General features: G+C 40.9%; 1 protein-coding gene across 1 annotated transcript; it reads right to left on the minus strand.

The window, feature by feature from the left end:
• Nucleotides 1-66,709: 66,709 nt before the first annotated feature.
• CBLN2 (cerebellin 2 precursor) lies at nt 66,710-119,590 on the minus strand. The gene is made up of 5 exons (XM_054017585.1): nt 119,494-119,590; nt 72,360-72,445; nt 70,846-71,352; nt 68,170-68,289; nt 66,710-67,863 (listed from the first exon to the last, which is right to left on the minus strand). Exons 1-5 carry the CDS (start codon nt 119,588-119,590, stop codon nt 67,666-67,668), a joined length of 1,008 nt encoding a protein of 335 aa, XP_053873560.1. The 3' UTR covers nt 66,710-67,665.
• Nucleotides 119,591-144,179: the final 24,589 nt, after the last annotated feature.

The following is a 144,179-nucleotide window of genomic DNA, read 5'->3' on the forward strand; positions in this document are numbered from 1 at the left end:
ATTTGTTTAGCTTGGAAAAGAGAATACTGAGGGGGGACATGGTAACAGTTTTCAAGTACATAAAAGGCTGTTACAAGTAGGAGGTAGAAGGATTGGTCTTCTTAACCTTTGAGGATAGGACACGAAGCAATGGGCTTAAATTGCAGTAAGGGAGGTTTAGGTTGGACATTAGGAAAAATTTCCTAAATGTCATGGTGGTGAAGCACTGGAATGAATTGCCTAGGAAGTTTGTGGAATCACCATCATTGGAGGTTTTTAAGAGAAGGTTAGACAAACACCTGTCAGGAATGGTCTAGATAATACTGAGTCCTGCCATAAGTGCAGGAGACTGGACAAGATGACTTCTCAAGGTCTCTTCCAGTCCTATGATTCTAGGAATATATCTAGGGTGCACTAATGCAGTGGAGATGTAACAGCTTGTCAGCAGCTAATCCTATCACTGTGCTAATCCAATCTTTCTGGGTTTCTAATCAAATCACTCTGTGTAACTCCAATGTTTTGCAAAGTGGTCACTGTCAGGGTATACCTACAGAGCATCTGGGAGAGGCTTCCCACTGTGGGTAGACAGATGTGTCTGCTCTGCTCAAACTAGCATGTTTTAAAAGGCAGTGAGGTCATGGTAGCATGGGCTAGCTGCCCGAGTACAATCCTGCCCAACCCCCTAGGTACACACTTGGGTGGCTAGCGCAAGCCACTGACTGTGCCACCACTGCCAGACCACTATTTTTAGCATGCTAACTCAAACAGAGCTAGGATGCCCGTCTACCCATGCTGGGAAGCACCTGCCCAGCTGCTCTATAGACATACCCCAACTCAAGCTGGGCTAGCTCAAGTTCAATGTACTAACTCGAGCTCACTGTTAATGAAAACGAGCTGTTGTCACAGGCAATTGGCCTACTCTAGCTTCCACTAAAGTCAATGAAAGGACTCCCATTGACTTCAACGGGACAATAAGGCTTGATCAGCTTGTTTTGTTTGTAGCTCACCACTGTTGCTAATGAATGCCCATTGCTTAAGGGCACTCTGACGCCATATAATATGACACAAAAGAGGACAAGTGCATACAGTTGCACAAAGTAATGCACAAAGACAACACTTTTACTAGGAAAAAGTCTAAAATGTAAGAACAAGAAATATTTAGGCCTTTTTTTCTGTTGATTAGTTTTTTTGAGAAAAATATCACTTTTTATAAAAAAATATATTAATTATTCCCCAAACAGGACTCTGTCTATGGCTAATTTGTAAAAATAAATAAATAAATAAATAAATAAAATGTTGGAGGTAGTTAATATTTAAGCTCTTTTGACTGGACACTTGGGTCATAAGATAAGTGTTTTTCTGTGATCGGTGAGCTCATCTTAAATAAGGTTTCCATTGCAAATAGCGATGTTAAGTTTACAAATGCAAAATTCATTTTCTGTGAATGTTCTCCACCATTTACTTTCACTATTTGTATTAATATTCCAGCCAGCACTATCCTATGATACAGTATTAATTAAAACAACCTACCCTCAGACCCCCCAAAACCCTAAATTGATTTACTCAAAGTGAAGGATTTTAAAATTCTGAATGATCACTTGTGGATTTTTAAAATTTGATATGTTTTAGTGTAGTGCCTATATTAGCATTATTAGAGGGATTTAGCAATAGCTGGCAATTTGAATAGTGCCCCTGTTAGGCAAATGCTATCCTTGTTGACAGTTGGTATGCATCATCTGGACACACAGGCACTGTTCTGTTTTCAAGGTCTTCAGGCACATTTGTTTTGAAGTGCTCATCAGTCCATTGTCCTGTGCATACACGGCAGTCCTGGTGTGTCTAATAATAATATCCATATATTTCTGCAGTACAATTCAAAGGCACAATCTCAGGCAGTTGTCTTCATGAAAAAGGTGAAAAGATTCTGATTGCTGGCCAGTTTTCCCTTTTACATAAGTCCTGTAGAAATAATGTTTGTTCATAGACAGTTATTACTGTAGGTGCTTCAGTTAAAACAAATCACTCACAGTTAGGAAACCAGATTGTAAGCTTTCTGAGACTGTGATGTTTTCTCTGAACATGTTTGTGTCCCAGGGTAAATTTATGATACCATATAAATAGAGGTCACTTAACAATGGCTTGTCATATACAAAAATCAGCTCCATCAGTGGTTCCCAATTATTTCAGTCTCTCAATACATCACACATATACCTATAAGATATTTGTACGTAAACACAACCTGTGACATATGGCCAACTACATTTGTTAAAAATATTAATTCATTTGTATGTATAAATCCAGTATGAAATAAGAAATCACAGGCTTTAGGTCACAGAAACTCATTAATCAGCAGTGACTGTAGAGGGGAGGCACAGTTCGCTTTATTACACTGGAAACTGGGAAAAAGGCTCAACCTCCTAACTGATAGTGAGATAAAGACAAGGAACAGAAAGAGCTATTTTAGGGTCTAATTCTGCAAACCCTTAAACATGAAAGTTAATTTTACTCATTTTAGGTCAAAGGTTTGCCATAGATAAAAGTGTTTGCAGAATCAGATCTCCAGAGAACTAGCACTGTTATTTCTCTCCTGCTTAACCTTTACTTTGTTTTTCCCCATTCTTCCAGCAGTGCCCAGAGTTTATTTTGTGTTTGAAATGTTCTAACTGCTACTCCACCTGCTTTCTAGAGTGGTACAAGACTCATGGGGTCAAGAATTACTTATGTTGTATGTGATTCGCAGGTCCAGAGGAATTAGTTCTCTAGCTGCAAACATAACCCTTTTGACACACATAGGGCTTTTCCACACTTAAAACACTACGGGCTTGGCTACACTTGTGAGTTAGAGTGCATTAAAAGCAGCCCCGGGTGCCCTAACTCATGACGCGTACACACTGGCAAGCAGGGCCGGCTCTGGCTTTTTGGCCGCCCCAAGCAAAAAAAAAAAAAAAAAACCAAACCAAAACAAAAAAAACCCCAAAAATGGGGCGGCCAGAATGGCAAAGCAAAAAAAATATAAAAAAACCTGCAGTGCGGCCGGAGCGCGGGTGCAGGGGGACTGGCTGGTGTTGTGAGAGGCTACCGGTGTGGTGCTTCTGCTTTCTCCTGTTGATATTACTCGGCTGCGTGCGTGTGTTCCCTCTGTGTGCTGCCCCAGCTCTGCGCAGATAGCTGACACAGCAGACCCGACGAGAATCCCCAATAACCACAGAGTCTACTAAGATACAAAGGCACCTCGGCCAGGTTTATTGCGACCCTGACACAATTTCAGTTCCCCGTAAATTACTTAGTCTACCGGGCATACTGCTAGAAAGTGCCGCTCGGCAATGGACTCAGCTCAGTGGCGGGACTTTCCACTGCCCCCTCAGCCGGACAAAGACACCACCCCAGGGACACATTCTTATACACAGGTACAAACAAGTTACACATCACTCCTGACGTATTGAGGTGCAACCCCTCTACGTAGCAAGGTACAACCCCTCTACGTAATAAGGTGCCGCCTCTCACCTTGTACCTGTTGGTTTGATCAAAACAACTCTATTCATCATTTTACCCTTTTGCCCCTGTCATTGGGATGGGTCGGCCTGTTCCATGTTATCTGTGGAATGTTCCGGTATAGTGTGTCTTGGTACCATGTTTATACTGTAACTATGCTAAATGAATATGTATTTCTGCAACATCAGCCCTTTCCTTGCCAACTTCTGTGAGCAGGGCCTGCCTCTTGCTCACAGCTTAACTTTGCTTCATATTAGCAAAGTCTTGACCATTACTTTAGTTTGGTTCAGGCCTCATACTGGGCCTTCATTAGGCCTTTACCGTGTTGCCTTCACTTACTACATTCCCCCACTTTTTGTCTTTTTAAGGGGAGGATATTTACTCATCGTCTTGGAAAAGCATAATGCATGGACTGAAGATAACCCAGTGGGCTAAACACTTATATGGTTACTTTCTTTTACTATCTATACACTTATGCTCCATCCGTCTGTTTAGTCTGCACATTCCCTCGTATGACTGGCAGACAGATTTTATTATCCAATTATTTTTTAGTCCCTTATGGTGGGCCTGGGAATGTTAGGCCCGGGACCATGACTGAGGAATGTAGTATTATGATTGAGCCTTAGAGGCACTCCCAAATAATTAATATATATCAATTATATGGATATGGCTTATATATTTGGAGTGTGTATGGGCATATATGTATAGTATGTATGTGTACATATGACACCACCTTATATTTAAGCATAACTATGTTTTACCAGTCTGGTGTTGTACTCTGGCCCTTTTACTTTGGTGACACAGATAGAAACGCACTCTTATTAGGGCAATTCTAGTTATTACCTGTCTCATCAGTAGTAGTAGGCTGAGTGTTTTGAAATACTGGATAGGGATTGTGATTGTGTGTCTCACAATGCTATGTATATGAGAAGAAAAACAGAAATTTGGAGTAGTGACACTACTACTGAGGCATTTATATAGAAATATATTGTAATTAGTTACTACTCAGTACTGTCCATTCATGTTATAGGTTACCCTTACTGATAGTTGTCACCCTCTGGTTAGCTTCACTGGGCAGGAAATAGAAGTGGCTAACTTCGCTGTTCCATTGGTTGCACGGCTCTGCGATACACCAGTAGTTGACATAGATCCAGTTGTTTCTTATGGATGCTATTTTCTAGATAACTTACTGAATGGACAGTAACCAATTGATTAAATAGTGCTGTGTCAGGATGTAGTATTGGTACCCAGACACTGAAAAAGATTGTTTTGAATAACATGTGCCTCAGTTAGGATGCAGTGTCAGTGACCCAAATCATGACTGGTACTAACAGGCAATTTGTTTACCCAATTTGTCGTTACTATGTAACTTTTTGTTTGTTTACCACTTTGTTTTTTCTTTGCCTTCATGTTGTTTGCTGCCATTTGTTTGTTGATTTTTACATGTGTGTTGGTTAAACAGTTTAGCAAGGTTATGCACATTGTAAATGTTGTACAGCAATAATACAGTACAGCAATAAGACAACAGTACAGCAGTACAGTAATAATACAGTTGTTTTTACATAGTAACCAAGTTGATATTAAATGATGGCTTATCCTGGTCCAGCTAGTGGCTTTTAGCTGATTGTTAACTTAATTGTCCATATATGGTAGATAGAGGTATATTTGACCAGTCTCTTATTTATAAAGCACTTCATTTTTCTGTTCTTGATGCTTGGCAGTTTCTTCACTATACTGATATCATCTGGTTTCTTCAGGGTGTGATATTTTTTGGTGTCTTTGGTTTGTGGGATGCAACTTAAACAGCTAGTTAGTTAACATAATAAAGGATTTTTGTTTGTTTTTGTTTTCAGTAACTCAAACTTAATACACAGTTTAACTTAGTTTGTTTACAATGTAATAAGAACAAGGTAATAGGGACCGAGCCTTTTATAACACAAGCTATACTTTTGCAATTGTTGTATAGACATTTATTTTCATTTGAAGTACATTACTAATATTTTTATACGAAATGTAATGCTTAACGGCTAAAATAAATGCTCACAATCTTCTATGAGAAGGTGTATTGCTTTCCCTTGCTGAACAATTTGTTTCAGCAAAGGAGTTAACAGAATTTTTACTAAGCTTTTTAGAGTTAATTTGCTTGTGATACTAATTTCACTCTTATTAACTGTTTAGAAGCACAACTTTAACAACTACTGCTTCCCATTAACATAACATAACAAAAGAAAAGCATAAAAAATTAAACCAACTATAAAATTAAACCAAAATAAATTTTAAATACAGTACTTTGAGAGTATTTGAGGGTATACTTTTGTGATGCTTTGCTATGTTTGGGAGCCAAAGGTGGAAACCTGTTGAAAACATGGAAACCTGTTGAAATTGTTTGGTTAGCTTTATGCATAAATTGTTATTTTAAAACATTTTGGTTATGACATTCTTATAACTATATTTAAAAGTGCAAACAAGTTTATAAAAAGCCCAAAAAAGAAATTAACATTTTGTTAATGTTACTTTTACATTAATGTTGAGGTTTCCCCTTACATTTTTTCTTTGAATAACAAAATAAAAAAAAAATTTTGAAAAACAAAACAAAACTGTGATTGATAAGAGAATATTTTTTGTTTGCAATTGCATTATTTGTTGAGGCAGAAACATATGGAAATATATGTACATATATTTGTAACTGAAACCTTTTTGAACTTTGCACAAAAAATTGGTGCTAATAATGATTATACTCTAACCATGATTTTAAAATAGTGTGGTACCACAGATATATAAATTTTTAAAAGGGTATAAAATTGACTTTTGTTGCAACAAAATAAAAATAATAGTCACGTGACACACACCATACAGCACAAAACAACACACATGACATACAGGACAAACTTACAATTAACAACAAATGGCGCCAGAATTCTATTCATAACTATACAAAGTAAGACAAACAAAAATAAAAAATAAAAAGGGTTATATTTGAATAAACAAATTATTATTTTATATAAAACTTGTTACATAAATTGTTAAAAATATATTAATTTTTGCCAAATGTATTGTATTAATTTGGTAACAAGGAATTTTGCATTACTTTATATTTAACATTATTTTAAAACTTTGCTACATGGAAATAAAAAAGCCCATGTTTGAGTGGTTAGGATTAGAAGCAGAGTGTGCATTTCTGTTGCTTGGCAACCATATCTTCAAGAAAGTTAGGAATAATTTCAGCTGTTGCATTCCTGAAGGGTTAAAATACTTAATTTACTGGAATTTATTTAAAGTAAAGTTTTTACTTTGGTTTTTTGTTTTGTTTTTTGTTTTATTCTGTTTTCAATTGCTTTATCTTTTGGAGGTTTCTGTAAAAACTATAACTTTTAACTTTTAAAACAAAAAGAGAGCAGAATTGAGGAGAGGCGGGGGAGAGAGGGTGGGGTTGCAGAGCAACCTAGGAAGGTAGTGAGACTTGAGCCAAGAGAGATTAACTCTATCAAGATATTTGAAAGTACAGGCAGCAGCAGCAAATTTAACAAACTAAGAAAGCATATAAAGGACAAAACTTAACCGGTATGTAAAAATATTTGAGAAAGACAATACTATTTTCAGATATGAGGGCGGAGTGTGGTTCCGTGGGTCAAAGCAGTTGGGAACCTGCACAGTTAGGAACTGTGCCCTTGTTTTTTATCTTGGCTTTGAGAGGAGAATGGGGGTAGTTACTTGCTCTAGTAAAACTTGAATTTGTTCCCCCAATGTCTGTTGCTTTTGTGTGCATGCCAGATGGATGGCGGGAGTGCCCTTTTTTGCTGCAGTTAACTGGTTTTGGGCAACTCCATGTGTTAATGCATTAATTCTAGGTGTTAACTCACTTAATTTTGGTTTTTTACTTTGAAATGCTTTTTTATTCACTCTTCTGCGATCGAGTTGCAGCTTCTGTCTCCTAATGTGCTCTGTGAACTGTTCTATATTTTTTTTCATTTGATTTACTAATTCTGTGAAAGTATTATGTGCTGCTCTTTCCTTCTGTGCACTTACTTGTCCCGTTCTGACAGGCACTAGTCTAGGTCTCAGTTTAAGTTTAACTGGAACCTGGCTTTTATCATAAGGTATTGGTTGCAATGCAGTGGACCCCGTTTCATCTTTTAATTTTACTAGGACTACTTTTTTCTACTTCTGTCCCCATTCTTCAGGCACAGGGTAGCTACCTGAAGCCTGCTGTTTACGACTAATATTTATTACAGGGGACGGCACTTTTTGCTTTTGCAGGTTTTCTACAGCTGTTTCTAATTTTTTATTTTCTTGCTTTACTTGCTGGAGCATATCATGAGTTTGGCCCGCCTGTTGCTGTGCTAACAGAGCTTGGGCTTTCCAGTGCTCAACTGTCTGAGTTACTTTTTTTACTCCTCCTGTTTTTTCTGTGACTTGTTTGGCCAGCATTCTAACATGCTGTCTGAGCCGTCTCACTACCAGAGACATGAGTTGCAAAATTCTTGCTTTTTTACTCTTATTACTGTTTCTCAGAGCCTTGGTTTCTACCATCGCTCTACATAAGCCAGTCCATGTTTCCCCACTCTCTTTTTTAAATTCATATGGACCCCCCTTACTGGCAATCTAGCGGGTCCAACAATCATCAAACTGCGTGGGGATCATGAGGGAGGGGATAAGCATCGTGGAGTGCCAAGTGGACTCGATACAGGCACTCGTAGCAATGCAGGCGGAGCACTTCCACACCCTCCCTTTTCTCCCCCCTTGCAGCCCTTGTCCCAAAACTCTTTCCCTTGTGCTCCCATGTCACCTCCAACCCACTTTCCCAAACATGTGGCTTCTTATCGCTATTAGCTGCTTCCAACACCTGTAGCTTCACCACCCAGCCCTGAAAACTATGACCCTTTCCCACTGCACTCAACCCCTATCACCATGCATTTTAGCCAACCTGAAGTGCAGCACTCATTGCACAGCACTCCAGACAGGAAGGTTGAGTACGATAACAGGACATATGCAAATATGTGATTGTACTATTCCCCACCCCACCCCCTTGCCCTTTTTGTTTCCCAAGCAGTTGTGTTTCTTTTCAATAATTTGGCTTTGAAATGATTCTTTATTATTGCAATAAGTAAAAGATACCTTAGCCCAGGAAAGCAACAGGCACTTCAAATCAGTGTATCATACATAGCAAACACAGATTCCTATTAACATTGGAACCACTACACTTCACTCCCATGCAGGGCACTAGACATTACTGGTTGCTTTCAGCCTCAAATTGCTCCCTCAAGGCATCCCTGATCCTTGCAGCCCCATGCTGGGCCCCTATAATAGCCCTGCTCTCTAGCTGTTTAAATTCAGCTTCCAGGTATTGAACCTCCAAGTTCCATGCCTGAGTGAATCTTTCACCCTTTCCTTCACAAAAGTGTGGAGGGTACAGCACACGGATATAACCATGGGGATGCTGTCATCGGCCAGGTCCAGCTTCCCATACAGAGAGCGCCAGCGGCCCTTTAAATGGCCAAAAGCACACTTCACAGTCATTCTGCACCTACTCAGACTGTTGTTGAACTGCTCCTTGCTTCTGTCAAGGCTCCCTGCGTAGGGTTTCATGAGCCACGGCATTAAAGGGTAAATGGGATCTCCAAGGATCACAATGGGCATTTTGACTTCCCCTACGGTGATCTTCTGGTCTGGGAAAAAAGTCCCAGCTTGCAGCTTCCTGAACAGGCCACTGTTCCTAAAGATGTGTGTGTCATGCACCTTTTGGGGCCAGCCTGCGTTAATGTCAATGAAACGCCCAGGGTGATCCACAAGCACCTGAAGAACCTTAGAGAAATATCCATTCTTATTTATGTACTCAGAGGCTACGTGGGCTGGTGCCAGAATTTGAATATGCGTCTCATCTATTGACCCTCCGCATTTAGGGAAACCCATTTGTGCAAAGCCAGCCACAATGTCATGCATGTTACCCAGAGTCACGGTTCTTCTGAGCAGGATGCAATTAATGGCCCTGAAAACTTGGATCAACACGATTCCAGTGGTTGACTTTCCCACTCCAAACTGGTTACCGACCGATCGGTAGCTTTCTGGAGTTGTCAGCTTCCAGATTGCAATAGCCACCCACTTCTCCATCGGCAGGGCAACTCTCAATCTCGTGTTCTTGCGCCACAGGGTGGGGGCGAGCTCATCACACAGTTCCATGAAAGTGGCTTTTCTCATGCGAAAGTTCTGCAGCCGCTGCTCGTCATCCCAGACTTGCATGATGATGTGATCCCACCACTCAGTGCTTATTTCCCGAGCCCAAAAGCGGTGTTCCACTGCAGTGAACATGTCCGTGAATGCCACAAGCAATCTTGTGTTGTAAGCATTATGAGAGTTGACATCATTGTCGGACTCCTCACTGTCAGGTTGTAGCTTAAGGAGTAACTCGGCTGCCATTCATGATGTGCTGGCAAGACCCATCAGCATATTCCTCAGCAGTTCGGGATCCATTCCCACAGACCGAAAGGGAAGACAGAGCGTGCAGTACAAAAAATATTGAAAGATAGAGCCAAATGTGGACGGAAGCACAGGGATTGCTGGGATGCAAAGTGATGCATCACGGGGCATTGGGACAGGACCCAGAATGCCCCGCACCTCCCCACCTGCTTCCCACAAGCCACCGTGCCAGAATGGGAAAAGGCATTTTGTGGGTTAGCTGCCCATAATGCACCGCTCCCAATGCTACTGCAAGTGCCACAAATGTGGCCACACCAGTGTGCTTGCAGATGACAGTGTGAACACACTGCAGCGCTTTCCAAGGGCTGGTTTAACTCACAGTGCTCTACATCTGCAAGTGTAGCCATGCCCTACATCTGCAGCACTTCAGTGTAGATACTACCTGCACCGACAGAAGCGGTTCTCCCATCAGTGTATGGAATCCACCTCTCTAAGATGTGGTAACTAATTAATAGAAAAATTCTTTCATTAACCTACTGTTATTTGCACTGGGGCTTAGGACGGTATAACTACGTCTCTGCGGGGTGTGGATTTTTCACATCCCTGAGAGACAAAAGTACCAAAGTAAAATCCTAGTGTAGAGAAGGTCATATGCAGTGAATGAATCTAGCAACAAACAGCATTTTTGTTAACACAGCAGTAATATGGATTACCAGGACTCAAGCAGTTACAAAACTGACATTTTAATGGGTCTCATTACCCTCAATATGACTATTATGATATGTTGTAATTACTGTTTAAATGTAACAATCCCAGTCTTATGAATCTATTAATTTGGTTTGTGTAAAAAAATCCTACTTGACGTCAGGTTCTATTCCAAATGAGAGTACTTGTGTCCCAAAATGTTTCTAAGCCCTACTGCACTGAAGTCAATCTTTCTGGTTACAGCTTCCATAGTCACCATGTGGTTCTCACTTCCAAAACCTCCTGCTCCTTATGTCACACAAATAACTACAGAACTGTTTTCTGTGTTTCTGTTTTGTTTAAGAAACATTAGCTAAACTTCTTTTGCCTTGCTCACCTAAATGGTCCCATTGAAGGGAATGTGAATATGTAAGTAGTATTTGGCCCTTTAATAGTAATTAAAACGTGATTACTAGCTAAGGACTGTTGTGATAATTGGACCAAATTTACTCTAATTGTGAGTTCAACTGTAAAAAGTGAGAGAGTAATGTCACAATAACCTATAACAATAACTGTTGATAGGAAAAGGTACAAAAGGGAGGTAGAAATACTGAATTAGTGTAAATCAAGATGCCTACTGATAAAATTCAAGGACTGTGTTAGGATCATGTCTGGTAAACAAGAAAACTGTGGGACTGGAAATTAATGACCCAAAATTAGTGTGTCAAAAATTAGGTCTCATTGGTAGCCAAAGTAATGAGGGGGTGGGCTATTCCACCTATAACTCCCTTTAAGGGTGCAAACTCACCCCATGGCGCCCCCTACTGGTTGCTATGGGGAATCAGCTCTTCCAGCATCTGGAGCGCCCTCTGCAGGCCGGTGATCCACCTTGCCCCTACTCCTGGCCCCTGTGTCCCTCCCAGGACCCGGTGCCACTATTACTGGGATGCTGCCCCCTGGCAGTACCCCACAGATCTGGGTCTCCCCTCTCTGGGGAACCCCCACCCACTATCCCCACCTTGCCTCAGTACTAGGCCACTGCCAGTCAGCAACTAGTCCCCGCTCCTTGGGGCAGACTGCAGTATAGGCCACTCATCACTGGCAAGGGGGGTTTGGACCTGCTGCCTTGGCCTAGCCCTGGGCTATCCTCTGTAACCCTCAGTATCCCTTGGCCTAATACTAGGCTGCAGCCTGGGGCTTTCCAGGCTGGAGCTCCCCAGCTCCTCAGCCTTTCCCCAGCCCTGCTCCACTACAGGTACCCTATGTCTGGCTCCCTGCAGCCAGGCCCTTCTCTCCCTGAACACAGAGACTCTTGAGCTCCTGGCTCCCAGCCTCTTTATATAGGGCCAGCTGAGGCCTGATTGGGGCGTGGCCTCAGCTGCAGCCACTTTCCCTGATCAGCTCAGCCTTCACACTGCCTGCTCCCTGGGCTATCTCAGGCCCTTCCAGGCAGGAGCAGGTGTCCACCCTGCTACACTCCCCTTTGGAATTTTTTTAAAATAAGAAAGATCGGGGTTAGGGGAATATGGACAGATATTAACACTGCCTTGCCAGAAAAAGAAGAGGAAAGAGTGACCTTCAATGTTGACACAAGAACAAATGTGTATAAACTGGCCATCAACATGTTTAGGCTTGAAATGATGAAGTTTCTAACCATCAGAGGAGTAAAGTTCTGGAACAGCTTTCCAAGGGAGCAGTGCGGGCAAAAAATCTAACTGGCTTCAAGACTGAGCTTGATAAGTTTATGAAGGTGATGGTATGATGAAACTGCCTCAATGGCACATAACTGATCTGTGCTTGCTAGAAGTAAGTATCCCCAATGAATAGTGATGATTTGCTAGATGGGAAGGACTTTGAGTTATTCTTTCCCAGGTGTCGGGTGGTGGGTCTTGCTGAAATGCTCAAGGTCCAACTGATCACCATATTTGGGGTTGGGAAGGAATGTTTCCCCAGATCAGATTGGCAGAGATCTCAGGGGTTTTTCACCTTCCTCTGCAGCCTGGGGCACAGGTTACTTGCAGGTTTAATCTTGTGTAAATGGTGGAGTCTCTGTAACCTGAAGTCTTTAAATCATGATTTGATGACTTCAGTAACTCAGTCAGAGGTTCTGGGTCTATTACAGGAGTGGGTGGGTGAGGTTCTGTGGGCTGCAATGTGCAGGAGGTCACACTAGATGATCATGATGGTCCCTTTTGGCCTTAAAAGTCTATTCAAGCCTAATGTTTTACATCTCAAATGATTTAATTGTTTTTCCTTCCTTTCTGTGTCTTTAATAAAATAATGTTTAATGGTGTGTTTGCTGTGGTAGAAAGCAGGATAAGGTCTCGGTATATCAAACTCTGAACTTTGTTTAACACTGTTTTATATTGGACAGTGAGACAGTCAAGTTAACACCTTTGATTCTTTAGGCTCATATATTCCATCAAAATTTAAACATCAGGACCCAGGCTGGTTTCTCTTCACACCTGGGGAGTTTTACCATTCACTTCTATGGGAGCAGAATCAAGCCTTCTGCTACTGAAGGTGGTGAATAAGTTTTCAGAGCCCAGTCTGGGTTTCTTAATGTTGCATATAACAAATAAGCAGATGTTCAGGACACTGTCTTTGGGCCTGACTAAGTTGGCTGAGGAAGCAGTAGTGATCCCATATGCATTCCAAATGGAGCTGCACCAATGGTAGCCACGGTGGTACATTTTGAGGAAAAAATATCCCATAGAGACACATCCAGAGTTCCGAGATTCTGTTCTAACAAAACTAGCTTATACGTTTGTTTACCTCATTTTTGTCAGTGTTCTACAGTGTTCCTTAAATGTATTTTCCAGTGATTTCTCATCGAATCTTGAATTCCAATATCATGTGTCCTGGTGAGTAAACGTTTTCAAAGTTGATAAAAATGACAACATGCCATATATATTTAGGAATAATGGAGTATTTAGGAATGATGGATTACTGATGGCCAACCTAATTCCTGTTCAGTTAATGTTGGGTTAGTCTCATGTGCCACTATCAGGAAAACTTGCGTCTATCGGAGCTGGAGATCAGAAAGTCATTGAAAGCCAGTTCACAACAATGTATGCGTCACTGCAATATATACACTGAAAAAAAATCACCACGTTGTAATACTCATGTGCATTCATTTCTGTTGTGACCTGGGCTAAAGAGCAAATATATTTCATTGGTATTTCTAGGTCAGCATTACCTCATCAGTTATTTCTAGGAAGCTTTTCATTTTAGTAGTAATATTTTATTTCTGTCAAGATTTCCAGTCAAGCTTTGGACATCGCCACATTGAGATTTCCTGTCTTCTCTTCCCATAGCCATTTCCATAGTGTTATTCAGTTTGGAGTATCTGCACTGTAATCTACTGGTCAGCAAGTCTACTAGCACACCTAGTGGACCATTGATAAGTATTAAAACAAGAGTAGCCAACCTTGGTAAATGAAATAGCCCAGGGTTTGCCTATCTCAGTTTTGATAGACACTGAAAATAGTTCAAACGGAAAGAGGCAAATTTTTCCTCAAAACTTGAGTTGCTTGAGATATTTATCTTTAACAACTTTCATATCTAAAGTTAAAGCTATATAGCTTTCAACAGGAATGTACAGTGAAACTTGATAAGCATGGTGGCCAGTATTAAGGCATTAAAGTCATTTTAGTCACCTAATGGTTTCAAATGCAACTAATCTGGCACCTAAATGGAATATAGGCAGTCCTGCCCCCTGATAGCATACAGTTCCATATCAAATGACTATGAGCTCAGAGCTCACTATACACCTGAGTGACTCCAGGGCACCCATTAGCCAGAGTGTAGAGAAGCACACTTGTGGGATATTCAGTGACTCCCTGAGTGTCTCGGGCAGTTCTGCTGACATAGCAAAGAGAAAGTTCACTGAGAGCTGAATAGTGTAGATGCATTACCACTGACAACCCGTCCTCCTTCCTGTTCTCCTTGCAAGAATCACGTCAAAAAGAATGCACAGAGGTAAGTTGCACATTACCACACACTTTAAGGTAACCTCCTCACAGGAAAACTGGAATATATAAGGTAGATCTCTTCCAGAAAGTAAGCCTCCATTCCATTGTGAGAAACCAAGAGATGTGTGGAAAAAAATGCCATACTAGCAAATTTAGCTCTTACTCTAAACACATTCCAGCTTTGCAATATTTCATCTTCCAAACACTGAAAGGCAATTTAATATTAAACCATGTCCAGAATCTGCATAGGTCCCTCGTCCCTTCCTGTAAAGGGTTACTGTATTTGTATTAATTGGGAAATTGTAGCTATGAGGTATAAAAACCACATACACCTTCTCTAAAGTCCCACTTGTGAGTGCTCAAGGAACCAATTTTGGGTGCCTAAGCCTTGTCTGCATATATTTAAGATCAAGCGTTCAAAAATATAGATGCATATACGGGCTGTTGAAAATCTCTATGAAAATAGCAGCATGCAGTCCTGGGCTGGAGTTCCATCATATTTCTCATGCTTTGTAGCCACCTGGTAGAATGATCTGAAACCAACATCTTGTCTGGTAATACAGTTTTAAAGATTTTATTTTACAATACAACAGTTTGAGATACGTCAAAACCAATGTAAATGTTTTACTTGGGTAAAGAGGAACTTTTATTGCCTTGAATAAAATATCAGTTGATACTATGTACAGTTATGATAACAATGAGCAACAAATGTTAATTCAAAAACATTCTAGACTGTCTTCTGAAAAGTCATGCATTCAAGTGTGAGACCAACATTTACCCAGTATATACACTCCAAGTTTATTTAGCTTGACAGCATCACACAGCAAATATTTTCACTAGGATACACTATTCTTCAATAAGGTCTCTAGTATAATAGATACAAGCATATTTTCCTTGAAAGTTAGTCATTCCTGACTTTTTTAAAAAGAAAAATAATAGTTTTTACATTTGAAAATGTATCTTCTTACCTGCATTGCAAGATAAAATCCTTGAGCCTGATGCCCTGTGGTCAAGTCCCCAATCTCCACTAGTCCTTCTGTTTTCCCAAGATTAATGCCATAAAGAAATGCCTGCCACTTCCTAACTACTTTTAGTCATGTTTACATACTCAAATCCATCCCATGCAACTCACTTTTCAACCAAGGGTGACATGCAAAGAATGACTTAGTATAGAAGTCTAAGGGACATTGGAAGCTAATATCTATATGACCATATCACACAGTGTTTAGGGTTGCCAAGATTTTAAAATGAAGAATACCAGGAGGTTTTGGAGATGATTGCATTAAAAATAAAAGGGAGGCAGTTGCAAATATTCATGAGCAGCTAATAGTGTGTTTTGGCAGTTGTAATGGGAAGCTATTTGGCTAAGTGCACTTGTCACTCAGGGACTGGTCCGTTTGTGTGTCTTCTGTTTTGAAAATAGTATCTTGTTATCCTCCCACCTCTGGACCCCCAAACTTACACCACTGGTATTTAACTAGTGCCTACCATGCAACAATGCTGATCCTTGCAGTCATATTTTTAAGAAAGACTTTTTCTTTCTTTCTTCCTTTCTTCAAGAGAATTTGACTTCTTGTGGGTATGAGTAAATTAAAGCAAACTTTCAAGAATGGCAACACTTCAGAGCACATCATTAACAACTGAACACTTGCCACTCAAAATGATCAAATATATATACCACAATGTTTGTAGTATTTCCGTTTTTAAGCAAAGGAAATTCTGCAAATACAATGGTGAGGGAAAATACTATAGTATAGTAAAACATCCTTTGTAAAATACTGATCTTATGGGAGTCTCCCATTGACTTTAGTGGGACCAAGATTTCACCCCTATTTTCTAATGGCATATACTGCTATTAGATACCTTAAATACCTTAATCCTGGTTTCCTAAATGTAGGCAGTCTTCTGTCCATAGGCCTTCTGGGATCCTAAGCTTGTAGAGGCTACTCCCCAATCTAGACAGTTTCACATTTCACTCAGTAGTATCACATGAGAAATACCTAAGCTACATTTAAGAATTTAACATTAAAGTAAGTGTGCACCTGTGGTATAACTAGATTGACTCTGTAGATGGATGACTCCGCAGATGAATGAAAAGCATGATGCCCCGAGCAAGGAGTTTTGTTTATAACTAATATAAATGTGTGTGGGTTTCAAACCATACATTTTATAACAGCAAAAATGAAGTTAAGTGGTAGTAAGAATCAGGAAAGAGAGCAAGAAAATATTTTGTTTGGATATAGCAACTGAAGTAGCCTTGGACTAACTTCTAGTGATATATCTACATAATACAGAAAAATCATCTGATTTTTTTTAAACATTCCAGTTGAGCAATCCAGATAGAAACTGTTCACTTAAAAACATTTTTGCTACTAAATTATGACATTTCAAAAGAAATCATCCTATCACCTAATGAATCCACACATGACTTTCTAATTTTGGGGCACCCGTGGGTGACATCAAGACAAATGAATACACACACACATAAATTCTCTCCTTTCACAATTATGGTTCTTCATTGGCCGACCAAAGTGAGGTCTAACACTCAACTCACTGATATTTCTATTTGTCTGTAAAAGGTGAGCTTAAAGCAAGGTGGGAGTTGTGCCTCCCTGCCTTAAGGAGTAGACTGTTTTCTCTCTGTGGTTGGGTTTTTGTGTGTTAGGGTTCTGTATTCTAAGTAATAAAGCAGTGTTACATCACATCCTTCCAGCAAAAGTATTTATCTAATTTCTCCCTGTGTGCATGTGTGTGTGCTGTGAACATACCACTAGACTGGTGCTGTAGGCAGAGGAATGTCTGTGCCACTCCCTATTTCTGCCTACACATCAGAGGTAACAGCAGCTTAACTTGCTACATGGAGAGGGAGAGAGTTCAGGATACAGACAAGAAAAAAAAAGTGCCTCACAGGAAAGTTTTGTAAGGGGGAAGCTAGGGAAACAGAGTGTGGGGGATGAATTAAGACCCAGAGGGGCCAAAGGTGATGGTGGGAGGTGGAAGCCAGAACCTGGAAAAGACTGAGGCTGGGTGATGGTGGGAGGAGAAAGCAAAGACAGTGAGGGGACATGGGGGTGGAGCCGACTTGGTGAGGTGTGAAGAAGTGACCAATCAATGAATGGGGAGCCAGGGAGTAATGAGGGAAGCAGGGACCTAGATGGAGGAACTAGGTGAGTGGAAGCAACCATGTTGCCAGTCTCCAAAACAAAAGTCACTAGATTGCCCCCATAAACCATGAGATGTAAAAAACATCCAATTTTTTGTTTATTTGTTAAGTCTGTCTTTTGACTTTTAAAACTTCTTCTCTTCTGGCAATGTGTGTGGGGATGATTTTAGGATGATGTCCCCTCAAACGTATCCCTTCAAAAAAGAGAGAGATGGGGTAGAAGGAAGGCAACCATGTTGGTGGGGAAAGAGGGTGAGTGCTTACATTGAGTACTCAGTGACAAATTCTATTGTGTGATAAAGTTAAAATATGATGCAAAAATCTAAATTACACTTTTAGTACTGTACAAGGCCAATAAAGTCAACAATGAACATCCAAAAAACACAAAGCATGCTATATCAGGTTTTCCAAATATTTTTCAATAAAGATTTATGTGAGCTGTGAATATTTTTACATGCTTTACATCAACTACTTTTCAGAGCTTTTTATGTCACTATATTAATTATATTTATAATCCTTAATTTTATAATAATCAACTAAGTCATATTAAGTATTTAAAATAATTTTAAATCAATCTTTTCTATAATTTTGATAATTACATAAATGCATATATTATTTGCCAATTACATATATATTTAAATATCAATTGTCCAAATAGTTAAAATAATAATTTTATTTATTTTTCCCACCCATATGCCACCAGGGATTCTCCCCATCCCTAAACCCAGCAGCACTCCTCTATCCCCACCATCAGCTCAGTCCCATCCCTGCAATCTCTGCTCGTCCTATGGTTCTTCGCCCCCTCTCCCATATTTGGGGCTGCAGTATAATCCCCCAACTCCCTTTCTAAGGGTATGTCTACACTACCCACCGGATTGGCGGGCAGCGATCGATCCAGCGGGGGTCAATTTATCGCATCTAGTCTAGACTTGATCAATCGACCCCTGAGTGCTCTCCAGTGAATTCCTGCACTCCACTGCCATGAGAGACGCAGGCAGAGTCGATGGGGGAGTGGCAGCAGTTGACTCACTGCGGTGAAGGCACCACGGTAAGTTGATCTAAGTAGGTAGACTTCAGCTACGTTATTCACGTAGCTGAAGTTGCGTAACTTAGATTGATCCCCCCCCCCAGTGTAGACCAGGGCTTAGTTAGAGGAGGGGCAGCTCTTCTTGTCCTCTGCTCCTTCTTGGGCTGGGCTTTTTGCTTCACCCTGTGAAAACACTGCAGGCAGAGGGTGGAGACCCTTCCAGCTTCCAACAGGGCTGAAGTTTATTAGGAGGTTGAAGTTTGTGTCATTGTGAAATGTTCTCCAGAACTCTCTGAAATCCTGACACTTGTGATAAAATTGTGAGACTTGGAAATACTGAAGCAGGAACCCAGAAAAGGGGTGTGATGGTGGTGGTGATCAGGCACCCTAGGGACAAGAGAATGAAGATAAGATGGGGGAATAGAGGAACACACAGATCCTGTCCTTGGAGGGAAGGGGGGAAATGGGAAGTCATGTTGGGAAAGAAGTACACAACGCCCCTACCCTATAGGGACAACAGGGGATAGAGGTATGGGTGAGGGAACAACAAGGGACAGAGTCCCTAGAATCTAGCACAGGGGAACATGGGAGAGCTGAAGGGAGTTCTTGAAATAGAGGGGCATGGGAGTGGGGCACACAAGGAGCATGAGGGAGGGAGAGGGGGAGTGAAGGAATTCAAGGAGCATGGATGCATTTTGATGGATGCATTTTGCTCAGCCTGCAGAAGCTAGGAAGTGTGTGACGTCCTAGTGTAAAGCTCTTGTAACGTGGCTCTGACTATGTAAAAGATTTTCAGTTCTGCATTGCAAAGACAGCCAGGTCCAAACTAAATTTGGTGAGAAGTTCTCAGTCAATATTGGGGCAAAGAAGTTGGTCAGCCTGTCACCTTCAGAAGAGGCGATCCTAACTCTTAAATAGAAGGCGGTAGTAGCATCACTTTCTATTCTATTTAGTCAGTATCACTAGAATTTACATTTTAATTACTGGTATCTTAAAACACTTAACATTTCCACTTTTGACACACACATTTTCATAAAACACATCCTCATCTCTGGTCTCTGGAGGTTTCCCCTAGCACATCATTACAATCACTGTCCTCTTTCTATTGCTGCATACTGTCAACTCACATTGCAATAAAACATTGACTATCTCTGGAGTTCTACTGCTGCCACATAACATTGAGACCTACATCTCGAACAGTCACCGGCGTTAGTGGGCACCTTCTTCTTTGATCCATAAGACAGAAGACTAACTTAAATATATGATGATTTTATCATCTTCCCTATGGTTAGGGGCCATGTACAGCTTGATAGCAGAATATTGTCTTAGATGTAAAAAGGAAGAACTCAGTAAGTTGTTTAGGTAATTCAAACACTATTACTTTCTACAAAGTAAATATTCATAAAAGCAACCCATGTAATCACAAGAGTTTGACTTTAATATATCTTAAGATGATATACAAAGTCATAACACTAGTATGGAATAATATTAGATTCATGCTAGTTTCCAAGTGTGCATGCTCATTTATCATATTTCATGGGTCAGATTCTGTTATTTTACATAAATATAATATCAAAGTCAACAGAATTCTTCCAGTGTCACTGAGTCCCAAATTTGGTTCCTAGCCAAATGAGGTTCACAGGATTTGTGTGATCCTCTATAGGAAACAAAAATATATTTCCTTTGGATAATGAAATGCCAATTGTATTCCTAGATGAACAAATCAAGCCTCTCATTAAAAATTCACAAAGGCGTACAGTTTAAACTGTTTCTGTGATTGCATGTAATACATTTTTTTCTAGTGTATCCAGGGTTTTTTTCTTATGTTCCATTTATAAAATCACATGGCTAGTCTTTTAGATGAATTTAATATTACATTCTGGGCTAATTACTTGGTAATAAAGACTCAATTCATAAATATTTAATTAGGTTAGGTTGACTACCAAAGTAATAGTTTTACAAGTAACGTCATTTTTTGGGTAACAGTATGAGTGCTAATTGCTATTAAGGAAGTCACAGCAGTAATGCTAACTTCTTAGCAACACACATATGTGCTAATAGAAGATCTCCACTGTTAGTTTGCCAAACCCAGTTTACAGATGTGTGCTTCATGCTTCCTAGGGCTCATCAATGAATTACACTAATGTCTCAACCAGCAAAAGTGTCACCACTTTGGACAGCTGGCCTTGTGAGATTTAATAAGTTATTGTGTATGAGAAAGTGAGCCTCCAGTCTCGCATTCCTTCCAGGAACCAATGATGCACAAACTTGAAAAGGTGAGGAGTTCATGTTCAGATAAATACTCAGAAGTTCAGATACTTCGCTAAACTTTATTCAGACTATCACTTTCAAACCTTTTTGAGCTGGAAACATATATGTAAATACATATATATGGCCTATATACACAATTGCACCAGTTTAACAAAACACATAGATTTTAAGTAGAGAAAAAGTGTGTGTGGACTTAGCTAAAGGTTTTTTTCTGTCACTGTAGCAAATCCACCCCCTTAAGGTGCGGTGGCTAGTTCAATGGAAGAATTCTGTCAACAGTGGGGGTTAGGTCTCCCAAACTACATTATACAGAATATGACATTTTTCACTGCCTTTACATAAGTTTTAGGTGTAGACCAAGTCTAGGGCTGTGGTGGCAGAATTTTGGAAGCCTTGGTCAAGGACAACCTGGGTTCAAGAGAGCTCACTTAAAGAGTTCCACTACAAATAATTTAGAGCATCACTGGTGTTTCTCTTTTTTAAAAAAACATGAAATTCAATGCAAAAACAAAATGTATTGTTTCATCCCAATTGTTTATCATCACTTCCTCTTCCTTCACCAAGGAAGAGATTTAGACATGTTAGTCAATCGATAAGGACTTGCTCATACAAATACTCGTCCAAATCTCATTGATTCCTGTAGCAGGAGACATTTTAGGTCTTTAATGAATCATCTTTGAGCTTCAACAAGACTATTTCCTGAAGTGAGGTACAAAGGATTTAGCCCATTATAAAAATTAATTTGTTGAATTAAAAATGGATCAGTCTAGTTCCAAAAGGGATTCTGAATTATTTATATTTCTAGATGGATAGATACATTTTACAAAGATGCTAAATGTGAGATGAGATGAATATCTCTAGGATAGTTTTAGAAATGAATAAAAAGGGCTGGTCATTCTAAAGAATAAATATGCTTAAAGTGTCAAATCTCAAAGACCCTGATTCTGCAAAAAGTTAGAATTATGCTTCACTTGTCAAAGGGATTATTCACAATATGTAAAATTAAGTACATTCATAAATCTTTGAAGGATTAGGGTTGACGTCTATAGCCATTTTGAGAGCTCTGGTGAACTGAAATTTGGGAAGATGCTTTAGAATGCAGGAACCAGTGCAATGGTTAGATAAACTTAGCAGAAAGCACCCAGCTGAGACTTAAGAACATGCCACCATACAGAGAATCTTTTTGGGATGTGTTCATCTGATCAATAACTCTGGGACCCAATGAGAATCCCCAGAGAAAACATGTAAATTTATTCACTGCTGAAACAGTCAACCTGGTTTATGCTCCCTCCTTTCTCACCTTTATTGGATTCAGGAATTTTCAAATCCATCTCTCCTCCCCATTGAGCTGGAGAAAGCACTATAAACAAAATACTGTTGGGAACAATCCTCCACTGGCAGGGGAAGGGAATACATGAGCTAGGAGGGCTTTACCATACCAATGTCCGATTCTATGCTTGCCCACTTGCTAGCAGTCTAGGAATGCTCCTAGTTCTCTTCTCTTTTGTTTCTCGTTTTGCTGCCCACTGCAGCCTCCAACAGCTACAGGTAGTTATAAAAAATCACCCATCTTATAAAACATGACTGATGAATAGTAATATTCTTCAAAAAGCCATCAAGTAAAAAAAAAATGGATTTCCAGGTAAAACTGGCTAGGACTAAGATATTTATAGGAAGATTCTAGATGCTCGTTACCAAAGGAGTGTCCTGTTAGAGACAACTGAAGTTTATCAATTTTTTTACTGTTACACGAAATTCTAAAGAGATTTAGTTTAAGACATTTGCGGACTATGGATTGTTATAAACTGTCCAAGCATGGATTGTGAAACACAGATTGTTAAGGAATATTGTTCCTTCCTTGGGGAAAGTTAGAAAGAGAGGAGACTGCATAAAAAATTCTCACACTTTTCAGGATAAAGTTAATCTTATCACCCATGGGGGGGGGATGCCATGAACATCTCTTAGTAGAAGTGAAAAAAGGATGACAGATGCTTGAGTGTGAGTGAGGGAAATACATGGCAAAAATCTGAAAGATGAACTCTAGGGGTGACAGATCTACTTCTGAATCAAAACTAAAAAAAAGTGTCAGTGACACATGGCAAAAGATTCAGTGACAACACCTTATCAGGATTAACAGTAAATCGTTTTAAAATGTACAAGGCTATTTGAACACATTGACAGCATAGATACTCTGTGGGGGGAAAATACAGAAGTACAAAGAATAAATCAAACAAATTTCATTCTGTGACGCCTCACATTTTACACCTGAACTGGAAAGCCAACTTTCACAGAAGAAAGAAGCTTCTATGGGTAAGGCACTGGATGGGGACTCAGACGTTCAGTTCGTGGTTCTTTCAGAGTCTTCCTGTGTGACCTTATGTGAATATTTAATCAGTTGCCCATCTGCAGTATCAGGGATAATATATTTCTTTCAATCACTCTATCTCTGTTTTGTGTTTTTAGATGATAAGCTCTTTGGGATAGGGACTGTCTTTGTTATATACATGTTCAGTGGATCCCACAATGGGGGCTAAATCTCAGTTGGAGCTTCTGGTACTACCATACTACCAACAGAGAAATACACTTGTGACTTTGCACACCATAAGGCTTTATGGAAATATGCTTATGAGTGTACATAACTGGAGTATGTTTTATGCTACATATACTATGTAACATATTTCTGTAAAGGTTATGATCTACTGAATCTATTCCTCCTATTTGTATGCATGTATCATTTTTGTATTCAGACTTATAAATATTGGCTGTGAATTTGCTTGAGTTTAAGTAGCCTTAGTAAAGCATTTGGTCATCTTCTTGAGAAAGGAATGTGCAAGTTAAGTGCCCAATCAAGAAACACTTAGTGGACAATGGATCTTGGAAGGCTCCAATACACATAGAAAGTCTACTTAAGGACGTTCAAGATAGCATATGAACCATGGCTGCTACCCAGGGCCGGCTCTAGGCACCAGTGTTCCAAGCATGTGCTTGGGGTGGCCCTTTTCAAGGGGCGGCATTCTGGCCCTTTGTAGGCGGTACTTTTCAAGGGGTGGCACTCCGGCCTTTTTTTTTTTTTGCGCTTGGGGCGGCAAAAAACCTGGAGCTGGCCCTGTTGCTACCTGTAAGTTCTGAGGCATGCATGGACATGTGACTTGCCCATGTGACTCCAAAACTTGTAGCTGGGATTCTACACAGGGGGAGGGAGGGATGTCCACTCACAAGAGAAAGTCTATTTAAACCCCTGGGAGACCCCTCCATTTTGTCTTCAGCTGGCTCAAGAGATAGCCTCTCCACCCCAAAGGATACCTGAAGAAACTGGGACAAAGGACAGTAACTACAGGGGGTGTGAGTGATTGCTGGACCCAGACTAGAAGGAGACTAGTCTGTAAAAGGAAGCTTACTGGTACACCTTTGAGGGTGAGGTTTTATCTGTATTCAGTTTTCTTGCTGTATTCAGCATAGGCTTGGGTGTTTTATTTTATTTTGCCTGATAATTCTGTTCTGTCTGTCATCACTTGGAACCACTTAAACCCTATTTTTTATCTTTAATAAAATCACTTTTTACTTATTAATTAACCCAGAGTATGTATGGGGGGTGGCAAACAGCTGTGCATATCTCTCTATCAGTGTTATAGAGGGTGAACAATTTATGAGTTTACCCTGCATAAGCTTTATACAGGGTAAAATGGATTTATTTGGGAGTTGGGCATCTGAGTGTTAAAGATAGGAACACTTTTTAAGCTGCTTTCAGTTAAGCCTGCAGTTTGTGGGACATGGTTCAGACCTGCATCTGTGTTTGTAGCCGGCAAGTATGTCTGGCACAACCAGGCAGGGTCCTAGAGAACCAAGCTAGCAGGGAAAGCATGGGCAGAAGTAGTCTTGGCACCTCAGTTGGCAGCCCCAAGGGTATTTCTGTGATCCAACTCGTCACAGCACTATTTTCTTTTCATTAAAAAAAATTAAGTCTGGATATGACAGGTTGTATCTGCTACCACTCCCCCTCCTCACCCACAGAGTTCGGGAAAGACAGCTAGATCAGACCAGAGGTTATGGTTGTTGTTTTTGCCGGTAAGAGCGTCTCTCCACCCTCTCACTTCTATGTGAGTGAAAGGTAGGCCCTCATGGAGAAGAGGCAGAGTGGGGGTGGAGCCTTGGAGGGTGGGAGAGGCTGAGTGGGTCCAGGGCCTTGGGGTGGAGTGGCAGGTAGGGCCACAGGGGATAGGAGGGGGTTTGAGCACTACAGCACCCACGGAGTTGATGGCTGTGGATTAGATGTGTAAGTGTAACCCCTTTCTTGGAGTTGGCCAGCTACCGGAGCCTAGAGCAGGACTGAACCTCTACAGGCCCTGCCAAAAGGAGTACAACTGTAATGGCTACCATAGCCCTCTGATCTCACTTCCAAGAATACTTGGAGTTAAGTAGGGATGGAAGGAGCTAGAACCTCCTGCTGAGGCCAATAGGGAGACTTCTGCATGGGGTCATCTGAACAAGACGTCCACTGGACCAATGACAAGCCAACAGTACACAGCTCCCGCAGCCAGGGAGAGCCTGACTTTAGAGAAAGAGGGAGAGAGAGAAAGTTTCAGTTTTGGTTTGAAAGCTGAGAGAGAAACAGCAGAGTTCAGGGAGTTCCTGCAAGACTTTCACACAAGGGAGCTTCAGTGCGGCAGTGATCAGCAGCAAGAGAGAAAGATCTGGCCCAGAATGGGCTATCAAGAGTCAAAGACCCCAGGAGAATTCCAGACCAGCGAGCCGGATTGAAGTCAGGACCCTGCCTCCTCCAGAGGTGAAGATGAAGTAAGGGGACTTTTGTTTAAGCCAGTCAACAGCACAGTGTTGTAAAACGCTGCCTCTGGACACTATACTTCAACCTCCCATCTGCATTGGGAAGGTACCTCGGCGGGAGATGTTTGAAGGAGTTAGTGTTGGAAGACAGGGAATTGGTTTATTTATTATTGTTTATTCCATATTACGTAACCATAATCCCTTCCTTCCCCAGATCCTATTTTCCTGTTTCCAATAAAGTCCATAATTTGTTATGCTATTAAGATTGGTGTGCCATCCTTTTGGTGAGTTTGTTTTATTTACTTTATTGTCCCCATGTACTGGGATATGCAGTACTTGCCAGCTAGTACCATTATCATTGATTTTCCCCAAGGGACAGAACCCCTGAGTATATAACACAATGAGAAACCAGGTGCCAGAAAAGAATCCCAAACCAATCCGCACTAGGAAAGGGGAGAAGCCAGGACAGATATTGGTTCTAGCAAGCACCCGGGACAGAAAGGTGGTCGCTACAGCAGACAAATATTGTATGATGTCTAGGCCATACCATCCCACAAGAGTGGTGGAATGACTACATGTAAGTGAAAGTAGAGCAGAAAAAAAAATGTTTGGGAGGTACCTTTGAATTCAGTTACATTAATGTGCCAAGTCACATAATGCTGAAAACTGACTTTCTGAGACAGAAAACTTGACTTGCTGGAGGGCCTAGCATAGCATTTAAACTATCTTTGGCCTTTTTGCAATGTGACAATTTTGAGAAAATATTGTGTTCAGCAATTCATAGAATATGAGGGTTGGAAGGGACCTCAGGAGGTCATCTAGTCCAACCCCCTGCTCAAAGCAGGACCAACCCCAAATAAATCATCCCAGCCTTGTCAAGCCTGATCTTAAAAACCTCTAAGGAAGGACATCCCACCACCTCCCTAGGTAACCCATTCCAGTGCTTCACCACCCTCCTAGTGAAAAAGTTTTTCCTAATATCCAACCTAAACCTCCTCCACTGCAACTTGAGACCATTACTCCTTGTTCTATCATCTGGTACCACTGAGAACAGTCTAGCTCCATCCTCTTTGGAACCCCCTTTCAGGTAGTTGACAGCATCTATCAAATCACCCCTCATTCTTCTCTTCTGCAGACTAAACAATCCCAGCTCCCTCAGCCTCTCCTCATAAGTCATGTGTTCCATCCCTCTAATAATTTTTGTTGCCCTCCGCTGGACTCTTTCCAATTTTTCCACATCCTTCTTGTAATGTGGGGCCCAAAACTGGACACTATACTCCAGATGAGGCCTCTCCAATGTCGAATAGAGGGGAATGATCACATCCCTCGATCTTCTGGCGATGCCCCTAATTATACAGCCCAAAATGCTGTTAGCCTTCTTGGCAACAAGGGCACACTGTTGACTCATATCCAGCTTCTCGTCCACTGTAACCTCTAGGTCCTTTTCTGCAGAACTGCTGCCTAGCCACTCAGTCCCTAGTCTGTAGCAGTGCATGGGATTCTTCCTTCCTAAGTGCAGGATTCTGCACTTGTCCTTGTTGAACCTCATCAGATTTTTTTTTGGCCCAATCCTCTAATTTGTCTAGGTCCTTCTGTATCCTATCCCTACCTTCCAGTTTATCTACCACTCCTCCTAGTTTATTAAACTCCTTTTGATAATCTAGGGGTTTACAATGGTTGGTTGGTTTTTGAGAAAAAGCAACTGAAGGACAGGTTGTCTTTAGCTTCCTTGATCCAAACACTCCACTGGTATAAAAACAATTGTTTGAAGGTTTCCACAAGAACTCTTTTCCATTTTCAGTTTATTTATTTTACTACCTTCTAGCAGCTTTCCACTTGCATTAAAGTTGCCATAGGTCCCACTTGCAGTCCCTGTTCTTTTTAGCAAGATTGTCCTCCAAAGCTCTAGGCCCAAACAGAAACTCAAAGTGTACTGACCTTTCGCATCAGTTTCTCAAGCAGTAACAGTATGAAGACAGCAACCTGCCTTGAGCTCTAACAAGCCAAAAAGTAGCAGCAGCTGCAGGCTCTGATTTAGCAGTTTTCTTATATAAAGACATTTTGTCTTTGCCCTGTGAAAGCTGTAGACTTTTATGGAACATTTTACAGAACACTTGAGGGGGTTATTTTATGCATTTCTTTATCCCTTGTCTGTATACTGTGCTAATTTAGGCTTGCATTTCTTTAAAGTGATTACCCATTTTGCAATAAAGAAGTGAATGCGGCAACACCTTCAGTAAATGACACCATTTTTAATGCCTTGGGTCTAATTCATCCCTCCCACAGGAGAGAAAAATCTCTTCAAATTTCTCTTCTGAATTGTCTTAATTCTTCTGTTGAGAGGAGGCTGAGATCATCCACATGGATCCCAAGATACCAGAATGAGGCCAGCAGCACAAATATAGAGGTTAGATGCCCCTGCAATGGCCCTGGATCATCTATGCTCCACCAGTATGCTTTCAATGTGTTCTCACAGACGAAAGTCCAACAGTTGGCAGCTGCTTTGGGGAGCTCCCATTAATAGGGATCCCTACCACAGAGTGTGGGGCAGGAGAATAAAGCATAAGGCTATTTTCTCTGACTTGAACCATGTAGAGTCAGTAGGGTGACAATATGTACTCTTTCTCCACATGAATCACGCTACTCTCCATGTGGTATCACAGAACCCATGTGGTGCCCTATGCAAGATCCAGAGGAAGGATATATCTGTGGAGATGGCAGATCCCATTTCCAAGAGAAGAAGGGGGAGATATTTGTATAGAGTGCCCCTGCATGCTAGTTTAGGAGATCTGATCAGGCCCTCTGTTTAAAGGTATATTATGTACAAGGTTCAAAATAAATTATGATGGGCCAAATTTCTACTAGTATAACTCCATTAGTTTCAATGGAGTTATTTGAGGGATGATTTTTAGGCCGAATTTTCTACCTACCTCTCCTAATGAAGTGACTTATCACACATTTGATAGTCACGCTATAGGTGCCTGATTTTGCAATCTTTACTCATATTGTGTATTCATATGAGTAGTTCCATTATCTAAATGGAACAATTGCATGAGGAAGAACTGAAGTGTAGTAGAATCTAGAATTAAACATTTACTTAAATATAAAGCTATTTCTCTCTCTACCTTGAAAGGGCCCATTACATGATCCGTTTCTAACCAGCAACAAGAACCTATATTTTGCACTCAGATCACAGTATTGCAGTGAAATTGATGACTGTCATGCCAGACTGATATTAAGCTTGAAAAAGTCAGAAAGAAAAATAATTTGCAAGAAAACTGAATTCCTTTCCATTTTGCAGGGTTGGAAACTGACCCAATTTATCAAAAATATTGTCAATTTTTCCATCTATCCAAAAATTTGGTTTTCGGTAAATCAAAACTTTCAGTACCGTTTAATTAGATTTTTCAATAACATTTTCATTTAAAAAATGTAAAATCAACAAGTTTTTGTGCAAATTTTCATTTAAACAACATGGCTTTTCTTCAACTGAGAAAAAGGTTTTCTTTGAAAAAATCTTGACCAGCTCTATTTGTGTATTTGTTACTCAGCCCTAAGATCCCCGATACTTAACTAACAACAGCAGCACTGGAGCTTGAGCCTGCATTTATTGATTCAGGAGTGACAGAGGAAGGTTAGGGCCTTAGTCTTGCTCCCTCACACCAGCCAAAGAAGTTGGGCTGGTACAGTAGCAGAGTGTATACTGACAAGGCCGGCTTCAGGTTTTTAGCCGCCCCAAGCAAAAAAAAAAAAAAAAAAAAAGCCGGAGTGCCACCGCCAAAGCAAACAAAATGCTACTCCAAGCACATGCTTGGAACACTGGTGCCTAGAGCCGGTCCTGTATACTGAACCCCCCCAAAGTAGCAGGAAGTGCCAGAAAGAAGCTGATTGAGCCTCCCTGGATTCCCCAGGGGATACTGCTGCAGCAATGCCTCTCCTTCTTAACTGTCACCCTCCCGAACGGTCTTTAAATCACAACCTGGGCCTAACTGTGTGCAAAATATTCCAATATAATTTTATAATTCACACATTTCCAGATTATGTTCTCAATAAGGGAGCTATAAAGGTAAAGTTCAAGTATTGGTCACAGTTCATAGAATGGGTAAGTAAAGTTAAGAGGAGACAAAATGATCAAGTTAATGTTTGGTCCCCGGCAACTAAATGTTTGTAAAAGTATGGGATGCTCTGGCAATAAAGAAGTTTGGAAATGAAAATATAAAAGACCACATTACAAACATTTTTCAGTGATAAGAATCACATTCAGTGGAAAGAAGGAACTAGCAATGTCTGTTTTTTTCTACAGTACTGTGTACAGGGCCTGAACTTGCAAACACTTACTGCAAGACCTAGTGAATCCTGTGAGACTAATTCAGGGAGGCAAACACTGTTTGGTAGGAAATGTTTGTAGGTTTGTGTCCGTGTGTGAAAGAGTTGAATGGATTCTATGTGCCATGTCCTTGTCTCTAAATAGCAAGGACCTGTCGCCCTTTCATCCACATTTGTGAATAGTTACTTGATCAGTGATAAACCTGAAATATGTATCTATGCAGTTAATAAGCCAGGCTGATGACTGATCTTCATATTTTGCAGTTATTTCACCATTGTTAAACATACAAGACAGTTCAACAGTGATATTGGTTATCCATGTACACTCTCTATATCAAACATTTTTTTAAATAAGCTTAATGTTTTCTTCTTCCATCATCTGTGTAATTCATCTTGTTGAGATAAACTAACGATCATGAGTTTGCTACAGCAATTTAGGAGGAAAATTCTCCTTTAATAGTGTGTCCACCCTACAAGGAGGAGGCTAGAGTGTGCAAAGAACACTCCACTGAAAATGATTGCTCCATTCAATTCAAAACTAGTAACAGGATTGCTGTTAAGCAGCCAATCATCTGATATCATTTGAAAATAATCAAGATAGAAAGGAAGGAGCAGCAAAATGGTGGATTGGAATGGAGGAGGAATGACATTTATTAAGTACACTCCAGTTACTAACAAACATTGCTTTTCTACCCAGAGTATAACCATTTCCCTTTTAATCTGCTAAAAAGTAGCTATATAAAAATGTATAGAACATGTATGCTTTATGTAAATGAAAACGGAGTATTCTGAGAAAGTACTGCCCTGTGGAACAGACTTCTCTTTGGAAACATTATGAACTTTTGTAAATCAGCACTATTTGTGGGTTAACAGCAGTACTTAGAATCAGTAATGTCATATAAGCATTTAAAAAGAGTGAACTGGGCACCAGGAGACCTGGATTCCAATTCTGAGCTCTGACTTTCTGGAGACACACTCCAGAAAGAGAAGGGACAAAAGTGGCTTTCTGCTCCCTTTGCACCTCTGAGATTGTGGGACTGTTGGAGACAGTTAAACAAACTAGAATAGTCCCAGGAGCTTCTCCACCTGGGCTGTAATGGGCTTGAAGGACTCCAGCATGCCCCCTCCTACACATAAGAGAAGCCCTTGGCATAGGAGAAGGCCAGGTGTGAGCTTATGCCAGCCTTGGACTGCCTAGGAAACCACATCGGATCTGGGGAATTACTGGGTGAGGAAATTCCAGCTCCTTTATGCCTCAGGAGCAGCATAAATGGACTGGAAAGCCTCCCTGAATCAGAGCCCTCATTTCTCTTCCCTGCAGCTAACTTGCTTATGACTTGGTGCCTCACCTTCTCCATCTAGAAAATAGGGATAATACTTACTCCTCTTAATGAATGAAGTGAACACCCTGAATGAGCAATGCACTTAAGTATATGCTTAACTAGCTACACCTAACTTGAACGCAATGGGACTAATCACATACTTTAAGGTCTTATCTACACTACAGAGCTGTGTTGACAAAAGGCAGCTTTTGTCAACAAAATAGTGAATGTGTACACACGGCAATGCAACTTTTGCTGGAAAAAATGCCCTGTTTTGGTGACAAAATAAAACCATCCCGATGAGAGACATAAGGCTTTTTGGGGTAAATTTTTTGTCAACAAAGTGCCAGTGTAGACACAACACTTGATTTTATTGCTTTAATTGGCCTCCAGGAGGTGTCCCACAATGCCCATCCTGACCGCTCTGGTCAGCAGTTTGAACTACACTGATCTGCAGTCAGGTAAGTAACCATCCGGCCCTCCCCCTTACAGGCCCTGGGAAGTTATGAAATTCCATTTCCTGTTGGCTCAGCATGCAGAGGTCTCATTGCATCTTCCCAGCTGACTATGGCATCTTATCGTAGCAAACACTCTCAAGCGGATCTGCTCAATATATGGGGAGAGGATGTTGTGCAGTCCCAGCTGCGCTTGAGCTGTAGGAATTTTGATACCTACAGGCAGATTTCTCGAGGTTTGTGCAAAAAGGGTATATTGCAGTGCAGAGCGCAGATAAAGGAGCTGAGGTAGGCATACCATAAGGCAAGGGAGGCAAACCATCGCTCTGGTGCTGCACATAAGACCTGCCAGTTCTTGAAGGAGCTGGACACTATCAGTGGTGACTCCACTTGGTGACCGCCAAGAGTCCCATGGATACTTCGGGGGGAATGGAAGCATCAGAAAGAGGACCTAACCTGGAGGATGAAGTCAGTGATGAAGATGCGGAGCTCCCTGCGGGGTCACCCAGTGGGGCAGGCAGCCAGGAACTGTTCACCACTCCGGAGGTGTCTAGCCAGTCTCAGTAGTTGCTTACCGACAAGCAAGAAGCAGAAGAGGAGACTCCTGGTAAGTGGTTGTGGTTTGTGTAGTACAGAAGTGGGTTCCGGGTATAGAAATATAGCAGTCTGCCTGTGTTTCTGTGTGCTGGACATTTCCCTGTGCAGCTATTCAGTATGGCAGAAGAGAGTGTTGATGCATGCCGAGATTTCACAGGAATCCTCCAGAGAGATCTCTAGGAAAGTTTCCTGGAGGTACTCGGCAATCATCTGCCGAAGGTTCCTTGGCAGAGCTGCTTTGTTCCTTCCCCCATTATAGGAAACTTTCCAGTGCCATTTGGCAGTCACTTGTGCAAGGACCAAAGCGGCACATAGATGAGCAGCATAAGGACCAGGGTGGAAGCCACAAGCATGTAGTAGATGTACCCTCGCTTCCCTGCTTACCCTCAGCAATGAGATATCTACAATGATCCCTGCCTGTGGAAAAGTATGGGAGAATTTTAGATTTATTTCCCTAGTCGGGCTGCACCACAATCCTTGCAGAGTGCTCTTTCCTCCCATGTAGAGCACCCCTTCCCCTGGCCAACATGCTTTGGGTGATCGCCAAGATCTGTGCTTGCCAAGGGTCAGTGAGAAAGTGATTGTTATGTTACAAGAGGTGTATTTCACTGAAATGTTTCAATACTGTGCGTGAACTTAATCATGCTTCTGTGCATTGTTCCTTTGCTTTAGCAGATATGGCCTTGAGCCAGGGCCAGCTCCAGGTTTTTTGCCACCCCAAGCAGCCAAAAAAAAAAATAAAAAAAGCCACGATCACAATCGCGATCTGCAGAGGCAATTCGGCGGAAAGTCCTTCGCTCCAAGTGGGAGTGAGGGACCGTCCGCCGAATAGCTGGATATGCCGCTCCTCTCCAGAGTGGCCACCCCAAGCACCTGCTTGGCAAGCTGGTGCCTGGAGCCGGCCCTGCCTTGAGGAATACCCCACACAGTGGCCGAGCATCTCTGCCAGATAAGAAAGCACCCAAGACAGAGTAAATAAGACATGTTCTAGGAGGTACTGCACTTCTCCAATGCAGAGAAAATGGAATGCAAGGAGTGGAGGGAAGCCGAAAGGCAGGACAGACAAGAAAGTCAGGAGTTTAAGGACCCTACTGAGCTCTTTTCCATATCCCATCCCCCCAAAACCTTTGCCCGCACAGTCCTTTCCACTTTCCGGGACTTCTTGGTTTCCCCTTCACTCCACCCCTTCATAAAACTTTCATAATAGCTGGACCTACACACATCTCTGAAAGTCTGCCCTTCCCTGGTACCTCCTTTCCCAGCAAACATCTTTGTGCATGTGTGTGTGGTTTCTTGTGCAATAAAAGCAAAGTTTCTGAATGGTAACTCATCTTTATTTGTTTCCTACAAATTGAGATAGCAAGCACTACCAATACATACACAGGCAGTGTAATCATTTGTGTAGGGAATGTAAGGCCCCAAACTTCACCATTTCTTCCTAGGAAAACTACATGTAACGTAACATTGCAGCACCAATCAGAGATATACATTGCAGGTTTTTATTTTCAAAGTGTTACCTCAAAGCCTCCCTGATTTGAATTGTCCCCCTCTGAGCCCCTCTCATAGCCCTGATATCTGGCTGCTCAAAATCAGCACCTCAGCACTCTACCCTTGGGCAAACCTTTCACCCTTGATTTCACAAAGATTATGCAATGTACAACATGCAGCTATGACCATGGGAATATTATCCTCATTGAGGTCTAACCTACCATAAAGGCATCACCAGCGCACCTTTAATCTGCCAAAGGCATATTCCACTGTCATCCAGCACTTACTCAGCCTGTTGTTGAACTGCTCCTTACTGCTGTCCAGATTTCCTGTGTAAGGTTTCATGAGTCATGGCTGTAAGGAGTATGCCGGGTCTCCCAGGATCACTATGGACATTTCAACATCTCAGACTGTAATCTTATGGTCTGGAAAAAAGTCCCCACTTGTAGCTTTGTATACAGGCTGGTGTTCCTGAAGATGCATATGTCATGCACCTTTCCAGATCACCTTGGGCATTTCACTGACAAGTGCCTGCAACACCATGGAGAAGTACCCCTTCCTATTGATGTACTCCATCGCAAGGTGGTCTGGTGCCAAAATTGGAATGTGTGCGGCATCTATTACCCTCCCCCCCCCACACACACACACACAGAGTTAGGGAAACCCATTTCTGCAAAAGCCGTCCACGATTTCACACACATTTCCCAAAGTCATGGTCCTTCATAGCAGGATGCAATTAATTGCCCTGCACACTTTTATTAACGCAGTCCCAACAGTCAACTTCCTGACTCCAAATTGATTTGCGGCCGACTGATAGCAGTCTGGAATTACCAGCTTCCACACAGTGATTGCCACATGCTTTTCTACTGATAGTGCAGCTCTCATTCATGAGTCTTTGCGCCACAGGTCTGGGGCGAGCTTGGCACACAGTTCCAGGGAGGAGACTTTCCTGATTTAGTTGGGGTTGGTCCCACTTTGAGCAGGGGGTTGGACTATATGAACTCCTGAGGTATCTTCCAACCATAGTCTTCTATGATTCTATGATCCAAAAGTTCTGTAGCCACTGCCCGTCATCCCATACCTGCATGATGATATGATCCCACCATTTAGTGCTTGTTTCCTGAGCCCAAAAGCGATGGTCCACCATCTGCAGCTGTTCCGTGAATGCCAAAAGTAATCTAAAGTTGCTCCTATCCATATGACACAACATGTCAGGCAACTGGGAGTCGTCTTCAGGTAGGAACTTCATAGTTAACTTCACTGCCATCCGTGATGTCTTAATTGCAGTTATCAGAGCATATGAGAGGAGTCCAGGATCCATCCCTTCTCACAAAGATGCCTGGGTGCAGAGCAAACAAGGGCCATTGAAAAATGCCATGAAAGAAAGCCAGAAGCCCATGGAATGCTGTAACAGAAAATGATGCATCATGGGACATTGAGCCCTGTCCCAAGATGCGCCGCAATCTGCTCTGCCTTCCCACAAGACCTAGAGACAGAAGGTGTGAAACAGGACTGTGGGATAGGTACCCACAGTGCATTGCTCACACTGTCAATGATAGAGCACATCCATAGTTGGGGGACTGCCAACAGAGGGAGTGAGCGCGAACATGCAATACAGATTTTTATTATAGTGCCTTTTGAGTGTCGACAAAACTCTGTAGTGCAGACAAGGCCTAAATTAAACACATACTCAAGTGCTTTGCTGGATCAGGACCTATGCGCTTGTAACCCTTCTAATACTCAAGACATGGTGTAAGATTGCAGCAGTATTATAGTATTGCAGTAGTGCCTAGAGACCCCAATCATAGATTAGACCCCCTTTTGCTAGGCACTGTACAAACACAACATAATAAGATGGTGTCTGCTTTCAGGAGATTTTTTCCTACTGAGAAACACATTAGTCAAATGACATACAGAAGTGGAAATGTCCACTAGGCAATTTATTTTTACCATCTACCTTGTCTGCCAACTTGTTTATTTCTCTAATGAATAGATGCACAGTGTGAAGGGTCATCGTAAATTCCCTTTTCATCCTGCACCCCCTTGATCATGCAGTGGAGTTGGCTACTTTTTCTCATTCTCCTGTAGTTTCATACTTTTCTTCTAAAATACCTTACTCAGAAAGAAAGGCTTAAGGAAAAAAAACTGCATAAGTGGTGCATAGCTTTTTGTAAATTGAGCACAAAGTGACCAATGTCAAAGTGCACTAGTTACTGCATGCAATAACTCAGAAATTCAGCAGCAAATAGCTCCCAGTTGAAACATTAACAAGGTAGGAGCTCATAACAAACTTCTGCTAACATTGTTTATCTTACTATTTTTTGCATATACACTGACACATACATTCTCAGATTCCCCCCCGCCCCACTTCTGTACACCCGCATGTAATGCAAAGTCCTGCATTCCATAGAATAAATGAATGGTAATTGATGGCATCTCGTCTTTCATATTGAATTGAAAGTCATTTCTTAAAGTTAATATTTTGTTTTTGCAATATGCATCATTTATTGCCACTTTAGATCTGAGCCAACTGATTATTAAGAAGATGCAAATAATTTATTGTTAGGTGGGGTAGGTTCACCATTTGGGAAGTTAAGAATCAAGTAAACTTCAACCCAAATACTGGCCTGAAACTTTGGAAAGTGTGGTTTGACTACAGATCCCTTAACCTGATCCAAACTCTTCTATCATGAAAAGGATACAGCCATACTCTGGCAATATCTTACAAAATCTATCATCGCGTCTTAATAAATGTTACAGTTTTGCTGGTCTGAATGCACTCTTGACATATTTCATGATCTGGGGTTCCTTGGGGGGAAAAAACCAGAGCATTCACTACACCTTTATCTTGAAGCATCAGATCACACAAGGGTTGAAGACAGAAATAGGCCCAAATTCTAGGAAAGGTGTATTAGCTGTAGAGGAAATGGAAGCCACTGGTTTCAGGATCATGTAACCAGCTAGAAAAATAACTGATATTCTGGACAAGTGAAGGGAGATACTCAAGGGTCAGGCAGATGGAACTAGGGCAAAGGCAAAGAGTGTTAGAGAAAGAGAATTGGCTTACTTGGGAAAAGGCTGACATCTGGGTGGCTAAAGTAGGGAAAGAGAGGGAGAAAAATTCAGATGATTTAAAACAATTGAATTTTAGGAGGAGGGTGGGACCTGAATCAAATCCTCTCAAGTTCAGACATCACATGGACACATGGACCAGCTTCCTCCCTGGTTACTTCATTAGAGGAACAACAGGGATGAATTTGGCCCATATTTACCTGAAGGGTTATACATCTTGAAAAAAAAAATCTCTTTTTTGACTGTTGGTTTAAAGCAGCAGATCTTGAAGATTAAGTACTGATACCTTGGTTTCTAAAGACCTTTATATAGGTGGGAGATCATGTGTTTAGGCAGGATCAAGTAATTTGAAGAGGCAACACAACAAGTTGAATGTTAAGGACTTCACAATGAACACCTGTTCCTTGATGGACTCAATAATGCAGGATATAGCAACATGAGACTCCCCTATGGCTGTGGGAAAGTCCATACCAAACTTTTAGCAACTTAAAAAAAAAGCTTACGTAATTGGTATTGATAGGCTAAATCCTGGGTGAGCTCATATCAGAAGTGATAAAGGCCTATAAAATAAATAAAATATGTGATTAATGGTAAACAGATAAAAGTTACAATACATGGCATAAAATATATTGGGGAAGCACTGCCATGTACCCAGGATTTTTTTATTTATTTTTTAAACTTTAAACTGCTATTTGAAGACAAGAAAGTATTTATTTTGGAGGCAATGGAAGCAACTCTGTAGTTGTCTTTGCAATGAGATTTGCACATGAAGCAAGGTTAAAAATCCTATTTCATACTTTAATGGTTAAAATTAGTCTACAGATTTATCACACTAACACTTCAGATGACAATATTTACTTGCTTTTGGTACAGGAAAACTTAAGTTGTCTTTTGGATGTTTTTTCCCCTGAAAGTTGCATTCCTGTAGCTGATGAACCATGGTCACCATATTCACCAGGGAGGCAGGTGGTATTGTGACTCAGGCACTGCATTCAAGAGAGATGGGTTCAATTACTGGCTTTACCACAGACGACTTCTGTTATTTTGGACAAATCACTTAGGCCGGGTCTGATTATCAACAGTGCTGAGAAAACGGCTCCCATTGACTTCATTTGCAGTTACGTGTGCTGATCACTTTTTAAAGTCAGGAAATTGATTCCCCACCTGTAAATCTGGGATAACAACACTTCCCTGTCTAACAAGGGTGTTGAGAGGATAAATCTATATATACTCTGGAGGTGCTGAAAAATGACGCTGATGAGGAACATAAAAATGCCTGACTGCGTAGACCACAAACTCTACACATGACATGTGTTTCCATTTTCATTTCAGTTCAGCCACAGGTTACTTCTTATATTTTACATGGATACACAAAGATTTATTCCCTTTATTCTTTATAATGAATCTAACAAAGGAAAAAAAGCTGGTGGGGCTCTGTGTCTCTGTGCTATTAGCCCTCCTGTCCTACCGATCTTTGTTTCAGCTACAGTCTTTTACTAGCCCCTGCCTTAATGTCTCCCCCTCCTCTCCTGCAGAGGGTTGGCTGCTTTGGCAACTACTGATAATGCTTTGTTGGCACCAAGAAATCTCAATGGCTGCCAGAGTATTTGATTGGTTGGAATCTTCAATCAGTGTTGAATATTTTCATCCCTAGTTGTGTGGGTCTGACCAGTACATCTGGCATAATTATTCTGAGACTTCATTAAATTTAGAGCCAAGAGAGAATTAGGACAGTTAATTTTATTCTTTCATTAATCTTTCATGAAATTCTCTAATGAAAGGCACTATAGAATTTTCTCAGTATCTGATCATGAAATTTAAACTGCCTTTTTTCACTGGTTGCCTAATAATAACCCTTGAACTGTAAACAATAACTTCTCATATTTGAGGAAGGGAGTCTACTGATTAGAGAGAGAGAATCTGTTTGGAACTGCTGTAGTCTACTTCCAGCTCTGACACTCACCTGCTGCATAACCTTGGGAAAATCATTTAACCACTACTTCCTTCAGTTCCATCTTAAAAATGGTAGTACTAATAGCTACCACAGCTGGAGCTTATTTTTAATGGTTGTAATTCATTTTGATATTATTTAATAAAGGGTATTGTAAAAAGGCAAAGTATTACTCAGACATTCTTTTAAAGCATCACTGTTGAAAAGTTTATTTAAAGGACCCTCAGGGTTTCAGGCAGTAACCTTGATTGTGCCATGAATCTATCATGATTGTCCCATCACACAGAAAGCAGTAGGATATCTGATGCAGGAAGTCAGGATTTGGGGACATCCTAGTCGGGCTATACATCTGTTACATCTAAGATAACTGCCTTCTTGTTGTCACCTTTTTAGCATAGATGTAGAACTTCTATTTTATTTGAACAAGCTTAGCTTGTCCTAGTTAGACCATATTTATTCATAGATTCCAAGTCTAGGAGGAACCATTATAATAATCTCTCTGACCTCCTGTATAATACAGGACATAGAACTTCCCCACAATAGCTCCTACAGCATCTCTCTTAGAAAGGATGTTCAATCTTGATTTAAATATTGTCAGTGATGTAGAATCCATCATGACTCTTGGTAAGGTGTTTCAGTGGTTAATTACTCTCACAGTTATAAATTTATGCCTTATTTCCAGTGTGAATTTGTCTAGCTTCATCTTCCAGAATCGGATTGTGTTATATCTTTCTCTGCTAGACTGAAGAGCCCCTTATTAAGAATTTGATACCCAGGTAGATACTTATTTAGTGTAATCAAGTCACACTTCAACTTTCTCTTGGTTAAGCTAACTACATTGAGCTCTTTGCGTCTATCACTCTAAGGAATGTTTTCTAATCCTTTAATCATTCTTGGGGCTCTTTTCTGAACCTTTTCCAATTTATCAACATCCTTCTTAAATTGTGAGCACCAGAAATGGACACCATATTCCAGCAGTGGTCACAGTAGTGCCTAATATAGAGGTAAAATAACCTCAACTCCTTCTCCAGATGCCCCTGTTTCTACATTAGCTCTTTTAGCCACTGAATCATTTTGGGAGCTCACGTTTGGCTGAATCCCAACCCCCAAATTTTTTTCAGAGTCACTGATTCCCAGGACAGAGTTCCCGTCCTGTAAGTATGGTCTGCATTCTTTGTTCCTAGACATACATTTACATTTATCTGTATTAAAAACAGTTTGCTTGCACCCAGTTTATCAAGCAATCCAAATCACTCTGAATTTGTGACCTGTCCTCTTCATTATTTACCACGCCCCATATTTCTGGGCCATCTGAAAAAATTAGTGATGGTTTTATGTTGTCTTCCAGGTCATCAATAAAAGTGTCAAATAGAATAGGGCTAAGAACTGGCCCCTGTGGAACTCCACATACCTGCTCAGTGAGGTTTCCCCATTTATAGTTACATTTCGAGGCCTATCTGTTAACCCATTTTTAATCCATTTAATGTGTGTCATGTTAATTTTCTATTATTCTACTTTTTTAATCAACATAATAGGTGGTACTAAGTCAAATACCTGTCAAAAGTCTATGTGTATACACACACACACACCCTTGCCTAGATGTTGCAATTGACAATCAACAGGAGTAAGTTCTAATATGAACAATTTTTTTCCATTGGGAAATGCAGCATATATGTACTTTGTGGTAGGGAATCAGGGACAGCAATGATGTGGGCATGATTTGTCATGAGTAAAAATAATTTACTGGTACCACAAGGTCCCTTTAAGACCCTCTGGGATGAAAGGCTACTCTTCTAAATATTGAATGAGGGTTTAATTGTTTGACTTAACTTCTTTTTCCTTTTGTTTCCACTATCCTTAAGTCTAAAGTTGCCATCTCCTCTGATTTTAGGAGGAGGATTTTTTTTTTAAACTGGCCTACTCTTTGTATTTAAGCCTCTCTTTGAATTCTTTGGACTACATCAGTATGTGAGTATTTTGCACATCCAGCTGGTCTGCTTTTCATGGCTTCATCTTGTGAAGAGTAATGAGTAGAGTGCTAATCTGTGTCATTCTGTCAAAGGAGAACCTGCTGATTAGCATCAGTGAAAGGGAGGCTAGTTGTGTGCTGGATAAGCAGTGCTGCAACATAAGCAATGGTACTGGGAGATAATGCCAGGAGAGCAGCAAAAGGAGGCAGAGGAGCTAGTAAAGGATCTAGGAAATAAGGAGGACAGGAACAAGCTGAAAAACAGTGAGAGAAAGAGGGAGGAAAACTAGAGAAGGGGACAGGTGAAGTGAGAAGAATGTGAATGGATGTGTGGAGTGAAATGAAGATGGGCCAAGCAGGGAAGGAGAGGAGCAGTACAAGAACAAGCAGGAACATAAGGAGAAAAACAGAAGAGAAAAGAGCCGCTGGATAGCCAATTAATTCTAGTTAGGAAGTCAGAGAGTACCTGGTTGGAGAGTAAACTGGGTGAATGTTGTAGGACAATTCATTGGTGGTCAAAGAAGATTCAAATTCACTTCACAAAAATAAAAGGGGTTGTGAATGCTATCTGAACATTCTTGTAAGCAAAGTTTTAGCTAAAACATGATAAAACCTACTGAAGATAAGGCAGGTTGTTGCTTTCACATGTCTTAATAGGTCTACATAAACCTTCAATTCCCCTCTACTATTTATCATGACCATTTTTAACATGTGTAAAAACTACAAACTGCTTTGTCTTCATCAGGATTTTACTGTAATTCCCTTGTGTCGGTTAATACAAAGTAAGAAGGAAAAAAAAGTGTGATCTAATGAAGATGAGGCCTTGGAAATGGTAGAAAAGAATTGCACAAGTTTTTTTTTCTGCCTTAATTTTTAGTTCCAAATTTGGAAAAATAAGTTTCAAATTGAAATTTCAAAGTTAAAACAAATTCAACCAGCTGTATTATTGGCCTGAAAAGTGGGATAAAAATTGCAAACGATGTTGAATTTTTCTGATTTTTCTTCCAAAGTTATAATTTTGTCAAGATTTTGACATTGACAACTTATAATGAGTAAGAATATGTTGGGTGATACTAGTGTTAATTATGCTAATTTAACTGTTCTCCTCCTTAACTAATCCTGTTGGAAAATGTTATCAATGGTAAAACTGATTAGAAAGTATGAACAATTTTTTTTTAAATATTCTGTGGAATGAGATTGGAAATCTTGATATCTAAGTAGAATGAATTATCTTGCTGAGATCAGATTGGCTTGAAAAATAATCAATCATTAGGAGCTAATTTAGCTCCTAATGAAAAAAAACAGTAATTTTGGAAATGTTTTAGCTTGTTTTGGATAAAGTCTTAATTAGTACATTTGAATAATCTGAATAATAAATAACTGGCAGAAAGTAAATGGAAGCAGAGTGAATAGATCAGTAATATAATCCATCTGGTCCGTATAAAATACTTCATCCACTTCTGAAAGAAGACAAATGCTTTTGTATGGTCTCAGCTTGCATTTGATCACCAGCCTGAAAATCCAATGTGCTCTATGATCTTAATGGAGGAAGCAAAGAACACAATTTATAATCCAATGTAGTACCCTAAGAGACAATAAATATCTTATTGCAGAATTAGAATATTAAATGTTCAGCAACATTATTAAAATTAGTGGAAGGTTAATACTGTCTTTTCATCAGTACTTTTAAATTTAATTTTAACTAAGAGTTTTATTAGGTAAACCCAGCAATAAATGGGTAATATGGACATCTGTTCAGCATTTAGCTGGTAACTGGAACATAAAATTTTAATTGTCAGTTTCTTCAGTATTTAAAGACTATATTGCTATCAATGTATTTTTCATAAAGAAAGTCATGCACTACTGTCAGTTATATTTATTACACCAAGGAACATTTTAATATAATAATGCAGATGTCTTCATACCATAAACCCCAATGGTACTTGAAGCTAGGATTTTATTACTTGTGCCTAGGGCCAAACAAAGCTATAAACCTGCTAAATTCTAATTCAGACACTGCAGGTGAGGTTTGTGCTTGTGTGTAGTAAATTTCTATACAAAGTAATCAAATATGTACAGGAGTGGTAGTTATGGATAAGAATCAAGAAAATAATCTATAAACATATTACTCGTTACTTGGGACTTATGCATTCCTGCCTCCCACCCCAAATACATGAAAATGCTATCTCAACTGCATAACTTTGATTGACAATTCATATTGTATCCATAGTGCTTTCTATTACACCTTCTGCCTTGTTTATACACGTACCTTCAGAACACTCAGCTTCATGTTCCAGCTGGACTGATGATGACCAAATGCTTGACATAGAATATATGAAGATAGTAAAAATATTACTACTATCTGATGTCTTGGGACATTTTATTGCATATGCAGTACTCAGATACTGGCTTGGGAACAGAATTAAATGGATGGGAAACTCTTCAGTACATCAAACTCCTGGACATAACATGAGATATTTTTACCTTGGGTGTTCCATTAAAGCACAAAAGTCTTGTCTTGCAAGATTTTATTTTTTTCCTCGAGAGTTAAGTTTCAAATGTGAAGTATTTTGTAATGCTCATAAAGTGAAGAATTTATAGCTTGCTTTTCTAACATATTCCTAAATCTATTTAGCTGTAGATTTTTAAGCCATTTTCCTTTTCAGTGCACTTTTGAAAAAAAAATTATGAAGAGTATTTGAGGCATATATATTGTGCTAGCACTGAAAGGCATCATTGCACTAGGCGCCATCACAGTTTCAGGTTAACTACACCTGTATTCCCCACCTCCCTGATCCACTCCAGGAGTTCCCAGTCAGGTCTCATTCTCCTGCCCTGTCTCTGGTTAGCAGTGGTTCTTAACCAGGGAGGTATGCAGAGGTCTTCCAGGGGGTACATCAACTCCTCTAGATATTTGCCTAGTTTTACAACAGGCTACATAAAAAGCACTAGCCAAGTCAGTACAAACTAAAATTTCATATAGATAGTGACTTGTTTATACTGCTCTATATACTATACACTGAAATGTAAGTACGATATTTATATTCCAATTAATTGATAATTATATGGTAAAAATGAGAAAGCAAGCTATTTTTCAGTAAGTGTGCTGTGACACTGGTATTTGTATGTGTGGTGTTGTAAGCAAGTTGTTTAAGTGAGGTGTAACTTGGGGATACGCAAGACAAACCAGACTCCTGAAAAGGGTACAGTAGTCTGGAAAGGTTGAGAGCCACTGGGGTAGGAGACCTTTAGCCCCCTTTCCCACAAGGCAAGAGGGAGTGGGACAAGGTTGCACAGCTCCCTCCCTTCCACTGATATCCTCAGCAAGCCATGGCCAATGTCTGTGCTTTGCTTTCTTTGAGAGTCATGAGCTCTATGTTGCTATCAGTTATAAAGTTATCTCACAGTTCTTTCTAAAAGCAAGCACATTTATTCTTAAGGTAAGAACCATCACAGAGAAAGCATACCAAACAATAAAAAGACCTACACAGAACTAAAAGTTTACCAGAAGTCACCCCCAACTCCAATACTGGGCTCCAGTAGGTGAAAGCCTTTCCAATCCCTCAACTGAATTTACCCCCATGATTGCAAGTTCATGTCATTTTTTGATCAGGAACCAGAACCCCGACTGGACAGTTCAGCTGTTTCTTTATCCAGCTCAGTCCTCTGATATCCCGTTTCTGGGAAGAAGTAAGCACCAGTCAATGGCCTTCTCAGTGTGTAGCTTAAAAAAACTGGGTATTTGCATATCAGGGGCTATGGAATTTACATTCAATCACGCCTCAGGAAACCCACTTAGCACATTGTGCTAAGAAGCATGGACTTTTGGGGCATTTAAATATAGTCACTTGAACTCCTTCTATGTTCCAGGTCAGGTGGTTGGGCCTCATTGTGCTAGGTGCCATACAAATATATATAGTAAATGATAGTCCTGAATCCAGTGTATTTTCTTAAAATAAACAATGCATGACTAGCATTATAAAAATCTATTCTAACTTCTGAATGCCTGTAAATAAATATTTTCTAGTAACTGTCTCTGCCTGCAGTCTGTGTGAAGAGCTGTCAGTCCAGCTGTACTAACAAACACAGAGGAGACGTAGATAGGAAGTTTCTAAAGGGAGAAGGGGAACAAGAGGAATAAGAAACCTTCCTTTGATTCTAAAGTGACCAAAGAGATGGTGGCACCTCTTGTTAAGCATGAGGCAGATTGAAGGGAGGGAAGCTATAAGAACTATATTGCTAGAAGGACCGAATAGAAGTCACAATCCATCCCAGGTGAAGCCACAGTGGAAGAGAAAGCCAACTGGAGGCCAGGCAACAGGCTAGAGAAAAGGCAAAGTAATCAGTTTTCCAAGTTAACTATGTACCTTCAGTTATGTTTTGAGGTAGACGATAGGTGCTGTAAACTAAGGACTATGTAGGGCCGAATGCTCAAAAATTCTCATAAACAGATGAGTGCATGTAGTCTCATTACAACTGCAAAATCCTACACTTGCATTTGGATTCTTAGGAAGCCCAAGAGAAATGCAATAGTTAGACATTCCTGTAACAGGGTCAACTTGTCAACTTGAATCTCTTAAAGGATAGTGAATGACCTAAAATCTATCCTCTTATCTACCAACAGTTAATATGTACCTTCAGTCTGAAATAAATTTATTTTAGCTTAAGAAAATAGGAATAAAAATAAAGTGCCCATGGAAGAGCGCTGTGTGCGCCTCAGCAGTTACAGGCTGCATCAGCACACAGAACAAAATGGACGCTAAATTCTATACAAGAGAATACGTAAAAAGGCAGGTTTCATGACTACATGCACTAACTATTCTTATGCAACTTTCCTCTATAGGTTCATTGATGATGGCACTGGAGGGCACAGCTTATCCAAACTGGGATTAAAGGCCTTATTGGGCAAACACACTTAGCTGTAAAATATTTGATTTTATGTTAGAAACATCCATTGCTTATATGTTCGGAGCCAAAATTGGAGAAAGACATGATGGATCCTATTCAGAATTGATCCCATTCTATCAACAAAGATGGCACAAGGGGGAACAGGCAGGCATGACCCACACTTCCTGGGGAATAGTCACTGTTCAGGGGGCGAGGGTACCTACACCTATTGCAGAGCCAGTTCCGCCAACCCTATGAGGCTGCCACGGTAACCCCAGGAGCAGTCTGGGGTAGATTAGTAGCGGGCCAGAGAAGGGAGTGGCAGATCTGGCCACACTCCCTTCTGCCCTGAAGCAGATTCTCACTGGGACTGTTCTGTATCCCTATTCTGTATCATTGCAGCAGGGCTACCCGAAGGACTGTACTTGTTGGCTGTGTATAAGGAAGATGCAAACTTATGTTCACAGCATACACAGTGAAGTTAAGTATCAGAGGGGTAGCCGTGTTAGTCTGAATCTGTAAAAAGCAACAGAGGGTCCTGTGGCACCTTTAAGACTAACAGAAGTATTGGGAGCATAAGCTTTCGTGGGTAAGAACCTCACTTCTTCGGATGCAAGAAGTGAGGTTCTTACCCACGAAAGCTTATGCTCCCAATACTTTTGTTAGTCTTAAAGGTGCCACAGGACCCTCTGTTGCTTTTTACAGTGAAGTTAGAGAAACTAATACTCTTGCTGGAGCATAACACTACTTAATCACATAGAATCCAGAACGCTACCATACAACAACCAAAAACAGAGAAAAAGCAGTCCTCTCCCTACAGCAGAGAGGCACAACTGAACCTACTTTGCCCAGCCTTAGACTGGCTCTTTGCAGATTGACAGGTGAAGACCCAGATTGCACACTTACCTGAAGAGCTGCCTACCCCTGCAAGTAGAACCAGAAAACCTCTTAAAACCTAAAGTTACAGCTTGTAATTTAAATAATTTTTAATAACACTGCATAAAACGGTTTTCCATTGTCCCTGCAAGGACACCATAACAGGCATTCATGCACAACCCACTTTTCTACATTAAAAAAAAAAAGAGGGTCATCTGATGTATAATTACAGATGGGCTATCGTCACTGTCCTATCCGGAGCTGCAATCCTTCCTCTTAAATTGATTCCTTTTCATTCCTTGTAGAAGATTCCCATATTCCCTTCATTCTCATTTATTGTCAAATTATTCTCACTTCAGGAAAATAGATCATATTTTCCAGCTTCCATCATACTCACTCACCATCCCTTGGTTTCCAAAAACATCCGTAGATTCACTCCACTCCACTTCTGACCATAGTTACCTATTATTTTATTTGCTCATGCTTACCTTGCAGGCTGTGCCTCATTTCTCTTGACTCTCTGCAATTGGGAGTCACTCTTTCATGTGTGATGCCCCATTTTTCTGAAACAGCCTCCCCCACTATCTAATTCACTGAATGGTTGATACTTATTAAACAAGTCACCTTTAAGCTTTTCTGTATATGATGGACTCTGTCTGCAGAAGGTTCTGTATATTAGGGCTGTTATATCAAAATTGCATATACAGCATGGTAATCATGAATACTGAAAGTTATTTCCTGTGGAATCTGATCCATTAGTCTATAGCAACCCCCAACAATAATCAGCCCACCTTTTATATCTGTATCGATCCATAATACTATTAGTTTCTCCCACTAGCAATGATAGAATATCAGTAATAGCCTTTAATGCCTTTCTTGGAAATTTATTTCCTTTATTATTCCTTTTCTGCTCTAAACTACTTTTACATCCATGGGGCTGATACTATACTTTCTGAAAAACACAGGGCTTACTGCCAGAGTAGGGAAAAAAGTTACACCCAGGGCCATAAGCCCTGAAAATAATCCCTTATACCTAAAGGTAACCAGACATGCAAATATGTATCTGATGTATGGAAGGTTTGTGAGAACTATGGGAAAACTCTATGGGAAATGATAGGCTGTCCCAGCATGTGGATTATGTTGCCCCAGTCATCTCCTAGGGTTCCACAGAATCACCTGGACCTTGTCTGGAATAAGATAAAAAGTGTGTTTATAGTATGTGTTAGCATGCTTTAACTAAATATATATTGCACTTTAATGTAGATGGAACAAGCTGTATTTCAAACATGTGCTAGCTATTCCTACCTCTGAAAAGAGGAGGGCTTAGAGTTAGACATGACAAACTAACACTTGTGAAAAAGATTTTAATTAAGAGTCTTGGGATATTTGGTGTTTTTCTTGAAGCCCCAGAGTCACATATGTAGGTAAGAAAGCTCATTGTTAGAGTAAGTTTCTAGCCCTCATGATTGCAGAGAAAAAAAAGTCTTGAAAATATTAAGCCTAAAGATTCAAAAACAAGAAGGAAGTTTAAAAAAAAATTTAAAAAATCTTTTTTGGAACCTAGCTATTTATTTTAGTGCACTTAGGTTAGCCATACTAGAAGACAAAAACAGGCAGAAATGCCTAACTGGAATATTATGATGTATACCTGCTCTGCCCTTTTTAAGGTTTGAATTATCCAGATAGTAAATTAGACAGCAAAAACAGCACTCAAGTTAAAATCTACCATTAAAAATTCTGTAAGTCCTACCTTCAACAGCACTTATGCCTTCAATGTCATCCAATCATAATCACAGCGTGGTGGAGAGACTTACTTGATGATATTATTACAATAACACTTCCCTAAACAGCTTTCTTTATCAGCAATCTCTCTTCTCCTGCTGGCTCCTAGGGAACTATTTTTATAGAGTTCCCCAGCTTTCTTCTGACTTCCCAAGTGGGTCTTCTGCTTCATTATCTACCCTACACCTGGAGGGTAGCTGAGTATGGATTTAACTCTTTGCCTGCTGGTGCTCAGGATAGGTATTTGAATACTATCATAATAAATGCATGTAATCAGTCTTGAGACTGCAGGTTTTTTTAGTAACAAACCTGGGTATTTTGTCTTAGGATGCCTGTGCTGTACATACTATTCATATCAGGGCAATGTGCTACATAGTAGTTTATATCAATCAAATAACAAGTGCACATATGCAAAATCAATATGCCCCAAAGTTAATTTTTCCTATACAATATCAAATACCTGTGCACTTTTTATATTGAAAGACGCTGAGCTGGGCTCAATGGTGTCCTAGTCACAAAGGCTTCATATTTTAGGAACCCAGAAATGAAAATGTTGTCCTTAGCATTTTCCTCTTAATTTTCTTGCTTCCTCAAGAAAAAAAAAGTAAAGTAGAAGCAATAGTTGCTCCATAACTATATTTTTACTTTTTCACTAATACCTGCAAAGACTAACAGGAATTCCTATTATAAATGAGCAGATAAGCAGAACTGCCTGAGAACTATTGCCATGTACTTTGAGTATGTTACTTAACTATCTATACAGCACTTTGCACAATGCGGTCCATTACTAGCACTCCGAGGTGCTAACGTAATAATAATAATAATTAATAATAGATTCATAAAGTGTCCACCCATCATATTGTAGGCAGCCAGTCAGAAAAAGGAACATTTTCTTTCACTGTTTTAACCACTTCGTCCTGGAGCTTTTTGTACCATTATGGTTAACTATTAGTTTTTACAAGATACCATTTATGTATTTTCTCCCTAAACATCTGTGTGAATCATTTCTGAAATTAGGCTCCTTGTACTAGCATCTAGTCTACCACCAACTGTTTGCATAACAGACTTTGAGAGGCTTATATATTACATAATGAAGGGGAGTAAGTTCTCTGATTTATTCATTTTACTATATGTCACAAAAACTCAGTTTGTTCTTATAAATAGTCATATGTTATCACCTAGCTGTTCTGTATGTTTTCTTCCAAGTCTCCCTGTAAATTATGCTTCAATTGCCTTTTGCAGTATTTACTACAAGCTTAAAATTTCACAGGAAAATATATATCCTGTTACAAATAGCTCACATATTTTCCTAAATTTCAGAGCTAACTTCAGGAACCACCACCACAAATAAGCATCTCAGGCATGAAAATTATCTTTGATGAGGCAGATTAATGTTTCACTGAAGCAGATTCAATGTTATGTTTTAGTTCTAAATGGTTATTTAGTTGTAAGAGATACAACCAAATTCACCTGTTGTAGATACTACTTGAAAATGAACAATTCAAGACAACTGTAGTTTGTTCATTTAAGATGTTACACCAGTGAAAACATTGAGATTAAGCAGTATCTCATTTTCCCTACCCTTGAATTATACTCTGTTAGCTAGCTGACATGCTTCATCACCTAGCACAACTTCTTGCTCCCAGATTAGACATTTTGGCCATCCATGATGTTTTTAAATCATTTTATAAAATTAAATTGATTGAAAAGCCTGGAAAAGTATACAGTCAGTTGGCAGTAAAAGGCACACTACAACAATACAATTGTGCCCTGTGAATATACCAAATCAAGCATCAGGAAGTAAATATGTCTTCTTCTTCTTCTTCCTTTATGATGCTTTTCGTGGTCAGGGCCGTGGCGGCAGCATGACCAGTGAGGACCAGCCCTTCTTTTCTGCTGCAACAGATTCCAGCTCCTCATGGGGGATTCCCCGGCGTTCCCAGGCCATTTGGGAGACATAATCCCTCCAGCGTGTCCTGGGTCAGCCTGAGGGCCTTCACCCAGTGGGACGTGCCTGGTACATTTCCAATGGAAGCCTTCCAGGGTGCATTCTTATCAAATCCCTGAACCACCTCAGCTGGCTCCTCTTGATCCAGAGGGGCTCTACTCCAAGGCTCTCCCAAATAGAAGGGGTAAATATGTTGTTTTTCTTATTTTAGAATGTATTTGAAATTGGCATAGAAACAAATATCAATGGCTTTGTTTTAGTGTAGTGATCTATGTAATTCTTGTCCATATTGCACACCTCAGTTTTGTACAAATGAGACAGAGGCCTTGTGGAGAAGGGAAACAGCAACCTTGTGATATCATCCTTCACTTGCTTCCATCCCATGTTCAACTGAAGGAGCCAGATCATTCCAACAGACACTAGGGGTTAGCCCTTGGAAAGATGAAAAACCCAGAGAATCCACATCCCAGGATACACTGGGACATCCTGCAGATCTGTGGGCATGTGTAGTGGGCCGGTGCATCTTCACAGAGTCCCAGTGCCTCTGCAATACTCCCTGAGTCCCTCTCCCCATGTCAGCCCAGTTCCATGGTATGATATATTCTATCCCCACACACCACAATCCTGCAAAAGCACCTCTGCCCCAAAATCAAATGGATTGGAACTTGTAGGGTCTGGAAGAAGGATGGGACACCTGGGAGTACCTTATGCAGTATTATCTCCCCTTACACTTGCATTATAATGCTTTACCAATCTCACCAAACTTTAACATCTTTCATGGCATCTCTTCCCAGTGAGATGAGCTTATGAAGAATGAAAAGATTTTAAACTGCATAAACAAAAAACAGGGGCCCTTGTCTATAAAGCACCTATATGTTTATTGCTATATAAATAAATAATAGCATGGAATCATAATTAATGATAAGCATCACCCCTGGAAATCCACAGGAATTTTACAAGTAAATTAATGCTGACACTGTCAGCATTCAGTTACACAGACTCCTGCTCCATGTCTCAAATACAACCCTAGGAAGGGGCTTGGGGCACGAATATCATGACAAAATGGTTTCTGAGGCACAGAGCTGCCATAGGGGACCTATATTTAGGGAGTGCTGCAGAGACTCTGTACCGCCAAACAGTTATCTGCTCCTCAAAAGATTATTCCTGCAACCCTCAGGTCAATCATTAATTAAGAGGTCCATACTCTCCACCAAGTTTGCCAGTATGACTGTATGGTGCAGTTAAAAATTCGGCAGCTTGAAGAACACTAGGTTTTTCCACAGGTGAGACTGTAGGATTTGTTCCACTTTTAATAAAATTTCAGATTTGCTGCTGCAGCAGTAGACAGATGGCTCTTATCCCACAGATCCGAGATAACTGTAAATACCTAGAAGACAAAAACCCTATTCCAGCTGAAGGAAATTATTTGAGCTACATGGATTCCCGTCCCCCGCCCCCAATTTTTCAAACAGGATTAGGTGGCTATTTTTTCAATCTCCAAAAGATTTTTTTACTGAAGTGACACTTCTCAACTTCAAACAATGAAATCTCTTGTGCCTTAATAAAATTAAATAATAACCATTAATAAAGATGGTGCATGCTTTCTAAGGAGAAGTTCAAGCCTCCATTGATTGGACCAGGAATAGTGAAGTGCTACCATTCTGACTGCTTATGTGACTACACACGCTGCAAAACAGTGGAGGATCAGTCTCCCTATACTGAGCTTAGTTATGACATTATATTACAACATTCAGGAATTCTTTTTAGTTAGATAAATACTGATTGTCACATAAGGAGGGAATGCAGTCAAGTGTTAACTTAATCCACTTCCAAAGCAATAGCTATTCTGCGCTAGTTCCCCATGTGGACAAGCCCTCCTTGTACAGGATTCCTGGGTTCTATTACATACTGCTACTTTGTGACCCTGGACAAATCATATAAACTTTCTGTACCTCAATTTACTAATTGTGAAATGTTCTTACCCACAGGGTCACTGGGAAGTTTAGTTAAAAATGTTTAAGTCTTGGTCTATATACAGTGGAGCAGATTCCGAACTAGAATAAATCAACTGAAACTGAACTATATTAGCTTAGAACAGCTCAGAATCTAGCCCACTAGTAAGAATGAATGTTGTAAAGAACCGGCTAAGCTGTTTGTATCGTAGAGCTGGTCAGTACCAATAGTGGGTTCCAGTAATATTCCTTACAAATGTAGCACCTTATTTTGTCTGAAACATTCACAAACTCACTTCTGCAAAATGTATTTATTAGTAAAAGTATTTACTGAATAATTTGGTGGATAAATAAATCTCAGACCATGGGTAGTTTGTGAGCTATTCACTTTATTGCTTTACTGTTCATTATTTCTGTTGTGCGGTCAGTTGCCAAAGTCACACAGTATTGTTTCTGCTGCCTGATTGAATGGCCGGAACATTTTAAATGAAAGAATAATACATATTTGTATTGTATAATTGTTAAATACATAATTATTATTATTATTTATTTGTATTGTGGTAATGCCTAGGAGCCCCAGTCATGGACTAAGACTATCCCCAGTGCCTCCATGAATTTCGGAGTCAACGTGGAGTGCAGCATAGTGAAAACTCTGAGGTCCCAAGAGTCCATGGATTTATTATTAATTTTTAGCATTACTATGAGAGTTAGAATATAGTAACTGGGACTGACTTGCATGGTGATGTGAACTTTCTCCCTTCCATGCAAACTAGGTAAAGAGTGACATCCTTCTATCCATTGATATCTTGGTTCAAATATTTTGTTGAATAATGTGTTTTGCTGAAATACGTTCAACTTTTGGGGTTCCAAACATTTTTACGAACAGTGGTGGTTGTAACAATACTCACTAATAGAGCTGTTTGCATTTCAGTTCTTTTCAATGGAAAGAAAGGCACATATTTTCATGAATAAACTCCTATGTTGTATTAACTGTTATCATGAACTAAATGAATCTTAAAAAGCTGAACTTAGAGAACTCTTATTTGCAAAAATATTAGAAAATTAGTTTTTCTACTATTTAATGTGTACTACTGTGCTCTACTTGATGGCATATAAACTACTCATTTTTATAGACCCTGAACTACTAACAAGCAACACAATATTCTTTTTTATCTGAAAGAAAAAGGAGACTGTACTTCAGGAGAAGAATATCTGAGTTCTGTCCCCATTGCCTGCATTAAGTTCTGTGCAAACAAGGTGTGCAGCATAGTGATAATGGTCAGGTCCTAAGAGTCATTATTAATTATCCACATTTCTATGAGTTAGAATATAGTAACTGGGACTGAACTGAATGCTGGTGTGAAATTTCTGCCCAGCCCACCATACAAAGGAGATGGAGAGTGCTATCCCTCTAGCCCTATATTTTAATTGCCATAATAAACTATCCTTTGTAGTCTGTTATATATACATGTATGGTACAGTTCTACCCAGGAGAGCCCCTCATTCTATCTCAAACCCTCAGGATGGGGCAGATTATTTCTGTTTATTCAGTAACCTGGAGTATATCTCTGTGATATTCACCTAACTAATGATACTCTGCCACCAGAGAAAGTATTCTGTTGAGCTTTCTGTTTCAGAGTATATACTAAGGCAGGGGTAGGCAACCTATGGCATGTGTGCCGAAGGTGGCATGCGAGCTAATTTTCAGTGGCACTCACACTGCCCGGTCCTGGCCACCGGTCCAGGGGGTTCTGCATTTTAATTTAATTTTAAATGAAGCTTCTTAAACATTTTAAAACCTTATTTACTTTACATATAACAATAGTTTAGTTATATATTATAGACTTATAGAAAGAGACCTTCTAAAAATGTTAATATTACTGGCACGCGAACCCTTAAATTAGAGTGAATAAATGAAGACTCGGCACACCACTTCTGAAAGGTTGCCGATCCCTGTACTAAGGAATAACTCTGCTTGTAGAAAATACACATAGGGACATGAACCCATGCTAGCTCTTTTCAGGGTGCAGAGCTTCCTGACTTCTGTGATAGATCCTCGGGGAGACATGCTTCTTCTCCTAACTTAAGGAATGGATCATGAAAACACAAGTCCCCAGTAGCAGAGTTCATCATGGTGTCATATTGAGAGAAGTTCTTTGTGATAATAACAATATCCCAAGGATTCTGATGAAATTAAATTACTGAAAATTTACAAACACTTGAGGTTTTGCACTTATAATCTAGTCCAGCCCATGGAGTAGCTATAATTAAAGAGAATAAACTGAGGTGGATTCAGTCAGACAGTCAGACTTTTATTGCACAATTACCTTTGGGTCTTTAATATTCATTTGGTGTAGCTATAGCTTGTTCATACCTGCATCATCTAAGTCACTCTCCTGAGCAAACTATCTCACTGTACCTGTGGTACTTGACCGACTTTTCAACACCCTCAGAGGTAACACAAACAGTCCTTCCCACAATTTCCAAATTACACACAAAACAGAACCCCGTTTAAAGATAATAATCCCCACCCCCATCCCGTAAAGCCATTCTCTCTCTCTAAATCCCAGCAGTCCTTTTCAAATACTAATCTGCATCTTAGTCAAGCAACAGTTTTAGTCCCAGCAGTGCCATCTATTGAAAAGATCACTATAATAGGCATTTCTGGAAGATATGCTTCAGTCAAACACAAGTTACTAGGCTCAACACAGGGGTAACTAGGTGAAATTCCATGGTCTGTGTTATACAGGGGGTCAGATGAGATGATCTAATGGTCCATTATAACCTTAAAAACTATGAATCTATTAATAGAAATGGTATTTCATTCCTATTATTTAAAGAGTATGCATGAATATGTATTCACTGCTACACAGCACCTGATCCTTTATCCAGTTAACTTAAATGAGAGCGGGATTGGTTTCAAAATCAAACAGGTAGGCCCAAGTACTAATCAATCATTGGTTTAAGCAAAGCCTTCAAATACTGTAGTTCAATCCGTTATAAACTGTAAATGAATCCATGTGAACTGCAAAAGAAAAAATGATATCACACTAGCTGATAGAATCCATTTATTCCTAGATAAAAAAAATTCTAAATAGTAGAGCAACTGAAAAGGGCTGATTATCATGATATGATACTGCCTCACGGATAACTGCCAGTTTTTTGTATGCCTAATGCCTACTGATGACCAGGGATATGTGATGGTTCCATGATATCACATTCCCTTGTAATTCTTTTGTGCTGAAGTAACTCCAATGCTGTAGTTATAGAATAGATTAGGCCATGATCCACTGAACACATCTTTCTGATGGATTTACAGCACCAGATGGTCTAATTATTCCCAACATTTTTCAAACTCCCTCTCAGGGACACGAGCTGTGATTTCTTTGCTCTGGAAAAAAATTGCCTGCAATAGGATAGAAGAAATAAAATATGAGGAGTAGACCAAGGGTTAGTGGTGAAGGGGAGAAGATGATACAGTAGAGCTGGTTGAAATATTCATTATATGACCAGTTTATTTAGTGAATTTGGCCTTTTTTCTGGTTCTGAACTGTCCATGAACAGATCACGATTTTTAGAAGTATGTGCATTATTCACAACAGTTTAACAAGAAGCTTTTACAACATTTGGGGCCAGATGTTTGTGAACTGATCATAATGAACACTTCTTTGAACGTACAATATTTGTAAATTTCTGTATAAGGTATATGGTTGGTCACTTAAATCACATACTATAATTACTGGTCATGAGAGCTAGTTGAAAAGTGGAGAAAACATGCATGAAATTTTCTTTTTAAAAAATCTACTTTTTAGTCAAAATTTCTAAATTTGAAATATTTCTACCAATACTAAAAATAGCAACTGCAACAGCCATTCAATACATTTGTTGATTATCTTTTCTCCCCAGATCCCTCCCTATTTTTCATCACCATTTTGAAATTCCAAGAACTGCAACTAGCTTTATTGTTCATTTATTGACCTACCGAACCTGTGTACATAGGCACAATGGAGCTCTCACAAAGAGGATAGGAAACATTTTCAGAGATACAAATGACAAGGGTCATACCTGCAGGTGCAAAACAACCCAGGCAATATCTTTTGACCAGGCTACAGAACAGGGGCCTATCCTACAAGGTGATGGAAGTCTCTCAGTTCCCAGGGACCTTAATAGGAGTTGATGATACTCAAGCTCTCCATGTACTCAACATTTGGCAGGGATGATGAATAATTTGCAGACACTGAAGTGAACCAGTGTAGGGGGAGCGTTTGTAGAAGAGCAGGAATAAGACCCTGGAAGGGAGCAGCCAGAAGGGAGGGAGTTACAACTGCGTGTTTGCAAAATCCTACTATTTAGAGGAATCTGGTGCATTCTAAAGACAAAAACAAATGAACAAGTCCCACAGAACTGCTCTTCCAAAGTTCTTTATGAATGAATTTCTTCCTCTTCCCTCACTCTGAAACTTTGAGACTGCCTCCAAATGCTGTCTAATCTCTTGCTTGCTACAAAAAATCATTCCCTATTCCTCACCCTATCCCTCCCCACACACACACAAAAACCCCTTCCCCCTGCAAATATACTCACCACTTCCAACACTCTTCCCCCTCACCCTCCAGATCAATCTCTACCCACCACTGGCTGGTTTCACATTTTACCTCTCTTTCCTCCCTCATCCAGCCTGACTAATTTCAGAATAGCTCCCCACTTCCCAGTTATGTCTTTGGCACCTTCCACTGATTCCATATTTACCTTTGTTTTTCCCTCTCAGCTTCATTCCATCTCTTGCTCCAAAGCCACTCATTCTTAAATTCCCTCTTTCTTACCCCAAACATTTCATTCTCTATCCCTTTAGCCCCACTCCTATGTTGTGTCTTCTGTCCCAGCCTCACCACATAATGGTCTCTTCCCCCCCTTGGCAGCATTTCATTCAGTCCCTGAACCCCTATTTGTTTTGGTCACTTCACCCCTTTCCCACTGTGCCCCCATTTCATTCTGTCCTACTTTCCCAGTATTTCATTCTATGTACCTTCACCCCTCACCCTAGAATTTTACCCTCCATCTTCCTCACCATACCTTTAGGGGAATCTCCTCAGCTCTATCTGACTTGGAGGCTTGAGGAGACTTCTGGCAGCATTCTACCTTCTGGGCAGAATATTTGTAGATAAGTCCCTCTCATGGCCCCACTCAAAGATGGGGGAGTGCATAACCAGTATCCTGATACCCTAGGACCTGCAAAAGCAGCAATCTCTAAAGCCATATCAACTCCGAGCCCTTTGTTTACACAACAGGTGGGATTGGAAAGGGGCAGGGCCGGTGCAAGGAAGTTTCGCGCCCTAGGTGAAACTTCCACCTGGCGCACCCCCCCTCCAGTGGTGCAGCAGCTCCCCGCACCCCCTCCATCTTGAGGCGCCCCCCCCCCGTGATAGCTCCCCTCCCGCCCTGAGGTGCCCCCCCACGGCAGCTCCCCACCCCAGCTCACCTCTGCTCCGCCTCCTCCCCAAGCACGCTGCCCTTGCTCTAATTCTCCTCCTATCCCAGGCTTGCGGCGCCAAACAGCTGATTGGCACTGGAACCCTGGGAGGTGGGAGAAGTGGAGCGGCGACTGCGCGCTCAGGGAGGGGGCATAGGAACGCTGTAAAAAAATTGGGGGCACTGCTTTTTGGCGCCCCCAAATCTTGGCGCCCTAGGCAACCACCTATTTTGCCTTAATGGTAGCACTGGCCCTGGAAAGGGGAGGGTAATGCTGGCTGCTACATTCAGTGAGGTAGGAGACTGCTCCCTCACTGAGCACAGCAAGCTTTGATTGACTGCACTCTCCAGGAGATGGGAGAATGGGAGACCAGACAGTCAGAAAGAAATCACCCTAGAGATTATGCGGCTTTTGCCACAGACCTCTAGGAGGATCTAAAAAACTGCATCATACTGGATACATGTACAGCCATAATGTATATATTCGGGGTTGATACAGGTGCAAATAACAGACACGTGATCTTCATGTTTTTTAAGGAACCCATCTGCTGTTCCTACATTCTAGCCTCTTTACCTCACTGCTGTTCATGATGAAGGATCACTCAGTTGTTTGAAAACCCTGCGGCCTTAGCCCCTCTGCTGGCTATATAACGGCTATGCCGCTCCTATCCCTCTCAGTTCTTTCATATTGAACATCAAAAGTAGAGCCTCTGATGGGGAGAAGATGAAGGGCTGATGGTTGGAGGACATCCAGCAGCTTATGCATTTTCTCCTTCAGAAATTCAGCCTGGATGCCTAATGTAGTGGCCATATGCGTAAGGATGTCCTGATATGCCTTAAAGTCCTCAGACATCAGACAGGAGAAGCCCAGCACACAAGAGTCATCCAGAGAGTACAAAGAAGCAGTTTGCTGTGCCAATAATGGATCCTGTTCTTGAACCACAAGATCCAGTAGATACTAGGACAAGAGCCCATGTCCTGACTGTAGGAACAACACTGATTTTGGTTCCAATGTTGTTCTGAAGGTGGTCTCTGGTGCCTATCGGGAAAAGGTGAAGGGGAGGATGACCCCAACCTGGATCTTGATGAGTCCCAGAGATTCTTTGGTGACAACGGGGGAGCCAGTCCTGCCAGGGTGAACAAACATTCGGACGCATCCAATTCATCTGGATAGGGATGGTATTGGTGCAGAAGGGGAATAGGGAATTGGCACACAATTCCATGTGAGAGACACTTACACCCAATACCATAGAAGGCGCCAGCACCAAGACCAAGGACTGTACCAAGATCAATGATGGGATCTGCTACCATCACAATGATGAAGCTGAAGAGTGCAGCTGCTGTGGGCCTTCATTGTCAGGGATGGCATCAGACTCAATTCCACACCCTGTGATGTTGGTGGTGCGAGCTGGGATACTGAGGAACATGGTAACTCTGTGACCCAGCCAGAAGGTTCCCAGGGCATGACAGAGGATGAAGTGGTAGAAACTATGGCACTGGAAAACTCCTGAACTAGAGTCAGGCACAGAGAGGCAAATCAGATCTGAAACTGACTGATGTGCTACCTGCATGGAGACCATAGGCACTGATACCAACATCATCAGTACCAAACTCAACAGATGTCCCATGGCCAGAACTGGAGTTGATGGTACAGACTCTCACTGATCTCAGTGCCAAACGGGGGATCAGTTAGAGAGACCTGCTCCATCCTGCATGTCGGAAGGAGTATGGTGCTGGTCAGCATTCATCTTATAAGATGAGGGAGAGTCTCCTTGAGCCCTGGAGTAGTCCTGATTAATATTATGGGACCTCTTCCTTGCCATACCAGAGGAGGGGAAATTACTCTTCTTCCTCTTGGGGGAATCAGTAGGGTCTGAATGTGGAGTGGTATTCAAAAGTGACTGCCAATCAGATGAGGGCTTTGGTGCAGAAGTAGGCCTCATGGCCTGCTCCAGAAGGTGCTGCTTCAGCTGAAAAATCTCTTGCCAGATGAATCCTCTTCTTGAATTACTTACAGACTGAGTTACTTGAATTACTTACAGAATGTGTCACTCACCAAGACACAACAAGCACCGCATGGGGGGGATCATTATTTGGGGGTGGCACCCCACACAGTGAACAATGCTTAAACCCTGGTGTGAACATCACACAGGGCAGCCAACTATTCTAACACTAAACTAAACCTACGGTATTACTAACTAGCTATTATCTAGAAGAAAAAGAAAAGAAAAAAAAGACACAAAAAATGGAGTGAAAATGTGAGGTGAAAACACCACACCAAGCTCCATGGGCAGCGGGTATAAGAGGCCAGGGGAGGCTAAGCCACTCCGAACAGGATGCGGTGCAAATCTCTTTGGAAGCACACCAGCCCACTGTCTTTGGAGCGCCACCACCAAAAGGGCACCTGGGTCGTAGCCCGCCTGCACTCTGCCCTCAGGCCCCACTCCCATTCGTCCTCTTCCCCTGTAGCCTCGCCGGTGCTGCTCCTCTTCCTGTCCCCATTCCGCCTCTTCCCCTGAGGAGCCCCCCACCCACCACTTGCACCTCTCCATCCCCTCCTCCGAGTCCCAGGCCGGACCTGGGGTGGAGTGTGGGCAGGGCCTCAGGGGAGGAGGCTTCTGGTGTTCACACCCAGCCTCCTCAGATGTGGAAGTCACATGCTGCCCATGCCAGGCTCCGACTCTAGCTGCAGGTGGCAAGAAGGAACTGAGGGGGGTTGGGCTGGTGACACTTTTATATAGCCAGGGGAGAGGCTAGGGCCACAGGGTGCAAGCACAGCCCCAAGGGGTATTGCTAGGCAAAGTTCCCCAGCTTCATCTTAATGGAATACATAGCTGCATCTACTCAAAAAACTGTCTTTCACATTCTCCTTTTCTTTTCCTGCCTCCTAACACTTGCACTCCAAGGTTTATATTACCTGAAAAGGCTCTGTGAGGATGTAGAAAGTTTTCTAGTATCTCTGGCCATAGGATGTTTTAAAAGGACTAAGAGGATCAAACACTGGAGGGTCACCTCTAATATGCAAATTCTCCCCTCTGGGAAATAGATTTAACAGGATCAAAATATTTATCAGAACTCACTATTCATGTACATTCTATTTTAATTGTCTTTGTTTTCTGTCCCTTATTAACCAGTTAGGGCTCAGTTCAATGGGTACTTTGGGTGCAGAACTGCAGGCTCATGTGTCTAATAGATAGGACTCAGAAGCTATGATCATTTGAATGGACAAGATTTCAAAAAATTATGAGTGAGAGGTTAAATGTTTCACTGGAAAACATTGTTAAAAATGCTCCATCACAAGAATAAGATATTTTATAAAGTCTGCATTAAAATGAATCAAAAATTAGGAATTTCCCTCCAAACGATACAGCAAGAGGTTACAGGTCTCAGTGATGAGAAGTTCTTGGTAAGAGAATGGTGTTAATGTATTGCTGTGTTATAGAGCTAGGAAGTAGTGGAAACCTTTGGAAAGAGGAAGGAAAATCTATGTTTTTATATCAAAATAAAGTTATTATGGAAGCTCATTTTGACTAGAGAGTCAAGATAAAGGACACAGTTATTATACTGAGCAAGATGATGATGATTAATGGTAATACAAGAATCTCCAGCAAGGTCAGGCTAGAGGAGACGGGACAGAGAAACTGTTTCTTGCTGGTGGTTCCCAGGCAGATGTGTTAGAAACCACTGTAAAAAAAAAAAAAAAAAAAAAAAAATATCCCAAGAAATCTAATAAAGCACTTAAGGATAAATAATTTGCTAGGGAGTAGAAAGATTCTCTCTTATATAGTTTGTCAAGCACCAAATCCTATACTTACTGCATGTACTTAGAAATGAATGCTGCAGTGTTGACCCTTTTTCTAGTGAAGATAAAAATCAAGAGTGTGTGTATGGAGCGTGATGGGGAGAGAAGGGGTGAGAGAAGAGGGTGGATCCCTCTGATCCTGTCCCCCATGAATGCACAGTAGGATTCCATAGTCTTGTTTTGGACATGTGACATACAAGGTGCATCGCTATGTCGAAAATGTACAGAGGGAAAAAAGGAAGATAGCAGGGGAATATTGCAGCCGCTAAACAAGAGGGATGAATTTTCCCTTACAGTTTTAACATTGATGTGTACCACCTACTTTCCAACCGATGCCAATCGATTAAGGACAGAAAGAATTGCCAATTTGTGATAGTTCCACTGTCTGGTGTTTTACAGCAGTTCTCGGGATGCATTACTCAGCTCAGAGGAGTTCATACATCACAAGAGCTTTAACAGAACTGGAGCTTCTTGAAACCACAGAAGCTTTTTATTATTAATTCTGTGCTTCACTTCATCTTAAACACTACTTAAACAGTGGCAGCTCTCTGAACTGATATTTATAAAATTATTTGTAATTATATTTCTCAATGTATCTTCAGTTATAGATATTAATATATAGTATCTATCGCTTTACAGTACCTATTGCTAAAATGGGAGAAAATATTTTTAGGTAATATTTAGGTGAAATGAAGGACAAGGTACATGAGAAAATGCTATCTATTTGTACAACCCCCTCTCTCTCTCGATCTCTCAATATACTGTGCACACAGAGCCAAAAGTATCCATTAGAACTAATGACAGTCAACTCCATTACGCCTAGTGTAGTGATAGCAGTTATATATATGAGAGGTTCTATTTCTGCAAAGTCATTGTAATAAGCACACTGAATGAGATCCTTTCAATAAAGAATAGATCACAAGATATTTCAATGCAACTTCGTTAACATTCCCATATTTAAAGATTACATTGATCATTATTATAGTGGAAGTGGCAGCAATCACATCATCAATGCTGCTACCTTAATTTTGGCATTTCATATTCGTTAGTGCTTAACTCTGCCACCTTTCTACTGAGGCAGATTTTTTCTATTTATTGTACTTGGAGTTCATATTAATTATATTGCAATATCTCATTAGGCTACTATTTACATTATTTGCAGCATTTGATCTGTAGATTTGTCAGAAAATTAAAATATGTAATGTAAATTTTAATTATGAGCCAACTACTATTTCTTACATATTTGAACTTAGAAGAAAATCAGCATAATGAAACAAAATACATTTAGGGTTAACGTAGACACATGAGTTTGTCATCTTTATTATTTTATTGCTGAAGAGTGCTTGGGATTCACTGAATTAATTTCGTTTATTTTGTCATGGGGAGAAGTATGAAATGTTATGTGAACTCCACATATGCCACATATTTTCATGGTAAAGTTCAGCAAGGCATGATATAAACATAACAATTTCATTTTGGGTGGCACCAATAAGGTCTAACAGGGAAAAAAAGCAGCTATATTGTTTATAAAGTTGTATAAAACCAGAAAGATGCTCATTTTGAAGATGGATTTATAACACAATGAGTTAAAGGAGTTTCTCTAGTACTTGGGTTGCATCCGGAGGATTATGATCAATACTGTAACACTTTTAAATTGCAGATTGTTGCCTGCAGCGGGTAGGGTTCCCACTGAAGTCAAAATGATTATTTCCATTGATTTTAAAAGTAAGCAGGATCAGACTCCGACAAAAGTCTACACTTCCCCAATTCAGGCCCAATATTGCTCACCTTATTCATGCAAATAGTCCCATTTATATCAACAGAATTACTCATATGAGTAAGGAAAGCAAGACTGGCCTTTTCATTCAGAAAGTAATTTATTTATTTTGCTAAGAAAGCAGACTTTCATTTTGCTGATACATGATTATAAAAGCATTAAATCAAAGGATTCCCTGTGTTAAGTCCGCCCAGCCTTTCTGTGTATAATTGTGGTTGCGATGTACTTGTTTCTCTCACCAACAGAAGTTGGTTCAATAAAAGATATTACCTCACCCACCTTAACCCCAGGAGTTTATAACAGTGTACCAAGATCTTTTTAACAGGTAGTCAATGATCATAAAGCAATATTTCAATCATTCTGATTCATGAAACTGCATAACCAAAGTAAGAGTCAGGTCGATCAAAATTATGTGTTTATCAGTCAGACTCATTCATTAAACAAAGACCTTTACTTATTAGGCCAAATACAACACTAGAATAAATGGGAGTCACACTACTATATACTAGGTCTGCAAGTGGTCCCACTGCCTAAAAATGCAAATTGTCCCATGGACATGCACTGTATTTTTAATATATTTATAGTAAATATTATTTTCATAGGCTTTATACTGACAAATCATTGCCCATGAAAATGATATAACTAGCTCATTAATGATGCTGGATTTTTTAAGTCTATCATATACTTTGCCAATTTGGTCAAGTGTAAACAGAAGCTTCTCCAATAGAAACTGGATGTTCCTGTTTAAAAGCAGAAAAGATAAAACAGACAAACACAATGTAACTCATGAGTGTTTCCTTGATGTGGGTTTTTTTGATTGGTTGATTGGGAGGACGGTTTCTGCATACCTAGGTCAAAGCTGCAAGGTGCTGACCACTTCTGAGAAATGCTTAACTCCCACTGCTTTCAATAGGAGTTGAGGGCACACAGCGCCTTGAAGGGTCAAGTTCAAACTCTGCTTGTACTTGTCACAGTGCTAGAGGAACTGAACAAGGTACACTGACAATATTTCTCTTTTCCTAATGCAGCTCCTGGCTTCCACCATCCAAAGGGCACCACTGTAAAAAAAAAAAAACAGGGAGCTTAAGCTTTCCTACTAGAGCTGCAGGGAGCCTGTCCTGTCTCACCTTTCCTAAGATTCTCATGTTGGTCGCTATTCGTGTTATGATCTCATTCTTCTGCTCCCTTAGGAAGAACGTTTACATTTACTAACTCTCACACTGCTTACCAGCATGAAATTTACAACGTCATTTAGGCCAACATTAAATTGCATCCAGTGAAATAAAGTTACTTTCATCAATCACTATTAAATTAAATTTACTGTCCATGACTACTGTATTAGGCTCTCTTTAGCAAGTCTGTTTGTTTTTTTGTTGAGTTCTACAGTGTATGTCTCGTCTCTCTGATACAGATATTGAAATATTACATTTACCATTGATGCACCCAATGACTTCAATGAAAGCCAGACTGGGCCCTCTACAGTCTTAGAAACTACTTTAGTAAAACAGAGTGGAGAGAAAGCTAACAGTTGCAGAGAATTCTCTGGGAAGAAAAAAAAAAAACTATTCTCAGTATAGCTAGTGCAGAATAAGAACATGCTATTCAGTTTGCCTTTAATTTAGCATTTTATACAAGTTTTCTAACTCCCTCCCTTGGTACCACAACACAAGACTTGGAATGAAACAATAGGGAAATGAACAATAAATCAGAGGCCTTCCTCCACCTCAGAGACAGATTGAAAGCATGATCTATCCATTATTTTTAAATAAATGGTCAAGATAGAGGTGATGCACTTGAAAGGAAAAAGGAGATTCTACTGTATATTCTGCACTCACAGTGGCCTAAGTAACTTGCTAGAATATCTCTAGTTTTGGGAAGGGGTCCTCCTCTTAATTGGAATCTCTTGGCTGAGGCAAGAATCAGGGCTTGATCGGGCTCACCTATTCACATGAATAACCACAGTGAGGTCAATGGGACCTCATATTTGATTACGCTAAACAAGATTTGAAAACAAATCTGAGAGGCTATCTCAGAAACTCTAAACTCAGTAACTTGCTCCCACTTCAGTGTCTACTTGTTCAAAGGAGTCTGTCAGGTCTTTTATACCCCAAAATTAGATAAAAGAAACAAGTGGGTTTGCACTATCTAATTTTTATAAAATTGTTTTCATTATTTCTTTTTATTCAAATTGAAATAGTTTTCCCCCTTGATTTAAACATACCCCTGAAGAGTTTGTAACCAAATAATTGCAGCAGTGCACCAGTGCATGAGAACCAGAAAGTGTAACTGATTAAAAACAAAAAACTAAAACTGACCAGTCTTTTTTTCCTTAGCCAAGCTAAGTAAAGTGCCAAAAGTAAACAAACAGCATACATAGTGAAAATACAGTAGATTTTTAAAATTATTTCAGTTTTAATAATCTGAGGTATTAGAGCAAACACAGATAAGGTTTGTTTCTTTTTTAAAGAATATTTTTTTTAAATGGGCAATGTCCTTTAATGATAAATTTACAATGAAAACAACATGGCCATCATAATATTGAAATGCACTATGTCCACCATTAACATTCTGCAAATGTCCTTGCATTATGTTTGTAGTGGCGGGGGGGGAAACCTGACAAAATATAAAAATTAAATACTCAAATTACTTACAGACTTAATAGCAAGACAAATAAAATAAAATTCCTCTAATGAGCTCAATGAGCAAGAACTGCAGTATCTCCTAAGTGCACAATTTAATACTCTGACCCTTATATATAGAAGTGAAAAAGCAAGATGGACATCAAACCCATTTATTCTGAATCTTAAGTTAGTCGGCATTTTGGTTACATTGACGGAAAAAGGATGAATTTGAATTCAACCTGAGGTTTCGTCTTTTATCATTTGGAATCAATGACTTTTCCTGGCATACAGTACTGGATGGAGTCTGCACCCAGATCTCTTTGGACCATGTGTGCTAAGAGGAGAAGCATATACAGACAATACATAAATAAAAAAAATCATATAATTTGTGGTGCATTCACTGATGCTATATAAACTTTCAACCAGTTTCACAGCCTCAGGCCTCTGACAACCTACTACCATATGCTTTCAGAAATACTATTGGTAACTGGTGATATACCTGATCCCGGTGGGGGAAAACAGGGATCTTCTTTTATTTAACTTGGAGAGGAAGAAGTTTGGTCTGTCATCTTTCAGTGCTCCCACAAACTGTATTTAAGCATTAATAAACACATATGTATTTATTCTATCAGATAAAAGCACCAAAATACACTCAGTAATGCAAAGAAATGATATATTTTAGGGTATGGTCAGATAAGATATTCAAAGCCTCTACTGTTTCTTCTAGAAATGTCAGGATAATTCAGAAATGTCAGTTTCTTTATGGATTTGAGGTTATAACTCAAGAATCACATAGCTCCCTCTCTAAATGCATCTGTAAAGATAATTTGAAAAGTGCACATAGAATTGTTCATTGGTTAATTTTACTTGGAGCTACAAAGTATATATGTGCTTTGTTTTGTCTTATTGATTAATTTAGCTTACAATTTTTAGCACAAAAAATCAGAACACAAAAATAAGTTGTTGATGAAAAATATAAACACCACAAAACAAAATAGGTTCCAATCGTGCAAATTTTGCTTCACTGGATAAAGCACTTCTTGACACAATAATGTTCAGAATTCCCCCTCCCCCAGAAAATACAGGACTGAGACTGAAGCCATTTTTTTCTCTTTTTTTTCCTTAAGGCTATACAACACAAAGAAAAAAAAATCATTGAAAGAACACTTCATCAGGTGGTGGATTCTTCTGGCTCTGGAGTGAGCCTTTGACAAGTGATTGTGTGGTCCGAGTTAATTGTCTCATCAGGACAACAACAACAACAACAGAAAGAAAGAAAGAAAAAAAGTCAATGATCCCAACAATAAAATCCGAAATTGACTTTACAATCACAGGTACAAATTGCTCAGGTCGATAATTTCATTTCTCCTAAAGATCACTGTCGTCTAAAACTAAATTAGAGGCGCAGGTTTCCCGAGGAATTGTCAATATTCAAAGCAAATATTGGAGTTTAGAAGGTTATCATTCTTCTACCATGACAGTCTGACTGCGTGGTTGGAAATATCATCATGTTCTGCCAAGTTCAGGGTGTCATTAACGACTCAATCCTTGTTCTAGCTCAAGAATCTGGCTCCTATCTGGTCTTCCTTTATAGTGGAAAGACTAAGAAGCCAGAAAAGGTTGAGTATTTCCACCCTCCCATGAGGTTACCCCTTTCGAGTTTGAGATGCACTTTATCTTCTCTCTCCATGTGGAGCAAGACTCCATTGCTGGCTGCTTCTCTGGTGACATCCTGATCCCCTGCAAAAGCTGAAATCACTGGGTAGCCGTTTTGCATTAAACTTACCTAAAATGCAAAGAGACAGAATCTGAGTTTTCTCAATATTAAGTAATTTTTGTTTATGCACTTCATTAACCTTTCACACTCAAAAGCAACAGGTTTGAACTAATCTAAAAGTAATCAATTATTATTTTTATTTCATTCCATCATTTTATACAGCAGACAAAATGTTCACTTCAATAAACAGTAAATGTATAAATTCTTCACTTATTGTGCTTTTTATATACTAACTAGTGCTTATAGGTCCAAATTTTAAAAGCAAAGAGTACAGGAATGAAGAATCTTCAATGAAGTGTTTAAATTACTACCCACCTGGATAGTTTGTCTGTTATAGACCTTGACCACGTGGAAACTGAAACTATAAATCCCTTTTCTTGGTGCTACAAATATACTGGAAGCAAGATCAAAATGGTTGCCAATATTAACTAATACCTGGAAAGCAAACAAACAAAGTCAAATCAATTAAGTGCCAAAAAAAATTTTGCATCAGCTCCATGACCTATATAAAGCCTATTGGAAATGGTAATTGCAATACAATTAAACTGTACTGCAGGGGGAAGGAGTCAATTTCCAAGGCATTTTAAAAAGTATTGTAGTTCATAAAGTGATTTATTAACACAGTGATGAACCCAAACCTGTTAGACTGAGTGAAAACACCACAGCCCCAGTGAAGTAAAGGAGGGGAAGGCATATTATCACTGACAGATAAAGAGAAGGGAACAGTAACTGTCAAGTAAATGTGCAATGGATTTTTATATGGCACTCTTGGAACTAATTATGCCCTAAATTTAACGTGTTAAACAAATACATAACAAAATAGGAGTTAAACATGTTGTAGCTGAGTGGAGGGATGGAGGAATTATATATAATTTCTGCCAATTCACTCTTCTCTTTCTCTTCCTCTGGAGGGTTGGTACCAATTATAACGGACTTGAATAAATAAGTGGGATGCATTATAACCACAGGAAGAAGCTCTGGCCATCTCAGAACCTGGAGTAAGGAATAGTGAAGACAGTTGCATGGGAGTGCACTCATACAATTAGAATGAAGTAAGGTGACCTTCTATGCCAAGTTAATCAGCCAAACCACTTTACCAAGTGGAAAGGGGCAGGAGAGAATCTATGTGAAGAAACTGTTCAGGGTTTGTTACTGTTTTTTTTGTTTTGTTTTTCTCCAGAATACTCTCCAATTTGCCATATTTACAATTAAGAGGAAATCACATTCACAAAATATCAACATCTACTCAGCCATTGCAAGAGAGGCCCACTCCTGCTTCCACTGAAGTTAATGATGAAACTTGCATTGAAGTCAATGGGATCAAGACTGGGCCCCCAGTTCTTCTGCCCAGTCTCCTCTCTCAGAAATCTACTTACAAACTGTTTGGGTGTTTTAAATGGACACGGATAAAACCCACACTGTATAGTGAATGTGCCCACGTTTCGTTATCTATAACTAGGCAAGTAGTAAAATTCAATCTTTCCAAATTCAGTTGAGAAAAGCCGTTTAAAAAACAATAAAACCCAGGCAGACTAGACAACCCAAAGCAAAACACAACTGTGAACCTGGCTGAATGTTTCAAAAGGGATTTCTGAATGTCCTTATTCTTCATCCCCACCCTGGCTCTATCCACTCTCTCACAATATTCTATGGATTACCATTCCCTGTGCTTATTAACATAAGAGAGGAGGAAAGGGGGGGGGGGGGGACATTCAGAGTCCTAGAGTCCTATTAAGCCCTTCTTCCTTCCTTTCTTCCCATTTCCCTTTATTTCTCAACCTACTGCTCAGATGACTGGTGATCCCAGTCCCAGTTTTGTATTTGAGGGGTTGAGATGATGAAGGAAGAAGGGTCTGGCCAGTAGGTATATCAAACACCAGTTCTCTCTCTTTTCAATATTTTCTGTCAGACTATTAGATTTACAGGCTGCAATCCTTGTTTTACCTTTTTTTCTGAACTGAAATTATGGATAAAATTAAAAAGCAACACCCCTAAACAAATTAAAACCCTAACCTCCATCATTTTCCCCAATGAACTAAAGAAAAAATGAACACCATGAGGAAAAAGAAAATAGCTTAATTACTGTGGAAACATGGAGATGAAGTTACATGAAAAAACTGATGAGAGCCAAATATATACAATAAAGGACGTAGAGAAATCTCTGTCTCCATATCAAAGGGCATGGTCGAGACTCCTTAGTTAAGCTGTAACTGATTAAGATTTAGAGGGGTAGAGTTTTTGTTTGTTTGTTTGTTTTTGTTTAAGATACTAACGAGTTCTAGATCCATATGCAACAGAATAAATAACGTTGCAGACCAAAAATCAACCCATTCGTTAATCAGAACAACACACAAAAATCGGGTAATCCTACGAAATGGTAGGGGGGGATCCACGCAGGAAAGATACGATGAAAACAGAATGAGCTCAGGGTGCCTTCTAAGACAGTATCACCATTCTGCACTGTATATAAATCGTGCAAAATGAACCTACTCTTTCGCTACGCATCGTTTGGCTACTTTGACAACACAGGATGGGAAACCCCTTCACCCAGACAGACGCGGTAACATTGCCAAATGCACTCGGAATCGGCAGATTCACTGACTCCCAGTGAGCACGGGGGGTTGCTATACTGAATGACCTACTGTCCTGAGGTCTGCACGCCCTCGCCCCCTTTAACTCCCATCAGAAAAGATTTGCTGGGAGCTTTGGGATCCTTGCCTGGAAGGCGCCATAGAAATGCGAAGCAGAAGCCTACATTATGTATCATTAATAATGAAAATGCAAACGCTTCCTAGGGAGGATGAAGTTGCTCAGCCGGGCCGATGCTTTCTGCAAACTCCATGCAGTGGCTGGGATGCAGGCGAGGGGACCACAGCAGGTGTGTGTGGGGGGTGGGGTCAGTAATTGGGGAGGGTCTGGGGGGCTAGCGATGGGGGGTGGAGGTGCAGCAGCCCCCGGGGAGAGGGCAGGCTAGAGCAGGAGCTGGCTGACCTGGTCGAAGTAGATGGTCATGGTGCGGTTGCTCATCTCCGATGGCTCGTGGTTGGTGCTCCTGGTGGCCGAGAAGGCCACCTTGGCGCTGCCCGAGCGCACCGAGATCCCCAAGGAGGAGGTGATGGCCCCGTCCGCCGACGGGCTGGAGTCGCAAACCACCAGGCACTTGCCCTCCAGCACGATGGGCTCTGTGTCGTTCTGCGCACGCACCGGGCAGCCGGCGGGCAGAAGCAGCAGCAGCAGGGCCAGCGCCGCCGCCAGGCAGTAGCAGCAGCCCGCGGGCTCCGGCAGCGCCCCCCGCCGCCCTAGCCCCGGCATCTTCGGCAGGGGCCAGCAATTGCTCCCGCTAGGCGCCGGCATCAGGGCGCAAGAGGGTAGGGAGGGGAGGCTGCGCCTGTTTCCTCCCCCGCTCTCTCTCCGGGGCAGCTGGCTTGGGACTAGATCCGAGTCCTCCTCCTCCGGGCAGGGCAAGGAGGCGTCCTCACAGGACGGGCGGCACACAGCCTGGGAACGGCAAAGAGAGCAATCAGCCACCGATCCAGGGAGAACAGAGACACACACACAGCACTAGCCCCCGGCGAGCCCAGCACCGCCCGGCAAGCGCGCACCCGCCTCCCTCCCTCCCTCCCTGGCAGGGTGTCACTAAGTGGGCACAACAGGTTCAGGAGATGCCTAAGTGCCGTGCCAGATGTCTCCTCTCCCGGCATACACACTCCCCCCCCCCGGGTGGGGGGTGCTGCCATATCCCCCCCGCAGTTTGAGATGGGAAGGGAAAGTGCGCGGTAGTTGTATTTTTTCCTCACTCCCCACACTTTTAGCCTCGAAATCAAGCCAGCTAAACCCTATTGACAGATCCCCAACTAGCCTTTAATCCCCCTTGCAGAAGGCGGGTGTTTAAACCACCACCGAAGCGCCCACAGCCTGACTTTTTGTCACAGCTGCTAAGGTGCGATCCACGCCGGTTCTCTCCAAGCGCCAGGCGCCAGAAGAGCTTCACAGACAATGCGCTCTGCGCGCTTGCGGCTGCTTCGCTAATGTTAGCCACGCGATTTCATAAGCATTAATAAAAAAGATAAAATAAACCCTTTCCTACTGCAAAGCCAAGCGCTGGCATATTCCCGTCATTGCGGAGCTCTCGTTCCAAGCCCCGTTTGCGGCAAACACTTTCTTCTGAATTACGGAGTATTTAGGCACGGGCACCAATTCATACTTTTAATCTATTCCACAGGCAGCTGAGCTGTGATCTGTAGGATGCCCGTTTGAAACTTACCGGTTCATTAACCTCTTGGGAGGGGAAAGAAAGACTAAGAAATCCCCCCTCCCTATCCTAGGAAACCAAATCGCATTTAGATTCTTTCTGGGAAGTTGCATTTCAGTTACCCTCCGTCTTCAACACAAATTAAAATCTCCGAGATATATCCCCCTCTCCCGAGACTCTACCCCAACCCCTCCTCCCCATGGCCGATGCATATTTTAAGTGGACCAGCTAGCGCCGGGATATTTTTGGTTACCTGGTAGGTCCATGATGGGAGCGTAGGGCTGGCTAGGTAGCTGTCCGTGAAGTTGTATTGCTTAGAGAAAATGAGCTGAGATGGTGCTGGCAGAAAGAAAAGGAAGCAGGACTCGCCTCATTCTCTCCCGCCCATTGCCAACAACCCCCCCCCCCCCTCCCTCCCTCTCTTTCACACGCACACTGACACCCGTCACTGCCTCACACACCAGGCATAGGGGCTGTAGACCACGCCGGCAAGACACCCCCCCTCGCAGGCTCACACCTCGCAGCCCTGCCCTGGATAGATCGTCCCAGCTGGAGTGTCCTGGCAAGGGTCAGAGCAGCCGGCTAACGCTCTGCAGCGGCAGCGAGCCGGGTTTACACCAGAGCCATCCCAGAGGAAACGCAAAACGGGATAAACTCTCCCCCAGGAGAAACCAGCTGGACGCGTTTAAAGGCCCGCCCCAGAGACAGATGGGGGCATCCCGCTGATTCCTTATTTGCTTTTAGAGCCCACGCCCCGGTTCAGTTGTAACTGCAAAATGGGGAGGGAGGCAGCCACCATCGTGAAATCCATTCCTAGTGCATATCGCATTGCTGAGAGCACTCCAGTTTCAGCCCTGGGCGCAGCCTGAAGCAGGGCTAGGCCCCCGGGTTCCTGTCTCTGTCCCTTTAAAACCCGCTCTTCGCTTAGGCACCAGCTCCTCATTTATTACAGTGCTTATCCCTGCGCCCCGGCATCCCATGGACAGTCACACACACACCCCGTGCAGCTGTCTCTGGAAATAGGCTGCCCCGCATGCCAACCGCGGTTGCAGAGTGCCACCTAGCGTCGCCTTGGCGATGGGATGCGTTCCTGTGGGTATCAGGAGGGGGGCTTTTTGCGTTAGAAAGAGCAGCAGCAGCTCGGGAATTCGGGGAGGGAAAAAGAAAAACAGGGCAGAGCCCTAACCCTTAAATTAAGTTCTCTCCTCCCCTTTTCCCCCCAGTGCGATCTGGGAGGCTCGCAGAGCCTTACTGCTTTACAAAGCCAACACTGCCATGATGATGAATGTTGCAGTCAAAGTTAGCATCGGTGATTACCGGCTGCAAAATATTTGCACATCTCAGTGCTGCTGCTAGGTGGTTATGGCTGAAACTAGGCAGAGCGAAGGAAAGCTTTAAAGATGAACCCTCTTGTTAAAGCAACATTTTAAAATACCATTTTTTCCCAAGTATTTTTTAGTTACAGTTTGACATTTTCCTAAGATCCCACTACTCAGCTTTCAGCATAGGAAAATAAAATATCAGAAAACTTTACATAAGTCACTAATTAGTAACTGATGAGTGCCTAATGCTCCCCCGTAGGGCAAAATTTACAGTTATATATCAATGGCAAAATTCTCCTCTCAGAAATGAATGGGAACTAAGTATTCAGCTTCAATATACTGATTTAACCACATGTAGGGAGTTTTTATGGGTGTCTGTGATGGTTTGCATCCAGAAATTAATTTTGCCCTAAAAAAAAAAAAATCACAGCTAAGCAATGTGCCAGGAATTCCAAACATATAGATTGGTATCATAAAGAAACATTTAATTTCAGATTTAGTATAAAATTATTTTATTGGATAGTCTTCCTCGGGTGGGTAGAGGCAATGAAACTAGGAAGCTGAAAATATACAGCATTAGCAAATATCAGAAACCCAAAGCAAGGGCCCCATTGTGGCTTTAAGGAATTATCCAATGTTGTAGGAGAGTGTGGGAAGGTCCATGGCACTGAAATTCTTCCAGGGATGCCCTCCTAAATCACCCCCACTCACCACATGTTGGCCTACTTTTGGTGGGCAGCTAGTATATATGCGCCTCGGACCCCAGTCATAGACTAGGACTTCCTTGTACGCTGTACAAACACAGAACCAAAAGACAGTCTCTGTCCTAAGGACCTTACAATCTATGTTGATTACTTCCTAAATTGGGGATCAGTCCCATGTCACTGTTCTCGCAACTCTGCCCCCCCTTCTCCCCTCCCACACTGCTCCTGCAGGCATCTACAGCATGTGGGCATAAGGGCGAGAGACTCCTGATGCCCTCTTTTTTTCCACTGTAGCTGTCCTTGTGCGGATGCACAATCTGATCTGTGGTTCCTAGCTAAATTCCCTCATTTTAAAAATAGTTAATAATAATACCTAGCTCTTACATAGCACTTTTTTATCAATAGATTTCAAAGTGCTTTACAAATCAGGTCAGTACCATTAACCATCTCTAGTTATAACATGACCAGTAGATGCTCTCCCAGCATCAAAGTGAATGAAGAATAGAAGAATAAAAACAAGTTTTCTTTTTGGCCAGATATTTAATTATATAATTTTGGAGGTAATCACTAGGAAACAGGGCTCCCAATATGGCAATGTTATCTTGACTGAGATGAACATGCAGTCTGCATGGAGATCAGTGGCTGACATCACCACTTTTCAAATTTCTTTCTTTTGTAGGTGGTAATGCTGAACTTTTAAAATTTGAAATGAAGAGTCCAAAGTAAATGTGGTTCACTGAATTACGGGGGGGGGGAGGGGGGGAGGGGCAGCAGAAAATGTTCTTTAAAATAAATAAATACAAAATAAAATGGATAGGTTTAATTTTAGGACTTTCAGCCTGCCCCCCTTCCCACCCCCAATTTGTTGCTCATGAAAAGCAATGAAAAATTGTTGTTCATGAAAGGTGCCAAATTGACAACCCTAGAAACTTCAGCCCTCTCCCTATGCACAGAACAGGTAGAGCACTGAGAGCAGCCTTGTACATTTCCTCAAACCTTTTCTGTCAACATGTCTCTTCCCTGGTCTGGAGGGTCCCCCTTTAAGGAGAACAGAGTTAATACCCACTCTTAACTAGTTGGCCATTCTGCTAAGACTTCCAGCAAAGCAGTCAGCTCCAGGTGTGTTGGTGGTTTTTATGATGTGGGTAAGTGTCTATTAGAAATTGAACAGAGACCACCAGCTCATTTCTTTGGGGTCATTTTTTAAGTCAATACCAACCTGATTTAAACCAGTGATTTAAAGGTAAAAGGCTTCTCACCTTATCTGCTGAATCATACAGTCTTCAAGTTGTAAGAATTCTTAATCAATAACTCCAAAATGTTTCCCTTGCATTAACTCATAACAAAATGTGCCACTAACTGCCAACAGAAAATAAATTGGAAACATAAATATCAATTTTTGAAATTATTTTAGTAATTTAAATGTAAAGTTTTGGTGTTACAGGAGTGGGACAGACACAGCAACCATAGGAAATAAATAATATAAAAGTCCCTTTCAGGTGAATCCCTCTCCCCAAACATTGGGAAAAGCTTGTGGCAAGGACGCAGAAGCACTTTTCTGGTTGTCCATGGTGTGGAAGACTGTCATATTCTTTGTTAAACTGGCTATTGTTAGATTGCTACATACGGAAACTTAGTGGATTACATAGACTTTTGAGGAGCATTCAATCCTGAATCTGGTCACGCTGGTGTAAATCAGGAGCAAAAGGAGTTACACTAACAGCATAATTGACCCCTTTCTCTTTAGAAGCACAACAGTGAAATCCGATCTGTTGGTATTGATAAAGGAAGCATGGTGATGTCACTATTATCTCTAAAGAGAAATTCACATTCCATGAGCCACACTTCAATCAACTGGGATCTAATCTTCCCTGCTTTACATGTGAATATTCAGCCATTAACTTCACTAAGGCTATTCATGTAAGTAAAAGGTACCAGGCTCATGCCTCAGAGATGCAATATCTGTCCATCCGGGCAGGTTAGTAGTTACAGAAAAGAAAAACAAAATCACTGCCAGTTAGGATGGACAGCCTGCATCATATCTATGGTAGTTTGTAACAGGAAAGGTATATGTTTATAAGAAGCAAATATGTAGTTCCCTGATAATGTAATACTGTACCTATATTTAGCTTTTTCAACATGTAAATAACAAACCTTTTTTCCGGATAAATTACTGTTAGAAAGCACTCACTTTATCTGGCTTCCTGACTCCCAGTGCCCCACACAGCAATCCTAGCATGTTGTATTTCCTTCTGAGGTGGAGGACATCATCATGGCTCTTTCTGAAGCTTCAAACCTGAAGTTAAACTTAAACTTCCTCCTTGAGACGTTATGCTCATTTATGAAATCATTTCAAGATTTGTCTTCACATGGAAAAAAATCACACTTAATCATTTAAAAGAAAATGCTTAAATAAGATTTTTGCTGATTAAAAGAAACCTTTTTAAAAATCTTCATCGGGAGACTCTGCTTTTAGAATTGCAATGCAAATCCAAGATGGTGGTCAGTTTTGAAGCTTGAAAGTGTCTTTTAATCCAAAAAGTCTCGAATGCTCTCCTAAATGGAAGTGATTAATAAAAATACACCATACAATAGTGAATTAATGAATCTGAGATCATCATTTGGATCCTTCTTTAAAGAAAACAACAGTGGAAAACTATGATAAAGTTATATAAACATCTCAGATACCTGATGACCTCATATACTATTTTAATGGCATTTTTGGTTACTGTTACAACATCAGAATTCCTTGATATCAACATTATATACAGTCTTGACTCTTAACCTTCGAAAGTACTTGAATAAGACCAAATTTTTCTTATATATACACACACATGAGTTCATTACAGGGTAGTGAAACTGTTACAGAGGTCACTCAACAGTACAACCTACAGTTGCCTTTAGTTAGGCTTGGAAGGATTATATTTTTATTGGTAAATGTCAGCAAAGGTCAACTTCTCTGTACACACACAGACTGATGAAAAAATATTTCTATGGATGATAATAAAAATTTACAGATAGTCAATATAAAAAAATGCTGCTTGAAAACTTATTAGAGTTTGATTTATGAATACTAACTCTATATTTTGATATGCAAAGTCAACAGTTTGTGGTTTGATGGTTATAAAGCCCATAATTTCCTGCAGCTGTGAAAAGTTAAGCTTTTATATTTTTATCTTTTTAACACCCATAATCTTATGCAACTATGAAGCTTAAATTGATTAAAAATAGAAAAAATACTTAAAAATAAACAGATATTATCTGTCAAAATTATATAAAAAAATCAAAATTCTGTCAAGCCTACCTTTAGTTAACTTACCTATGGTAATTCTTTTGTTCAAATGCTATAAAATGTGTTTTCAGTTGTTCTTGTACATTTCATCATTCAAATTCCACAGACATGAAATACTCTAATGATAGCATAGCTATGGAATATGGTTTTATTGTGATATTTGAATGAATTCTTATTGTTAACTATTATGCTACTCCCTCACATACTGTAACTGATATCTTGAACAAATTGCAACTATAATGTACTAGTTATTACTTCAAAGGGATACCACCATATTCTGCTACAGCATAGGCATTAGTGCTGAGGATCAGCTGTGAGGGGATTTAATATACTAAGACTATTACAGTGGCACATTTTACTGCAACAGCTTGATGTGTATCATGGTAACTGAGAGCAAAGCTTGAGAAAATGTGTGTATGTCCTCATTCATAATTTTCCTGTGATGTATTATTTATATTTTAAGGAATTCCAGACTTTAACGGGAAAAGAAAGTAGGGTTTTGATTTTATTTAAAATAGTATATTAAACAAACAGTCATGCACATTTTCCCTCAAAGATGCACCCTAATTAGAGAAAAAGAAAATACAGGATAAATACTTTTTAGTGTAGTTGTGTGGAGGTTTGTGTTTTCTTTTTTCCGACTGACAACATGATTAATTACAGTGAGCTCATTTTGGTTATAGGGTTGTTATGAGAGCTAGCTCAGCCAAGTCATCAATATAGCTGAGTTTATTAGCCGAAAGGCCTATCTGGAGTTTAAATGATTGTCTTGAATTCTTTTCTGTGAAGGATCCTGCGTAGACAGAGTAGGTCTTGCCTACTATTGAATTAGATATTGTATATTCTGATTGCAACATGGAACTGCAACATGCAACATGGATTGCAACTGGGAATAAAGAATTCCTGTGTTCTAATCCTGGGTCTAATATTGACTCCTTATGAAGCCTTGGGCAAATATCAACCATTTGGCTTCAGTTTCCTCATCTGCCAAAACAAGATGGTATTTCCTTATCCTTACAGGAGTGTTTATGAAAATTAGTTAATTAAATTTAAATTTGTAAAGCATTTCTAAAATGTAAGGTACTGTATTTGTTGCCCCTTCCAACACAAATATCCGATTCTCATACCAGCATCATCCTTCGGCTGAGGAACAGCTGTCCAAGGCCTTGCAGATCAGCTTTCCATTGGAAGAGAAATCAGTGACACAGACTCTCAGTATATTCCAATTTCTTCTATTTATACCTAAACTCCAATCCTGGAATAGAGATAGCCAAACAGCATGCAGGAAATCCCTTATTTTAAGAATCTCTGCCCAACACCCAAAACCAATCCCAAACAGCTACTCTGTCTCAAGAACTGACTCTAATCAGCGACCAGTGCAGAAAGCAAAATCTCCTGCTTCTGTTCCCTTTTCACAGAACAACTGCCTCTAAACAGAACCTCATATAAACAAAAACTAACAATAAGACAGTATGTTTTATAATGACTGAATATTTGCTTGCACACTAAGAAAAAGACTGGAAGACTATGTGTAACAGTGCCACCTGGTGATGCCTTCCATAACAGCATAAATACTGCTTCCTATAATTTATACCCAATGCCCAATATTGTCCATGTTCACATCTTAAATATAAGTTTTACCTTCACACTTTCAATTATCACCAACTTCCAATACCTTATATCACTTCAAAAACATTATTTTTTCACAGATATAACATCACAACGGAAATACAACTCTCTGATACTAAATACTTCAGTCAAAGGTCCTAATCCTGCAAAAGCTTAGGCATCTGCATTGTCCCATTGAATTCAGTCTCGATTGGGGTAATTAACTGACATATATAATTATATCATCAGTGAGTTACCCCAGTGTGACTATTCACATGCGTAAAGCTAAGCAAGTTGTAAGTTTTTTGCTTTCTCCCCAGGATCAGGGCCAATGTTTCTAACGTCCTTTGAAGATGCATTATATATAGGGCCCTACTAAATTCACGGTCCATTTTGGTCAATTTTATAGTCATAGGATTTTAAAAATCATAAATTTAATGATTTCAGCTATTTAATGCTGACATTTCACAGTTTTGTAATTGTAGGGGTTGTGACCCAAAAAGGAGTTGTGGGAGGGTTGCAAGGTTATTGTAGAGGGGTTGCGATACTGCTACCCTTACTTCTGCACTGCTGCTGGTGGCAGCGCTACCTTCAGAGCTAGATAGCTGGAGAGCGGCGGCTGCTGGCCAGGAGCCCAGCTCTGAAGGCAGAGCTGCCGCCACCAGCAGCATAGCAGAAGTAAGGATGGCCTGGTATGGTATTACCACCCTTACTTCTGTGCTGCTGCGTGCAGAGCTGGGCCCTCAGTCAGCAGCCACCACTCTCTGGACAGCCAGCTCTGAAGGCAGAGCAGAAGTAAGGATGGCATGATCACAGGTGCAGGAAGTAGGGATGCGGGGAGGGCTGCAGCACTCCAGGTTTTATGCGGGGCTGCTGGCCCCGCACCCTGGGCTCCAATCCCAAGCTTGGGCCCCAGGGGGTAGCCCCAGGCCCTGATCCCCAGCCACTGGCTCTGCACATAAATTTTGGGGGTGCTTTCCATGCCTATGCCCTGCTCCCAGTCCTCTGCCTGCACTCCGCTCTCCACCCCTCACCTGGGGCTCAGGTCCTGGCTGCTGACTCATTCGCTGGCCCCAGGCCTGCCCCCTCCCACACTCTCAGGCTGCTGCTCCCGGGCCCCTGCGCCCGGCCCACTGTTCCCAAGGCTCCACTCCCGGGGCCTCGCACCCAGCCCTGTGGCTGGGGCTCTGCTTTTGGCCCCACATGTGGGGTCCCTGCTGCCTGGGGCTCTGCTCCTGGCCCCATTCCCACCCCCAGCTATTGCTTCGGCACCTTTACCCCCATCTGGGTCCCCCCCTCCCAGAGACACAGCCCCGCTCCCACCCTCAGTTCGGGGTCGGGGGGGGAGGCATAGACAGGGGTAAGGGGCTGGCTTTCAGCACCCTCACTATTAAAATATTCCACTGCCACTGGGCATGGTATGGTATTGCCACCCTTACTTCTGTGCTGCTGCCTGCAGATCTGGGCCCTCAGTCAACAGCCGCCACTCTCCGACCATCCAGCTCTGAAGGCAGTGCAGAAATAAGGGTGGCAATACCACGCCCACTCCCCCTCCATTAATTTTGGGTCAGGACACCTAATTTGAGAAACCCTGGTCTCCCCTATGAAATCTGTATAGTATAGGGTAAAAGCACACAGAAGACCAGATTTCACAGTCCATGATGTGTTTTTCATGGCTGTATATTTGGTAGGGCCCTAATTATATAAATGGTAGGTTGTATTTTTATATCAGAGCTATGATAAATGAGTGGGTTGGGTTTGGTTAGAATTGTGTTAGTTTGCTTAGCTTGTTAGCAATGGGATTTTGCTATGTGATGTTATATTAATTTTGAACTAAAACCTGTATGTGTGGGGGGGGTTGTTTATTTTTTAAGACAGAATCTTAAAATTGGATCTTAAAATACGGTAGAAAGATGACACAGCCGTCATTTTTATTGCCAGCCTTCTCCAGCTCGTTCAGTCAAATCCGATAGTGAGCCTGCTAATGTCACCATCCCTTACAGTGTGTCTAAAACAGCACCACTATCCAGCAGCTATGCCAAAGAATTTATGTTTGAAAGAAAATAAGAACTTTAGAGTGAAACTCCACATCTTTTTTTATCCTGAGCCCTGCCTGGAAGACAGTGTTGTACTTTTTTTTTTTTAAAAACTGTCGAACCTTTGTTAGCCTGTAAGAATCTGACCTCTCTGAAAATGACCTATAGAAATATAAATAGAGGTCACAGATGCCAGGTCACATTCTTAACACTTCAGTTTGTCAGTTTTATGTTCAGCATTTCAGAAACTTGTAACTCTGACCTGAATTGTAAATGAATGGAGTGGAAGATCCACTGTTTTCAGGTATATTCAACACTAATATGAAATATGTATAAGCTTTGTTGCTTTGGTTTTTGGGTGTCCAACCTGAAACACCTTAAAGGGGCATGTTTTTCAGAGTCAGCTATTCAGTACTTTCCAGAAATCAGGCTCCTTTCAGTTGTCTCAGGTTGGGTACCCAAAAACTGAGACATAGAAAAGCACTAGTAATTTCTGAAGACCTTTGTCCCTTGTACGTAACTGTAACCCATCTACCAGCCATCAGTTGCAGCAACAAGAGCTTGGTTCAATCTGTTTTGGAGTCCTTTTCTAAAATAAAAGAAATTATGGCCCTCAGAGCCACATTCCTATTTCTGGCACTGGAGAATTAAATTACAACTTCTCTGGCCACTTTTGCAGGTGACTCTTCCCCACTCTCAAGCACTCAGACTCTTTGGGAATGTGGAAGCACAAATACTTTTTACTTGGGGGGAGGAAAAAAGCAAAAGAAAGGAAATGCAGTTACCGTGTATATAATTACATACAACAAAGTGAGCTAAACCCGATCAGTGTGTCCAACCCTTCAGTTCCAATATATTAACTGTCCAGTTTATTAAGGTCCAGCACTCTTAGTCCCACAACAGTCCTACCCACCTGAGACCCCAGGACACCTGAGACAGGTCTGTGACACGGGTCTATTGGTGGTTCACTGGTCTGCATCAGCAACTCTTGTCAGGCCTCATACACTCACTCAGGGCCGGTGTAAGGAAGTTTCGTGCCCTAGGCGAAACTTCCACTTGCGCCACCCCCCCACCCAGCTAACCCCGCTCCTGCCCCCTGCTGCAGATAACTACACACCCCCGCCCCCTCCACCAGAGGAGCCCCCCCAGCGGCAGCTAACCCCACCCACCTGCCCACCCATCTGGGGAGCCCCCCCCGCAGCAGCTACCCCCGCTCTGCAGCTAACCCCGCCCAGGGAGCCCCCCTCCACTGCAGCTAACCCTGCCCACTGTCGCCACCCCCCCCACCTCTGCGACAGCTAACCCCACCCCACAGAAGCTAACCACCTGGGGAGCCCGCCCCAGCTCACCTCCGCTCCGCCTCCTCTGCTGAGCACGCTGGCACCACTCTAATTCTCCTCCCCTCCCAGGCTTGCAGCACCAATTGGAGGAGAATTAGAGTGGGGGCTGTGTGCTCAGCGGAGGAGACGGAGTGGAGGTGATCTGGGGTGGGGAGTGGTTCCCGCGTGCACCCCCCCCCCATTACTGTGGGCAGCCCTCCCCATGCCCCCCCGCCCCAGCTCACCTCCACTCCATCTCCTCGCCTGAGCAGGCTTTTAGGCGCCCTCAACCACTAGGTGCCCGCCTAGTTCACCTAGTGGTTGCACTGGCCCTGCACTCATTACACCTAACAAACTGTTATCATGATATATACCCAAAAGGTGGTATGTAATACGTCATTGGAAAACTAATAATTCACTGAGCATTAATATTCTTGTGTGATGTATGTATGGAGTTTACAAAGAGTTATAAATATGCACTAGAATTATGTTAGTAAAATGTGTTTGGCAAGCAATACATAAACACAGTCTGCCGTCAACAAATAAATGTGTATTTGATTGTCTGACCAGTCTGGCTGTCAGGCAGAGACAATAAAGATCTATTTACATATAAGGTAAATAAAGCTCTCAAGTTAACAAGCAGAGGAGAAGACAGCATGGCATCTACACCCTAGTGGGAGAGAGAAACTGGAGATACACTTCAGAAGAATACATTTCAAAGGTTTACTGGGCTGTTAAGACGGGGGATTTGAACCTCAAATGATAAGCAATTGAATCAACTGATTGTATACAATATTACTGCATTATAAAAGTGTATCGAGCCTATGACTCACTGGTGATTGATAGCATTATGAAATGTATGCATTAATACTATGTCAGTAATTATGGATACTCACGAATATTATGCTTTAAAGTCTGTGACCACATGGGAAAACAGGTTCTCTCCTAGACAGGAGGGAAGGTAGCTACCTCCCCATCTCCAATGTAACTTATGCATTATAGAATCAAAACATGGAAGCCCTATGTACATGCAAATCAGCAGAGGGAAGGGAAGTCAACAGGAAGGGAAGAACAGCATGAAGCCTTCCTCCCTCTTGTAACAGGGCCAATGAACTTCGGTGATATAAGCAGAAACAGAAAACCATTTTGGAAACCATCATTTGGGGGATTAAAGGGGTCAGAGCTCTTGAAATCAAAAAGCATTGTATCATTCAACGCAGGAGATTGAACTCTCTGGGAATTAAGTTTAGGTGACAAATCTGTTTAGGCAAAGATGGTAATTTGCTAAAATTAAGTTTTACTCTTAGAAATGTATTTTTTACTTTTGTTGGCTTGTAACCTTGTCAATCTTTATTCCTTATACTTGGCATCATGTAAACCTATGTCCTTTTGTTAAATAAACTTATTTTACTTTTATTACCAGTACAGTGCGGTTATTGAAATAAGCGTGTTTGTCAAATGAATTGCAGGATATTGTCTCTTTCAAGGAGCAACAGACAATAACTTCAGTAAGTGTTCAGTGAGAGGGCTGGACACTGCAGAGAGATGGTTTGGGGGAAATTCAGGACCGGGGGAGGTTTGGGGTCACTTTGTAAAAAGTAACTGGGTGGTGGAAGTCATGATTTGACCTGCATGCTTATCTACTAACTGTTGGTGTCAGGACTGTGAGTCACTGCAGCATAGCATTTAAGGCACTCAGAGCTGCAGGGCAGGGACTGACACAACCTTTACTGGTCTGGTTTGAACCCCAAAATATCACAAGGTCCAATTAGACTCAGTAGTCAGACAGGGCATATCGGGGCTGGCTGTCCTCCACCTGTCTGAAACAGTCAAGTGATGTTTGCAACACCAGGTTCTGCTCCAACGTGCAGCTTCCTGGTCCAGTTCTCTGACATCACCTGTACTGTCCACTGGTCTGGTCATAGGGTTGCCAACTTTCTACAAAACCATATACCCTTGCCCCACCCCCTGACATGCCCCTCCTCCGAGGCCCCGCCCATGCCCCGCCCCTTCTCTGAGGCCCCACCCCCGCTCACTCAATCCCCTCTCCCTCTATTGCTCACTTTCCCCACCCTCACTCACTCACTTTCACTGAGGTGGCTCAGGGGGCTGGGGTGCAGGAGGGGCTAAGTGCTCTGATGTGGGGCTGTGGATGAGGGATTTGTGATGCAGGAGGGGGCTCTGGGCTGTGGCAGGGGGTTGGCCTGTGAGGGGGTATGACAACTCTGGCTGGGGGTGCAGTCTCTGGGGTACGCTGGGGATGAGGAGTTTGGGGTACAGGAGGGGGATCTGGGCTGGGACTGAGGGGTTTGGAGGGCAGGAGGGGGTCTGGGCTGGGGCCCGGATTTGGGGCCCAGGAGGGGGTCGTGGCCTGGGAGGGGGTCAGGGGTGCAGGCTCCAGGCAGTGCTTACTTCAAGCAGCTCCCAGAAGCAGCAGCAGCATCATGTCCCCCATCCAGCTCCTATGCGGAGATGCTGCCAGGCATCTCTGCGCGCTGCTCCAGCCACAGGCCCCACCCCCAATCTTTTTCCCCTTGGAAAGCACCTATACTGAGGGCTCAGATACAGCTGTTGTGGACCAGTACAGAACCCTTCATTAATTAAAAAAAAAAACAAAACACCCTCTGGCTCGCCGAGATAGCCTCAAACCCACAAACCTAATAACTAATGCAGTGACATCTGTCCGCAGACCTTAAACAATAGTTCTGAGAAATGTGCCCTGCCCTATTCATCTCAATGGGTACTAAGTCAGAAAACAGTGAAAACAATGTTGACATTTATTATTAACTAATGAGCAAGAATCTGACATCTCTGAAAATGACCTATAGAAATATAAACATGTGGCACAGATACCAGATCACTGTTCATCAAAGCCTTAAGAAAGGAGAGGATTGTATTATGAACATCTGCACAATCTACTGTGAGCGACAACTCTGTTTTCACACTGTGAGTGAGTACACATGGGAAATATTGCCACCCACCAATCAAGGACTCAAACCCAAGGAGCCTGGAAGAGCAGATGGGGAATATGAGCCCCCTCAAAGGGAAGCCAAACTCAGGAAGCCCAATGGGGCATATGAGCATCACCTAAGGAAAGCCAAGCACAGGGAACCCTGAAGAGCCTATGGGTGTATTTGGACCCATGCCCAGGAGCCCAGAAAGCATACATGATCATACTCTGATCTGCATAATCTACTGAGAGTGGCTTGCTGACAGGAAAAGCACTTGGAGATAGAATAGGAAGTGACATTTCTGTCCTGAACTGAACTATTGTTGGATATCTGGATTTTTTCCCTCTCTCTCTCTTTTTTTTTTTTTTTTTTTTTTTTATAAATTTCCTATTCACTTCAAGCAAGTATGAAGTACATGCAAAGATGAAAAGTGTCTTTGGACATTTTTTCTTTATCACTTTTTCAGGATTTTAAAATCTGGTTTTGTACTTTTTACTGCATAACTTCTGGATTCTTTTATGTATAAAAACTAAAAGATGTAATGCGATCCTGGGATGCATAAACAAGGGAATCTTGAGTGGGAGTAGAGAGATTGTTTTACCTCTTTGGCACTAGTGTGACTGCAGCTGGTATACTGTGTCCGGTTCTGGGGCCCCCAGTTAAAAAAGGCTGTTGATAAATTGGAGAGGGTTCAAAGGAGATCCCCAAGGAGGATTAAAGGATTAGAAAACCTGCCTTATAGTGATAGACTCAAGGAGCTCAAAGAGAAGGTACAGGGGGTGGGACTTGATTACAATCTACAAGTATCTGCATGGGAAACAAATATTTAATAAAGGGCTCTTCAATCTAGCAGACAAAGGTGTAACATGTTCCAAAAGGCTGGACATTGAATTTAGACAAATTCAGACTGGAAATAAGGTGTACATTTTTAATGCTGAGAATAATTAACCATTAGAACAATTTATGGTAGGTCATGGTGGATTCACCATCACTGACAGTTTTGTAATCAAACGTGGATGTTTTTTGTAAAAGCTATGCTCTAGGAATTATTTTGGGGAAGTTCTACAGCCTGTGTTATACAAGAGGTCAGACTGGATGATTAAAATGGACCTTTCTGGCCTTAGAATCTATGTATCTATGATTATTGTGTAATCACTTGGTGTCTCGATCATGCTGTGGTGCCTCAGGTAAAACTCTCATTGCAGAGCAATGCATGCAATGCCTTCTATGTGGAGAATGGATCACATATACCGATTTGTCCTCACCCCAAATATTGCAGGCCTATCACAGGTGATGCATGTGACTGCATAGTTAAGATTGTGGCAGCCAGAGAGAAGAGGGAAGATAGGAATGGCAGTTTACCAGAAACTATCATATTGAAGCTTATTCTCTATGGAATTGTCAAAACACTCAGTGAAAGAAGGCTTCTATAGTGTTACAGGATTTCATAATAGAGAGTAGTGCTTTAAGTTGGAGTTAGAGCTTCCATTACTAAAACTAACCTGATTTGAGGGGAAGGTCATATCTGTGCCTTTTCAACGCAAGTTTCATGGGGCTAAAACTAGTTACTAGATAAAAGTTGACAACATGAATGATTCCTTCCCTCCCCCAAACTTTTATTTACTAATGTTCAGCATCTTCAAGTTGAAGGATGCAAAGGTCACACTTCTGATATACATTTTACTAAACTCAGGAGCAAAGCTTGTGTTCAGATAAAACAGACAGTATTTTGCAGGTCAACCATCTTTAAATTTTTAGGAAGAGATGTACTGAAAAAAAATGAAATGTAAGGCCCTGGGATTTTGCACTCATATAGTGAACTTTAAGCATGTGAGTAGTCTCACTGAGTTCAGTGGAACCACCCATGGGCTTAAAATGATGCAAGTGCCTAAATCTTTGCTGGATTGGGACTTTACTCTGAAAAATAGAACTGAAAGCATGCAGCAGCACTTCTTTCATGACTTTGCAGTGACAACACTAGCATTATTGCTTTGTTATGTTCAGTGACTGTGGTGACAAAGATTTCAGTGCTAGTCTGTGGAGATTTATTTTGTGTCATAGACATATCCCAGAGGTGTCCGAGCCATCTGTTAGAAGGCATTCTGTAGAGGGGTTTTGTAATGACTGTCAAGAAGCCAGCATTCTTCTTTCTGATTGTCACTTTGCAAGACAGTAGAATTCTTTGATTCCTTTTATGCCTTTGTTTAAATGTAGCACGGTCAAAGGTGGATACATTTAGCTATCGATCCCCTTTTATACCTTCTCTCTCATATTATATATATATATCTATATATCTATATCTATATCTATATATCTATATATCTATATCTATATCTATATATATCTATATATATATACACACATATACATATACAGAAAGTGTTAGGGAAGAGGAAAATTCAGAGTATGTGCAGGTGGACCTGGGGCTTGAAGAAGCACTGGGATCCCTCCAAGAGGTATCAGCACTTGAAGAACTGCCCCAGCACTGCTGCCTGAGCTCCCAGGTACTGTAGCATTAGTGCTGTAAAGAACTCTTGATACCCCAATGTCTCAGCACAGAGACAATCAGCTTCCTCGGCACTGCTGCCAAAACAGAGACATTCTCCAATGAAGGTTCGATAGTTGAGTATTATGAGAGCATGCAGTGGTGTTGTCCCAGGATATGAGAGAGGCAATGTGGGTGAGGTAATATCTTATTGGACGAGTTATTTATGTAATAACAATAATAATATATCCCAAGTACAGTGTGTTTTATGTAATCTGTTTATCTCAGTTACTTTCCCGCTTATCTGTTTCTTACCCGCTTTTGAGATCTTACCTCCAGGCCATCTCTTTGATGATTATCACTTCAGCATTGCTGTGCAGGATGTTGGCATTTCCAAGTCTCCAGTTTCCTCCTTTAAATCGGACTCGCAGAGCTGTGCAAGGCCAAAACGAGAACTCAAACAATTTGCAATAAATAAACAGATGATATTTTTTGCCTCTCTTTTATTGAAAAAAAAAATTGTCTGGAAACTGATTGGAAACCAGCAAAAACAACCTGATACATTGGTTATTCAAAATTATGCCTAATTTTTCAACAAATAGTTCTTGATCTACAGAACATTCATGAACTGTGTATTGTTAGCACTCACAATCCAAGCTGATGGCTATTATATACACAACATGGTTATTCCTGGTTGAATGATAAACAGCATGAAGTGCAAATTCCAAAAAAATCAAAGAAAAGTTTAAAATTCACTTCCAACAAACATTTGGGATTAAAAATGTCCTCCAGGAATCAGATGTTCATGGGAAAGTAAATATGGAATCATCAAAAATATAGCCAAATCAAAATTCATTTTGAAATATGAACAAATATTTGTGGAAACTTTTTTCCATTATGTACTCATATTTATGAGAAAGACAATTATTGCCAACCGCATTTCACCTCCAGCTGTCCCATTCTGACAGGTTGCATCCTCTCCTCATTTTAAAGATGCATTCACATCCTAGTGAGTTACCGTGGATAACTTTAAATGTCATTTAAAATATCCCAAAGCTGCAGTTCTTAATTTTTTTTCCTCACTGTGAAAAGTGACATTAAACGATAGCAAAGCAAGTTATGCTGCCTTTTTTGAAAAGTGATCAAATGTACACACAACTGCATTCAAAATTACTTTGAGGCTGAAACGAGGTCATTTTTGACTTGCATATAATCATAGAATATTAGGGTTGGAAGAAACGTCGGGAGGTCATCTAGTTCAATCCCCTGCTCAAAGCAGGACCAACACTCACTAAATCAGTGGTCTATGTATCCTTTAATCAGCAACCTTCAGAAATTAATTTAGAACTAGATCCTGTTATCTGTGCTGCCAATGTGCTGGCCGGCGTGGTGGTGTTGGTGTTGGGAGACAGACTGTAAGAGGGAGCCAGTTTGCCCCCACAGAAGCAGCAGGGTGAAGCTTCTTCTGTATGTTAGAGCACACTGGGAAGAATGCCCAGTCCCAACATAATGAATGCAAAGAACATGATCTAGGTACCAGTTCAATAAAGAACTTAAGCACATGCTTAACATTAATTATTTAAGTCCCATTGGCCTTGATTATAAGCAGAAAGCTAAATACTAGCCCATGTGCAGTTAAATAGGGATGACTTGCTTAAAGTTTTACTTCTGCTTAAGTGCTTTGCTGGATCAGGTCCCTACTGGCTCTGAGTTACGTCTAACCATCCAGTTCACTGACACCCACATTGCACTCAAAAACATGAGCTAATATGGAAGCTCGTGAGCCTTGTACCCTGCAAGCGCTCTCTTGTGGGACAGATGGCCAGAATCATTTCCCTCCTTTGTCCTGCACAACTCCATAAGGTCAAAGCAGAATTTTGCCCACAGTCTCCTTTCAAAGAATCTTAACAACTGTTGGTGTGGGAAAAGCTATATTTTTACAGTATGGCCATTGCCTATGTATCATCAATCATCATCATTATCAAATGCCCATAGACCATGAGGACTGTTGCACCAGCCAGAGTGACCATAGCTGATAGCAGTAATGGGGGCCTTAACCCTGGTACTGTTGGCATGGTCTGTTGTGCCTGGCTGCCCCTTCTTTTCCCTCTACCTCCTGGGATGTGGGGAGCCAGAAAGAGGTTTTATACATGGCCAGAAATATGTTGTGCACCACTTGGACTTCAGTATTGCAGTCTATTTGTGAAGAATCACCCAGGGTACAATATGTCTCAAACTTTATACATTTTTAATATTAAAAGGCCATTTAATATGATGGGAAATACTGAATACTTTAAAAACCACTGGGCCATTTTTTCTTGCTGTGTTTATTCATGCTCCTTTATTATTCTGCTTCGTTTTGTCATATGCATCCAATTTGAAATAAACTATGTTCTGGTTATTTATAAGTAATATTTGGCATGATAAAATCATAGTAAAGATTTTGGGCTGGAACCTGGATGAGCTTCACTTGGCAAAGAGGACTTTAGGTCATATTAGTGGCTTCTTGGTCCTGGAGGTGTCCCAGTGGTCAGGGAAGTCCATAGAACAACCTCTATTCAGCCTCCATGCCACCTTGGAATTCCCCCTGTGTTGGGGAAATCTTTAGGAGGATGATTAAGCCAGAGTTATGGACCTTTTACATCACCAGAGTGGCACTACAGGGCAGCAGCAATGAGGTCAATAATCTGTCCCATTGAACCAAATGTCATAGTCCCTTAGTAATATTTATGTTCTTATTCATAATTGGCAAAGTTCTGTGCAGAAAGAAAAAAAAGGAAAAAATGGTGATGTTTAACTGAAATATCCAAACTTCCTGAGCTTGCAATATTTGCTTTCAGATCTTACACAGGGAAATTTTTCTTTCCAGTACAGGCAGCTGGAGATTCAACCAAAAAGATAACATCAGAGCAGCTCTCTCACAGTATAAGCAGGTACTTCTGCTTCTGTTTCAATCCTTTCTGTAAGCCAAGTTTGAAGAGGTATGTGTGAAAGAAAAAAGGAAAGGGTGAACAGAAGAGTTCTGAAATTTTCTGGATCATGCTCATGTCTAGAAAAAGAGCAAGGCTTAAAGCTTTAGTGTTAATGAACTGACTTGCTATTCATTCACGGGTTCTATTTGCTATGTTATATAAAAAGAAGAGTGATTCATGAGGGTATAGAGAATAAAAGGGTAACTATTCTCACTGATATTAAATGTTCCTGTTGGAAACTTTCATCAGAGATTTGAAATATTCTTATGGAACTGAACTTCGCGAAGTTTAGAATGTTTTACAGGCCATAACTCCATTATGGTGTATGGAATGTCCTTTTAGAAGAAGGAAACTAAAAGACTGAGCCTATCATAAGGCAAAACACCCATTCCTTAGTCCCACAAAACTCCTATCAAATTCAGTGGGCGTTTGGCCTAACTAAAGTGACTATGGCAAGCAGAAGTCTACACACATTTTCTCTTTATTAATTGTATCTTTCTGCATTTAGAACACCGAACCAAATTCACTGCTGACGGGAACGGTAACTCCATTGGAATCAAGCATTCAGCTCTTCAATCCATTGGACTCTCTCTCAAGCATTCGTGGTGGAGCTAATCTACTGTGTATAAATAATTAAATATTAGCTAGCAGCTGAAAGCCCATGCTGTTGCATGGATGTAATTCAGAAAGTCAAAATAGCTGAGACCTTAAAAACTGGACAGGAACAGACCACAAATCCTAGTAATGTTAGAACTTGGTGATATTCTAAACTCTCAGCCATGCTTGTAGCTGTTTCCATAACTTTACACAGATTCAACAGACATTCTATGCTTCAGAGTGAAGTTTGGGGTTATCACGTGTGCTGGTTGTGTTGCTGTGTTAATTTGTGTGTTTTGTGCTGGGAGAGTTGGGGAGATTTGTATGGATGGTGAATGAGGGACACATGCTGTAATGAGGGGCTGTGTATGTTTGGGGTTACAGTGCATGCTGGCTGCACTGCTGTGTTGATTTGTGTCTGACAAGGTTGTGCTAGGAGATTTTTGTTGATTTGTGTGGTACTTGGATGCATGGGTGTTGTGGTTCGACCAAATAATGTACTATCTGTCCGACCTCTCTCATACAACCAATGCAATTGTTGCATACAAGTTAGCTGTAGAGCAAGGGTGGTGATTGATTAGCTCTGTGTAAGGGTGTAGCCACTCGTCTCTTGCAAGTGCCTCCTGCTGAGTGCATGCCTGCACTCTCTGCTTCTATGGTGCTCTTTGCCAGCAAATTCTCTTTTCAGATGGGTTTTCAGTGACTCAACTCTCTGGCTAAGTCACACACAGTCTGTATGTGAAACAAATAGAAAACAAACCCCTTCTCAGGTAACAGTCCAACAAACCATTGGCCCTGCCTTGAGGTCCTCAGTCCCATTCTGGGCCTGTTTAAGCACTTGCCCCCTTCTCAGGTTCCAAACAAAATTTCCTCAGCCCTTGGCCACTCTGCCTGTGGTCAGTGGGGTGGCGGGGAGGGGGGGGGGGGCTAGGCCCACACACTACTCTGGGTACCAACTCAGGGACCCTACAACTAGCAGCCACCTGATGCTTCCTTCACTAGCATCTATTGCTGCATTCCCTGGGCTGCTTCCCACTCTGTCCCATCAGCTTCTGGGGTCCGCAGACTGTTCCCTGTTTAAGCAGAGTCTTTCCCAGGCCTCCTTGCATAGGGAGACCAACAGTCTCTGCCCTGTCCTCTCAGGATTCTTTCTCACAGGCTCCTTTATTTGGAGAGATTATATCAGTCTCTGGCCCTTTTTGTCAATGCTCTCTCTCCCAAGCCTCTGTGCCTGGAGAGCTTCACAGTCCTATCCCTGCTTAGGCAGAGTTTCTCCAAGTCTCTGTACCTGTGGATTCTCCCAGACTCCACACCTTCTGGTCCAAACCAGTGGCTTCTCTGGCCAGCTGCTGCAGCCTCCCCAGCCAGCCAGGAACAGCATCCTCCAGCTCCAGCCAGCAACTGAGCTAGCCAGGTCTTGCAACTTCTTTTATATAAGCCTGTTGGCTCTGATTGGTTGCCTCCCCAACAGACTCTCTAGGCTGGTTGGAGGTCCCCATTCTACTGTCTTTTTTTTCTGGGGCAGGGTATGGCAGGGCCTTCTAGAGTACCTGGTACACCCGGTCACACTCTGATATCACAATGGTCTAGATCAGACTCTTGGCATGGGATAGATATATGCCTTGCTGTCATATGGGTATAATTTGTAAAGTCAAAATGACTAAGGACGTTAAGAATTGTATGTGTGACATTATTGACAAGAACTGTGACTGTATATATCATTGTTGCAACCAAGGTCCTATAGTTGCACCAAATCTTGTACAAAGGAGGTCAAGTAAGGTGTCTATAGAAAGGTTGTAATTTGCTGGTTATGATTATGCTGTCTGTGTGTATCATTTTTGTTCGTGAAGTTATGAATATTGGCTATGTACTTGTATCTCAATGTGTTTGATTCTAAGTAGCTTCAGTGAAGCATTTGGTCAGCTTCTTGAGAAAGGACTATTCTCACTAAGTGCCCAGTCAAGAAACACTTAACTGACAATGGACTTTGGGAGATGTCAATCCACATCTGAGCTTTCCTGGGAACATTCAAACTAATATGTAAACAATGATGTTGGCCTGCAAAAAGCTGAATCATTAATGGACATGTGATTTGCCCAGGTGGCCACAAACTCCGTCTTGTTGCTGTGACTTTGCATGGAAGAACAAAGGGGTTTACACCCACAACAGAGAGAATATAAAAGGCCCTGGAAGCCTCTCCATTTTGTCTTCAGATGGTTCAAGAGATGGCCTCTCCACCCCAAAGAGATGCCTGAAACAAACTGGAACAAAGGATTGTGTCTAAAGGGAGTGTGAGTGATTGCTGGACCCAGGCCATAAGCCACAATGTTGGTCTGAAAAGGATTGGGCCCAGACTAGGAAGGAGTCTACTCTGTGAAAGAAGCTTATTGGGCCATCTCTGAGGGTGAGATTTACCTGTATTCAGTTTCCTACTGTATTAGGTTTAGACTTGCATGTTTTGTTTTATTTTGCTTGGTAACTTACTTTGTTCTGTCTGTTATTACTTGGAACCACTTAGATCCTACTTTTTATACTTAATAAAATCACTTGTGCTTATTAATTAACCCAGAGTAAGTAATTAATACCTGGGGGAGCAAACAGCTGTGCATCTCTATCAGTGTTATAGAGGGTGGACAATTTATGAGTTTACCCTGTATAAGCTTTATACAGAGTAAAACAGATTTATTTGGGGTTTGGATCCCATTGGGAGCTGTGTGTCTGGGTGCTAGAGACAGGAGCACTTGCTAAGCCGTTTTCAGTTAAGTCTGAAGCTTTGGGGGCATGGGTCAGACCCTGGGTCTGTGTTGCAGCGGAGTCTGGCTCAACAAGACAGGATTCTGGAGTCCCAAGCTGGCAGGTAAAATGGGCTCAGAGGTAGTTTCAGCACATCAGGTGACAATTCCAAGGGGGTCTCTGTGACCAAACCCATCACAGTATGGTAACAGAACTTGAAATCCATTGACGATTCAGCCTGGTAATATTCTGAACAAAACAAGCCCTCAACCATGCATGTAGTAGCTTCCATTGCTTCACACAAATAGTCCTCTGTGTAACAATTCTGGAATCTTAACATATAGTTGGTCCAGAGAGAGAGAGAGACTAACTTTATATCCAATGGTTAAGGCACTGATTCGGAATAGGCCTTTGAACCTGGTTATTCCACATAACAGGTGACTATCCTAACTACCAGTCTATTGGCTCTTCATCGAAACAAATATGTTTCCACAAAACATTTTCAATGAAATGGCATTTTTCAATGAGAAAAAAAGTTTAATTGAAAAAAAAATCACTGACTTGCATTACTTTGGCTACTACTTTGTTTCAGTACCACCATCCTGAAAGATGGTAACATGAATGTGGTCAGCAGTGGAGACAGGAGCTGTGAGCTTACTTCTGTCAGTGGATCAGAAGAGTGAGTTTGTGGGCACTGGATCTCTCATTTTCCTGGCAATAGAGCATGGCATTTAAAACAAAAAAGTGGGGTGGGGAGAAGAGGAGCATTTAGAATCTGAAAGGTATTTCCCACTGTAATGGAGACAGTAGGTAGCATTGCAGGCTGAGCACTGAGCTTCTTTATAGTCATAAAACATTTCCCCTAAAGGATCACACACCACACAACTCCAGGTTTAACAAGTATCTTCACTTATTAAGCACCATAATGCTTCAGCTGATGCAGATGTAACCTTTACACACTTCAATTAGACTCATTTGGATGCATTAGATCTGCTTTACTACTTCAGAATTCCCAGAACTGCTGCAGATATCAAGGACTCCTGTGAGCTTCAGAGCCCAGTTCCTATGTACCCTCACCCCAACACACAAGACACTTCTTTATGTGGGCCAGGGGTGCTGATAGCTGGATCCACCACCACCACATGGATCCTATAATCATTATTCCTCATGTGGAGGAATCCTGAGATAGTGGCAAAAGAGTGCCTGATGAGGGAAGAATCCAAATTCTCTCTGTGTTGGGCCCTTACACACAGTCCAGCTACCTAATCTGTGCACTGCGGTAGCGTTTGGCCCTGAGTATATTCTCTTCATATAGACACTTTTACATAGGACTGGAAGGATCCGCCTAGGTCATCAAGTCCAGCCACCCTGCTATCACAGGCACTTTTCCTTTTCTGGAAGTTATATTGATAAAGACTTGGCTCCAATAAACCATAAAGCACAATTCATTCCCCGCAAAGAGAATCTACCACAAGGAATTATTACAAAGTATTTACTACTTAAGTGTATTTCTTTAAGCAGAAAAGTTCTGCAGTTAAAATGAGTTAGAACTGCAGATAAAAGAAAATGGTCCTTTAACAGTAGATCCTTTGGCCGAATAACTTCATTGCAGTGAAATGTTTTTTTTATTTTTATTTTATTGTTCTCCCCATCATCCCCTACATGCTAGAGGATAAGTAACACTCAGGCTCTCAACGTCCAAAAGTACAAAGATGAGCAATATGAAAAATCATGCTGACTTATTGGAGACTTTCAATGTTTTTGCTTTTAATTAGTTTATTTCTTTAACAGATATTCACTTTGCGGTGGAAGGAGTTCTGCACACAGTTTCATGTACCACTTAAGGTCCTTGAAACAGAGCTGAATTGGAGTTTAAAAGATCCATAGGCCCTTTTGCAGATCCACTGTACTAGTGCTATCAAAACCTGGTCCCATATTTTTGGCATCCAAAACTCCCATGGGAGTTTCTGGTGCATGAGAATTCAGGATGAAATCCAAAGGACTGAGTTTTTTTGTTCGTTACATAGATATGTTCTTTTCACTACGCTGTGTTGAGGCACTTTCTGCACTGCTTTAGGTGTTAGTGATCTCATTACCTGTTCCAGGGAAAACAAAACTCTTAGTTCCAGTCCTGGTAGATAAGTGAAAGAAAATATGCCTTTCAAATGCCAGATTGGGAATTGTTCCTTCCCTCTTCCCTACCCTTTTCTTTTATATGAGCTACATTCTGATCCCACTTTGTGCTTTCAATTTTCATGGACATCAACAGGAATTCCCCTGCGAATGGAGGGCAGTCTATGACCCCAAATTTGTAAGTGAATTTCATGCTTGTAAAAAGTGCCAGGATAACAGCCCTAGGGGTTGAAAAGATAAATCCTTTGTTTACACAAGGAATAACGTGCAGTATAAGCAGCACAGTGCCTCACCAACATGTCCTTAGCCTGTTCTGAACAGGCCACAACTCTGGGATCTGATTCTGCACTCACTACGCTAGTGTAAATCAGGAATAAGGCCATTGAAAATAATGGCATTAAATGGTATAAATGAGAAGAGAGCCACGTACATGTAGTGTATTTATTATTATTGGGATACAATCTCTGCTGGTATAAATCAGCATAACTCCACTCACATTAAATTGAGCTAGGTTGATTTACATCAGCTGAGGATCTCACCCATGAATTAATAATAATAAACTTTTTTCATGGATGGCATTTTTAATCTCAGAAGAACAAAGCTCAGTGTATGAAGAAATAAGTGAAGATTAGCTCCATTTCCACAGCTCAGCCTCCCTTCTGAGACCAGCATCAATAATAAGTGTCATACACACCTATGGAGCTGTATAAAAAACTAATATTTCATTTCAAATCCTAAACACATGCATAGATTTATGCTAGAGCTACTCCAAAAAAACAGGACAAAATGTTTGTGAACATTATGACCCTTCATTTTCATTAAAATTCAAAATTACAATGAAAAACATCATTGGAATGTTGAGTTTTGACATTTGTCAAACAGCTCCAGTGCATATTGGTGTCTATTTAAAACAATAGAATCATAGAATATTAGGGTTGGAAGGGACCTCGGGAGGTCATCTAGTCCAAGCCCCTGCTCAAAGCAGGACCAATTCCAACTAAATCACCCCAGCCAGGGCTTTGTCAAGCCAGGCCTTAAAAATCTCTAAGGATGGAGATTCCATCACCTCCCTAGGTAACCCATTCCAGTGCTTCGCCACCCTCCTAGTGAAATAGTGTTCCCTAATTTAGACCTCCCCCACTGCAAGTTGGGACCATTGCTCCTTGTTCTGTCATCCTCCACCACTGAGAACAGCCTGACTCCATTCTCTTTGGAACCCCCTCTTCAGGTAGTTGAAGGCTGCTATCAAATCCCCCCTCACTCTTCCTTCTGCTGACTAAGCAAGCCCAGTTCCCTCAGCCTCTCCTCGTAAGTCATGTGCCCACCATCCCCCTTAATCATTTTCGTTGTCCTCCATCGGACTCTCTCCAATTTGTCCACATCCTTTCTGCAGTGGGGGGCCCAAAACTGGATGCAATACTCCAGATGTGGTCTCACCAGTGCCAAATAAAGGGGAATAATCACTTCCCTCCATCTGCTGGCAATGCTCCTACTAATGCAGCCCAATATGCCGGTAGCCTTCTTGGCAACAAGAGCACACTGTTGACTCATTCAGCTTCTCATCCACTGTAATCCTCAGGTCCTTTTCTGCAGAAAATAGAACATTTAAAAAAAAATCACATGAAAATCTCAGTAACTTTTAAATAGTCCCTTTCCCATAACTGCTGGACCAGAATTAAAATGTAAACAAAGCAAATAACCCACTCTTTTGAGCCCAACATGCCTATGGACCATATGACTTACAAGCCAATCCTACCTTCCTCCTCTTCAGAGGCATTAGATGCAAAGTAATCTATATCTGGTACTGCCAGACCCCCTACCAGTATGACCAGAGAAGGAGGTAACTCACTGGTCAATCATCCTGTTTGGCATATCTGAGCTTCAACCTTGTTTGGGACCCTACAAGCCCCGCCTGGCTGATTAAAAATGATAGTATATTGAGGTGAATGAAAACATATCAAACAGTTTGCCAGAGTTTAGCTGTGGTCTTTATAAATGTGGGGTTTTTTTCTGACCTGTATTTATTTTTAATAGAATCCTGAAATCCTTGCTGAAGCACAACTGCCATTGACTTCACTGGGAATTGGAGTAAGAACTACAAGATTGTGTTCTATTTAGCATTTTCCTTCCAGATGGTTATTTTTATCAAACAATCAGAGAGCAAGGATTTGACACTTGGCAGATAACTAATGAACAGGGTGCTCTAAAGTGGAAGGAAATCCTATCCCCAGAACTAGTGAACAAACTTTTTCCCTATCGTTCAAAAAAGAAATAAAATGACATCTGATTGACTGTTGCTAATAGTTTAATTTAGAGAGCATGACTAGAGAGCACATAACATTCTCTTTGTTTATAGAATGGAGATGGATAGCTGGATGAGATAAAACTAAGTGGACCATAATGTAGTTTTACTTCTATGCTAGGGAAGTTATTCTATGGGAGCAAATTTCATAAAATGAGCTCAGCAAGGATTCAGGAATGGCAGCTCTGGTTTAACAAATCTATTTGACTTTTTTGAGGATAATACAGTGGAGTGACAAAGGGATGCAGTTGACATTATTTTGTTTAGATTTCTAAAGCACATTTCACATGGCATCACAGATAAAAGCTATTTTGAAAATAAAGTCTCTTGGGGGTACAGGAGGAATAACAAAGTGAATTGGAGAGTGGTTAGAGGAAAGAAGCCAAGATCCATGATTTATGCAGCAAACTTGAGCTAAAAGACAATCACTTGGTGCAGATCATTAGGTCACATTTGTTACTTTTTCATTTACATGCTGGATCTAAGGTATTTTTCTCTATGTCTAGGAAATATTGAGATTAAAACAGGATGGTATTTTAGCCCTCCAGCCATTGTATGAATTGTATATTAGCAATTTGACTTTAGGCTGGGATTTTAGGAGTTAGGTGCCCATATCCCATTGAAATTAAATGGCAGTTGGGTGCCTACGTCCTTTAGTCTCCTTTGAAAATTCCAACTTTATCCTTTTTCATCCAGTTCCTCATGTATTGCTGCATAAGGTGTCCAGTTCTTCTGGGTGGAGAGGACATACTTCTTAATATTATTCCTTCCCACCTCCTAACTTTGCATCTGACTCCACTCCACAAAATACCTGCAAACAGTGTTGGGAAAGAGAGTTTTTCCAAGATGTTAACTCCATGCCTGCAGCTACTCAGTGTAACCATACGTTTATTTGCAGTTATATTACTCAGGGTATGTCAACACACTGGAGCTGGAAGTTGTAAATTTCAGCTCAAGGAGACACCAGGTAACAAGATGGAGCTAGTGTGCTAAAAATAGAAGCATAGCCACAGTGGTGCGAATGGTGAGAGAGGTCAGCTGCCTTGAGTACAATCCCATCCAAAACCATAGGTATATACTTGGGGCAGCTAGCCTGTTCTATGCTTGCAGTACCATGGGTACACTTCTACTTTTAGTGTACTAGCTTGATGAGAGATAGCTTGGGTATGTTTCCTTGAGCTGGAATATACATATTTGAGTTCTAGTGTAGACACACCATCAGAGATTAAATGTGGTGAATGGGTATGGACATAGTGTGACCCATAATAAATACAAGACAGAGATGGAACTCAAGCTGTATAGATGACTGTTTTCGTCTGTAGCTATAGTTGTTTTCTTTAATAGGGTGCAGCAGGGTACTTAAACACATGCCTAACATGCCTACATTACAGTGAGTCATCCCATTGTTCCATAGTAAAGTTAGACACATGCTTAAGAACCTTGCTGAATTGGTTCCTAAATGCCTTCTGTTTAAGGAGGACTGTGATTTAGTATATTGTGACATTCAGGTAGTGTCTCTGCAATCTGTAAAGCTGAGAAATTTTAGTTCAAAAGCAAGTTGCTTGAAAAAGTTATGGAAAATGGAAAAAGTGGAATTAAAATGGAAATTGGCACTTAAAGTTAACTACAAAGGAGGAGATCCTCAGCTGTTGTAAACTATCATCATTGCAGTGGAGTTCTGGCAATTTACACAGCTGAGAAACAGTGCCAGACTATTCCCCTCATGCACGCTATAATGCATGTATAATGTAAAATATCTTCTGTCGGTATGTCTGAGAAATATGGAAAAGCATTTTGTGAAATGAGGCTATGTGTGGATAGTCATATATGAAGTGACTATGAAACTATGGGCTTCATCAAGAACCAGACTCATGAAATGTCTTGCCCAAGGACGCGTTGAGTAAACACCACAAAGCATTTTAACTTAGCATCATTTTTTTTTAATATAGCACTTCTATTTGTGCCAAATCATCAGAGAATTCTACAACCGGAACTTCAGATTTTGGATCTATTAACGGCACATAAATTATTTATTAACTTACGGTATATCAGAAGTAATTTTGCAATCGGCAGACAACAGTAAACTGAAGATTAGCATAATAACACCACTGTGTACAGTACTGTATCAGCAATCTATTTCAGACCAGAATTTTTTTAACAGGCACTCTTCTATTCCCTTGCACTAACGACATTGAAAGACACTTAAACTGTTTGGCTCACTTGCAGTTTTCCTATCCATATGAAAAGCAATAAGTTTTGCACTGACATGAAGGACTTCGCATAATATTTGTGCATTCATTTCCCAATGCAATGGTGGATGCAGCTATTCACAGAAGAAATGAGTTACAGTTTGTGTGACGATTTGCAAGGACACCTGGTGTATTCAGAGAAATTTCGTAATCATGCAGCCTTGGGGAAAAATTGACTACAATGTCAAGAAGCAGTTGTATACAGTACTGCACCCATTCCAGAAAGCTGCTCTGGGTGAACAAATCCCTTGCAAAACTAGGGCCCTAAAGGCCTATATCATGCAGATATTTAAGAGCAGGCTATTCTCTGTGTTAAACTTTTTAGATAATTGCACAGGATTTCACCACTGCACTCCCATTAAGGGTGAGAAACATCATGCCCCTGTAAACTTTTGTACCACTCAGCAAGGCATTCCATATCAAGTTGTGGCCTTTGCTTTGTTGCAGCTATTTCTGTTCCAGTGGGGCACAATTAGAAGCACAGAAAGAAGTCTTAGAATGTTCAGAATATTTACAAAGTAAGAAAAATTACAAAGAACTTTTCCCTTGATTTTTCCCCCTGTGATTTTCTCTTGTCTTCAGTAATAATGCAGGATTTTTGCAATGATTTTGAGGGATTTTCTGTGTGTGTTTCAATTAAACTTTTTGGGGGAGGGCACAAGAATTCAAAAGCACTTCAATCAGAGCAGACTTAGGCCAACTGTGAGCACTTTTGAAAATTCCAAATTTCAGTCTGCCCTGTGCAATTTGCATTAACAGCCATCCCTAGGCCTGCCTGAGAAACCTGTTGTTCTTGTTTGTTTCGAACTGACACTTTAAAATGAAATGAAAACATTTAATTTATTTTCTGCATAAAATGTGATTTCATTTGGATTTTTCAGAAAAAAAAAACTGAAATGAAACAGAATTTCATGTTAAAATGTTGATTCAAAATTTTGATTTTGTTTCAGTTAACAATGTTGAACATTTTTTTCAACATTCCTGACTCAAAACCTTTCACAATTTTCATTCAGTGAAAGTTTTTGATATTTCAACTTTCCATTCTGATTCCTAATTTACTGTAATTTGGAAAAGGTAAAACTTCCCACAGGACGAAGTTACATTTTACAAACAAATTTTTCAATCTGTATTATAAAGAAAAGTGTAGTGTTTTCCTATTCCTATATAAATCAAAGATGATAGGTAATTTTGCTGAAACTTTCATGAAATAAAAGTATAAAATCACCATCTTGCACAGCTGAAATATGGCAAATAGAAGTGGCTAAAACACTAGCTCTAAAATCAACAATTTTTTTGGAAAAAATGTTGACCTCCTTTGTTTTCAAATTTTCAACTGAAATTTCATAATTTTGAATTTTTTCAACCATCTATATAGCTGGCTGGAAGATGAGGCAAGATTTTTGCAAATAGTTTCATAACTTTTTTTATCCCTTTTTCATAAAAATTAAAAATGTCAATGAAAATTTTCCATCAAAATTTCAAATGTTAAAAACTTATGACCAGCCCTTGTGAAAAATTTCCACCCTAAGATTTTACAAAATTATAAGTATGGGAAAGCAACAGGTTATATTAAACTATTCTGAAGCCTTTACTATAGTGAGAACTACAAGAAGTCTTGGAGGAAACATACAAACGGTATGTAATTCTTTGTCACATAAAAGTTATCAAAAGAGCAATAACCATTAATCTGCAAACAAGTTTTGAGTTGCTAATGGAATTAACATTATTAAAGCCAATTTTAATAAGCCAACTTGACACAGAAAGATCAGAATCTTAGAAAAAGGAGATAAGAACATCTGATATTTCTTTTACATTATGAAATTCAGGCAGCTCTATATTTTTCAAAGAAATGTACAATGTATTTTAAAACCAATAACTTAGTATGACTGAAACCATTAATGATTAATTCTTTTACCATGATTAATAAGCATTTACTTATACTATTACTAGGACAGTTCTGGCTAGCATTCAACTAGAGACAGCATTGCTACTATTTATCCTGGTTGGTCTGGCATGACGGGAATATATTTGACCCCTCCTATTCCCATCCCACATATTATTTAGGGGAAGGTTATTCCTTCCAAATTGAAATAGCTCTTCATTGAAGCAAGGCCCCCAAGATAACCACCTCACTAAATAATTACTGTGCATGGAGAATGGATCAACATTAAATTGGTGGGGGGGGTCACAGTTCCCTTTTTAAAGCAACAATGAATAGTTAATAAAGAATGATGATTGAATACCATATTTCTTTTCAAAGGTGCAATGACTGCAAGACAACCACTACCTTGACTAAATGGAGAAAAGTAGACAAGACAATATCAGTATATAAGCTTAAGATATAGTCATATCGGGCAGTATACATTAATAAAGAAGGTCAATCTATTTCTGAGGACTTGTAAGCATAGCAAATAAATCTGGTTATATAGAAGTGAAATGATGACTACTCATTACTGGTGATGGACACCCGCTAAGTGCTAAGGCTGACCACATACAATAAATTTTCATCATCATCTAAGTAGAGAGAGAGCAGATTGGTATTCATCAGTGACAAGCAGAACTGAATCCAGCAGTGCTAAATATTATGCACTGCTCATTAGAGAATGCAGCAATATTGACAGAATCCATATTATTGCATACACACGCATATCCCTTCCATTCATGCATTAATCATACGCAGCAACTGTCATGCACTCCAATATGTGAAAAGCTTGGTGTTCTCAGAGCAAGCGGAATGTTGTTTCGGAGCAACATAAATCTTTTGATCATTATAGCTGAGTAAGAAAATTAGACCAATAAATGTCATGCAAAAGGGCAAATGGTGAGAACTACTGAGTTCACTTACATACTAAGTACAGCTACAGGTATAGGTTAATGTGCTGAAGAAATACCAAGGCTCTAATTTAATGGAATGCAGCAAAGTAATTTGTATATAGGCACATAGATTGATTGAAATTCCCCCCCCCCCCTCCCCCTTGATACTCAGCAGCTGGAGAATATTGTTAACTTGATTAAATCAAGGCTTCTGGTCATTAATGACCCTCATCCCCACTGAACGTATTGTGTCTGGTTTTGGTTTCTTTTTTAAAGGGGTTGAATAATTTTATCATTAATAATAATGTTTGTAGTTATAGAAACTATAAAGCCATTTCAGACTCCAGGGTGTGAAATGATTCATAAATGCACTGGAAAGGGATTTTTCCCCTTCCCCACATATAAGAATGCACCTTTGCTTCACTACACCATAGGCAGCAGGGAGGTTACCTTCTTCTGAAGCCCGTAGCATCTGCAACTGCTGCAGGCAGGATCCTGGGTATGATGACGAATGGTCAGATCTGGTTTGGCAAATTTTTATACTGAACTCTAATTACATGAAAAAAAATCATAAAATACACTTCTTCTGCAGAAATATTGTGGATTTAACATTCATCGGGACAAACTACTTGCAAACTCACACAGCAGGCAGTCAGGAAGCTGCTGCATAAAGAAAAGAATAAAGAAAAGAGATTGCCACAACCATAAATATAAGAGTACCAGTAGTGATGCCACTTAAAAGGATACTATCAATTTAAAAATCACCCTTTCTGTATGATTTTTTATCTCATATGGTTCGAAGTAGACCAAAGAGATGAGAGGAAAAATATCTCTTTTTTTTTTAAATGTGTGCACTTGACAGCATTTTGAATAGTCTATTTCAGTTTTTCCTACCCACATAAACTATGTCTACACTGATGGTAGTGTGTAGCATATAGAGACTGCACTCTCAGCCAGCATGGGATTCAATAACAGAATAGATGGTGAGACACGGTTTAAGCAAGTACCCTATAATCTGAACCCCTAGTATATATACCTTACCTGGCTCTCTACATGCCCAAGCAGTGCCTCCCACATCTACACTGTTATTTTTATCAGAGTAGTGTCCTGCTGACTCCCTGCTGCCACAGTCTTTCCCCACTGCAGTGAAAGGCTCCGGCAGTGGGGATGCGGAGGAGAAAGTCTCTGGCAGCAGGGAAAGGCTCTGGAAGCTCTCTGCCTTTCCCCATTGCCTCCCACTGCCACAGCCTTTCCCCTCTGCTGCACATAACAGTGACAAGTATCTATACACCCTCGCTTTCACGGTGCCATGTAGGTACACATGCAGTGCCTGGACTCTACACATGCTGTCATGTAGACATAGCCATACTCAGTTTCCCCTGTTTCTATGGGTCTTTCACACAGAAACAGAAGAAACAAAAGCCTTTAAAGAGCTAGGATGAATCTTTGTAAAAACACAAACAATTGGCAAGGGGATTCAAGTTAAAAGTTAGCCACATTCGTATTGGCAATACTAATTTATATGCAGAACAGGCTAATATTTTCAATCTTAGGTGCCAAATTTCAACCTGAATGGTCTGATTTGTGGAGACACTAAGCACTGCAGCTACCATTAGCTTCATTTGCTGAAAGACAGCCAGCACAAGGCTTTTTCACACCATCGAAGGCCTACATTGGCGGTGCATGGGCAGGATGGAGCAGCTGCGTTCCTATTACACCCACCAGTCTCCATGCCATATAAGATGGAGTGAAGAGCAGACCATGTAATATGCATCTGATGATCCCAACACACTGTGGGTAAGTCACTGAAATGGGGTTTAAATGAGGCTAAAGCAGTGTGTTGCACTATGCTGGCTCTCTGCACAAGAGCAAATTTAATGATTGAGTGGTGCAGTGAGGCTGCAGCCATTTCTCCCATCCTAAGGTGGAGCAGTGGACATGTGGAGGAGTGGCTGAATGGCAGTCCTGGCCCTACGTTGGTGGGGGCAATTGATTTCACCACCTAAGCTTCTGCATTCCGCGCACATTAGAGCCTTGTTACTTGGGTGTTATGTGGGTGAAGAGAACTTCACCTCAACTGAGAAAACCAGGATAGAATAACATGAATATTTTCTTCTCTTTTTCATTCATGACTCAAAGTCAGGCATTCAGTTTGAGCCAGATCAGAGACTGTATTGATTTGACAGGCACTATTTATGATGATAAACGTTTTCTCATACAGGGAGCTGACAACTGGTTTTATATGATGGAAATGAAATTCTAGCTGGAAAGAGAAAAAGGGAATTATTTACGAGTCATTAATTTCCATAACAATAAATGCTTTTATAGACATCAGAAGACTACTATATTGTTATAGTTTTATAGTTATTATATTTTAATTATAGTTTCTCCCCAAAATTAATATTCATATTAACTCATCATGATATAAATTGGAAGACACATAGGTTCACATTTTTTTTTAAACTAGTTGACTAAATTCTGCTCACAAAAATATGCAGCTGAGACCAGAGCACACCAATATCAAGGAAGCCCAAAGGTAGTTTCAATCTATCTTTACACCCGATGCCCCAAGTTGCAGCTGAGGACCTGGAGCCTACATTAATATTCCTATCATTGATTACTAATCTATCGTCCTACTCGACTTCATGTAGAGCCAGATTCTGACTGTTCAGCTTCTAAAATGGTTTTTTATGCAGGTATAATTGCTCTAGTGAGCAGTGACACTATTGCCTGATGTGGGCTTCAGGCTTTGGCCCTTTGCTTCCACTATCATTTTATATGCTACTCCATCCAATCAGAAAGATGCTATGGTCTTTTTTTCTCCCAATGTAGTCTGCACTTTCTAGTTAGTTGAATTCAGTCACCTAGCCACTTTCATTCTTTTTGTCATATCTTCCTGGCTACTTGTATTCCAATTATGTGCTTCTCTAGTTTGCTTTTAATGTAACAACCTGGTGTTCCAGCCAAACAGCATTTATTGCCTCTCATATCCTGAAAGTAATTATGTTAAGAGCATAAGAACAGCCATATTGGGTCAGACCAATGGTCCATCTAGCCCAGTATCCTGTCACTGACAGTGGCCACTGCCAGATGCTTCTGGCAATTAGAGATTTCTGGACACTCAGAGCATGGGGTTGTGTCCCTAATCATCTTGGCTAACAGTTATTGATGGATCTGTCCTCCATGAACTTATCTAATGCTTGTTTGAACTAATTTATACTTTTGGCCTTCCCATGGCCATGAGTTCCACAGGTTGACTGCACTGTGTGAAGAAATACTTCTTTTGTTTGTTTTAAACCTGCTGCCTATTAACTTCATCAGGTGATCCCTAGTTCTTGTGATATGTGAAGTGGTAAATAACACTTCTTTATTTACTTTAGATTTCTCTCTGCTTTTGCATGATTTGCATTCTAGCATTTATCAAGCCACTTGTATTCTATTACTATATAGAGGTAATCTATAGCTATTCTGTTGGCTTGCTCCTCAAAGTCAAACACAAGTGTATATTCAATGTTGCTTTCAAGGCACACTTGGGAATAGCAAAATTTCCTAACATGTCTTTGTGGCTTTGTTCACTTAGTTTTAATTTCCTATCAGATAAGTTTTCAAATAAGCTTAAGGGATATGATCTATTAAATCATCACAGCTTTGAGCTTTGTTTTCAGTTAATGTCTTCCTAGTTTTCAGAATGCTGTTCTAGCAGACTTTTTTGGAAAGGGCCAACAAGGATAGGGTGACCAGATGTCCCAATTTTATAGGGACAATCCTGATTTTGGGGTCTTTTTCTTATATAGGCTCCTATTACCCCCCACCCCCGTCCCGATTTTTCACATTTGCTGTCTGGTCATCCTAAACAAGGGTGAGATTTGATTCAATTGTATTGGTTCTGGACTGATAATAGCCCATGGAACAAGAAGAAATTATGAGTGAACAGAAGCAGTGGAGTGTATTAGGGAGGTAAACTCTCCATTAAAGACCTAAATTCACATATATTTCATACTATGTGGGTCTTTCTGCTATACACAAGATTTATACGATAGGGCAGGAGAGGGTCCCAGCTTCTCAATGGAACTTGGCACTCACTTTTAGCCCTGATAGGTTCTTAGACAGTTGGTTTTAAAATTGTTACATCCTAGATGTAGAAAAGACATTTTACACACACACTATACACACACACACACACACACACACATATATAAAGAATGTATGATTCTCCATGAGAGTTGCACAGTTAGATTTACGGTAACCAATGCACACAGCTATATAACTCATCCAAAACTTGTGCCATTAAAATCTTTATCTCATTTCACCTCCTTATACGCTATATGTAAGTATGTATATGTAATTAGCTTAGCTGTTTGTTTTCTTTTTTTTAAGTGCTAGGGATTTGTAAGTGATGTGATAGTAAGTGCAATTTCACCTAACAACTTTTACTGTTTTTTTTAAGCAATTCTTTTTCAATTTTTATATGTAAAATAAGTGTGGATTAAATACATTTTCTTACAAATGTGTGCTAAAAGTTTTTAAGAAGCATAACTGCAGCCGAAAAATATTTTACTCAATTACAGTCATTTTGTTTTATGAACATATTAATGTAAGCATTTTGACTAATAAAAAGTAATGTGATTATAGTGAGATCTTTTTATTTCTGCATTTTATGGGTAAATGTAATAATATATAGAGAGAGCTGTGCCAAAAGACACCACACTGTTTTTATTTACTTGTGCCAGTTTTTCTTTCTGTTCTTCATAAATGTCAACTAGTGGTCTGGTTTCAAAGAAAAGGTATAAATTGAAAACCTGCAAATATTTTATGCTTCAGGAAACACATGAACATACTAAAATTAGCCTATGTCTCAATCTATCTGCATCCTGAATTCCCATGCAAAAACTCTGGTCTGTTAGACAAAAATATCAATAGACAAGATGATTGAAAACAATATTTTTGTCCATGAAACACAGAGATCTGAGATTATGTTTATTGTTTAGTTTTTTTGACACAGAATACCATCAGCACAAGACTTTAAATCTTTAGTTTAAATGCTATAGTTTGCATTATGCAGAGAAGTTTTCAGTGAGATTTGAAAAGTCCTACATTTTTCAAATCTGAGGGTGAAATTCTGGCCTCATTAACGTCAATGAAAATACTCCCTTTGACTTTAGTGGGGTCAGAGACTTATTTAAGAAAAGAATAAGTATATATTTTTAGAGCTCCATTTGATGGACTTAAACTATGTATAACCCTTTGTGCTGGAACTCTACATAGGAAGAAATTTCATCCTAACTGAATAACTGTTATGTATACTTCTGTACTGTCAAGTACAGTACATAGGATTTAAGTTGGATTTAAACAGTGCATGGGCCTTAGAAAGACGCTTACACAGAGGTTAATTTCACCCTTATATAGCTATCTTTTTGGGGGTGAGGGATTTTTTTTTTTTTTTTTTTTTGCCTTTTTTCCTATGTAAATGTCAGAATTTTTCAGTAAGTGAAGGTAATGGAAAACTGAGGGGGAATCTTCGTTGCTTACCGCCAAGTTGGAACTCAGAATAGATGAGACAATCAGTGTCAAGACATTAGAGTGGCTAATCAGCATAAAGAGATTTACAGGTTTTCAATACAGTTGTTGAGACATAAATATACTGAGGTTATGCAACCTATACACTGTGGCTGTCAGAGTAAAGGGATTCAAATACTGTACAATTGTTGAAGAATACATATCAGACACGGACAAGAAACCCAAATGCAGAGAATTGCATAGAGAAAGAAAATGACAGTTACACATCTATAACTACATAAATAATATTAATCTAAATTATAAATGATCTATTATGTATTACAATCTAATCTAAGTACATAATCTTGAATTTGAAAATACTTATCACAAAGTGGCAAATGGATGGTTTGAGAATGGATTATCTTTTTTGGCAAAAAAGTCTGTAGTTAGAGAAATTAAGGGTTTTTTCAATTCATCTATTTAATAGCGCTTGTATGTGTGTGTGTTTGTTTGTATCAGCATACAATTTAGTCATCCCAGTTGTGTAATAAAAATTTAACAGTATAATATGGAGTAACATATAACACAATTTCTTATACTATGGCAGGTTTTAAAATCATGCGTGCCAAGGTGAGGCTTATTTAAAATATTTCAATAAATACTAGAAACAATTTTCTGAGTTGTTATTAAATACGTTTTCTGCTATACTGAATAATCAAAATCTATTCAGTTACAAAAATCTATTCAAGGGAATGGCAGTTTTTTTCAGAAACTACTTATTGAAGTGTGTGTTTCCTTTATGGTTCTTAGAAATGTATTGTTATGTTGGAGAGTGTTAGTGGCTGCCAATAAGCATATCAGATCTATGAGCAATCACAGACCTCACTAAAGCTGATATAGATATAGCCATTACAGCTGGTCAGGAATTTACAGTTGGAATGAATTTCTGACAGAAAATTCCCTTTTGCAAAATTTAAATTTTCCGTGGGAATCTTTTTCCCCCCTCTACAAAATAGACTTTCTGTCAGAACAAAGAAAGTGACAGCACTCTGGCTGCCCTCCTGGATGACTCTTGTCAATTTCACTTAAGGCTCCAGGTAGATAGTGAAACTGACAAGACCCTTCCACACAGGCAGATGGCAAGCCAAAAGGTTCCATTTCAGTTGCTGCCAAAATGGAACTTCGGGGAGTTTCCACCTCATGAAAAATGTCAATGTTTTTACTTTTCATCTCAAACTGGGATAATTTTATCCCCCCCAAACCTCAAAATTTCTGGCAGAACAGTAACTCTGGTTTTTGCCCATCTCTAGCCACCCTTTATTTTGGGGAAACAGAAGACACAATTAAGCTCCTTTTTGGAGTAAAATAGTTAAAACAATAGAAGCCATCACCCAAAACACTACTCACATGGAAGGCCTGAGCAAGAGCAAAGAGAGAGAATAAAAGGGGCTCCCCAAAGATTTAATTGCAAATATAGGAGCTGGGACATCCATTTGATTGCAGCCATGAATGCCTGTGTGTGTCAGAAGCAAAAAGCAGCCAGAAAAGGCAGAAGAAAGCCAGAGGAGCATTGATATTGTGGCCCTGGGAGGAAACCAAGAGAGAGCTTCTTTTGAGCAGAGAGTTGGATCAAAAGGCAGGTTTGGAGATTTTGAGCAAGGAAACTGCCTTCTGTTGTTTAATACATACTATGTTTGGAGAAACAGGACTTTGTGTACATTTTTTTTGTAAATAAACAATACTACCCAAAGAAATACTTGACTCACGTCATCATTTTCTCCTTCTAACCTAAATATTGGCCAATTGCTTGGGCCAAAATATTTCAGTATATAATTTGTTATTACATATACGTGATATGTATTTGCATCTTCTAAAAACTGTTCTCTATGTAAAAAATAACCCATGAGTTTAAAAAATAATTACCAGGCTCAGTTGCTGCTGCTGTAGTATCTCATGGAGATGAAGTTTGGATTTTGATGTATACTGAATAATTCAGAAAATGTGAAGTAGGAGTTACTTATAGTAGCAATAAATAATGGAATCAAACACATTTGATTGCTATATAGTATTAGTGTATTCTTTTATCATTTTCCTAATAAGTATTGAATGCCAAAACCCAACTTGGCCAAATACAGAGACTTATAAATGTGGGTTGTCCTGATTGCTAGTTGTACATGTACAATTGCTTCATGTACAAATTCCAATTGAGGATTAAAACACAGGAGGGTTGCCCCCCTTGAGAGAGAGAGAGAGAGAGAGAACTATTCTACAAAGTGAGAGATTACACCCAGGCCATTATCCTTATTGTTGCGCTCCTGCTATACCTAAATACTGTATGTGAGCAAGTACCTTTCCTAAGCTGCTTTAACTCAAAGTCCACACACTATGTGGCATCCTGGAGTTTTGCTGTATCAACAACTTTACAGCTTTGCTCTATCGACAAAGATAACGTAACAATGTTCCGCTCCAATCTTTGCCCCAGATTTGGCTTCCCTTAGACTTCCTACCTCAGGATTGTTCAACCCAGACTCTGAATGATTCTATCCTAAAAAGCTACTGCCTGTACCCATTTAACATTCTCCACCAGCTGCCAGGAGGATATTTAAGGCAAACCTTCCAGCCTGTTACAGTGTATCAATTAGCAAAGTCTAACAAAATATTAAGAACATGCACAGAGACTGGAGGTTGTTGAAAAGTACAGGTCAGGTTTCCCTTCTCCTCCCAATTAAATTAACAGACTGAGGGAGTTCGCTACCTGTTTAACAATAGTGTATATTTTATTTGATAACATTTCACCTGAGACAGCCACAGAGATACCGCAGCCTGGAATTTTGATTTCTTCTCTCCATGATGGTCTTTGGCTGTTGCCCTGCCTAATAATTAAATAAGCTGTCAATATACATTTCAGTACCTAAAGAAGCAAAATCCTTCAGTAATTTTCCCAGGTGCAAAGTGTATTAGAAACATTTTCGTAACTGGCTAAAGAAGGTGGAAATTGGCGATTAGTTTACTATTTCGCTGCATTATTCTATTCCATGAATATTAATAATGGAAGTTTTGCATTCTCTCTCTGAATTGAGACACATATTACCTTCTTACACCAAACTGAAATCAATAAATGTGTGCCCTGGAAAAATGTAGTTCAAATTAAATTCAGATCAAATTGATTGCTAAATAAATTCAAACTGGAAAATGTGAGTGAAGTGGGCATTGTAATCAGGAGGGGAATATTGTTTGTGTGTTTGCTTTTAGATACTCTTAGCGAGGCAAAAAGTCAGAAAAGACCAGATAAGCTGGAATATGCCATTAAGAACTCATTGCATTCTTTACTTGATTGTATAGCACCTAATACAATGGGGTCCTGGTCCATGACTTGGGCTCCTAAGCATTACTGCAATACAAAATATAAATAACTATAACAACAACGAATAGTGGCTGATGAATAAAATGTGAGATAAAAGAATGGAGTACAGATAAAATAAGAAATACAATGCAGAGCACATGAGTATTTAACAAAAGGCACTGCAGTTCATTGAATCTTTGTAAGAGAAATAAATCCCACTTGATTGAAGGATGCATTATTTGAGAGATGAGATAAACTGGAGTACATCAAAAGGCAATCAGATCCCAAGATCCATAGTGTAGCTAGCCAGCACTGGTACTTTGAGGTGGATCTGAAAAACTATTTTTCACCTATCTGCCTTTCCAATATAACTAACTCCTTTTTATAGTAATCACACCACTATGCACTAGGCCATTCTAAGGATTTTGTGGTGGGTCAGCAGAGTGTTTCCTTGAGAGTTCCAAGCTTAACTGACTGACGTTAGCTTCAGATATTTAGAATATTGAGATTCCCTCAACCCCTGCTGTAGGTGAAATGTAGACCTACTATTCATGCTTAGTTTCCAATACTTAAAGTTTTGAAAGGGACAATTGTTCATATAAATCCTTAGTCCACAGCCCAGAATGGCAGAATAGTTGAGAACTGCCCTCTGGCATGTTCCAATACAGGAAGCTACTTCTGGGTCTGCTTCATCAGACCTACATTGGTGGGGGAAATCCCTTTACAAAATAGATATTCCTTAGGCAGAGGAGTGCTTTGCCTCATTTACAGCTCTTTTGTACTGCCACAGTGCTCATAGAAAAGGACAAAAATCAGTCCCACGACCGCCAATAATGATAATAGGATGTGGTGGCATTTGATGTTGCACCTGCAGCAATCCTACTGTGGCAGGGACACGGCTTCACACTCTCTTGCATTCCTGTTAGCATCCAACAGCAATTCGGGGGAGTGCATGCTGCTTGGTTCTTACCTTCTGCTAAATAAAGCTGATGGGAAACATATTTCCTGTCCTACAGATATTGGAGAATTCAAATTTTTCCCCCTATCTCAAATTTGGGACAAAAAGTTGAAATCTTGAAAATACTCACAAGCCAAAAAACATTTTTTTTAAAGTTTGGGTCAATCAAAATATTTCATTTAGATAAGTTTAAATGTTTTTTTTTTCTTTTTTGTGACTTTTTTCTGTCTAATTAATTAGCTTACATTTTCAAACAGAAACTGATGTCAAACTGGAAAAAAAACAGCATTTGCATTTTGAAACCATCAAAATGTTTTATTTCTACATTTCTGATCCTTTTTTTCTTGACTTTTTTTAGTTAAGAAATTCATCAAACCCAGCCCTGTTTCAGGAACAGTTTTGGTTTCAAAGAATCTGCATTTTTCTATGAAAAAAACAATTAATTGAAAAACTCCTGACCAGCTCTATTAATAAACACACTTCCACTTACCCCACCCCCTACTGCCTCAGCCTTTCTTCCTGCTTCTGTCCCTAGACAATCACAATGGCTTGAACTTTATTTAATTGCCACTGATCTGATATCCACTTCCATTACTCCTCCAAGGTGAAAATTTATGATCTCCTTGACTATGTAGTGTTGTAGATGAGAAACAGAGAATTCATTTCAACTTCTCTCCTGGCCAATCCATACACTCTGCTTAAAAGTGAGGAGCTGACAGTCTGCTACAAGTCTAAGGCCTGGTCTACACTAGGCGTTTATGTCGAAGTTAGCGCCGTTACATCGAATTAACCCTGCACCCGTCCACACCGCGAAGCTATTTAGTTCGACATAGAGGTCTCTTAAATTCGACTTCTGTACTCCTCCCCGACGAGGGGAGTAGCGCTAAATTCGACATGGCCATGTCGAATTAGGCTAGGTGTGGATGGAAATCGACGCTAATAGCTCCGGGAGCTATCCCAGAGTGCACCACTCTGTTGATGCTCTGGACAGCAGTCCGAGCTCGGATGCTCTGACCAGTCACACAGGAAAAGCCCCGGGAAAATTTGAATTCCTTTTCCTGTCTGGGCAGTTTGAATCTCATTTCCTGCCTGGACATCGTGGCAAGCTCAGCAGCACTGGCAACAATGCAGAGCTCTCCAGCAGTGATGGCCGTGCAATCTCAGAATAGAAAGAGGGCCCCAGCATGGACTGATCGGGAAGTCTTGGATCTGATTGCTGTGTGGGGCGATGAGTCCGTGCTTTCCGAGCTGCGCTCCAAGAAACGGAATGCAAAGATCTACGAGAAGATCTCTAAAGACATGTCAGAGAGAGGATACAGCCGGGATGCAACGCAGTGCCGCGTGAAAATCAAGGAGCTGAGACAAGGCTACCAGAAGACCAAAGAGGCAAACGGACGCTCTGGATCCCATCCCCAGACATCCCGTTTCTACGAGGCACTGCATTCCTAGGTGTGGCCGCCACCACTACCCCACCACTGACCGTGGACTCTGAGGATGGGATATTGTCCACGGCCGGTTCCTCGGACATGTTAGCGGACGGGGAAGATGAGGAAGGAGATGAGGAGGACGAGGCAGTCAACAGCGCTTACAACGCTGATTTCCCCAACAGCCAGGATCTCTTCATCACCCTTACAGAGATCCCCTACCAACCGTCCCCAGCCGTTAACCCAGACACAGAATCTGGGGAAGGATCAGCCAGTAAGTGTTTTAAACATCTAAACATTTATTTTTAACAGAACAGGAATATTAAGAATAACAACAATGGGTTTCTCATGATTAGTTTGCCCTAGGCGCTTAACGTTTCAGTCCTGGGCAGTGCAACTATTGAAAATAAATCTAACAATGTCCGGTTTAGCATGATTGTTCTGCCCAAGCCGCTCTACTGTTTAGTCCCTGCCAGTGCAGCTACAGTAAAATGTGGTCTATATGTCCGGGGATAGGGCAGAAATCCTCCTGGGACATCTCGAGGAAGCTCTCCTGGAGGTAATTGGAAAGCCGTTGCATCAGGTTCCTGGAGAGAGCAGCCTTATTGGGTCCTCCGTAGTATGACACGTTTCCGTGCCACGAGACAATCAAGTACTCAGGGATCATTGCCCTGCACAGCAGGGCGGCATACAGCCCTGGTCTTTGGAGGCTTTCCCGAAGCATTCTTTCTTTATCGCTGTCTGAGATCCTCATCAGGTCATGGTGACCTGCTTTGAATTAGGTAGGGGAATGTTAGTGTTGGGACTGCTTGCCCGTTCCTTTACAGAACTGTAACCGCTGGTTTGCAGCCACGCGGTGGAGGCGGGAGAGGGGCAGCCTACAGGGATCGTTTCCGGGGACAGCCGCGAGGGGGTGGGACAGGGGCAGAGTTCCTGCTTGCCGGATTGCTGGCAGCAGGGACTGACATTGCTTTCAATGTGAAAGGAGGCCAGTGCAAATATTAAAGTTTTAAGCTGCCACAAGTCTACGGCTTACCATGTCTGCCTGCTACACAAATTCCGGTGTCCTGCCCCGCTTCTCAAATGTGCTGTGCAAGACCCCAGGCACTGAATGCGAAGGCCGAGAATTTGACCTTGTCCTGAGTGCGCATGTGATAGGTGCTGTGCATGGTCTTGTTCACAGAGAAAGACTATGTTCTTAGTTCACAACTACATTTATCTTTCTGAGGAATTCACTCCCTTTTTCCCATTCCCACAGCCACATCTGCGACTGTCTCACAACCTAGCCTGGCATCACACTCCCAGAGGCTAGGGCAGATTAGGCGTAGGAAGAAGAGGACACGGGAGGACATGTTCTCGGAGCTTATGGGCTGCTCCCGAGCCCAGGCAGCACAGCAGACCCAGTGGCGGGAGAACTTGTCCCAAATGCACCAAGCACACATGGAACAGGAGGAGAGGTGGCGGCAGGAAGACCAGCAGGCGACTCAAACGCTGCTTGGACTAATGAGGGAGAAAACGGACACGCTCCGGCACCTTGTGGATGTTCAGCAGGAACGGAGGCAGGAGGACAGAGCCCCGCTGCAGTCTATCTCTAACCACCCTCCCCCACCACCAAGTCCCATACCCCCCTCACCCAAAGTGCAAAGAAGGAGGGGCGGCAGAGTCCGTGCAAACTCTCACTCCACCCCTGCAGAGAGCTCTAGTAGTAGAAGGCTCTCATTCCCCAAAATCTGACAAGTTCTTTCCTTCCCGCCTCACACAAGCCCCCGTCCAAGTTTCACCTCCCAGTTCCATGTGTAGTTGCTAATAAAAAATACGTTTCTGTTAATTACTGTTTCCATCATGTTCTTTTGGAGGAGGGGGGGAAGGGGGTTGGTAATTGGACAGGACAGTCACCTTTGGCAGGGTACATAGGCGGGGGCAGGTCCAGCAGCAGGGCACATACACAGTGCAGTCACTACTTACCCTGGTCAGTCTGGGAGGTGGTTTTCATGTTCTGTGGTGGGGGGTGGGTTGCTCTGTGACTTTGTGGCGGGGGAGGGCAGTTACAGATCTTATGCGGCGGTCCTTATCCTGGATCACAGAGCCACGCAGCAGGGGATCTGTAACCATCCTCCCCCTGACACAAAGTCACATAGCCCCCCCATACACACAGTCCTGATCAGGAGGGGAGACAGGCTCCATTGAAACAACCAGTCCACCACAGTGGAGCCTGTCAATCCTGGAGTTTAGAAGCGTCATTTGCATCAGTACACTACACCCGCTCCCCACCACAGTCTGCGTCCCAGGTTTAAAACATTCCCGCGAAAACAGTAATAAAGAAAACGGTGTTCATTAACAAAGTAGAAGTGATTTTATTTCTAAACGTGTGTTGGAAGGGGGGGGTGTAACTGGAGAGGATAGTCAACATTAACTGGGTAAATAAATGGGGGCAGGTTCAGCTTCTCTGTACACTAACTTAAAAGTCACAGGTTACCCTGCTCAGTCAGGAACCTAGCTTTCAAAGCCTCCCGGATGCACAGCGCGTCCCGCTGGTCTCTTCTAATCACACGGCTGTCTGGCTGGGCGTAATCAGAAGCCAGGCTATTTGCCTCAACCTCCCACCCTGCCATAAAGGTCTCCCCCTTGCTCTCACAGAGATTGTGGAGCACACAGCAAGCTGCTATAACAATGGGGATATTGGTTTCGCTGAGATCACAGTGAGTCAGTAAGCTTCTCCATCTCCCCTTGAGACGGCCAAAAGCACACTCCACCACCATTCTGCACTTGCTCAGCCGGTAGTTGAAGAGTTCTTTTTCACTGTCCAGGGCGCCAGTATAGGGCTTCATGAGCCAGGGCATTAGCGGGTAGGCTGGGTCCCCGAGGATGACTATAGGCTTCTCCACATCCCCAACAGTTATTTTGTGGTCCGGGAAGTAAATACCTTGCTGCAGCCGTCTAAACAGACCAGAGTTCCTGAAAACACGAGCGTCATGAACCTTGCCCGGCCATCCGACGTAGATGTTCGTAAAACGTCCCCTGTGGTCCACCAGTGCTTGCAGCACCATGGAAAAGTAGCCCTTTCTGTTAATGTACCGGCTGGCCTGGTGGTCCGGTGCCAGGATAGGAATGTGAGTTCCATCTATGGCCCCACCGCAGTTTGGGAATCCCATCGCTGCGAAGCCATCTATGATCGCCTCCACGTTTCCCAGGGTCACTACCTTTGACAGCAGTACATCAACGATTGCCTTGGCTACTTGCATCACAACAACCCCCACGGTAGATTTGCCCACGCCAAAGTGATTTGCGACTGACCGGTAGCTGTCTGGCGTTGCAAGCTTCCAGAGGGCTATGGCCACTCGCTTGTGGACAGTCAGGGCTGCTCGCATCCGGGTGTCAGTGCGCTTCAGGGCAGGGGACAGCAACTCACAAAGTTCAAGGAAAGTTCCCTTCCGCATGCAAAAGTTTTGCAGCCACTGGGATTCATCCCAGACCTGCAGCACTATGCGGTCCCACCACTCAGTGCTTGTTTCCCGGGCCCAGAATCGCCGTTCCACGGCATCAACATGACCCATTGCCACCGTGATGTCCTCGGCGCTGGGTCCCGTGCTTTCTGAGAGGTCTGTGCTACTCTCAGACTTCAGGCCCTCACCGCGGTGCCGTAGCCTCCTCGCCTGACTTATCTGCATCTGCCTCAGGGAAAGGTGGATGATAAGCTGCGAGGCGTTGAGAACGGCCACAACTGCAGCGATGGTCGCAGCGGGCTCCATGCTCACAGTGCTGTGGCATCTGCGCTGTCACTGACTAGAAAAGGGCGCGAACTGATTTCCCGCCGACGGATGACGACAGTTACCCAAAAGCACCCTCGACACATTTTGTTACCCAGAAGGCATTGCCGGCTACACCCAGAATTCCAATGGACAGAGGGGACTGCGGGAACTGTGGGATAGCTGCCCACAGTGCACCGCTTCCAATGTCGACGCTTTCCCCGTTAGTGTGGACTCACAAAGTCGAATTACTGTCCTTAGTGTGGACACACACGTTCGACTTTGCAATATCGATTCCGAGAATTCGATTTAAGTAAAATCGAACTACTCTCGTAGTGTAGACATACCCTAAAGCTATCATTTATCCTTCCTTCCTGTAGGTGCTGCAAGATGCTGCTGAATAATATTTTAGGTTACTGCAAGACCCAAATGGCTTTCAAAGCTTGTGTGATTTAGCAAAAAGAAAGGAAATTAGAAATAGATTTTTAGCTTATGAATTTTAAGAAATCACCGAATTAGCTTAAGTGTGTCCATCTACACAAGCCTGATTGTTACACAAAAGGTTCTTCCTGTACCATATTAAGCAGACAGATGATGATGTTTTAACTGCATTTTCCAGCTCAGCTAAGCAAATTGTTTCAGAATCTGTTTGAGAAGAAGTGGGGGTACCTCCAAAAACAGCTATAAATCTGAAATGCAAAAAGAATGACAGGCAGATTTAAAATGTGAAAAAGATAAATTAATTTGTGTTCATTGTATTTCTATTATGTGTGTAAAAGTTTCTGCAAATTGACATTCAGTGGCTGAGAATCCTAACTGATGTGGCAGAAGATAGTAAACAGTCCAATTCCTACTACAGGAACTGAGAAAGCAAGGTGTCCAGTAGAAACCACACACACCTACCTGCATTGGTACCTGAAAGCAAAGTGCTTTCAATACTTGGTACTGCATTTCTTTGGTTGTATTCAGGTTGAAGAACAGAGTGGCTAGAAGAACACATGCTATCTACTGTAATCCAGAGAACAAACTTCTGCTTCCACTTGCATTTTGCTATCTGCTACCATGGTAGAAGGTGAATCAAAGATAATGAAGAATAATTGATAATCATTAAAATGGATGCTAATTATAATAATTAACAGTAGAGTATATGGCATATATTTGTTTCAAACCCACAAAAGTTTACAACTGACCCTATGTGTGGGCTCATCTTCATTGCAGAGTTATTTCAAGCTATAGCCTGAGTCCCATTCCACACACAAAACCTCTTAACTCAAGTTTGGTGACACTTCTAACGCAAGTTGTCTGGCCTGTCAGGGAACATAGGTTAAAACTCAAGTTAGCATAATCTATCAGCTACTTACACACCATTCTGTAGCTGGAGATTTATTTTGCAGTGTACCCACTCTCACTTGACTCTCCACTGGGAATTCAACCTCACTGGAGAGCAGCCATCACTCCTCATGTTCCATTAACCTTTTCCAGCTCTGTAGCAGGGAGATGCTGGTGGGTAAATCCCTCCACTGTCTCCCCTGCCTTCAGCTCTCTCTGGCCTCGATTCAAGCTTTCTGATTTGGTAATCAGCAGGCCACTCCTTCTGCAGTTCTCCTGCCTTCAGTCCTCTTCACTCCCCCAGCTGACAAGCCCTGCTGCTGCTCTCCTGCCTTCAGTCTTCCCCCATGAAACCATAATAGAGAACTCCCCCACTGACCTCCTACAGTGTTCACCTGCCAATCTCTCTCCTCTAGGGCCTTGGTGCCATCTTTTAAGACCAGTTGGGATCAGCTGACTAGTCACAGGTGCACTGGCCTCTTTCCTCTTAAAGGGCCAATGTCACCTTTTGGCAGGGATTTTGGGGGCTTTAAGAAAAATACTTAATATCACTGTCTTGTAAAATTGCAACAATTGGCTACACTGCTGCTGTGTAATGTGTAGGTTGTAAGCCAGGTTTAAAGCATTGTAGAAAGTGACTACACACAAAGGCCTACGCAACGCTAGAAGCACTACATCAGCGCAGCTGCATCTGGTGAAGATGCTCTGTGCTGACGAGAGAGAGAGAGAGAGCTCCCATTGGCATAATAAATTCACCTCTGCAAGAGGCTGTAGTTATGTCAGTGGGAGAAGCTCTCCTGCTGACATAGCGCTGTCCACTCTGGCACTTACGTCAGAGTAACTTACGTTGCTCAGGGGGGTGGCTTATTCACACCACTGAGTGAACTAAGTTATGCTGCAGTACATGGTAGTGTAGATGTGGCCAAAGTTGAACTGGTTTAACTAATCAGGTGCAACACTGCACCTTTAGTTAAACTGGTGCTACTTGTGTGTGTAAACAAGCCCTGAGTACAAAGTTCCTAGGCTCTAACATTATAAAGTAGCCCTATTCAAAGCTCTCGCTGCTGCAGGCTATGATTGTAAACTACAATCTACTCCTGTGTGTTATTTTACCATTCCATAAATGCACCAACAAATGTTCCTATATACTAAATGCAACACGTAAATAAAATCAATAGACTTTTACATTATTAATTTAAAATGCTTCACACACACACACAAACCAGGGCAGAGGGTTCATAGTCCCTAACTTATGAATTATTACCATCATTGTAGAGTACATAGAAGAATAATATAAATAGGTTGGACTACCCTGTCAGGATGAAACCATTGAGAAAACCCAGTATGTTGATACCCGTATTTGAAGCAACGTAACATCTTAGTGACAGTACAAGTTTGTGGAGTTATCCAATTCAGATTGATTTGACATCAATGGCAGTTTAGGATGCAAATTCCCTCATCACAACACATGGTTTGCATGTTGCTGGATTGGACTCTCACACACAAAGTGTTGCTTTCATAATGAAACCCAGCACAAAGTAAGCTTGGGATTCAGCTACATATTTTATTAGGAAAGGTTCACAGAGATTTGCTTCTAAGCATCTCAAACTTAAGGCAGGCTATATTATTTAGAATATTTTTAGTTGTTGGTTCCATCTCCTTCCATCACAGGAAGCATTAAGCAATCAAGCTTACAGACTATATATTATAGTGAGCTACAGGAATTTAAAGATATTGGAATGGAAAGTACATTATGGAACTTAAAATACAGTCATTATAATGCCTTTAAAGAGGACTGTTCTACTTTCCACTTTGGAATTCAGAAAGTATTAGGGGCACACTGAAACTTAATTTAATAAAACACTTCAAGAGCTTCTGTTGTATAAACCATTTGTTTCCTTTTCTTCTCCACCCCATTCCTCCCCCTCTAATATCCAATCCCAGTTCAACAATGATTATAAATGTTGCATTAAGAATTTGTAACTGAGAGCTACTCGAACTCAAGATAATGACAATGTACATACTAAGTTAGCTAAAGACAATGGGAAAGGAATCTTCTATGCCATCCTGGAATGAAGATGGGAACTGCTTGAATCATCATAATGCCTTTTTTTTCCCCTGGGGAAAATTCAGGTCAGCACAGAAATGGCTCAGTTTCTACACTATGTCTTTTGTTATGGCAGCTCCGACACTGCAGATTTAAACAGAAAATAGCACTACATAACCAAAATCATTGATCCTGACCAGCAGCCTTCAAAAGTAATTGCGTAAATTAAAGATTTTGTGTATAATTTTATAACTTGTATATTTAGCTTTATTACAAAGCAGATTTTTTTTATAAAGTATCATTATTCATATGTGTTGCACCCTCCTTTATATTTCTATTTTAGAGACACTCATTTTGATTGTGAAAGGCGAGGGTTTTAATAATGGGATAAACTATAATAGGTCTTTAGGCAGCTAGATGTTAAGATTCTGTATAATATAGATTGTTAATGATGTCTATGAAGTAGGAATGTATTAACTCTATATTATAAGGAATAAAACAAATTATGGCCTGGTACAGCTGATATGGGCTGCCACCACTACTGGTACACAAGCTTCCTGGTTTCCACAAATAATCCTTATTCCAGAAGGAATCTACCTAAGAGATTATTTGGTTCAAGCCATAATACTAAATTAGGAAACATATAATATGTCTTTTAGTCTTCTCCAAATTAACTAATTGCAGTATTCTGATACAGAGTTTTGAACTAAGTGCACCCTGCTTAAAGAGAGAAACCACAGGTATATATAAATAGAATAGATCCTCCCCAACAGATTGTTACAGAGAGGAAATAACTCCTTTACTCCCCACCCCCATGCCATATTTGAGTGTAGAAAAAGCCTCTTCCACACCTCCATCCCCTTCAGTTTGAAGGCCCAGTTCTCATCCTTCTCTAGGCAGCAGTCTTACATAAGAACTGCCATACTGGGTCAGACCAAAGGTCCACCTAGCTCAATATCCTGGACTCCAATAGTGTCCATTACCAGAGCTTCAGATGGAGCATACACAACAGGACAGTTGGAGTTATCCAATCCTGTCTAAACCTCTGACTACCAGAAGCCAGGAGGGGAAGAGTTACCCCAAGCATGGGGTTGCATCCCCGACTGCCTTGGCTAATAGCCATTGATGGAGGTATCCTCCATGAACTTATCTATTTTTTTAACCCTGTTATAGTCTTGGCCTTCACAACATCGCATGAAAATGAGTTCCACTGGTTCACCATATGTTGTGTGAAAAAAATATTTCTTCTTGTTTGCATTAAACTTGCTGCCTATTAATTTCATTGGGTGACAGCTTTTTTTTTTTTTTTTGTATTCTGGGAAAGAGTAAATGAAATTTCAGTTGGCAGTCTTGTCCTGATTAGCCATGGATGTTACTGTACTTCTTTCCTAATCTTTCCTCCTGTGAGGTATTGCGGTCTCAAACCGAGGCCTGGGGGCCCAGACCATGACCGCCCTCCAACAGTTCTTCAGAACCAACTGGGAAATGGGTCAGTGGAACTCTGGACCACCAGAAACTCTGCCTATGAAACTCCTGATTGGAGCAGACATCCAATCCCACCAGCTGGCCCAGACATTACATAAGCTAGAATGAGACACAAGAAGTTGTCTGAGCAACTTAGTGAATTCCTGATCTGGACCCTAACTCTGGTTTGACCCTGGGATTGTTCCTAATTCTGGTTTGATCCTGGATATTGCTTTTTGACTCTGGTTTTGGCTTGACCCCTGTTCTGTTCCCTGGTTCCTGACACCGGGTTTGACCCTTGGCACTTCTGTCTGATTCTAACTTCAGTCCTGACCATTGGTGTGACTCCTGACATTGATTCCAGATCAACTTTTGGTGCAACTCCAGATTCCAACTCCAGCCCGGATGTGTGGCGTGATCCTGACTCTGATGCTTTGGTTCCTTGTTTCTGATTCTGGTTCTGACCACTAGGCCTAACTGCCCAGGCCCCGGTCCCTACACAGGGGCCATATAGTAGTAGTATCTTCTGTTCCCTGCTTTGAGGGTTAGGGATATGGGGAACACATGGCAGCAGAATCTTCATCACCACCACCATCCTTTAGGTGGGAGAATCTTCCCACCCTTACACGTATAGAAGTAGCTATCAAAATCTTCACCTATGCAAGACTGTGTTCTATGTAGAGCAGAGTTACTTTTAGAAAAAGTCAAGCACAGGCCACTGGACTCAAACTTCCTCTGGCCCAGTGACTCCTTTATCCCTATAGGAGATCCCAAACTTTACAGGTTTTCTCCCTTTCCCAATTAAAAGCACCTGCAGAACTCTCATACTCATTAGGGTGCACCCTGGCTCCAGATACATTCCCCAGTTCTTTTGCACCCTTCTTGCTAGCTCCTTCTGTTCCTGCGCAGATGCCATACTTGGATTTTTGATGTTTGTTTAATTCCCTTTGCAGCCCTAGAGAAGGGATGGGGATTATTCATGGAAGAAAAATACAATGAATTTTAGAATGATAATTTCATAAGTAAGCAGAGGAAACTTGGAGAGTGTAAAAAACTCCATATTCAGCATAGGATATTAATCTAAAATAAAATATAACACCAAAGCCAAAGGCAGCTGTCTCACTGGAAATGTAAAACATGATGTCTAAATCTAAACCACGATTGCTTATATCTACCATATCTGTTCTTATAACTAACTGAGTTAGATTCATACCAGTCAGAAACTTACAAAAGTTGCTGCAGGTATAGATTCTATTTATTCAGTATAACCAAACCATCCACTGAAGATGATTGTTAGCAGCTCTCTCAGATCAACACCAATACAATTGCTCCTAGTGTTGGTGGGCATTGTGCCAGCCAACATCAGGCGAGACGCTGCTGTGGTCCGGGAGTACAATAATGTCCTGGCTGCTCCGGACCTGCCAGTAAATCACAATCTCAATTCATTGCCAATCTCCCATGTCAAATCCAGGAAGCCTTTCTGGATCCATGTGTTAATACTGCAGGCCAACAGAAAGGTCGCTAGCACTTGTCTGGACTCTGGGCCACTTGTGATGTCTCAAACAATGACCTGATTGAACATCCAATGAAAGTTGTCTTGGGATTCTGTCTGCCCTGTAGGCAGAGGACTGCACTCAGCCATGTTCGGACAATGCATGGAAGGTGTGGATATTTCCTCCTCAAATGGAAAAAAAATCAAAATCACCAAATTGTGACTGTGATGAGGTACAAACCATCTGAGACATCATGAACAACTGCCCCATTCATACTTACAATGGTGGCCCAAGGAGAATCTACCTAGCCACCCCAGAAGCATTAGAATGGCTTTTGAATCTTAAGATTCAATTATAACCCCAACCCATTGCTTTTCAAATGCCATGAAAGAAGAAGATGCACTTGAGAAGTGGATCATCTGACAGAATATTTCTTAAAGTATGGCTCTGATTTTATTGTTTTTTTCCCCCTACATTTTCTCAGAAGAAATTTTAGGCTTCTTTCATTGGATCTGTCATTTCCACGGTATTCAGACCTTCACAGGCAGACCCTTGCCCTCATATGGAGCCAACAGAATTTAGTGGGACACCTTGTGGGCATAACGTTCTATATGCAAGTGGATCTGATTGCAAGATCAGAGCTCAGAATTTTACATAGTAAAGGGAAACAAGAATAGACAAATGTAGTGTAAATGAAAGAACTCTGGTTAGCACTTTGAGTGCATTTGCTTCCCTGATTGTGGTCTTTAAATAACAGACAGTCTTCAGCTGAAGAAAACTAGTCCCCATTGTCAAAATGCTTTTTATTTTTTCTTTATGGCAGGGTGGCAGAGTGGGCAGACTTGGCTGCTCTCAGAATGAAATCTGGGGTCCGGTTCATTAAAGAAAGTTGGTTATGACTAGCTTTTTAAATTATCTATTTGTCTCCTTTCTCTGAGACACCAGATGTTTTTAAATGAGTACTAAAATCTATAGAGCATACAATATGTGTTTAAGAAATAGAACTGTGTGGAGTGGAATTAATGATGGTGTCACAAAGACTGTTCCAGTGTTAGACAATTTTTAAGGCACTTTCCTACAGCTTCAGTAATGTTGTTTTCAGACCTTTTTGGCTTTTCTGTGTTCACTATTGCACAGATGGTATTTGGCAGTATATTTTGTCACAACATGAGACAGTTTCCATTCCAATTGAAGTGGTTGTTTTTGATGGGTTTGTTTTTTTAACTTGTGAAGAAATTTTCAAAGGTGCAGAGTGGAATTAGGCAGAGGCGTCCACAACCCATTAAAAGTCACTGGGAGTTGGGTCCCTCACTCCCCCTTGAACATCTCACCGTATGTTCACCAGTGTGAATTTCTGTTATGTTCTAATCACTAACCAAGGACTACCATCTTTACGTCTATTGTCTCATCCCATTGATTTAAAAAAAATGATTTTCATGATTCTTGGGAAGTTCAGAATTTAATATCTATTCATCGTTTGAACATCTGCAATTTCCAAAGTAGCAGACAAATGAACACTAAAATGGAGATATGTTGCCTTCAGAGTTGGCTATTTTTTCTTGATATAGTTAAATAGGTGAGCAAGTTGTATTCTATACTAAAATGGAGAAAGGATAAAAAGGCGCTTCAAGCTGTGTAGTCAGCACCGTCCAGTAGAGAGGACTTTGGAGTGGTACGCAGAAGAATAGAGTTCTAGTTCCAGCTCTGTGACTTATCTACTGTGTGACTTTAGGCAAGTCACTTCACTTCTGTATTTCCTCTCCTTCCTTTGTCTTTCTTCTCCAAGTAGATTGGAAGGTATTTGGGCCAGGCCCAGTCTCGTACTAAATGCTCATACAGTGGGCACAATAGGCCCTGCAGGTACAAATAATTAATTCCTAAGGCAGACAGTGGACAAAAATGGTATTTATAATGCATAGAAAATGCAGAAAAGACTGTGGAAAGCAACTCGTTCATTCTAACAATTTTGTTCATTTTCCTGTTCGGCCCCACTGATGAAGAGTTCACTAACTTTGCAAATTTCAAAATCTATAGATTTGTCCTACAATGGTTAGAATCTTAAAACAGAATATTTTTGAAATAAATAAATACATTTTGTTTGCAGCATTGTTTGTAGCCATGTCAGTACTGGGTTACTAGATAGACAAGATGGGTGAGGTAATATCTTCCATTGGACCAACATCTGTTGGTGAGAGAGACAAGATTTTGAGTTTACACACCTCTTCTTCAGGTCTGTGTAAGCTTGAAAGCTTGTCTCTTTCACCAACAGAAATTGGTCCAATAAAAGGAGAATTATCTCACCCACCTTCTCTCTCTATTTTTCAAATGAGACATCTCTGATGTCCTAGAATTTCAGGAATACTCTGGATAATCTAATTTTAAATTCTAAAGACACAATCGAACATATTTCAGAAACAAACAACAACAAAAGAGTAAAAGAGAATGTCCTCTGATTAGGTTTCTTTTGAGGGGTTTCAGATTTCCAGTTATTTTGGCTCCCATGGACCTCACTTTGGAGAACAAATGGAATACAAGGAATAATTGATTTCTAATTAAAATGTTAGGGACTCAAAAAATAATAACATAGCTAAGTTTTCTATCAGGAGAGACAGCAGAGATGTCTGAAGAGGTAGTGTTTGGATACAGAATACATTTAGGTTATTAATCAATTTTAAGGCTGACTCAGGGACAACATTTAGATTTTGATCCAATGAAGCTGAAGTCTCACCAAACTGTTTTTATGACATTTTGGCCCAAAATGATTGAAATCTCATGAGCCCAGCTGTTCTTATGTCATTTTGACCATCTTTTAAAACAAAAAAATACTTATTCATAATATTTCAGCCAAATCCAGAGCAGACAAGAAAAACAAGTGTCTTCTGGTTTGGGTTTTCTCCTGGAACCGAAACCACAGGAATGAATTCTGATCCAGAGATTTGAATCTCATCTCCACCACAATGATTTCATTTGAGGTCCTGGTAGATATTAAAACTTTGCTTGACAGACAGATATCAGAGCTATACAAGAAAGCACATAAATCGCCTTTGCTAAGTACATAGAAAAATAAGTTCTCATATACAAGGCCGAAAGATTGGTCAACTGTTACTTTTGAATTAGGAAGCTATTGCTCTTAAAAACAAATGAGGTGTATTGACTCTTATAACATTTCATTTTATATTAAATACACTGGTCTACAATTTTTGAGAAGTCGTCTGCTTCAGAGATAAAATGTGCTATTTATTATGTATTTTGATATGCTGAATTCAAATATGACAATTAAAACAACTGATTGGCTATTGTTTCTAAGAAATTTAAGTTTTTACATTTTATGTCTATGTATATTGTGTAGATAGTAGAGTTTTGATCATAAATTGTAAACCTAGGTCTTTTCATGTGTTTATGGTTGCTTTTCATGATAATATTTCACCTGTCCTGTTTACGTAACACTTTAAAAATCAGCAAAAGGGTTATATAAATAAAATTTATTATGAAACAAAAGGCAAAAAACTATTATGTATATAGTTTAGTCCTATTCAGTGTCTACTCGACGTTTCTTGGCTTGTCTCTTGTATTCATGAAATGGAGCATCTCTTGTCACTATCCAGCAATAGTCTGCAAGCATTGATGGGCTCCATTTGCCCTGATAGCATTTCTCCATTGTTGCAATGTCCTGGTGAAATCGCTTGCCGTGCTCGTCGCTCACTGCTCCACAGTTCGGTGGAAAAAAATCTAGATGAGAGTGCAAAAAATGTATCTTTAGTGACATGTTGCAACCAAGGCTTTTGTATGCCTTGAGGAGGTTTTCCACCAACAACCTGTAGTTGTCTGCCTTGTTGTTTCCGAGAAAAAATATTGCCACTAACTGGAAGGCTTTCCATGCCGTCTTTTCCTTGCCACCCAGTGCATGGTCAAATGCATCATTTCGAAGAAGTTAATGAATCTGAGGACCAACAAAGACACCTTCCTTTATCTTAGCTTCACTTAACCTTGGAAATTTACCTTGGAGGTACTTGAAAGCTGCTTGTGTTTTGTCAATGGCCTTGACAAAGTTCTTCATCAGACCCAGCTTCATGTGTAAGGGTGGTAACAAAATCTTCCTTGATTCAACAAGTGGTGGATGCTCAACACTTTTCCTCCCAGGCTCCAATGACTGTCGGAGTGGCCAGTCTTTCTTGATGTAGTGGGAATCTCTTGCACGACTATCCCATTCACAGAGAAAACAGCAGTACTTTGTGTATCCAGTCTGCAGACGAAGCAAGAGAGCAACAACCTTCAAATCGCCACAAAGCTGCCACTGTTGTTGGTCATAGTTTATGCACCTCAAAAGTTGTTTCATGTTGTCCTAGGTTTCCTTCATATGGACTGCATGACCAACTGGAATTGATGGCAAAACATTGCCATTATGCAGTAAAACAGCTTTAAGACTCGTCTTCGATGAATCAATTAACAGTCTCCACTTATCTGGATCGTGAACGATGTTGAGGGCTGCCATCAACCATCAATGTTGTTGCAGGCTACAAGATCACCTTCTATGAAGAAGAATGGGACAAGATCCTTTTGACGGTCACGGAACATGGAAACCCTAACATCACCTGCCAGGAGATTCCACTGCTGTAGTCTGGAGCCCAACAGCTCTGCCTTACTCTTGGGTAGTTCCAAATCCCTGACAAGGTCATTCAGTTCACCTTGTGTTAGGAGGTGTGGTTCAGAGGAGGAGGATGGGAGAAAATGTGGGTCCTGTGACATTGATGGTTCAGGACCAGAAGTTACATCCTCTTCCTCTTCCTCGTCTGACTCAAGTGAGAATGATTCTGGTGCATCAGGAACCGGCAGTCCTTCTCCGTGGGGTACTGGGCGCATAGCTGATGGAATGTTTGGATAATGCACAGTCCACTTTTTCTTCTTTGACACACCTTTCCCAACTGGAGGCACCATGCAGAAGTAACAATTGCTGGTATGATCTGTTGGCTCTCTCCAAATCATTGGCTCCGCAAAAGGCATAGATTTCCTTTTCCTGTTCAACCACTGGTGGGCGAAGATTTGATGCACAAGTGTTGCAGCATATGTGTGGAGCCCACCTCTTGTCCTGATCTCCAATTTTGCAGCCAAAATAAAGGTGATAGGCTCTCTTAACCATAGTGGTTATACTGCGCTTTTGTGATGCAAAAGTCACTTCACCACAAACATAGCAGAAGTTATCTGCACTGTTCACACAAGTACCAGGCATCTCTGCTCACTTTGGCTAAACAGAAATGTGTCCCTTTGCAAAATCAAACACTGACAAATAAGAGAGCACGACACTATGATTTCTAGAGCTGATACAGGGCAATTTGTTCAGCAGAGTGATGTAAGCTTCGTTATGATTGCATCATCCATGACTTCTAGGAATAACATGATGCAATTCATATCATGTATGATGCAATACCAGCTTCAGATTGCATCATGCATTGTTTTGCCTAAAAAGCAAGTACTGTCCAAACCCAGTCATAGATTTATTCATAGATCCAGTCAAAGATGTATTTTAGTCATTTCTGGTTTAAATTGAGATCCCTTCCCTTTATAACTCACTTATCCTCTGCCATTCCCAAGTCAAGGGTCGCATATACTGACCCAATAGCATATCTTGAAAACTAGAGCCAATCAACAATTTTAAGCATCATTTTCCTTCTCAGTGACCCAGAATTAGTACAGTTTGACTACATTTATTTCAGAAGCATTTTGGCTGTAGAGCAGTGATATCAGAGGGGTAGGGTAGCTGTGTATCCACAAAATCAACAAGGAGTCTGGTGGCACTCCTCGTTGTTTTCATTTTATATTTTATAACACACAATGGAAATAGTGTTAATAACTTAGTTTTCTTCTTGATTGCCTTTGATTTTATTATGCCCTTCTCTTTTGAAAATGGTAGGTTATGTTACAATTTTCTAGACTTTTGCCTGGTAAGAAAAAAAATGTCAATCACTTTCTTTAGTAGACTTATAATAAAATCACAGAAATATTTGGAAGGGACCTCAAGAGGTCATTTAGTCCAGCCCCCTGAGCTGAGGCAGGACCAGGTATACATAGATCAGACCTGACAGGTGTTTGTCTAACCTGTTCATAAAATCCTGCCATGAAGGGGATTCCACAATCTCCCTTGGAAGACTATTCCAGTGCTTAACTATCCTTATAGTTAGAGATTTTTTTTCCCGAATATCTAGTTTAAATCCCCTTTGCCACAAATTAAGCCCATTACTTCTTCTTTTACCTTCAATGGACATGGAGAACATATTATCACCACCCTCTTTAAAACAGCTTTTAACATATTTGAAACTTATCAGGTCTTCTTTTCAGTCTTCTTTTCTCAAGACTAAACATGCACAATTTAACCTTTTCTCATAGGTCAGGGTTTTATCATTTTTGTTGCTCTCCTCTGGACTCTGTCCAATCTTCCCAAGACTGGACATAATACTCCAGCTGATGCTCAGCAATGCCAAGTAGAATGGGACAATTACCCCTGTTGTCTTGCATCTGACACTCCTATTAATACACCCCCAATGATTCAGACCTTTTTTTTATATATATATAACTGCATCACATTGCTGACTCATATTGAAATTGTGATCCATTATAGTCACCAGACCCTTTTTAGCAGTACTACTGCATAGTTATTCCCCATTTTGAAGCTGTGCATTTCATTTTTCCATCCTAAATGTAGTACTTTGTTTTTTTGAATTTCATCTTGTTGAATTCAAACCGATTCTCAAATTTGTCAAAATCATTTTGAATTCTAATCCTGTCCTCCTAAATGGCTAGCAAGCTCTCCAAGCGTGGCATCATCCCCAAATTGTATAGCCACACACACCACTCAACTATTCAAATCATTAATGAAAATATTGTATAGTACAGGATTCAGAATAGACCCCTATAGGACCCCACCAGATTAACCTCCCAGTTTGATAGCAAGCCATTGATAACTACTCTTCAATTTTTTTTCACTCAACCAGCTTTGCATCTACCTTATAGTAATTTCATCTAGACCACATTTCTCTCAGTTGCTTATTAGAATGTGATGTAGGACTGTGTCAATAGCTTTACTAAAATCAAGATTCTTCATGGCTACAGCTTCCCCTACATCCACCAGGCCAGTAATTCTTCCAAAGAAGGAAATTACTTTATTATGGCATGATTTGTTCTGGACAAATCCCTGTTGGCTATTCCTTATAACTCTGTTATCCTCTAGATGATTTCAAACTGATTGCTTAATAATTTGTTCCACTATTATTCTATATATCAAAGTTAGCCTGACTAGCCTATATTTTCCAGGGTTCTCTTTATTCTCCTTTGTAAAGATAGGTACTACACTTGCCCTTCTCTAGTCCTCTGGGACCTCACCTATCCTCAGTCAGTTCAGAGATTGCTTCAACTAGTTCCTTAAGTACCTCAGAGTGAATTTCATCAATCCCTGGTGACTTGAATACATCTAACTTACCTAAATATTCTTTAACCTCCTTTTTGGCTTGAATTCCTTCCCCCTTTTTGTTAATATTAATTGTGATAAGTATCTGATCACAATTTACCTTATTAGTGAAGACTGAAGCAAAATAGGCATTAAACACCACTGCCTTCTTGATGTCATTCGTTATTAGCTCTCCTTCCCCACTAAGTAGAGGACCTACATTTTTCTTCATCTTTCTCTTGAGCCTAATATATTCTTTTTATAACCTCTTGTCTCTGTGGGGCTAGTCCTTTTCATCAGTCATCCTGGGCCCAGTCATCCCACCCACTGGGAGGCTCACCCAACAAGCTGTTTCAGGCTCTTGGCTGAAATTAGACTTCCCTCACTGAGGAAGAAGCAGAGCTCAGCTCTCTTTCCTGGTCAGCCCCAACTGAGCTCTTCCTTTTAAGCTCTCTCTCCATTCCTGACAGGCATCAAAAGGTAGGACCAGTTATGACTCCAGGCCTTTATTAACCACTTCACTGCAAGTGTGGGGCTTATGTGCCCTGTCACACACAACCATGGACTAATTGAGGAGATGTAAGAACAGCCCTTTACCCAATCCCCTGACTGCAGAATGAAGTGGAGGAAACACTTCTAGTGAACAATTATTGATCCTGTCCCCAATTCTTGGAGGGCTGGCCCTGAAACATATTACCCTGTCTTCTCTCTTTTCATGCCCCCTTCTCTACACCTGCCCACAAAAAGCTGGAGTTCCCCTAAAGTGAAAAGAGAAAATTAATAAGACCATTCATCATCATGTATACATTGTCCTAAAGATAAATCAACATGTTAGAATCATATAGGCGATGGTACACTGATGCAGCTTAATGCAAAATTAGATTGGTGTCTGAACACTGAATAATTTATGAGTGGGCTCCATAAATATATTTACATTTTGTGCTATATTTTGAACATGTGGGTTAAAGTTTGGTTCTGGAGTTTGTCTCTTTAAAATATTCTCTCCTCAATGCTTTAAGAACATTACCATTTCATTTATTTATTTATTTTGCAGAGAATGAAAATTAAACTGTCACCTTGAAAATTATAGTTTCTAAATATAATTTACATTTTAAAGCATAAAAAGAGTCTTTTTTAGTATATTGTAGAAAATATACATCAAATAATAGCATATAATCTTGCTACCTAGAAAAAAAACAATTATGTTCTTTTTAGATAATTATCTGAACATAGGTACAATTCCCAAAATTCCAGTTCAGTATGTTTTACTCAGAAATATGTTAGCACCTCCTGAGGAACACATAAAATGTTATGATGGGTAATTAAAAAATGCTTCAGATATTTATGAGTTTAAATCCCATTTTCAAAAGTGAGCTAAAGTCTCATTGAATTTCAGTGCACCTTAGACCAGGAGTGGGCAAACTATGGCCAGTGGGCTGGATCCAGCTCGCTAGCCATTGTAATCCAGCCCTCGAGCTCCCGCCGGGGAACACCGTCTGGGGCTTGTCCCGCTCCAGCACTCCAGCTGGGGAGCAGGGTCTGGGGCCACTTGGAAAATTTTACTCAGTCTTTTTTACTCAGGTATAGCAAGGCAGATGAATACCAAACTTACTTGATGTATTGATATGGACACATAGCATATTCTGCAAAATCTATGTTTTTGTTATTGTTTGGGAGGTTTTTTTTGGATTTTTAGTTTGTTTTTAAGGTGCCAAATTTCTAGCCCTCATAATACAAAACCTTCCAAATAGAGTCTGCAGACAACCTAGGGTGTCTTGTACACGCTTCGCTGTAAAAGCAACCACTCCTGGCCAGCGCTCACACAGCCTCCAGCATGTAAATTACCACTAGCTATACTGCAAGAGTGCTTCAGCCAGCCAGCCACCCTTGAATTACATTGCAGAGCAACAGCAACAAATTCACAGTCCCAAACTTTCCTCCCAGAAATGTGCATGTTGTACTGTCTGGTACCTTCCTGGACAATACAAGCTCATATAAAGTAAGTCATTTCATTAATAGAAAATGAGTCTACTACTGAGTCCACAACTGATCATTAAAAATGTTTATATTTCTATGAAGCAAAGAGGATATCTGGAGAGCTGGTTGAAAGTTTTCCAAAGAAATAATGCTGATTCACCAGAATTGACACATTCCACAGGAATGTATCTATTCTGTCAAAGCTTTACTGCCAGGCCAGCCTCCCTCAGTTCCCTAACTCCATAGACAGCTGTCTTGTGGGGATGATTCACTCCCCAGGCCTCCAGCTCCCTGAAGAACGGATAGGCTTAGAAGGCAACTGCCTGGGGGGTGAGGAACGCAAGAGGAACAAGCAAAAAGGCCTGTTCCACTTCTGTCAAAATGCAATTTTCCTCCAAGTCTCTTCCCCCCTTTAAATTTTTTTCTCCAAATTGAAATTTTCTGCAGGAAGAAATTTCCATTTTCCAGCCACCTTGTGTTACTTGGTACAACTGGGATACATGGAATACTACATCATTACATTTGGTGACAGTAGTAAGCATTAGAACTGGTCAAAAAAACGAGACATGTTCTTCATGTGTATTTTTTTTTAAATATATTGTCCCTCTTCACTGAAAAAAACTCTCAAAATGTGAACTATTTATCTGGTCAAAAATGAACAAATTTTTCTTTTGCAGAAGTTTTTGATAAAAAGTGATTTTTTACTAAAAGTTTGAAATTGTTCAACCATCTCCAGTACACAGAGGTATATATTTATTTCGATAAGACACAGAACATTATACAGGTAAGTGTAAGTAAGTAAGTAGATATATATATAAAAACTTAATGCCATGTGTAAAATGTTATCCGAGTACAAATGTGTATACCTATATACCTTGTTGGAGACATAGGCATATCTTTTAAAGTATTACATATCTTGAATCCTAAGAATTTTTTGTTGAATTAAGTAAGATGATTCCCCTAAAAGTAAGTCTCCACAGGGAGCGGGGTTAGCTCAAGGTCCTGTTAGAAATATTACTCTCAAACAACTAGAAGTATGAATTGTGCTCACAGCTAGTTTCTGCTAGAACAGGGGTCAGCAACCTTTCAGAAGTGGTGTGCCGAGTCTTCATTTATTCACTTTAATTTAAGGTTTCGCGTGCCGGTAATACATTTTAACGTTTTTTAGAAGGTCTCTCTCTATAAGTCTATATATAATATAACTAAACTATTGTTGTATGTAAAGTAAACAAGGTTTTCAAAATGTTTAAGAAGCTTCATTTAAAATTAAATTAAAATGCTGATCTTACTCCGCCAGCCTGCTCAGCCCACTGCCAGCCTGGGGTTCTGTTTACCTAGGCTGGCAGTGGGCTGAGTGGGGCCTGGGGCCAGAACCCTGGCTGGCAAGGCACCAGCAGCCAGAACCCCAGGTTGGCAGTGGGCTGAGCGGGGCCGGCGACTGGGACCCCAGCTGGCAAGGATCCGACAGCCAGAACCCTGGGCTGGCAGCCAGAACCCCAGAACAGCAGTGGGCTGAGCGGGGCCGGGACCCCAGACCAGCGGCGGGCCGAGTGACTCAGCCCACTGCTGGTCTGGGGTTCTGTCTGCTGGCTCCTGCTCAGCCGGCTGCCGGTTTGGGGTTCTGCTGCCGGCCCCTTGCCAGCTGGGGTCCCAGCCACCGGCCCCACTCAGCCCGCTGCCAACCTGGTGCTCAGGGCAGGGGGGGGATGTGTGGGGAGTGCAGGAGTCAGGGCAGGGGGGGTTGGGGGTGGGTATGTGTGGAGGGTGCTGTCAGGACAGAGGGCTGGAGGCATGTGAGGGGGTGCAGGAGTCAGGGCATGGGGTGTGGGGGGGCTAGGTATGTGTGGACGGTGCAGGAAGCAGGGATGGGGTCATGGGGGGGATGCAAGGTGCTGGGGTGCCAGCGGGTGCAGGGGTCAGGGCAGAGGGAGTCAGGGCATGAGGTGTGAGGGGTATGCGTATGTGTGGAGGGTGCAGGAATCAGGGATGGGGTCATGGGGGGATGCAGGGGACTGGGGTGCAAGGGGGGTGCAGGGGTCAAGGCAGAGGGCTGGGGGGGGTGGGCTGGGATCAGGGGAGTGCTCCCAGCCCCCTGAGTGGCTCACTGCAGGGGGCTGGAGGGATACCCCCACTCCTACCCTCCTTTCCCCTGCCTCTTCTCCGCCTCCTTACCGGTCTGAGCAACGGGCAGAGCAGGACCCCGGCAGGCAGCAGCGTGCCATTAAAAATCGGCATGCGTGCTGTCTTTGGCATGCATGCCATAGGTTGCCGACCCCTGTGCTAGAACAACCCATTATTAATTTTACCCCATTCTCCATCTACCTTTACCAGCTTGTTTGTTTCATCCACTTGTTTTGTCTTGACTGTGGGGCAGGGATTTTAATTCACTGCATGTTTGTGCAGCACCTAGAGCAATAGGTGTGCTGTATTGCTTGAGGTCTCTAGGTGCTACCATAATACAAATAATAGTAATTACTCTCTGCTAACAAGAAAATATCATGGCATCTGTGGCCCAGGGCTCGATCTGTGAAGTGCATCTTCAACAACCCATGATGTCAGGAGGTATTCAGAATCTTGCAGGATCAGGCCATTAATTAAGGATTTATTGAATATTCCTATTATTTATTTGTATTATTGTAACATTTAGGAGCCCTAGTCATAGACCAGTACCGCATTGTTCTATGCAAGGCACATGGGCACAGTGCATGAGGAGAACACTCCCCCTTTGTGATGACAACGTGCTTTATTTTCACATCATTTCTGATCATCTCAATTCCACATCTGCTACTGATTCTTAAAGAATTTAGGGAGGGATCAAGTTACAAGATTAGCCTTGCTAAAATACAAGCTCTATAGTGGATGCTGATGCATTCCCCCTGAGAGCAACTGACTCCTTCACTTCCTTGCTAATGGACACTTACAAAATTTTAAAGATGCTTAGGAGTTAATATTTCCTCACATACGGACAATTAGTTTCTAATGTATTTCTTCTCTGTGCTTGACCGATTCAGAAAGGAGTCAGCTATATGGAAATCCCTAACACCTTTTCATAAATGGAACGAAGAGGAAAAGTTTAATAAAAATGAATCGGTGGCACATTTTCCTCTAGATCTTCATTTTGACTAACAGCTCAGCAAGATACTTAAGCATGTACCTAACTTTAAGCAGGCGAGTAGTCCCATTGTAGTCAAGGAGACTAAACATAACCTTACATTTAGGCACACACTTAAGTTACTTGCTGGATGAGGGCCTTTATGAGCAGCACATGCTCAATAGGTGTATTTTGGTCATGTCAAAAATGAATTGATTTATAGACATAGGTGCATGAGCATCTAGTTGCAATGACCAAGAGCTCAGTTCCCTTTCTCCACAGATTTTTATTTTATGTTTTTTTTTACTTGCAGATCCTCTTGGCACTTGCATAACTAAATCACACAGACAATTAATTGATTTATTAATGTCTGGGAAATCTTTATTTCTGGAAAGTGGACAAGATATCAGCAACATTACCCCAGATCAGACAACTCTTTGGCATAGAATATGGCAAAAATGCATAAATTAATATACATCTTGATAAAAGACAAAGGTACTGTTTGAGATTGACTCCTTAGAGTGACTGACTAGCAAGTTCCTGAGAGAATGGCCTTGTTGGCTGTGATATACATTCAAGGAGCCTTGAGTTCTAATCTCACCTCTGAAATTGACTCCATCATTTTCCTCGGACAAGTAACAACCTGTCTGCCTCAATTGCTCTTTCTGTTAAACAAGTATATTACTAGCCATTGAGAATCCCTGTCTAACCCTCTCTCCTACATACCCCAGCCCTCCCTTTTATGTCATCCCTTCAAGCCCTCCTCCCCACACACACACATTAGAATACTTCCGGATCCTGATAAAGCAACCAGTGTCCTTGCAACTGGCTTCCAAACTAAACTTAGCCATGTCCCCATTCTTACATATTGCCCGTTCCCTCCTCAATTCACATACATGTACACTCCCAGCCAACCTGCCTCCACATTCTCAACCTAATGCTTGGTTTGGAGATTGGCAGCAGCAGAGAGGCAGTTTGCATAGGGATTCTTACATGCAGGGAGTCAGGTTTCTGAAAGCAGAGAGGTAGGACAGCGCAAGAAAAGAATCCTGATCTGCCTCTTCTTCCTACAGGGAAACTTCCTATGCTATCAAACCCCTTTTGAATGAGTCAGCACAGAGATGAAATACACCAATGGATTGACAGTAAACTAAGGTGAAACAGAATCCTAACACATTTTACTGCAGAAATTAACTCTGAAAATTCTCACCACTGCACTGAGGAGAGAGAACACTGCCAAACCAGTCATACAACTTTATAGCTCATTAATCATTTCACCTATTACACTCAGGTGTGGCGACTCACATGCATAGAGAAAGAGAGACTCATTCAAAACAAATGTCTCAAATTCTCCCTGCAATCAGAAACACAGAACTATCATTGCACTGTCTGCAACCATATATTATCTGCATACTTCTGGTTCATTGGAAGGGGCACCGGTGTATGCTCATCAGAATCATCATCTTTAGATGACTGATGGTTAACCTATGCCCCAAAATAACCTCTTGGAAATTTTCAGGCTGTAACTAAAGCAGAATTTCTCTCCAGAATTTCATTAGAGACCCTGGTTGAGAAAGTAATTGGCACCCTCTGGTGGGTTATTGTTACCATTGCTGGTAAGCCATCTCCCTGAAGAACTGTCAAACAACATGACAGAAATAGCAGCTGTTTTGTAGGGCAAAGAAATTACAGTAAAGCCACATGAGCAGATTTTTGTTTGGAAGCAGAAATGCCAGAACGCCCTCATATTTGCCAATGTGCTTCTGTCTATTGAAAATTCCCATCTTCCAATGCACTGAAAGTCCTCGCAAGGAAAATCATATTAATAATTGGGCACAAGACATTTGGAAAACTCCCAGCCTAGATTTGCACCTTTCTCTGGGTCAAAAAGCATAGCTGGATATTTATGACTATAACTTTGGCAGAATTGCTTTCTCATCGATCCAGCTCTTTCTGCAGAGACCATAAACTGGATTACAAACTAGGAATATATGTACAGTATGTATTAAAGTTTTATAAGAAGGCAAAATTTGAATGACAGGCATAATCCATTTCAAATTTCAATTTGACTTGATTGTCATGTAGGAACAAAGAAGCCTGGTGCCTGTCCATTCGTGCAGAACATTATATAAACTCCCGTAAGCACTTGCTCATAAAAAGGGCATGTAAAAACAGCACACATCACATGTCATGTTATGAAGGGCAGAAGGGTAAATATTATCAGACCTGGGAGGGGGGGCACATGTGCTCTCATTCTTTTCCATTTGTCAGTGGAGGGTTATTACTGGCAATATTGAGAATGTCACGGCTCGTACTCTGACAGCACAAGGACTGGAGAAGCAGAAATTATTTGAGTTTGTGTAATTGCATATTTCACAACCAGCATTTCACATTTGTAAAATACAGGTACGGTGATTGTTCATTCAATGCCCACCTCATAGCAGTGTTAGCTGGTTTTATTAATACTGGAAAGGTATTTAGAGATCCACTAAGAGGTTGTGATATTTAATGTAGGAACAGTGTTCTGTGTTCAAAAATATTTTACCTTGTCCTTTGTCCTATAAGATACTTACATTCCTCTTACCAGTCCAGTATTAGTGACAGTTTGTTTAGTATTTTTAACACTCTAGTCAGATCCTTATAGTCACCTGTCACCATGATATATTAGCATCTTCTGGATTTGTCATCTCTACTTCACAGATAGGGAAACTGAGGCACGGATCAATGAAGTGACTTTCCCCAAGTCACATAGGAAGTCTGTGGCAGGATTCTGCATCTTAACTACAAGACCATCTTTTTGCTCAAATTTTAGAACCTTTCTCCTACTATAAAGTATTTATCTGGGAAGCAGGAAGATTAGTATCTTCTAGATATTTGTATACTCTCCTGCTTTTTACTTCATATCATTCCCCACTCAGCAATATATTCTTAGTGTGTTGGCAGGAGAAATGAACTCTTTCACAACAGCTAATCTCTCATCACCAGCAATCCTCTTTCCTGGAGAAAGTGCTTTGTGTGACCCAGATCTGAAGGGCTGTCATATCTAACTGTCTTTTAACACAGTATTTTTCTGCTACAAAAGACAATTGTAAATTTCCTTGAGGCTTCATCTTTTCGCAGTTTGACACCCGCTCAGCCACAAAGTGAGATGAAGTTGAAGATTCAGATCAAACTGCAGCCTGTCCAGCAAACGAGCAGAAACAAGCAAGCAAGAATCTTGCCAATCTTTGATGAGATCACATCATTACTTTCCTACCAATGCATTTGATCATGCTTCGTAAATCATTTTAACTGGAGCAAAAAAAAAGAACATTCTCTTCTTTGAATAATTATAGAATATGAATAACTGCTGGAGCTGCATGAACTTTTGGTCTCTGCATGAGCTTCTGTTGAACTCTGCCTGCCTTCAGCAAAGCTCTCCAAAGTTTTACTTACAAAAAAATCACTTCTGAGAACCTCTGATGGTCAGAAATATAGAAGCTCTATTTATGGCTGAAATAAATTCAAAACTTGTCAGTCTTTTTCCTCAATAGGAGAAGGAAGTGGAGAACAGTAGGGACAACTGTTTGTTAGAGTTGATTTATTTAACCACCTGATACACGTTTAGTGGCTGAGAGTAGTGCTAGCAAATGCCATGCATATACCAGAGCTCTAAACTAGGATGACGGTATACTCTGGTCAGTTACAAAACAGAAACATCCTTTCCTGTAAGTACATGTGATTTCCTCACAGGAACAATAAGAAAATAGGGCTCTAATGGAGTTGGTAGTAATGTTAATTTTAGAGTTAAATAAAAATTCTTCAAGTTGAGAGACTTTCACATGTACAGTACTGTAGCTCAATGGAGACCTCCAGTGGTCCAAAATTGTTATGAAAGTCTCAACCACTACTCTGAGTATCATGTTACTGTTTGCTAACAGCACATGTCCTCTCTCTTTAAATAAAGTGATTTGTCTTTAAAATGTAAATGCTTTTTTGGTTAAGGTTTCATAAAGAATTGATATGGAAAGATGTTCTACCATACGACAATAAATCTAGTCAACTGAACATTTAAAACTATTTTCTTACCACATGGAAGAAAAATGTATGTAATTTATGGGCCAGAGTCTCAGCTGCTGTGAGAGAGTATATCAAAACCACCGAGTTATCTAATGCTAATTTACACTAGTTGAGGATATGGCCCATTATGTGGCTGTTAGCATAATACACAGTGTACTTACTTAAACTCATATATGAACTAATGCCTGTCTTACATTACAATATACACACACACATAACATGCACAAAATATGATATACGTTGTGTACAAAATTGCTAATTCCTTTCTAAAAGGGTGTAAGGAAAGCAGCCATTTGCTCCATTCTAAATTGAGATGAGTCAGTGAACCAATCTAGGTAAAATAAGGACAAATACAAATGTTGAACCATCACCTCATCAGAAATAGACCTTTGTACAAGGCTTGGTAAGTGTCTCTTCCCTGCAACCCTGTGACCATTTGCTTCATTTTCCAAATATGAACATGTTCTCAGGTAAGTATCCATGGAAAACATTTCCCACTCATAAAAGGATTTTGGGGGAGGGGCAAGAAGGCGGGGAGTGGGATAGGACTATCCCCAAACCTCTCACAATCATTTTTCAGGGAGGTCCTGTTTGGGGCAAGGTCAAGCAGTCCACTCTCCCTACCCAGAGCCAGGATGGCAGAAGCAGTAGTTTTAACTGAGTGACTGTGCCTAGTAAAACCACAACTGGACAACCCTACTGCAGCTCAAATTCATCCTTCCCGAAGTATGAGGAGTGAACTTGGAGAAACTGGGTCAGGTTTCAGGAGAGACCTCATTTAGTGAGGCACTGGGGGGGCTCAAGAAAACCAGCAGGGAGAGGGAAGCTGCTCTCCCCCTCACATTATAAATACCTCAGTATATAGCATTGGCCACTCAGAATCCTTAATAAAGATCACTTTCCTATAACTCTGCCTGCTTACTGCATTACTCATGAGTAGTGAAATGCTTCCATGAATTCTGGGGCTGCCTGTGTATTTTCACCCAACGGCTCACCACACTTTGAAAATTTTGCAACTTAGGTGATTTACCACAGGGTTTTCAGAGGGAAAATGTCATCTAGGGTGTAAATATTGGGTCAGACTCAGAGAAAGGAACTACAATGAAGAAGACAAGTAGAGTGGTTACTGAGTCCTAACCCATCTAACTGTTGCTATTATGACTAGAGCAGAACAGTGAGTCTCTCAGCCACCACCATCAAGAGCACCACCTGCTGGGAAGAGAATGACCTCCACAGAAATCAACCTTCCACTAAAGGATCATCTAGTATCATCATCACCTGTCAAAGATGGCTTTCTGCAGACCGTCAAATGTAGGGAAGAGCGGGAATGTTGCATAGCAAGATGATATGGAAGAACTAGGTTTGGAGTTTCAAATCAATTTTGCATTAGCATCTGAAGTTTCATATGGATTCCAGCTTAATCTGTACTGAAATTTGTGAATGTTTAATTCGGTTACTCTAATGTTGTCACTTGTACCATCTCTGCTATAAACTATTATTGCATCTTATATGTGCTTTTGAGTGCTTGACCAGATTTTAAGGTATTTTTATTGTATGTCATTGTATCTCAATTGCACTGAAAGCAATTAAGATACAAATGAAATGCAAGTACCTGTCTTCTTAAGTTGCCTAAAGTACCATCCACACCTATTACAATGTGTACATACTGTTAATAAATGCAGTATAATTAAAAACCCATTCCTTCATACAGAAACAACTGTACAAACAAGTAACCTTATCAGAAACAACCAAAAAACTACCTCTCTTCTCAGTACATATAAAAACTAGGTTTGTCAAGCAATTAAAAAAAATTAATCACGATTAATTGCGCTGTTAAACAATAATAGAATATCATTTAAATATTTTTCGATGTTTTCTACATTTTCAAATATATTGATTTCAGTTACAAAACAGAATACAAAGTTTACAGTGCTCACTTTATTTTTGATTGCAAATATTTGCACTGTAAAAAAACAAAAGAAATAGTTTTTTTTCAATTCCCCCATTGCAAGTACTGTAGTGCAATCTCTATCATGAAAGTCGAACTTACAAATATAGACTTATGCACAAAAAAAATCTGCATTCAAAAATAAAACAATGTAAGACTTTAGAGCCTTCAAGTCCACTCAGTCCTACTTCTTGTTCAGCCAATTGCTCAGACAAACAAGTTTGTTTACATTTGCAGGAGATAATGCTGCCCGCTTCTTGTTTACATTGTCACCTGAAAGTGAGAACAGGCGTTCGCATGGCACTGTTGTAGCCGGTGTTGCAAGATATTTATGTGACAGATGTGCTAAAGATTCATATGTCTCTCCATGCTTCAACCACCATTCCAGAGGACATGCATCCATGGGTTCTGCTCGACAATGATTTAAAACAGTGCAGACCAATGTATTTTCATTTTAATCATCTGAGTCAGAAGCCACCAGCAGAAGATTGATTTTCTTTTTTGGTGGTTTGGGTTCTGTATGTGGCATCAGAATGTTGCTCTTTTAAGACTTCTGAAAGCATTCTCCACACCCCATCCTGATCAAATTTTGGAAGGCACTTCAGATTCTTAAACCTTGGATCAAGTGCTGTATCTGTCCTTAGAAATTTCACATTGGTACATTCTTTGTGTCAAATCTGCAGTGAAAGTGCTCTTAAAATGAACATGTGCTTGGTCATCATTCGAGCTGGGTCATCATCCGA

This window comes from Malaclemys terrapin, chromosome 2 (assembly GCF_027887155.1).
Source record: "Malaclemys terrapin pileata isolate rMalTer1 chromosome 2, rMalTer1.hap1, whole genome shotgun sequence".
Classification (NCBI taxonomy): Eukaryota; Metazoa; Chordata; order Testudines; family Emydidae; genus Malaclemys; species Malaclemys terrapin.

Excerpts from the sequence above, each read along its gene's own strand:
- CBLN2 (XM_054017585.1), bottom strand. The coding sequence starts at position 119,590 with ATGTGTTCTTCTAGCCACTCTGTTCTTCAACCTGAATACAACCAAAGA. Across the intron at positions 68,290-70,845 it reads TGACCATCTACTTCGACCAG|GTATTAGTTAATATTGGCAA; the intron begins GTCAGCCAGCTC and ends TTTGCTTTCCAG. Across the intron at positions 67,864-68,169 it reads ATAACAGACAAACTATCCAG|GTAAGTTTAATGCAAAACGG; the intron begins GTGGGTAGTAAT and ends TTTGCATTTTAG.